This window comes from Falco punctatus, assembly GCF_963210335.1.
Source record: "Falco punctatus genome assembly, chromosome: 9".
Taxonomy (NCBI): domain Eukaryota; kingdom Metazoa; phylum Chordata; class Aves; order Falconiformes; family Falconidae; genus Falco; species Falco punctatus.
The window spans coordinates 37575736-37697631 of record NC_137589.1 but is presented as its reverse complement, the minus strand read 5'-3'; the positions used below and the strand labels follow the sequence as shown (position 1 = coordinate 37697631).

General features: G+C 42.1%; 1 protein-coding gene across 2 annotated transcripts; it reads left to right on the top strand.

The window, feature by feature from the left end:
• The first annotated feature begins 2993 nt into the window (after positions 1-2993).
• On the top strand, positions 2994-62500 carry PRLHR (prolactin releasing hormone receptor). Of its 2 annotated transcripts, XM_080401259.1 has the most exons (3): positions 2994-3125; positions 39355-43243; positions 49594-62500. In XM_080401259.1, the coding sequence occupies exon 2, from the start codon at positions 42167-42169 to the stop codon at positions 43199-43201; it is 1035 nt and encodes a 344-aa protein (XP_080257385.1). In that variant the 5' UTR covers positions 2994-3125; positions 39355-42166; the 3' UTR covers positions 43202-43243; positions 49594-62500. The 2 variants fall into 2 exon arrangements, with proteins under 2 accessions (XP_080257385.1, XP_080257384.1); XM_080401258.1 differs by having other exon boundaries at positions 39355-62500.
• Positions 62501-121896: the final 59396 nt, after the last annotated feature.

Sequence of the window (121896 nt, the reverse complement as noted above, 5' to 3'; positions counted from 1 at the left end):
CAGCGAAGATTATGGTTGTTATGGTTACTAGATTAGCTATATGGCTACCACATCTGAATTCATCCAGAGTCTCATGCCCACTGGAGGATGTGGAGTTCCATCCTACACAATGCACCTTGGCAAAGGGGCCCACCCATTTGTCATCATTCAGAAACAGAAAGGGCCCATAATGATCCTCTTTTGTCGCAGTTGCCTCAGGCTCTCTAGCTGTGTCTGTGGGCTCCAAGTGCGTTGCTGTTTTGACAGTTGATTGAAATGGCTCAGAAATTATACTTCTCAGAACAGAGCACTGTTCCTTAATAAATCTAAGAGCAGAATATGAAGGGTACAGTTATAAGCTACAACCTCCCTGTAAATATTCCCTTAGGAAAATATTTTCTCCTTACTTTATGAAGAAGCTTAGTGCATTTCTGACCTGCACTCTCATTAGCACAGTTAAATGGGAACCTTAGAGACAAACATATCTGAACAAGAAAGATCCCCAGAAGATCATGCTTTTAGCAAAAAGATCCTTTTTATTTTCAGCTGGGACTAAAAGAGGCTGGGTGCACAAGAATGGCCTGTGGAAAAGCTGCGTGGAGAACACGAGACCCTGAACTGTAATATGAGTCTCAAAATGCTTGAAAACAGTAAGGAATTTAGACAGAGACACACAAATGGGACTTCTGTTGCTATCCCTTTTTTCTTGGCTAATTCATGAAAATCCTCCTCCTCCTCTCTGTAGGATTGATCTGTCAGAAGGATCAATGTCCTTTGATCTCTTGAAAGCAAGCCTTGTTAATACAGCCCTGATGTGCGAGGCTGGGTTGGATTCCTCTGCCTACATTTATATGATTTTTTCTTATCTGGGGTGTTTTACCTTTGGAGCGTTGTTTTCCTCTCTAGTGACTGCTTTGCCTGTGGTGATTTAACTCTGCCTTCTGACACACAGCGTTTCAGTGGTGTCACTGCTTTGCTGCCACAGAAGTATTGAACACCCCAGGTGTGACTCCACCACCTCAAATCCTTGGACCCAAAATGCGACCTTGCTGGTTCTGCAAGCCTCGCTAGTACCTTCCTGCAGGTGTTAAGCGAAGTCTTTACTGACATAAAAAGGACATGGACCTGCCGGAATGAATACAGAGGAGGCCACGAAGGTGACCGGAGGGCTGGAGCCCCTCTCCTACCAGGACAGGCTGGGAGAGCTGGGGTTGCTCAGCCCGGAGAAGAGAAGGCTCCGGGGAGACCTTAGGGCAGCTCCCAGCCCCTAAAGGGACTGACATGAAAGCTGGTGAGGGGCTTGTTACAAGGATCTGTGGTGACAGGACAAGGGGGAATGGTTTTAAACTAAAAGAGAGTAGATTTAGATTAGATATTAGGAAGAAATTCTTCCCCCTGAGGGCGGTGAGGCGCTGGCCCAGGCTGCCCAGACCAGCTGTGGGTGTCCCATCCCTGGGGGTGCTCAAGGCCGGGCTGGATGGGGCTGGGGGCAACTGGTCCGGTGGCAGGTGTCGCTGCTTGTGGTGGGGGGTGGAGTGGGATGGTCTTTAAGGTCCCTTCCAACATGAACCATTCTGTGATTCTATGATTCAGTACAAAAATATGAACAGTACGGCACTTATGACAGCTGTTTTGTGATTTGTTTTGCATCAGCTTCCCTTTTGCATGTTTGGGTGTACCCACACCCCCGAACTAAAATCTGTTGGTAGTAATCATATGCTTGTGACGTTATCTGAGGGACAACCAGGGCTACAATGGTTTAACAGCTGTAACAAGTGGCCTGAGGATTTAACTGCTTTTGTCATAATAATCTCTCACAAATTAGGTAGCAATCAGACTTTGTAACCTGGTCATCTGTTTTGGCTTTCAGAGGACTGTGAGTCTCTTGCAGGCTGACACAAATGTTTATTATAAAGCTGACTGCAAAACAAGTCTTGTGAGAGATCCAGTTTAAAGGCTTCCTCCTGATGTGCATGCAGGAGTTATTCACTCACAGAAAACAGGGATGCTGGGATGTTATTCTGCAGGTAAGATCCCTTGTGGGAGGGAATCTGAGAAACAACAGTGTTCAGCTAAACTGACAAGAAAAGTGAATTCAGCCACCAGGAGACCATGTCCAGAAAAAACAACTGAACTGTAAGTGATGGTCAGGAGCCATCAGCTCTTAGTTTCAGAAGCATCAGCTTCAAAGGCACAGGTGCTCTCTGGCCCTGAAATTATTATTAAAAAAAAATAGCTTGTACCTGGAGAGGTGCAGCCCCTGCTGACAATAGATTCTCTGCTGCTGCAGAAGTCAAGCAGAGGTGTTGGGTGGTAATTTGTTTTTGTAGCTTCCTTTGGGCAGTGGGATTAGGAAGACAGAGAATGAACGGATTAGATAAAGAGGGCACTGAAGATGGCAGAGACTTTGCTTTTTCAGCTGCTTCTGTTTTTTTCCATTACTTGTCCTTCTAATATGATGATGGCTCCATTGCCAAATGGAAACTGAGGGAGGGAAACATGAACGAGGAGACTGGAGGGTGAATTTTGCAAGGAGTTATGCATCTCTGTGGACCACAGTGAAGCACGTGGGTATTCATCGTATTGCAAATCAGGCCCCAGAGTCTCCCAAACATGTAGTCTCATAAAGCTTGTTTGTGTTCCAAGAGGTGTATGAAGTGCAGAACTGACGCTGCAGATATTACACAAATGGTCTAGTTATATCACTCTATTATAAATCATGTTCAGTGTCATTGGGACATTGTTATTCTAGAACCACTAAGTAATTACAGCTGTTTATCTGTGATTATTAAAGTGTATAAAACACTAAAGAGAGAGTTTTTTAATAATTTGCAATGCTTTTTCATGTTTCTGCAATATAAAAAAATCAAATTATGTATAAAAGTTCATGTCTAGGACACCTTTTTATGTATCAGATTAACTACAGGAATCTAGTTAAGTCCTAGTGATTTCTCTTGTTGATTTAATTTCTGAACTCCTGACAGCTTGTGTTATAAAACAGATCAGAGTGATGCCTTTAAATCATCTGTGTAAAGCAGTGCTTCTCAGCTATACCCAGTGCTGTGGGAACCTGATTACCTGAGTTTCTGAGATTTGCTTGGGCCAACAAACAAGCTCCAGATTTTGCATCAGACAAGTGAAGACTGGTAAGTGTGATTTAAAAGTAGAAATAGGTAAATTACCCTGCTAGTTCAAATAAAAAAAAGACTACTACTGCATATTGGCTGATATTTAATATAGCTCCACCCTCAAACTGTAATTCTACCAGCTATAGTGTGTGAATAGAGCAGTTAATTACAAAATAAAAGCTGTTAGAAGCTGGTGTCATCAGGGATAGGACTTTATGTGACTCAAGCTTGAATGAAGGAGCCAGAGATATATATGATTGTTTGACGACAGCATGGAATCCCCAAAGATGGCAAATGCAATATGATGCACTTTCCGTGGAAGCATGTTAAGTAAGGGATTTGGGAATCCATTGCACAACAACTGTAAAGTCAAACTCTTAGAAGCTGGTATTAGAAAAAGTTTTTGATGAGTAAGTTCATTCCTTCCCCCCTGGAATCTGGAATGATATTTCGGAAAGGGTTGCTTTCTGTGTGAAGGTGCTTCTCCCACCTGGATGGTTTCTAATGTTCCTTTGCAATGACTGTGCTTGTGCTGGTTTTGTAATGACCATCCATATTCTCATTCCAAAGGCTATAATAACCTACCTATGAAATATCACCGCAAACTATTGCAGGTGTCAGCTCAGAAATGTGTTCCCAATATGCAGAAGGAGAATTGTGCCTGTATGAGTTATGAATGCATGCACAAACTGAAGGGCAAACTTTCTGTCTTATTTAGATTGCAGGGCTTTGACATGAGTTACTTCCTTGAGTAAGTATCAATAGAGTTGATTCTAAACTTCCCCATGGCTGGTGCTGCACCAAGCACATAAATTATTGGACTTGTGCTGTCTTCTTCAATGCAAGGCAAACTCCTGGCATAAGCAAAGGCTAATCCCTGCCCAGCTGCAGGAGTGCATGGTTGGCTCAAATATGTAGATTACAATTGATTTTGCAAAGAGTTGTTTATGGTCTTGGTGTTCTGAGGCTACATAGTCTATTGGGAGCTGTCAGATGAGGCGAGAGGCTCAGCCTAGTTCAGGCAAACCTGAAGGTGATAAACTCTAACCTCAAGGAGGATTATTTTACTGATTTATGGCATTGCATTGGCAGCCTTGATCATTCAGATTGACCTAGCTGCCTGATCCACAAACAGTTTTAACATCTCAGTGTGTTGTATCTGTTTCAAGATGTGATCGTGAGACAACTGAAATAACCAAGTGTTTCTTGTATATAATGTGAATTTGTAAAACTTTTTCAATTGCTGCTTGTTAAGCTGCCTCGATACTTAATCAATCCAAGAAGCACAATTAATTGCAATTCCTGCTTTCAAAGTCACAGTCATGTTCATGGGCAGCTCCGTTATATGACTGAATTTGGCTTTGGTGTATTTTGTAGTAAAGCCACAATTAAGATTAGTACTGAGGAAAGCTCTCATGAAGAGGTTTGATAGAATGGTGTAACTGGTAAATTCTCCTCACTCAGCTGTGGCCAGTCTTTTATAGTTTTAAAGTCTTAAGAACGTCAGTAGCACCTCTTTGGCTTCTCATTCTCCTTGCAGGTGTAACTTCTCTCACCTCTTCAAGGAAGTGGGCTCTTCTGGTCCAGTAATCCCTCACCCTCCAAAGAGTAACTCACCTCTGTGAAGAGACCCTTGTAACTTAGGCAGCTGGTCTTGAACCCTGTGTGTTCATTGTGGGTTTGTGCCGATAGGAGCCAACAGATCCCTGACCTTTATTGCAAAGTGGTCCAAATCCAGCCATTCCCGGCTCAGTCAAAAGATATTTTTTTTTTCCTCAAGTTCTCTTCCTGTTCTGAAGGATTTTTGGCTGCAAGTCACAGTGCTCCAAGTCAAAGATCACCCACTGTCTGTGCGACTTCTTCTCAGACTCCAGGAGTCCTTTCTGCTGTCAGATGCTTTTTCCCTCTGCTGTTGATACAGCAAAGAGCTTCCTCATTTTCTGCATTTCTGTTTTTCTCTGGAATCCCTCCTAAGTGCCAATGCTTCTGTTTTTACTCTGTTGGGAGGTGGAGAGTTTACTCCCATAGAAGTCAGAGAAAACATAACTTCACATGAGCTGCATAGTTGTGCTCCCAGTCAGGATGCACTGAGCTACTAGCGTTCCTTTGTGCTGATCCAGACATGGGTAGGCAGATTCATCCGTTGTGTGTGGGTTCAGCAGTGCACGGTAATGATAGTGTAGGGATCCTGCAGTCTGGACTAGCTTGCTTAGATATCTGGAAACCTGTTGATGCAATCCAAGTTTCATATTTAATGTCAACTCTTCAATTAGAAGTGAATTAGCATGTCTTTTATACAAGGTTGCTCATTTTAATAAGGGTTCGGCCTTGCTTTAAAGTATTTTTTATAATATATAAATTTAAATTTATATATTTTATATACATATATATATATAAATCTTATAAATATAGTTCTAAAAAATTAAAATAATATATTAATAAAGCTCCGTTGCTTCTCATGCCAGGGTGCCTTGTGGTGTATCTAAAGTGAGACAAGAGAGAAAGCCCAAACCACCTCACTGGTATGATGAAAAACTGGTGGAAGGGGGGATACAGCAGAAGAGGCAGGTCCTGGTACGTGTTCTGCTGTAGCTCACAGCAGCCTAATCTCCAGAGACACAAGTCACCTTCACTTACTAGGGCTGCTGAGTTTGGTTGCCTTCAGCTTGAAAGTAACTGCTTTGGTTCTTGTTTAACTTTAAATTTTTAAATGATTGGTGATAATATAGGTGAGCTAATTTCACCAGGATTCCTTTACTCTCGTAGGTTTTCCTGGTCCTCCAGGCCTGGTTACAGCACAGGGGTCATCTTCCCTTGATTGTGGGTTCTTCCGGCTCTGGCCACTGGTTTTTCTGATAGGAGACTGGAAGCATAAAGATGCCAAGGTTTAATTCCCGTAAAGTGCCAAAGTAACATTTTTTTAATTAAACTATTTCAGTTCTTTCCTGAAATCATTGTTCAAAAAAAGCCTATCATCTGCAGAACACTCTGAGATGTTGCTTTGCTTTATGTTTCAGGGAAAAGAGGAGACATTTCCAGTTCTACAATTCCAGTTGGCTTTGAAATGCAGCTAAGGACAGCAAGGCTAACACAAAATCCTCCAGCTCCTCAGAGGTCTAGAGACCATTTTTGCCTGTCTTTCCTCTCTTTGTAGTAATAACTTTACTTAACTTTAGGTGTCTAGATACTTATGAGAGGTTTTTTACAGAAATATCACATGAACAGATGAAGGCAAGGGAAATAAGTGCTTTGGTTGATGTTGGGAATTTTATGTAACATAGGAATAAGCTCACATGTGTGTATATCTTTTGTCTCTAAACTTCAGAATTTGTTACACTATATCCTCTAAGACTCACAGTTTGCCATCTGTCATTTATGCCAGATCATTGTTCATTTTTTCTATGTTTATTAATTGTTACAAAACCGAGCCTCAGTAGCTGCAGATTTAAGAAGTGCGGGTTAGAATGTCAATCAATACCATGCGGAGTGGTAGAAATTTGCAGGAGTCACATTTTCAGCTCTGAATTTTTGTAGAAAAAGGTAATACTGGTTTACTTTAAAAATACTTTGGACTTTTCCTCTTCATTCATCTATCTTTCCTGTTTAATCTTTCATTTTCTTAATGGGAATTGTCTTTGTGATTCCTCTTTTTTTTTATCCTAAAATAGGTTAGTTTTCCTATTTCTCTCCACCTGATAATATGAAAATGTACCTCTGTTTTCGTGAATTGTCAAGTTCCGTTGGGTAAAACCTGGCAAGTGCTTACACTCTGGACTTGGACTTCTGGCAAGTGAACAGTTGGCAGAATGACTAGAAAGCGAACAGCCTGTGTTTCTGGAGGTGCTGAATATGAAACAGCTGAGGATCGTTTGGGTCAGTGGTAATGGAATAATCACACCTGGTTTAGCAGCCCAGAAGGTAGGTGTCTGATCTTAGCTGGTGGCCCAACAGCCCATTACAGAAAGCGAGATGGAAAGAAGCAACACTGCCATAAAGGGTGTCTACACTTATTGCAGCTGGAAATGAATCACCATCTATCTTCCACTGAATATAGGCCACCTCAATAACTTACTGAGATTAGATAGTTACAGCTAAAGAGGATGAATCCCATTCTTTCTTTTTTGAGACATATTTGGCTCAGCCATCCTAGAATTTATGTGAACCGCTATAAATGAAAGGTCATAATACACTGCTCCTGCTTGGTGTCCGGTGATGTAGACTTTAAATCCAGATATCTTGCTGTATGCCATGAGCTGCCAAATTTGTGGAGCATTTGCTATTCTGGACCCGATATTCTGGTCTCAACTAAAGTACAATTTGTGTTTTTGGGCTGAGGTGTGTGTTTCAGGAAGGCACATCAAGTTTTACTAAGATGATTGGAAGGAATGGAGACTGATGAGTATTTTGGAAGGAGTAGAAAATGTCTTGAGCATTTTGAGTTAGTTTTTTGTTTTCCTTTCATTTGAGTTTGTCTGGCATAAGTTTACTGCTGTAGGCTCTCACTGCTTGAAAAGGAACCTTCAGTATACATTTCATACCCACGAAAGAATTTGTTGTTTTTTGTTTGTTTGTTTGTTTTCAATTTCAATTAGCTCTCTTTGTAACATAGTTCTGATTGCTTTTGTTACTGGCCTTATTCGATCAATGGCTGATACTAATTTCTGCTATTTTATACTTTCATGTACTCATGGAAGTGCTGACTAAATGCTTCCATTTAATAATTTATGTGTAGATAACATGGGTTTAGGTTTTTCATATAGCAGATTCTTCTAGCTGTTATGTCAATTAGGTCTTGATTAATTTGCCTAAATGCAGGGATCTAATACGTTTTTATGTAACTTTCTTGGCCACCAGCTGTGGCTCCAAGAGGGTGCTGGTCTTCTCTAGCTCCTGCATCCTGTCTGCTCGCCCCATGTGAATGTCTTAAATACTATAAAGTATCTCACCCATGCTAGTTGCCTATGTTTAGACAGCTGAATTGATCCCTTACGGTTACATAGCACTAGCTTTTTAATTGCTCTATCATACAGCCCTTAGGTAAGAGCACAGCGATCACATTTGCGTGTTCCGAGATGTTCCCATCTGCCATCCGGTGAGGCAGGCAATGATTATGTGCAAAGAAAAGGAGATTAGTTTAAATCACCTCGTTCTGGCCTTCTGTTAGGAAGCTATCTGCAGTCTTTAGAAACAAACGCTTTTCTTCACATACCTGAGACTTCTGATGCAAAAGCAGAAGATCCTCTTTTACCAGACAGGCAATTCCATTTGGGGTGTGTTTGGGAAATGTGCTGAAGCAATAACACTTCCTGCTCTCCAGTTTAATTCAGTGGGCAGTACCAGCACCCCACCAGGGCTGTCCTGGCTCTTCCACACGGTCTAATAAAAAAAATAAATAAAAAACACTGTGCAGATGGAGGCAGGAAGGACTTTTGGCCACAGGTATAGCAGACTACTGCCTACCTGTGGGAGAAGAGCATGCTCTGCATCAGCTTCCTTCCCTATGGCTAGATGGAACCATCTGCTCTGCATCCCCATGCTGGCTTAGCCAGGGTTTAGGAGGATAGGAGAGAAAAGGATCCAAATCTTGGCTGCTTTGTGTTTGTGTTCTCAGAGGAGCAGAGGCAATGTACTTCATTTGCTTGCAGCACCCTCAGAAGCAAGTGTCTTGGGTAGCTGGAACCATGAAGGCTCAGGGTCTTCTCCTGTCATATGACCTGACACACTCGTGCAGACCAAACCGTGATTTATGGTTAAAAACCCATTCCTTTCAGAAGAATTGCAACACAGAACATGTTTATTGTTTTAGCTATGGCCCTGTGTGATTTGGAAAATGTGTGTTTAATATTAGTGATGTTTATATTCCTGATACACCAGGTGCTGACTGGTTTACATTTTCTGACATGGAGACAAATATCAGTCAAAATTATTTTTATTTCTTTTACTCTGGCTGGTTTGATGCTTCTGGCCAGTGCCAGTGAAGATGGCATAAAATTCAGTTAGTGTGGCTTATCATTTCTTGGAAGTGAGTGTGAGTGTGCAGTCCATCTGAAGCAGAAGAGGAAATATCCAGTTAACAGTTTTCAGTGCCAAACAAATATTTCAGAGTCAATGCTGATGGCCATTGAAAAAGGCTGCTACATGGGTAAAATTAGATTAATAATTTATGTCTAAATCTAAGAGCACGTCAAGTGAAACTAATACAAGCCCTGAATTAACTCCTTTGCCTTTAGGTCCTGGCTCCATCACAACTTTTCAGCTTTTCCTGCTTGAGGAAAACATTTACTAAGAGGTCGTGTGGCAGTTCACGTTTGGCTCAGAATAATACAGCTTTACAGAAAGTTCTGTTGAATCTACAGGCAGAAGTTTCTGTCGAAGAAACACATTTGTCAAGTGCAATGTAAATCTTGGTTAGAAAATTTGTAAGATTTTCATTATGATGTTCATTAAAGGGGGCTTATAACAAAAATGGGGACAGACATTTTAGTAGGGATAAGATAAAGGGTAATGGATTTAATCTAGAGGAGGGTAGATTCAGATCAGATGTAAGGAAGAAACTTTTTACAGTGAGGGTGGTGAAACACTGACACAGGTTGCCCCGAGAGGTGGTAGGTGCCCCATCCCTGGACACATTCAAGGTCAGGTCAGATGGGGCTCTGAGCAAGTCAAAGATGTCCCTGCTCATTGCAGGAGGGTTGGACTAGACAATCTCTAAAGGTTCCTGCAAACTCAAACCATTCTGTGATTCAACGATTCTATGATTATGCTGCATAAGAAACATAGGTGGAAAAATTATTTGTTGGACTTCAGTCTCATAGAGGTTACAGATACATGAAAGGACTAAACCATAACAAGCATATGTTGTATGAATAACTTAATTCTGAGAAAGGATGGTTATTTTTTAGGTACCCATGGATAATATCCTGTGGATACCATGCATGACAGGGAAAAATCCTGTTGATTAAGGTGGGCTATATTTCTCAATTTTTCGCCTGCTTCACTGCAGGGTCTATTAATTGATACTTGATCACAAAAGTATGTGTTTATGGGGCTTTGCCTCTCTGTTCATGTACTGTAGCCTTAGCAGTTATCAGCTGGACAGTTTTCAGCTGTTTTTAGAAGTATTTTCTACTTGAGCCTATTGCCAGAAAAATAATTTTCCTCCTTAAGGACAGTTGAAGATTCTATGCAATCTCTGGAATTCTAAAATAATTTCTGTGCTTTTAATACTACTAATCAGATATTGCAGTCTAATGGCATATTTTTTTTTGTCCTTAACTTTTTGGATATGTGCAAAATCAGGGCTTGGATACTGATACTTTAACAAATGTTGTACTCCAGAGATCTCCTTTCTCTTGTTCTGTGAATAAGACTAGAATCTTGGTGCTAAATTTTTTGCAGTAATGTCCCTAACTGAGGATCTGATTTAAGACCACTTGAAGGCAATAGGGAGATTGTGATCCATTTCAAAAGGTTTTGAGGCACATCCGTAAGGACTAGTTGAAACAACTGCTAGCATTTCAGGAAAACCACAGGTATACAGCTGAATTTGGTAGCATGTAATTAATTACTGAAATTCAATATCATATTGCACAATATTTGGCTCTTCACATAAAAATGTGGGTGTCTTTCTTAATGTTTCTATACTCCATTGCAAGACACATTTTAAAAGTCATTGCCATGAACCAGAATGCCTTTCATTATGTTCAGAATTGACTGTGTTCGGGTTTTTCATCCCCATCAGAGGATAATGAAAACAGCTGGAGTTAAATTATTATAACTCAAAAATACTCATTGGCATATTCCTCTCTCAAGATGCTCTGTCTTGTGGAAATGAGTGGTACATTGTTGAAAAGATCGAGAGCAGTTGTGGAGCAATGTTCCTGAAGTTTGAAATGGAAAATCCCTAACCTCCTCCGGTCACACAGTACATCTCCAAGCCAGGAGATGCTCCCCTATTTGCTACGGTATTTAAACTCATCAAGTCACAAATACTTCCACAAAAAATGCCCCATTCATTCTTACACTGAAAATCTAAGCAGTCAATAGATTGACAGGGTATCTATTTGGTAATCAGTCTCAGCAGCATGCAAAAGCCACAATAACTTCAAGTCCTTGACAAGTTGTTGTTTAGTGGATTTAGGAATAGGAATGGTTGAAGGACAACACATGAGAAGAACAATAAATCTGGTTTATGGTTTACAGTTGCTCCAAAATAAAAAGTCATAAAATACTTTGGAGATTGGCCTCCTGTTCTGCTAAATCTCAGCTTAGTGACTCAGGCAGCAATGTTTTTAGCCTGTTATTTATATGTACATAAAAAACAATATATACAACAATCAATCTTCTCCCAAAAGTTTTCTTTGTTTCCCTTTTACATTAGTATCCTTACAGTTGTCCGAATTTCATAAAAAAATGACTGCAGTGTTCAGTGTCATGATGCTTGTCTGCTAAAGACAGGATAATAGAAACATTTGTAATTTCTGTTTTAATGAGGCTGAAAAGGAGGAAAAGGAGAAAAACTTGTGATTTTATATCTCCTAGATATCTATTTTTATCTTTTAATTTTGTTCTTTAGGACAGACTCAGAACAATGCTTTTTATCTAATCTGTAGTCAAGTATCAAATGAACCATAGTTGCCCCTTATTGATCACTTGTTTAATTACATAAAATGAATAGCAGTCCTTCCTCCTCAGAGTGAAATAGTCATAAGTATGAGAGAAGAAAGCAGGATATAGCCTGAAACCTTATTGCTATAGCAGCACACTGCCAGTCCCGTGAACCTCCACATCTCAGTTCCAGCTCTAACACTTATATTTTCACCTTTGGACTTCTTTGCTCTGTGGCAAACTGCAGTGAACTCGAGAAATATGCTTTGGCATGACTGAAAGAAAGAAAAAAAGCGTATTGTTTCCAAATGATAGGTGACCTCTGCCTGGGATCAGAGTCTGGCAGCGTGCAATGTGGGGGAGGGCAATGACAGCATCCTGAACACCTCTGTGCGAAGTTACAGGGTTGCATTTCTGCATCAGGTTCCCTCTGCACCAGGTCAGCTTCTCAACATGTGAGGGAAGCTGATGTGCTCTGTGGAGAATGGCTGCAGATGAGAAACGTTTCTTCTTAGCATGCATCTGACAGAGCACAGTAAACAAGGGGTCTAACTAAATTCCTGTTTGAACTTCGGTCTCCTGTCTTGCTCTCTTGCCAGCAATGAGTGTTTTAAAGGATGTTTGGATGTTTTTACCAGTACTTTGCAGTATAATTAATGTTTCTCTGACCTGATTTTCATACGTACCATATCACCTCTCATCTTTGATCCAGCAGAGAATTACTATTTGTCCTGAGAATTCAGAAATTTGGAGTGGTTCACTGTTTTCCTGAATAATTCACACAGGATGTTTGTCCTTAATGCAGTGCAATCTTTATCTGGTTTGACCTTTTCCCTGTTATCTCATACCTTCCTCAACTTGTTTACCAACTTTTCAGTCTCCTCATTAAATGTGAGGAATTGTGCAACTCCTGAGAAAAGGCCATGAATATTGACAAACACTTGAAACAACAGCTCTGTTTCAAAGAGGAACTGGGACTGGTTTACAGGCTCTAAGAATAGTGTGGGTTGGCAGTGTACATCCCATTCCCACTTCAGGCTGTCACGTCAAATTCCCAGGTACTGAAGTCTCATTGCAAGGCGGTGGCTTGGAAAGCATCATACAAGCTTTTCTCTCATCAAAGAGCAGGTGTTTTCAACTTCTGTTTGCTTTATGTTCTTTCCCCTGAGAGATATAAAAGAATATACTGTTAGACTGTACATGAAATGTGCATCTGTGAATAAGCTTAAAAAGAATCATGGAAGAAAACAGGGAGAATAAGGGTTAAGAAAAGAACAGGAGAAATCAGAGGGAAGCAAGCAGAACAAATGCAGGAGGTAAGTGCAAGAATTTTCCTTCCTACCCACATTCCTGGTACAGCTACTGGGCACCGACTGGGAATGGGGTAAAACAACCCCGGGAGACACACCACTCACAAAAGACAGAGGGTTTTGGAAGTGCAGGTTTGCCAAGGCTGTACCGCGATGTTAGGGCATCTGAGCACATTACAGCTCCTGCAAAGAGAAACACTACTACCCCTGTGACTGTTTGTTACCAAACAGCCCAAACGCGCAAAGACCATGAGGGTAATACTGGGTGGGGGAATGTAAAGAGGAAAGCAGCATGGAGTAGAGAATAAAAGGCTTGGTTAAGTGCAGCCTGTGTCAGGAGCTGCCACAGACATGCTGAACTGGTAGTTAAAAAGTCTGAACAAGAGGCACAAAGATTTAGAGCTATTAAAAAATTAAATCAAGCATGAGGAACATAAGGTCCATGAGCTGCATGTATTCTGTGGTGCTGCTTCAAGTCACTTGCAATGGTGCTATTATTAGCAATATGCAATAATACTACAAATATGTATATTAACAAATACCTTCTTAAATGCATTTGAGAAAACTATTTAGATTTCAAGAAAAAAACTTTCCCAATGTGCATTAATACACCAGAGAAAAGGGCAGAGAGCCTAGCAAAAGTACCACTTGACAGGAGTAACATGGTGAACAGTTTAAAAGCCCCTGAATGCTTTTTTTGAACCAGGAGACCTAAGCAACAAAGGCATAGAAATTCCACAAATATTTTATTCCAGGACACAATGTTCTTCTATTGACAGTAATAAATACATGGAAAATAAACTTCTTAAAGGTTAGGGGAAAAACTATTCTGAGAAGGCATTTTTTACAAATGTATTCTAACCTCATGGCATTTCCAGTCTGGTTACAAGGTTTTTCTGTCCTTTTAGAAATAGCATAAAATACAGATGATTCGTGTATGAAGATCTATTGAAGAGAAATGCAGATGGCATTTTAGAGAGAAAAAGTTATTTTGGTTATTTGCAATTGTAGGGCAAATTCAGTTAAAATGGCCCCAATCTGAAATCAACATCCAAACAAAAGGATTGGAGTCTAGATTTAAGTTTTGTGTCCTAGCTTGGAAATAAGACCTTATCTGATGAAAATTTTAAAAACTCACGGTTCTTGCCAAAATTAAACTATGAAACAGTCAATTCATAGCAGTTAATGAGAATCATTACACTTTATTGCTTGACTTTTCTCTCCCTCTTTTTCTCTCTTGAATCATTTAAAGGAAACCTATTTGAAAATGGCACATTGAAATAAATTGATTAAATCTGGTTGTCCTTTTGTTCCATTGGTTGCCAGTGGAAACAAGAACATTCAAAAAGAGCCTCCACTTACTCTTTGCAGTCTAGCTGACAAAGGCCAGTAGGGCTAACATACATTCAAAAGCAAAACGTGTCCAGCTCGTAGCTTTTGCTGATGAACAGCTTCTCCATTATGCTTCTTTCTGCCATCGTCTTGGAAAACACCGGGGTATTCTAGCCAGCTTTTAAATTTCCAGGGGGATTTATTTTGTGATTGTCACTCAGATTAGAAACCCAGGTGATGGGATGGACCCAGGTGCCTCTTTGCAAATGATTTATGGAACAGAATTGCAGTTGAAACAATGAAGGATTTTCATAACTTTTCTTTTGAAATCTTGTCATGGTAGTCAACTATTGACAAAATACCTTTCTTCCCAAATTCAGCACATTCTTCGTCTACTTTGTTGTAAAATCATGAGAATCATCCTTTATACCATAGCCTATTTGCCATTCTGAATGGGATTCTGCTCGAGACAGCCTTGATTTAGGTTGAGTTTCTGTGTAACCCTGTGGTCACCTATCAGATTAGAAAATTAATGGGTCTGAGGACTGAAGGGGCACAAGAGAACAACCAGTAGCCTGTTCTGCTCTTATCTACTATGGTGTTCACCTAATGCCACTGTGGCTTCCCTTTTTTTTGACTCATACAGGGCCAGGACACACAGAATGTATATAAGTATACCCGTTATGTCGGGTCCCACTGCTGACCCTTTCCCACTGTGGGAGGTCAGGACCGTGTTATCGCTAAGGTACCGCTGGGTTTATTGAACTGCAAGTTGAAGAAGCTTCTGTGGCAGCAGCTGGATTTGCACCCGTCACTCAGGAGGAGGTACATGGACAGAAAACATGGATACTCTTAATGTTTAGCTGAATCTATTTATTAAAGGGATTGTATAATATAGGATGGCTCTGTCGGCTGGAGGCAGTGCCTTAGGATTTCCCTTCAAGTCCTATTCCCTAAATTTAAATTACCAGGGAGCAGTATGATGGGATATCCTGGTAGAATAGTTCAGATTTGTGTAGCTTTCGTCTTCTAGTCAGAATAGAAATTTTTATGGACTAGAGATGCCATGTACTACAATTACTGTTTAGCTGAGAACCTAGATTTTTGGCAAAACTTTTGATGAAAAAAGTCATCAAGTTCTTTTTAACTTCTGTAGCAGGCCAAACCCTTTGCTAAGTTCACTCATTTCCTTGCCATGTCAAAATCAGATGGACTTGGATGAGAATTTGATTTAATCTCTTTTTTTACTCAATGAGTAGAGGCCAGCTGTGCTTTGCTGCTTACGTGTGAACGTGGCAAGTCCCAAGGCAGCCCAGCTGCTCTTGTAATCAAGCAGTGCAGTGGAGGTCTGGGCAGCATTGCCACCATGCTTCTGAGAATAGCAGCACCAGTCTTGACAGTGTGAATCTACCTAATTTCAGGACTTACTGTGCTTGTTGAATGAAAAGACCAATGTTTATGCAGGCTGTTATATGGCATTTCTTGTTCTTAATTGGCATTGCTCATGTCAATTGCTTGTTCCCTTCAAAACTTGTAGCGACCTGTTTGAGCTCGGGGTTCTTAACAGGAGGAATCTGCTCACCACCAAAGCATGTGGCACAGCCCATAAACTGTGGGCACAGAACCTGCAACCAAAAAACAATATTCTCACCCGAGTTCTGCTGACATTGGTGAGGCTTTGTTGGGTTGCATCACGCCTAGAATTTTGGTTATAATCAGGGTGGAGGAAGTGCTGCTTAGAGGAGCAAGGTCATTATCTGAACGATGCTTTGGCCCTGTAGGGATGACAACGCCAGGGAAATGTAAAGTTAATTGAGGAACATGAACTTGGAGCACTAAACTCAGTGTCCTAACTCCTGTATAAGCATTATTTACTCCTTATGTACAGTAGATCTATCTATATGGTTGGACACAGAGTATACCTTACAAATGATGACCATCATTTTAAGAGTGGAGGTTGGCAGGCACAGGGTGGGCAGGCATAGCTGTGAGGGCAAACAGCTTGTCACACTCAAAGGTGATGCAAATAAGGATGCCCAGCTGAACACGTCCAGGGCTGCAGCAGTCATTCCTCCATGAACCCTTTTCTGGTGTTAGAGACGTCCTTTCTTTCATAACACTGAAAAAACTTCAGGGAGGAAGAGAATAGGAAAAGGAAAGGTTGCTCCACCTTAAATTCTTTGTTCTGTGAGACCACCTAACAAAACACTGTTGGAAACCCCTGTTTGAGAGGGCTCAAATCCCAGCAGGAGAGTACTTGGGCTATAAGATAGGCTACCTCATTGATGAAAAGAACCCAGTCCTTCCTGTTGATGCTATTTCAGCTTTGAACAGTAATAACTCCTATGCATTTGAAGTCTTTCCAGGTCAGAATACTGAAAATTACAGTTAGATGAGGCTCAAGTAGTTAAATCCACTGTGGATTGAACTCAGTATGATCACAGCTGAAAACTGCTGCTGGGAAGGTGCAGGCTGGCTGTTAGAAAGATTTGTTTGTGAGGAGGGTGCAGCACTGGGACAAGCTGTTCAGACAGCTTATGAAATCCTTGGAGGTTTTCAAGCCTTCGTTAAAATCAAGTCGTTGCTGAATGGGTGTGCTGTAGGCAGCAGTTGTGCTTTGGGGGAGATTTGATTAGGTCACCTTCAGAGGTGCCTTCACCAACACTTCTGTGATGCTCTGAACAACAACAGCCTGAAACTCAGGAAAGTCAGATATATTGTGTTGTTAATACCTTTGCTCCTGAAGGGTGTAGCAGTCCTGGAGTGAGCTGCTAGGGCAGGGGAGAGGAACAGAGCAAAAGGTATCAGGTGGTACCATGGAAGGAAACTGCCTGCCATGGTGATGGACCCCTGGGAGAGGCTGGGTGCTTCAGAGCTTTTAGGAAAAGGCTGAGTGATTTGTGAGTAGGAAAATCACCGAGACTGGAGGGTTTCTCGAGAGCATGGGGAGGAGAGAAATTACTTGTGAATTTAAATTGAATGTAGGAGATAGATTCTGCTGGAGGAGAAAAAGAGGAGGAGAAGGAATGTTAAGAACATAAATCTCCTCAGCATTTTGAAAAGCTTCACTCCAGAGTTGCCCAAGTAGTTCATTTTCATGTCACTGTTTTTGCCTCAAAAGGCAACCTTGGCTTTTCATGCTGACATAGTGTATTTTGATGATGGAAGAAAAGGTGAAGTCACCCCAGATGGGCAAAGCAATGCCCAGAATGAAATTTTTGTAGGCTCTTTTTTGTTTTACTCTGGTCAACACCCCCCCCTCCCCTTTTTTAAAATGTTTATCCTAAGCCAAGTTTTTTAAAATATTTTTTTAAGTCTTCCCTCAAACTGAAAACCCCATTATTTATCCAGCAAGCAGGAAGTCATCCTGCCTGGCAGTGTATTAAGCTGCAACTCCATTAACACAAACTGCAAAAAGGCAGCTACTAATTGGCAAAGCAGAGATGTGCAGGGTTATGCTTGCAGGATAGGAGGGAGTGGATTTGACCAGGCAGTTGAGAGAACCATTTTCATGGCCTCAAAAGGTTTCAGTGCTTTGGAGCTGTTCCTTACACCGGCCAAAGGATGCATTAGAAATAGCTATTCCTGTATGCAATGGACCCCTTTGGAAAGATTCAAATGCTTGGATTTGTGAAGGTATGTGGTAGACTGGTGAGTCCACATTTGTAATAGTAATAACTAGAAAACCCACACATGTTATTTGTAGAGCTTTTGGCTAACTGTGCATCCATTTAAGGACTTCATACAGTTCCAAGTCTCCTCTGCAATGCCATTCAACAAATAAATCCAACAGGCAGAAAAAAACAAACCATGCTTTTTTGAACAACTGTTGCCAAAACAAAAAACAGCCAACCCCCAAACCAATCTCTAAACCTAACTACATAATTTTCATAGATAGTTCAGGTATGTTGCATTGTTAGCAGGAAACATTGTACAGAAATACAAGTCAGATGCACAATCTACTGCCTCCAGTAGGCACATTTCCATGATTATCTGTGGATGTGGTTGCAGGTCCCTTGCTTAGCTCAAGAGGAGCTACAATTCTTGCCTTCCCTCACCTTAGAATAAAGCTACATGGCAATCTTTGTGCTGAGGAGAATTACAGATGGATCAGAAGCAGAGTGCACAAAGAGACAGTCTGATGAGAGGAGTGTGTCTTAATTCTGTGCATTGCTGCTTGATTAAAATGGCATGAGGAGTGAAGCATGCTTTTAGCAAGTACAATGAACACACATGATATTCTTGAATTGCTTTTGTCTGGCTTTTAAATGTGTCAATACTTGTTCCAGTACCAGTCTTTTGTTTAGGGAATGCTCAGCTTCTGTCTCTGTAATTTAATTTCACTCCTGAGCCTTCGTTATCTCAGAGCTATTTATTCCAGGTTTGATGTGAAATTGTGCTTTTGACCCAGGGATGTAACACGTGGTTCATGAACATCTTTGCTGATGACTTTAAATAGCAGTTAAAATTCTTAAGAAGATGCACAATCAAATCCCAGGCAAGGAAAAAAGCATGTACATCAGACACAGATGCAGGGTTTAAGTTTTAATGCATAGAGAAGAATATACTCCTCTTACTTCCTGAGGAGTATACTGTCCTCAGGAAGAGGGGACCGTTCTCTGGCTAATTGGATGCTGTATACAGCACAAGAAACCTCAAAAATTACTTCAAGCTTGTAAATCCTCCGTGAGCAGCAGAATACCTTCTAGAAAGGCAATCAACCCATAGATCTTAAAATCTCTAGAAAGATTTTATGCAACAGAGAATCCATATTGTCAAAAAATAGCTCTAAAGTCCAATTAACATCCTAGCTAATGTTTTGTGCCATATTTTTAGCATGAATTTATCCAGCTCCAGCTTTGGCCTCCAGCTCTCATGCCTTTAGTAGATTAATAATCCCTCCATTTTCATGTGTTCTTTTCATGTCTGCATGGATTGGAACATCTTCACCTTTTAACCTCCTCTGGGATGAACTCAAACTGAGTTCCTTTGGGTCTTTCATGAGAACAGTGAAGTCTAGGAAAAGCAGCCCCAGAGTGTTTGTTTTTTCTGGCAGTTTTGAAAGGGTATTGAGAAACTGAGAAGGAGCAAATACCAAAGCAAATGCCCAGCACCCAGCCCTGGTGCTATAAATGGCAGGAGTGGGGTAAGCACAGCCAACAGCCTGCTGCAACAGGGTTTTGCTGGCTATTTGAGGGAGACAGGTCCCCTAAGAAGGACAGGCTACCTACGGAGCTGAGTGTGCACCTCAATAAATGGGGGTTTGAGGCCTGAGCAGTGGGGTCATGCAGAAGGTGAGGACACGGCTGGAAATATGTTGCATCCAGGGACTGCAGTTGATCCATCAACAAGGCCCATAAAAGCAATCCCTAAATTGGGTTTTGGCTCTGCTACTAATGAGGCCGGGTCATTTACCATCAAACATTTCTCTCCCTCAGGATGGTATTCTTCATCCTGAGGAATGTCAGGCTCATGTTTGAACTCCAGCAGCTAGAAGCCACCATAGCTTTCTGTTGCACCACCATAGCTGCTCTGTAGTATACAGCCTTACTTAAAGGTGACCGTGAGATGTTTCTCTGTCTCAGCTTCCTCCAAGCACTACTTATTTGTATCCAAGACTATAGATGGTACACAAGGTAGTTGTGCATTTGACAACTGGTAATTTGCTATCTGTAGCCATTTGTGCCCCTACACTCTCAGCCAAGGCTGCAAGAAGGCTGGCTGGCATGTACACAGGGATATATATTTTTCTGTCCCTCTGTAATACATGTTGTTTCATCCTCTGGTTGCATCTCTGCATCTGTTTAAAATGCTGCTCCGTTGGTGCTACCCTATCCCTTGTGACACCTCCAAATTTTATAAAACAGCCAAATAAACTTTTCCCCTGAGACAGTGTGATACCCTTTTACTTCCTCAGATACGTGTCATCTATGTTTGAGCTTGCTTTCTACAACACATTGCTTTTCTGTATATTGTGTTTTCAATCCATATGCCATGTGCCAGTACATTAAATGCTTTACAAAGCCTCATATACATTAGTGCAGAATCCTTCATAGCCAAATTTATAGTTAGTGAAAAATATAAAATGTATTTGTGTGTGAATGTTCATAACTGCAAATCTTTCTGTTCAAGACAAAGCGTATGGAGTTGATTAGCCTGACTTAAAGGCTATTGGAAGGGGGCAGATATAACATGTTAGAAAGAGTGCACACACTTTCTTAGAAAACACTTCCAGGCCTTGTGAATGCATTGGTTCTACATTTGCATAACAATCACCTTGTCTAACTACTTTCCAATAATTTGTGTAGATGAAAGGGTAATTTTCGTTTCAGTGCTCTCCATGTTACTCAATTTGTATGGAAGTCAATAGGATTATATTATTTAAAGTGCAAATGATTTTCAGTGTAATTCACTCCCTCTTTGTATTTATTTCTGTATTAATTTATATTAGTTTAACTCAAGGATACTTTAAATACTTGGGCTTATTTTGCAAAAATGAACATCCCGATTATACCCATTATACGTAAGTGTTATACAGAGCAGGCAGGGTTTAAAAGGAGAAGTGATGATAAGCTAGTGTGGAAATTATCAAAGAAAGTCTTCCAATGTAATCTTTGAATCTTCAGATCCAGTCCTTCAGAGGATTCCTATTGATTGTCCAGGGCAGTATATTGGTCAATCTGATTCCCACCTTACCAGACAGACTTTTTCCATGGGACACTGCGATGTGACCCTTGACATCTGCTCTGCTCTGTACTGAGTCCCCGCAGGCTGTGGATCTGCCCCATCAAGTTTTGTGGAAGCACATACTGCGTGAATAAAGATGGGTGCAGAGTCCGGCTGGTGATGAGCACAGCCTGATACCAGTGGGAGGGAGGCAGTTCCACATGGCTAGTTATTCACCTCGCAGTTATAAGTAGTACTTGCTGTCCTGCACAGCCTTAGCCTAGCTAATCCCTTGAAGAAACAAGGTTTTTTTTATCTGACAAAAGGGTCTGAAAAACCTTCCTAAAAGTTTCACTTGTTTCTGAAGGCAGATGAACTGGAAGAGAGGGGGAAAAGAGAGTTAGAAACTATTGTGTGTCACACATGAAAAGGGATTTTCTCTTTCTTAATTGTCTCATAGACAGGCAGAACTTTGTTCCCTGTGGTAGTTCTGTATCATGCTGATTGCTTCCTTTGGGAAGCTTGTAAGCCTGTATTTGTTCACCTATACCATGAATAGTCACACGGAGCTGGACTTCAAGGTAGAGAATATTGCCATGGCCTCACTGAATCTCTGATGAAAAACTTGGGAGGTCTCATCGAGGCTGTGCTAATTTTTAGCACAGACCTCATCTCCTTCTCTGTTTCCATGTGTGGAGTGGGAAACAGGCAGTGTGTCAGTAAGCTCAGCCAAGAGCCCGAGTCACTCTGTGTCATGGTCCATGTCAGCCATGCTCATCTTCTCACAGCTGGGAATTGTGCATAAAAGGCGCTCTCTCCATCGTTAGTAATTGCCGCATGTATGACTGCAGCACCCAGCAATGCCACTTACAGGAGGGACTCAGTCACTGGGGTCGGCTGTTATGAGATGGGTGGAATTTTGTACCCATTGGAGCTTTATAAGAAGATAATTTCTGAGGATGACTCATGTGAATCTGGCTGCCACTTACTGAAAAATATGTGTGGATGTGGGATGTAGCAAAAATTAGCTGGATCTATCGGGCTGTACACAGAAAAGGTTAAAAATATGTGAATGACTGACTCTAGTGACACTCTGACATGATGACATGTCAGGGCAAATTGAGCAAATGGTCTGGTCAAATTAGCTTTTCCCGGGAATCAGTGAACCGTTAGTACAACCTTCTGGATTTCAGTGGGGAGACCTTTATCAGAACTGTGGTCATCCCTTGCCTTGTGTTGCTTCGCAAACACCCACGTGTTTTATGCTGCTATGAGAAAGGCACAAGTGACTGTGCGTGCCCCTGGGACTGCTGCCGTGAGTCAGACACAGAGGTTTGGGAACAGCCTGTCAACCAACCCTGCTTATTAATGATTTTGCTCTTTGCAGTGTTATTTTTAAGCTAGATCAGTTCCCCAGTCCAGCTCACCAGGCAGCTGCCCAGACATTTTCAGCAGCAGACCTGAGGGGCAGAAGCAAGTGGGCAGCAGGAGGCAGGGAGAGGAACTGGGAGCTACGTCTCCTGGCTCTGCCGTTTGAAGGAGTTCTGCTTTCTGAAGCAAATCAACCTCTGAACTCTAACAGCAGCCTTGGCCTTACAGCTTGCTGGCTGTTTAGCTTAGCACAGACATGTGAAAATTTGTCCTTGGGCATGTCCATACTGGCAAAACAAGAAAAAGCTTCTGTAGAGTTGAGTACGAGCCCGGAGCTGGGAGGCTTTGAAGGAGGGGGGTGGTGTGCCCATCATGCAGCCACCAGTGCTCCTGGGCTGTCCCTACTGGGCACTGACAAGGGGACTGAAATGCAAGAGGAAACTGGGTTTTTCAAAGGTCCGGAACTCGAGTGCTTAATCAGTTAAATTCCTCACCACTTGCCAGGTCTAGGAAGATCAGAATAAGTAACCTTTTTCAAGGTGCACGTTCTTGAAAGGGTATCTCTCTTTTGGTAGGGTTATCAGAGGACCTGGAATGCCAGCTTCACAACCAAAGTCTTCACTCTTGTACATCTTCAGAATAAAATACTAATAAATCCTTTGTGTAATACTTTGAAATACAATATTCTGTAATTAATAGTTACAGGGGTAAGTGCTTGAAGCACTCTGTATGTTGAAAGTATCACCTGCACCCCTGAGGCTCAAGCAAAGGTAGAATAAGGAACTCAAGAGTTCCTGACTCCTAATGCTGCACTCCTCATTTGGCCTCAATCTGGTGTTTTAATAGGTTTTAATATCACAAAGAAATTCTCCCTAACAGAGAAGTTGGGGAATAAATCTCTGTCTTGGTTTGTGAATTTCACTAACACATATTTTAAGACAGTTATATTCAGGCTTTTACAGTGTGAGTATCACTCTGGAAAGAGTTTAAGTTGGGAAATTCATTGTTGCAGTATTAACTTCCCAGTCATCTAGTTAATAAAATAGTGTTGCTATGAGTAGTTATAAATTACAAATTAATTTAAATTCCAATAAATTTCCTAACCTGAAAAAACTGTGAGTCTCATGTAGGTGGCACATGAACAAAAGGTCGGTGATGCAGTTTGTTACTTGAAGAAGGAAGAATTTTTTAAAATATAGTTTGTATTTCTTTTTGTAGTATTTACAGCTATTAGCACTAACTATGCAAACTAAATCAAGATTGTTTCCAGGTCATATGCATCGAGTTTTCAATTTCTTTTAATCTGAGATTAGCATGCTAATCTTGTTAAAATGAAAAATAGATGCAAGATATTCTTAATTACTAAATTAGAAATTATTTAATTTACTGCATGAAAAATGAGAAGCGAACATTGTGTGGAGAAATAAACACTATTGTTGATTTTGGATGAGACTCGGGGTAACAGTGCAGTGCTAATGCTGGCAGAAAACTGTTGGGCTCTGCATGGTTTCATGGCTTCCTTCTACTGCTTTTTGTTGAGGGAGTGAAATTATGAGTTAAAAATGCTGAACTTATTCACATCTTTGTTATCTCATTAGAGATGCTTAATCGTTTGGAGAAGCTCTGACTAGCTGGTTAATGTGTTTATTCCGTGGCATCCAGCTCCTGTGGTGAACTCTCTATAGCAACATGAGATTGAAGGTGTTTACAAGAAGTTCACCTGAAAGGACCTCAGCAGCAGCCTTTGAGACTATCCTGTGGGAATTTACAGCAAGAATTTTCAGAGGGGAAAGAAGGAAAGATTTGTAGGTTAAAATGAGCTAAGAAATGATCAAAGCTTCTGAGGGTCTCCCGAGTTACTGATTTTCTGTTTTTTTCTTAAGCATCACAAGCTTACTGCTCCAGGCAGAACTAATTAACTAATGAAGACAGGAAATAAATGCTGAGAAAAAAGATGGAGAACAAAATCTTATTAAAATTTAACAACAAAGTATCTCTATGTCATGTAATATCTGTATGTTGATCACTTTTAGTGACAAAATCCCAACAGTATTTTTTTCTAATTATGCAGAAGCGTTAGGTACTGTAGGCTATGTACTCTCCTGTTTTGAAGTTCAATCTCTGCCTTTAGCAGTACTAAAGATTTTTTTCTTATTGCAATTTTTTTTTTTTTTGCTTGTTCTGTAGGTTAAAGAAGTCAGGCATTCAGACACAATCGCTGCCAAAAAAGTGCCACATGTTAACTATGCAGCTTTGGTTTTTAAGCCTACTGCCTGACTGATAACTTTATGCATTCCGTGTAACAAGCAAACTATGTGGCAGAACTTGAGGGAACAGAAACTAGGAAGCAACCCATAAAGTTGTCAGGCAGTAGGCTTAAAAACCAAAGCTGCATAGTTAACATGTGGCACTTTTTTTTTTTTTTGCAGAGGTTGTTTTGGATATGGGTGAATGGAGATCAGAAAGCAATTAGACAAATCTGTAGAAGAAAAGCACATGGAACAAGTCTCTGGGCTAAGCTGTTGGCTTAAAAGAACCAAAAATGTTGATTTTAGGAAGGCCATCACAGGGAAAGCATCACTATATACTGTTCCTCCTCCCTTTTTTCTGCTCCTCAGAGATACTGCCAGAGGTAGGATGCTGGACTAGATGTGTTAACCTGGTGCTGCTATTCTTCTGTTATGCAATTTAAATTAATATAATCATGAACTTAGCTTGTGATTCAAAAAGTCACAACTACTATTCAAGGGCAAAGAACAGAAAGATTTGGTCAGTTGACTCGTAGTTACTTTGCCATGCTTGATTCAGTAGTCACAATTTTCCCCTTCCACCTCTTGTTATGGGAATATTTCTCTCCTTCCATATTAAAACCTTTCAAGTCTCATTTACATACCTGAATTATATTCCTAATGAGGCGTGAGCTCAAAATATGAAAGTATGGAAAGCATGTATGATTCATGCTTCAGATATAGCATATCTATAATATTTATATAATATATAATCCATTAACTGCATGATTTGCCATGTTCCTTCTCAAACACCTTTTTTCACACATTGCTCTTCCTCATTGCCACCCAAAGCCATCCATGTAACTTATTTTTTGAGTTAGTTGTATTTTTTCCTTTACAAAATATGTATATTGTACTGAACTGTGTATATGTAGATAACATCTGTATAAAATAATTAGGCATCATAATTTTAGACAGAAAGAACAAGCTTTCAACATCAAACTTTTATTGACTTGTAAAATTTAACAGCTGTGATAGCACAGTACGTGTGTGTGTGGGAGGGAGTTCCTGTGGCAGATTACATTATTTTGGGATTAGAAAACCTGAGAAACATCTTGTTAACAAATGAGTCCCGTGATAGGGTTTGTTCTTCAGCTTCTTTTTATCCATAGAGCTACTATTAACTTTACTACTAGATGTTTCCAGTGTCAACGAGTCCTCACTAGTTGGTAGTTGTGATGGGGAGCTGAGAGCAATGTGGTGAGCAGGTCGTGATGGACATGAGTGTGAAACTGGGGTATGGGAAACATGAGATATATATTTCTATACATAACCAGGATTTTGTAATTCTGCTTTTTATGGAGTGACTCATTAGATGTCTGGGATAACGAGGCCCCTAAGTTGTTTAAATAGCAGCCAGTGACAGAAAGTCTGTTGGTGTGACCGTCCCCCTGTACTCGGCACTGGTGGGGCCGCACCTCGAACCCTGGGCTCAGGTCTGGGCCCCGCACGACAAGAGGGACATGGAGGGGCTGCAGCATGTCCAGAGCCGGGCAGCGGGGCTGGGGAAGGGGCTGGAGCACAAGGCTGGTGAGGAGCGGCTGAGGGAACTGGGGTTGTTCAGCCTGGAGAAAAGGAGGTTCAGGGGGGACCTTGCCGCTCTCTGCAGCTCCCTGACAGGAGGCTGTAGCGAGGTGGGGGTCGGTCTCTTCTTCCAAGTAACAAGCAACAGGACAAGAGGAAACAGCCTCAACTTGTGCCAGGGGAGGTTTAGATTGGGTATTAGGAAAAATTTCTTCAAGGAAAGGGTGTTCAAACACTGGAACAGGCTGCCTAGGGAGGTGGTGGAGTCACCATCCCTGGAGATATTTAAAAGGTGTGTAGATGTGGCACTTAGGGACATAGTTTAGAGGTGGACTTGGCAGTGGTAGGTTAATGGTTGGACTTGATGATCTTAAAGGTCTTTTCCAACTTAAACTATTCTATGATTCTATGACTTAAGAGGAAGACTCTCAATGCCTCATTATATGCGGGGACAATGCAGACCACATTGTCCCCACCTGGTGTCAGTAATACCCTACAAGTAGCATAATTACAGCAGGATAATTCCTTCTTTGGCTGGAGTTAATGTCTTCTGCTTCCAGTTTAGCAATTTTAGACTCTCCCACTGGTTAATTAACACATATTTAGACTCTGGGAGCCACGGAGCTGCAGCCATTTATGGTAGCTGACTTGCACCGTTTCCAGCTATTCTGTCAAGGGTGATAGTGACTGTGTAGAAGCAAGGCTATGACCATGTCACACGGCTTGGAAGACTATGTCAGGCTGGTGTAGTGAACTGCAGTGGCTTCTTTTGCACAGTCCTTTCCACCAAATACACACCTCCACTGAGCCTTCCAGATCTTTCTTCAGTTTATGGACGTGGTGTTTGATCTTTGATAACCTGATGCATACAAATTGCTTCAACAGCTTAAAGGTGTCTTTTCCCATGACAACATTGTGTAGATATCTTGTAGATGTCTTTGCGTTTCAGGCTCTCAGAGCATTGTTTCTCTTTCGCCTTTAATAAACGAGCAAATGATTGTCATTGTCCACTCTGAAGCCCAGCTGCATGTAGTGTGTATTTTAGCCAGTCACAGGTTCTGTGATCTCTTTGCTATCTTGTTGCTTCCTCGCTGCCTCTGCAGCATTTTGGTAGCCTTCAAGCCGTGTGTAATTTCAGTCACCTGAAATATTTGTGTATAGCAACCGACCAGCTAGGCTGGATGGCAGGCAACTCCTGCTGTACGTGGCAGAAGATAGAGTAACTCTAAGTGCAAAAAGCATCTCAAGTGGCTTAAAAATTGCTTTATTATGAATTATAGGCTATTTTTGCTGTCCCGATAATAGGAAACACCATCTACTGTAATTCATTGCAGTCAAGCGGCATTAACTTTGGAGAGAAATGGGACAAAAGGGAAGCTGCTTCCTTGGTAATGAGGTATTTTGTGTGGGTAAGCACTGTAGCTGTACTAAATTATTTTACTCTGCTCATTGAGATCTGTCCTTCTAGGCTCTCTTGATGGTTAAGTTATATACTACATAGTAGGAAGCAAGTTAAAGAGTGTCTGAGTAATCAAAGCAAGGAGTAACAGGTGTTAATCAGAGAATATAATCCTAACACATATTAGCAGCTCTTAAACCAATTAAGTTTAATGGAATAGCAAAAAAAACACAACCCCAGAAGTTGCAGAAAAATCTCATCTTTTCACAAATGGGAATGAAGGCTTTCTAAAGTATGAAACCAAAGATAGTCTCCTAGGGTAGCATTTTATAAGGGACCGTAAATTTGGGTACTCAGCCATTCAGTAGATGAATTTAACTGCTTTTGAACTACCCTCTCTTGGTCTGGTGTTCAGCTGACCCCATAGGAAGCCTGAGGAGATATGTCTCACTAGGATAAATTCGGTTCTTGTGAATACCTACCCCTGCCACAGATTATCATACTGTATTTATTGCTCATCTATTTTAGCAAGAAAATTTCTCATTATGAAACACGAATGCTGAGAGGGCATTACAGGTTACCGTTTCTTTTTGGATGTATGTTTTCAAATTCAATCAGGTTGCTATGCCGCATAGTGCCATTTAATTTAAATTGAATTAATCACTAGAGTATTTTAGCCACATCATTTTAATATTGTTCTGTTAAATTCCTTGGCCTGTAGAAGTCAAGAACAAAATTCTGGACAAGGTGGTGAGGTGATCCTATGACACTGGCTTTTTTGCAAAATGAATGCAGCAAAACACAAATTACTTCTTTCTTCCCTTGTAATTCTTCGAATTTTGAGCCACTGCCATTTGGCCAAGCATCCCCCACGTTCTGCTTTAATTTATGGAACAGAGATATTGCAGGGGTTAGTAACGGGGGTTTAAGACCTCTGTGTCTCTCTCTCTTATTATGTCTTTCTCCTGCTGAGCAAGTTGCTTTATTACTTCATGGTTTAGTTCCTCATTTGCAGATTAAGTGGCAGCATTTCCCTCCTTAGAGTGTGTTCTGAAGATTAAAATTCCAAATTGGAGGAACTCAGGTTCTCTGCATACCATGTCCAAGCATGGGGGAAAAAGGCCGAATTATAGTATGTATAAACAGGTTAGGTTTTTTCTTTTTGCCTCTATTTGTGTACTTTCTCTCTTTATATATTTTGTTTTGCTTTTCCAATTCTAGGAGCAAAACAATACACCTAGTTTTCATTAAAGTGTCCTGGAAATTGGTCCAGAAGGAATAATACCCCAGAGTCCAGTGGTTTCGCTTCCCTGAACAGAGGGATCTGTAAGAAATGGTGAGAGCTGTTAGTAGTTTGCAATGCCCAGCTCTAGAGTATTGTGATTTTCCTTGCCAATTTCATTTTGTTTCAATGGGAAAGATGCTCTTTTCACTATGTGGCTGGGAAATCTAAAGTTATGGCCATCCCTCAGAGCTCTCTTTACTGAGAGGTGCATTTTTATTTTAAGTTAGTTGATTAGTTATAATGATGGATGATGAGGACAGATATGGGTTCACAGAGGGTAGTTCTAGCCTTGCTGGAGCTGGAGTTCACCATTTATTGGTAAATAAATGAGCAGAACTTTGTCTAATGGCTTGAAAAGTATATTAAGAGAGTTGGACAGTCACAAAGGATCTTGGGAAAACTGAATTCAGCTTCACTTGTCCATATGAGTTAATTTCAATTATGGAGAGAAATGTATTGAATGATTGAGACATCCCATGGTCTTTATTTATGAGGACTGTAGGGTCTATTATATTATCTTATAATTTCCATTCTGCCTCAGGTCAAATGCAGATTTCTATAGTACTCAGAGAACTAATAGTGGGAAAGATTTGTTTCCAGATTAACCAGAGGTGGTCCCACACTAGAGACTGTTTTGTTTTATATATGCAAAACTAAGCCTGTAGAACTTTTCTGTTTTCACTTTCTCTTTTCAGCATGCTTTAGTTGTTTATGACTTTGTGTCTGAAATTTTCGTATACCCTTGTACATCACAGAAGAGATACTTGAGGGATTATGTTTCCTGTTGGGTAAAAGCAGTCATAACTAAAAGGCTTACTTAGCTTGTTTATATCTGGATGTTTTTATAAGCTTTTTGTACAATTTTGATTTCATTATGGCAGTGTGTGCTGCATAGTCTGGCAGTACACATCCGCAGGGTTATAGCTGGGTGTTATCTGAATAGTATATTTATTTTAACAGGAACATATTATTTTTAATATGCTTTTGGAGATAAAAGGAAAATACTCTGAATGTAAATTTGGGTCTGCTGAATAGTCATTTAAAAAGAGTGACTGGAAAGTGACATGTGTACCCTTTTAAACTTGTATAACATTGAGAGCCTTAGAAATTTTAGCATCATTCATGTTAACACATCAAAGTATTTCTGGTTGAACTCAAATCTCTCTGAAATGCTAATCTGCACCCTTAACTGTAGTGGAATGAACATACAGATGGTTCTTCTAATTACTTGAAGAAAGAAAGGGGGATGATTTTCTTTAATGATTTCCCCTTCTTTCCAGACTGAAAGCAGTTCCAGCTCTTCCCTCCAGCTAATTTGACGATTAAAAGATGCCTTTGTCTTGCTTTCAGCTATTGAGGTTTCATCACAATTTGTTAAAACTTTCCATCATGAAGTGAGGTGTCAACCCAGGACTATGTAGGTTTAGTTCAGAGGTCATGTGAAGGGGAATTATAACCTTGAGTATTTAAAACCAGAATGGGAGGGTATTTTCATCATCCTATGTTATTGCACCAATAGCGAAGATGGGGGTTTAGGATTAAAATAGGAGCTCCAGTCTTAGGTGCAGAAGGTCATTGATCAGGGAATAAATCTGAGGTATTGAGGCTCCAGACTCACGGTAGCTCTGTTTTCCAAAGGATACAAATGAAGAGATTTGAAACACATTTCTAGAACTGTTGTGACTTCACTGCTGCTTTGTGGGATAACATGTGCTTCAGAGGAACTAGAGAAAAATGATCTGTGAATAAATTCAGTTTTCACTATGGACCAGAATAAAGGTTGTGATTTTACAAACTCTATCCTGACAAGTTACATCTTCACACTGTCAAAACAGCTGGTGTGATCACTGGTCTCCTCGCCCTCTGCCTCTCTGTACCTCTGGATCACAGTGGTGCAGCTGTGTGGGAATCTCCTTTAATTTACAGGAATGGTCTCCAGCCACGGGGGTCCGTGACAGCTGTTGACATATGTGAGGGACAAGCCACCTGCTGTTAGGGTTCACCTGAGGAGAGAGAAGGTCTCTACTCTGCCTGAGAGCACGGCTGAGCTGACACAGGTGGCTGAGGAGGTGGCTGGGGCTGGAGGGGTCCCACACCACACTGTTCAGGGCCTCTGTCTGTTTTCAGACCTCAGAGGCGAGTTTCATGGCTGCTGCCTTCTTCCAGCTCAGAGCCCTCTCCCTTGGGGGCTAAGGTTAGTTGGTGTGAACCAGAACAAGACTGGGGAACAAAAGGGAATGGGCTTCATTTCTTTTGGCTCATGATCTGGATGGAAGCAGAGGAGCCCTTTAGCTCTGTTTCGAAGGCTGTGACCCATAGCCTTGCATAGAAAACTATATGCCAATGACAGTGTCATCCCACAACTCCTCCAAGTATTTCACTTCATTCAATGTGGCACCAAGCTGCTACTCTTATTTCAGGATTTCATAGAATTTTATTAGTTACCATTTGATGGTGTAGTTTTCTGAATATTCTAGAAGGTCTCTTGGGTAATTTTCAATTAAAATATTCAGTGGGAACAACAATAACAAAAAAGACAGGAAAAAAAACTGCTTAAATTTAGCTACTCCATTTCTTCTGAACTTCTACATATACACCTTATTTAATAACTCCCTATCAACGATGTTTTCTGTTCTGTTCTGCACTACTTGTCTCCAAGCTATTCAAAAGAAGGGGATTTGGGTTCATGACTGTAAAAAGACTATTTCAGTGCTCAGAGAGACTAATTGTGAGGTCAGAATTCAGTGGTTTTTGTTTGGTGGTGAGGTTTTTTTTGGTTTGGGTTGTTTTTTGGTTTTTTGTGTTGGGTTTTTTTTTTTTTTTTCATTTTCTATTAACCAGAATGCTGTATAATGTTTTTGCTAAGTAAAACTGTAACCAGGCTTAAAAGCTTTTTTTTCCCCACTAGAATAAAACCCAGGAAAAATTACTCATTTAGGACAGAGTTGGCTTTTTTGAAAGTACAATACTGTGGGTGTCTTCAGAAAAGGCTTTGGAGGGGTTTGTTGCCTAGGGCTGTGTATTTTGATTTTGTCTTCTTGAATCTAGGCTTTACAATGTTGGAAAAGAAACAAGGGAAGGGAAAAATGATTAATTAGCAATTCTTGCCTTATCTTCTTGTTCCTCTGGAGTGGTGACACCTCATATAGTAATAGGGAAAGGTGGTTTGCCTTGGTAGGATATCAGCAAATCTAGATTTCCTTGTCAATTCTACCGGTAACATCTGTCCTGCTCCAGGGTAAAAATTATCCAGCCTCAGCTTCATCCTCCCTAGTGTGGAGATGACAGTGATCTTTGCTGAGTGTTGGAAAGACTTGTTCATTATCATGTATAAAATGCTGTGAGCTTCTTGGCTTGCTACATTTGCAGTGATTAAGTTGTCTTCTGTTTGGGCCGGTCTTACCTCTGTCAATAGGTAATGCTCATTGAAAGTCTCTCTGAACACCTGGAGCACTACTAGAGCAATGGTGTTAAAGTAATAAATGAGTCGTTTGTAACATATATCAGCTGAGTTCTACAGAGCTTTTCCGTTTTATTCTAATTAAGATACAATTCTCATGATTGACTACTATTAGGAATGAAACATCTGAAACAATACTTATGTTTCTTGATGGAAAAAAAATTGTTGCAGTGATAAAACAAAATATACATAAAGTGGTGTAAGAATTGTAAACATCTGGGGGATGCTAGACTTCTCAGATTTCAGCCAAGCTCTCCTTGTGTATTATATAGTATCAGAAAACATTACACTTAAGCCATTAGTTATTTTGTTTGTTTGTGTTTGCAAGTTTTTAGCAAAGCCAACAGAATGTAAAATTTCAGGTTAAGGTTCCCACATGCTTTGGTTGATGAGTATGAAGTCAAAACTCATAAAACAGTGGAGGTCACTTGTTTAATGAAACAGTAGGTACTGTCTTGGTGGTTGAGTTGGCATTAGTCACCTAGAAAGGAAGAAATAATCTGCTGTTTAAAAAAAATAAAAAAGGCAAATTTCTCTGCCTCAAGTAGCCTATCTCAGAGCAGAGCAGCCAAGATAGAGGAACAGTAATGGGACTACCTTTTGCTATCATTCTCCATTATCAGATGGTGGTCACATTCAGCCCTGAAGCTAGTGACTGTGGATAACAGATTTGTTCTGTAGAATAAAAATATCTGTGGAAAAATGGATAAATTCTATGATAGATATTTATTGTAGACAATGCACGTTCAAGTCTTCAAATCAATTTTAGTTCAATCAATGGATTCAGTTAAAAACAGAGAGTTCACAAAATTAGAGCTAAACTGACTTTTGCTGCTGCTCATGCACTTGACAAAGTCCATATATAAAAACAATCCTCCCATCACAAATGCAGCCACAAAAGAACAAAATGTTGTTTTAAAGCAGAATGCTAGGGGAAGGCTACTTGGAGACTAAACTCTTAATCTAATAGCAACCAGGTAATGGGATAATATCCATGGGGAATAATAGGGCTGAGGAACATGAGCTGAGGATCTCTACAGATGGGACTGGATTCCTGTGTCATAAGATTCACTTAACAGTGGAAGAGTGTCCAAAGGAGAAGCTGAAAAAGGTGAGCCAGGAGGAGTTGCAGTAAAGGAAGTCTGATGGTCTTTGTGATTTCAAACTTCTTGTGTTAGATGTGGAAAAGCTAACAGAGCTAGAATCATTCTAAATAAAATATGTTAAATAAAAGGGTGGGGGAGAAGCCGGGTGATGCTGAAATCTGCAGCAAAATTCACATTGATTTTCATGTGAAAAGAATTGTAAGTTGGGATTATTGCCATTTATAACCACTGCTACACCTATCAGAATGACATGAAAGAATAAACAACAGAAGTGTTGGTGGTGGGGTAAGTCAAGGCAGTGGGAGTCATTGTGAAATGATCATTCACCTTCTATGTTCCTCTAATTTCTTCCACGTTAAGCCTTTTCTGCTCCCTGTTTTTCTCATCTAACAATGGATGCCTTTAATGGCTGCTGTGAGTGATAATGTGAAGCAGGGAAAAATAAGCAGCAAATTGTGCTGTGGAAGAGAAATGGAGACAAAGGGAATAAACCCAGATGTTGAAGCATAGCTAAAATAGATACAATGCACACACACACGCACACACAGAGTAATCCTGATAGCAAATATAGGTCTGTACATTTGGAGGGGGAGGTGACCATAAACCAGCCTGGCTGTCAATACAGTGGAAAAAGATTTATGTTATTTTTGTGGATATCAGTTCCTTCATCTAAATGGAACTGTGTTGAAAACATACAGAAAGCTTAATTAGAAGTTATGTTAGATCATTTTTTTCTCCTGATGATGTAGTGTATTAAAGTCCAATCTCTCTTCCCTTCTTTTATTTCAAACATGAGTTAGCATGAGAGCGCAGAACAACACTTTTCCAAATAGTGTTCTTATCTCTATGTAATGTTATTTTGCAAACTATAATCAAACTAGACGACAGCCCTCCAGACAAACCTTTAGTATTAAGAGCTTTCGAAGCTCCAGGGCAGATTGTTCTTAGTGGGATAGTTAATTAAATGGAAGTTGTATTTTATTTATATAAACAACTAAGAACAGCTGGAATAATGTTGGTCCTCTGGTTTGTTTTTTCTCCTTTCTGTTTGACAAATATTAATTGTACTCATTGCTCCATGAAAACAGTGAGTTTACTTATAGGAATGCACTGACTGCAGAACATCGGACAGCCATTGTTCTCTTCTGCCCTTTTCCCATACCAGGGTAGACTGGCATTTCAGGATGCTGCAGGAATCAGGAAATGCTTTTTCCTTCCTTATCTCTTGAGGTGACATCCCCTTCGGGTGTCGGGCGGTGCCACCTCCCGCCTGCCTGTTACCCATGGGTTGCACCCCGAGCGTTTTTAGAGGCAAAGGAACATGTTGCCTGCGGCGTGGGAGCTGCCAGGCGCAGGGGGCCGTTCTGGAGCCCTGCCCTTGTCCCCCGGGCCGGGGCTGCGCCGCGGGTGACACCGCGGTGACACGGGGGGCAGGGGCTGCCCCGGGCCCCCGCGGCGGGCGCTGTCCGTGGTGCTGAACGGGGCCGCCCGCCGGCGGGAGATGGGGGCTCAGTCCCCAGCAGGACGGCAGGGAACTGGGGGGCTGTGGGGTCCGTGCCTCTGGGGGGGCTCAGCCCCCAGCAGCACGGCGGGGTGGAGCAGCACTGCTATCCCCAGTGCCAGGGGCCGGGCAGCATTCCTCTCTGTTGCTGCAAAGGCTCAAGCTTCAGCTGTTAGGTTTTCTTGGCCGTCCTCTTCTACACCAGGGCGAAACAGCGTGCAGGACCCTGTGAGCGTACGGTGACACTGACTCCTGGCTGTTTACGCCTGCAGGGAACATTTCTAACACTGAGTTTCTCCAGGGCTCAGCATTTAATCTGCAGATGTTTCTGGGAGCTCATTCCCACAGTCTGTTCTAGCTTGGGGCATGTATTGGTATTGCACTCTACATGCCTTCAGGGCTTGTAAGCAGGGGAGAAATGCCAGTTTTTCTGGAGAGGTAGGAATTGTTGGATCTGATGGATATGCAAATCTGTCTTCGTGCTTTTTTGTCTTACATACTTCCTTGTAAGAGGAACCTTGCAGCTTTCAGATCAAAGACATTCACATACCTTCTCCTAGGTTAGTCCTGATCTAGCTATGAAAGAAAAGTAAACACACTTACTGACAAAGTCAACATGATTGCCTAGAACCAGTTATAAAGTAAGAAGGAAACTTCTAGCTCTGATATTTCTAAAGGTTTTGTTCCATTTTTCTTTTTAGTGTTATATATCCTGCTTATGGGAACTCTAAACGGCAGCAACTGTCTCTTACTGTAACATGATAAGGCTTTACTTCAGTAGTGGTTTTACAGAAGGATCTGTAATACGAATCTTAAATTCTATTGATGTCTGTCCAGACAACTAAGAGATGGTCAGACTTGCTCACTTGGTCCCTATTTTTCAGCAAAATTCTGTTTCAGCTTGCTCAGTCAATGAATTCAACATGAATACCTCTTGAATCATCATAGCATTTAACTTGCTTATTCTGTGCTTAGAAATGAAAACAAAACAAAAAAAAAACAAAACCAAAAACCCAAAACACACACCCCCCAAAAAAACCACCAAAAAACAACAAAACAAACAAAAAAACACACCCCCAAAAAACCACCAAAACCCAAAAGCAAACAAACAAGCAAAATCCCTCAAAACTGTACACCAAAACTTAACATAAAAAAAATCAGGTCACCTTCCTTCTTGGTCATTAATTCTTGCTGGGTTTGGCTGGCAAAGAAAATCTTAAGGGGGTAGGGATGTGGAGAAATGAAGCCTGCTTGTATCAAGTCTCTGCTCCTGCAGAAAGGCAAGAACAGATAAGGAAGAATCAGTGATTGTACTGATTGAAGTGCCTTGGGGCTGACATGTTTATAGAGTGACTCTGCTGACCCTACCTTTCTCCCTGCTTTGTAGATCAACTACTCTGAGCAGGTGCCAAGACCAGCAACAGTGAAAGGTCATCTGGCAATTATTCAAGAGCTGTTCTAGTTGATCTGCACAGGCACTGGTGCACAAATCTTCCCACTGAAGAATCACAAAGAATACTAGAAACTTCTTAGGACTTAGTCTCAACTGTGCCTGTGTGGGGCATGTGTGCAAGTATGTAAATTTTAATTCTATCTTTTGAATATTATTAATGGCAATACTGTTGAAAAAGGTGATAGTGAGATGATAGTGGAGTTATTTTCAAGTAGGAGTGAGTGAAGTCCAAAGTTTAAATCTGTGTTGATGAAGGATGGAAAAGAACCTCCTGTAGCCCAAGCCCCAGGCAATAAATAATACCACATACATGTGATAAATGGATCAAGCTTTCTGTCAAAAGCAGGTGTTTTATCCCTCATATTACACTGATTGTTCCAAAAGCCAGCACTTCCAAGGGACAATTTGTGGCCCTCCCACTTAAGAGTATTTTACTTTCCACTCTAAACTTGCCCATGGTGAATTTGTTCTTTCTTTAGTAAGAACAAATTAGCTTAAATATGTCTTGACCTGCTCTGGATTTTACCATCCTCCCCAGTGTTTCCAAAGAATACGGTGCAATTCTGCTCTGGTAAATAGACATTTATAGCAAAAAAATTGTCCAGAGATTGTAACAAAGTAGAGACAAATTCATCCCAGAATCTATCACAAAGTAGTAGGTTTTCTTTTCTTTGCACTTCCAAATGATCTGCCTGCTCCTTTGTATAGACCTGCAACAGAATTTACTCCATCCTAAGCCATAGTGAAAACGTTTATTGCCAGGTGACCTTGATCCTGTCTTTTATGACAAGTGTTTCTTCCGTAATGGTATGAAACTTCCTCTCATTCTCCTTGAGGGTTTCAAAGTTTCTCTGTGTAATTGTGCAGTCATCCTCCACATTGCCTCTGGTTCCTAACTTGGTGGTTCTATCAAATCCAGTCAGTGCGGTCCTGCTTTTTGTGCTAACATAATAAAGTGAAAAGAGCTACCAAGGTTGGTTAGTCCCAAGCAAGGTAAGTTATTGAGGAGCATGAATTGTTGCTGTCTTCTGGTCCAATTCCTTCATAAATGTTACCAGTCTTTGCCTACCTTACAGTTCCTAGGATATTTCCTCTGATGTAGATGATGGTTTCTCATATGCTGCCACATCACATGTGATATGCAAACCCAAACAGAAGAATTACTACATAGCCTACCTTGAGAAAACTCAGTTTAATAACACATAGATGGGAGGTTAATTTGACAAAAGCTTCCTTTGGTTTTCTATTCTGCCTCCTCTCTCTTTCCCTCCACTGTCCTTAAATCTGGTCTAAAACCTACCGTAAAACTGCTGTCAGACTAAAGGGCCTGCAGTTTTTCATCACAACCTCTCCCTTCCTATTCTTAGGGACAAGTGGCTCATTTGCTTTTCTTCAGTCACAGAGTTGTGTTCTTATGCCATGAAGACAGGAAAAGCTCTTCTCACCCAGCAGTTCCATGTGCCAGTCCTTGCCGAACCTGGCAGTGGGGGTTAGTTAGCTCTGACAGTTTCAGTTTGTTCACTTCCATGTTTGGTTTCTACATTTTGTGGTAATTGTGATCTAGCACCTTCATTCCTAGGAAACCACATGCATTTTTACACCGTTATCTTTAACACAAGATCTTTGTCATCTAGGGAACCAGCTCACCTTTCTCATCTCACTTTGCTCAGTAGACTAAGAATTCTGTGCATACGGGGAAAAGTAGATCCTCTATTCTATATTTAGCATGCATCCTTACACATGTTTTGACTTAAATTCGAACCTCCGCTTCATTCAAGTTGATAAGCTCCTTTTCATCTTAAATGAATTATTTTAAGCTGAATCCTGAGTTTAACAAACTTTAATACCTTGAATTTGAAGAAAGCAGCAACATCAACCAAAAAACTCCAAGCCAACCAAAGAAAACCCTTATTTGTAAACATGGGTTTTAGAGTTTAGAGACTGTGGTGGCTCAGTCCAAAGCAGGGGCACACAGGATGCATTTATATGATTAAATGAGAGCAGGAGGGACAGGGTGCCCTGTCTTGAAATTGCTGTGTCACACACAACCTTGTTCCCTGGCTCGTCAAAAGAAGAATTTGCTAAAGGAACCTCCAGCTCTACTTCATTCAATATAGGCAAAGCGTCTATTTTTATTGTAGGCTCTGCAAGAGCTATCTGATCTGCTGTGCACAGAACATTCCTGGGAAAATGTGAGACTTTTTAAAGGAGTTCTGTGATGCAAAAGAAGTTATGTTTTACAGAAAAAGGCACATATCAAATAAACAAGAACATAGAAAACTAACACCTGAAACAGACTTTGATGACAAAAGAAAATTTTTGGTCTGTAAAAGCTAAATAATAGAAGAGAGAGCCTACTGGCTTGAGAAGTACTGTTGAGCTTTGCAAGTATGGCTGTTAGGATCAGATCTTATTCCTAGATCATGCTGTTTTAGTTAGGATCTACAGGGATGATTAGACATGCACATAAGGAACAGTGTTAGTGCTGTAAGAGGTTTACTACTTTCTGAAAGTCACATAGCAGTTTACAGTGCTTGTACTCACAGTGTCTGTAGAGTCGGACAGGTTAGCATAAGACATGAAAGCTCAGCTGTGAAGTGTTAGTCTGGCTCTAGATAGAACATTCTCCATTGACTCAAGGAAGACCAGGGTTTCAATTAGACACTAATTAGCACTCCTATGTGTGACACCCTTATACACTTGGAATTTCAAAACAGTTCAAACATGACAGTGGTGTAGTTTCTGTGACCTTTTCTCTTTTAATGAGAAAATTCTTTGTGTGAAATAGACTTATACTCAGTTCAGGAAGGACTTGGTTATCCAGCCTAGGAAATCTTAAACAAGATTAATATTTGCAGTTTTAAAAGGAGGAAAGGGGATTTCTTTGGAGTAAAATGCTGAAATGCTTTCTTAGTTTAAGCCCCTATTAAATATTATCTTTCCAGGTCTTGGCTGTACAGTTGAACTAAAGAATTTTTCTGCCTGAAGCCAAAACAAACAGAAAATAACTAACAGTAATAGGGTGGGAGCCTTCAAACACGAGATGTGTTCATTACTGGTTTCAGAGGTGAAGAAAATACATTTAAAGGTAAGAGAAAATGCTGGAAGATTGCTCGGTCCACTTGAAATAAAATAACCTCTAAGGTTAATTACAGGTTTTTGTGACTTGAGCATTAAGATGACCTTGAAAGCTACTTTGGATAATATTTTGTTTCAATTTTTTGTCACATGGTGAAGCATAAACCTTTTTCTTATAGGAATACAATGAGGACGTTTATTGGATCTACTCTGCAGCTCTTAGGAACGAAACAGAAAAATAAGTTAAAAATGTGATTTTCAGTTATTATTGTATGCACTGATATTATTGTGAGACTTCTTTCCAAGCATAAGCCTTGCAGTTCCAGTAGAAAGTGGGCAGTTTGAAGACCGTTTACATATGCTCCCCCTTCATTTTTTCTATGTCTTTAGGCTTATACTAGAGACCACATCCAAAGCCTACTGACATCCTACTTCAGTAAGATTTGAATTAGACCTTACTTTTCTCCCATATTAAGTGAATCAACTGCATTTGTAGGTTTTAGGAACTGCTTTTGCAGCATGCTGCTTGTCACCAAATAGGTTGCACTGGGTGGTAAAAGCAGCAGGGATTCCCTTTTTCCTTACCTCTTTGCAACCTTTACCCTCAGGTCCCTCTCCTATTCTGGATTTGGGTATGTAGAGATAAATAGGTACTGTATTCCTCTGGGTCCCATCCAGCTCAGATAGGTGAGATTGGACTGCAGTGGGATATAACATCCCATTTTTTGTATGTGTCATGGGTAGGTTACTGTATCACGAAGTGAAGGATGGCACTCCTGAGCAATGCAGCTTCATGCTTATTCTCCCCTTAGGCTGGAATTACAGCCATATTCCAGTCCATAGCATAATCCAACCATAAATGCAGTAGCACAGACTCAGCCCTTCCCAGGTTTGAAATTCCCATCCATTATAAGTAGTTATGGGGGAACAGCTCTGTTTTGAACAAGGGCTACACAAGATTAGCTTCTGGTTTAAGACTGGGGAAAGAATTACACCACAAATAAAGTCTGTTTAAACTTTTTGTTTATGTCAAATTACATCAAATCAAAGGAAGGCTATGGTTCTGCTCATAACCTCAGAGAAAATAGCGGGTTAATGTTTTTTTGGAGTAGTCTAAGAGATTAGGACATAAACTCTCCATTGCAATTGTGTCTAAATCCCTGGATGCCTTGCAAAACCTAGCAATGTTCTCTACTCTGAAGTATTCAGAAGTTGTTAGGCTGTTCCATTTATTTTTTAGTTTCCTTAGCTGGTATAAATGAATGCAGTGGAGTTTCATTGTTTTTCACTGTCTGAGGTACTGGTCCCAGTAGTACCAGTAGAAGGAGAGTTAAGGGAGAATTAGAGCAATAGGCAAGGGCTGGATGGCATTGTCTGCTTAAATGTGTATTCTGTAAGCATTTACCCTGATATTTTTTTTTTGCTTTCTAATGACTGAACCAAACAAAACAAGTATAGACTGTTTTACAGACTGGTTAGCACTTGTTGTCTGGTACAGAAAAGATTAACAAACCTACTGCAGGCATGAAGAAACACCCCAATTATTTTTGGGCAGCTGCAATATTAGAAACAGTTTGCTGTAGTTCACTCCAGATAAACCCTTACAGCTAAGCTATTTCTATGCTAATCTTTCCTTTGAGATGCTGTCATGTGTTTACTTTTAAGGATATGTAAGCCTCACTGAAAATGGTCACAATGGGTGAGCAAACATTGTACCACCATTATAAAATAATTTTAAATAAAATCAGATCCTTCGTGCTACATGCTAAATGAACACTTCTAAGCCCAGCTTCAGTCACCAGGTACGTAGCTGAGTCCCTCTAGTGGCATAAACATTTATTTGGCTTTAACATGTCATTAAAATTCTCTGTTACAGTCACATTATAGCAATAAATTCACAGGTAGCTTTTTTGGACACGCTAAGGGCTGTGGCAAAGTGGATCTGGGATTAGATACTGTGCAGGCTCCTGTTAATGAATGTAAATTGATTTTTAGCTGTGAGGGGCAATTATAGATGCGCTGGAAGGAGATGGGAATTTTTAAAAGGATATTCTAGGACTAATTGCAATCAGTAAGGAACACGCAAAGAGCAACGTAATACCCAGGACAGCCAATAGGAATAAAACCTTATACACAAATCTATCATGTTCTAGTAGTGAAGGCAGTTTAAAAACACTGATCTCCACTTAGATTGTAAATGCGCATCACCCTCTTCTCACTCATGTATTCTCTCTCTCTCTCTCTCTCTCTCCCCCCCCCACCCCCCCTCACATACACACACACACACACAGAGCACAGGCTCCTGGATTTGTAGAAGACAGACATCCAGGGCACTTCTTGGCATCCACAGGAAAATCATATGGGATTAAAAACCCACAGCAGTAAGTACTCGCTGCATTAAATGTTTATTAAGTGGCATGCTGTCAAAACCTAGATTTAATAGTAAATACAGGAGGACTTTAATGGAAATTGGTTGTATTTGATTTTTCTTAGGAATTGCTGAAAGCTGCCGCTTGAGGATTACAACTTCACCTTTTGCTTTTATGGATGCTTGTTTACTATCCATGTGGTATCCTCTGGACAGCAAATAATCCATTCATTATCCACACTGATTGAGTGCAGGAGTAGTGCAGTGGGAACTACTTCACTCAGCTGACGGCAGACGACAAAAGGAGGGAAATGATGAATTCGGACAATTTAACCTCCCAAAGCTTCCTCTCTGCTATTCACAGCAATGCCAGCAATTTATTCTCTGGGCTCCAGTTTGTTCAGTCCTTCAAGCCACTCATCATCCCCTGCTACTCGCTAGTGGTTTTTATTGGTGTCATTGGGAATTACCTTCTCATTTATGTCATCTGCAAGACAAAAAAAATGCACAATGTCACCAACTTTCTGGTAGGCAATCTGGCTTTCTCAGACATGCTCATGTGTGCAACCTGTGTGCCTCTGACACTCGCGTATGCCTTTGAGCCCAGAGGATGGGTGTACGGCCGTTTCATGTGCTACTTTGTTTTCCTGATGCAACCTGTCACTGTGTTTGTCTCTGTCTTTACACTGACTGTCATAGCTGTGGACAGGTATTATGCCATGGTGTACCCATTCCGCAGGAGGCTCACCATCCCTATTTGTGCTTATATCCTGGCTGCTATTTGGCTGCTGAGCTGTACCTTGGCTGCCCCAGCCTTGGTCCACACTTACCATGCAGAGTTCCCAGAACTGGACTTCTCCATCTGCGAGGAGTTTTGGTTCCACATGAAAAGAGATCGCTTAGCTTATGCCTACAGCACTCTCATCATCACTTATGTATTGCCTTTGGCTGTCATCTCCCTGTCCTACCTGAGAATCTCTGTCAAGCTGAAAAACCGCGTAGTGCCAGGCAACGTCACCCAGGGCCAAGCTGAGTGGGACCGAGCAAGGAGGAGAAAGACTTTTCGCTTGCTAGTCTTGGTGGTGGCAGCCTTTGGAGTCTGTTGGCTGCCTCTGCACATCTTCAACATGATAAAGGACATAGACATCAGCCTGATTGACAAGCAGTACTTCAACTTCATCCAGCTGCTGTGCCACTGGTTTGCAATGATGTCTGCTTGTACCAATGCCTTCCTCTATGCCTGGCTCCATGACAGCTTCAGGGGGGAGCTGAAGAAAATGTTTGTCTGGAGGAAGAAGAAAATTGGACCCACTACAAACTGCATTATGGCCAGTGTGGTGCTGTAAACGAGAGCTGGTTGCAGTGCACTTCCTTCATGCAGTAACACTGTAAGTCTTTTCCACTTCTAATTAGTTGTCATTCCTGACGTTTGTCCACAGGGCTTAACTACAGTGACACAAGTCCCATGCGTAGCTTCCTCAGCACCTCCACCCCTACAGGGAAGGAGAGGCAGGCGTCATGCCCCAAAACCAACTTGACTTCTTTGACTGGAGTTAGAGGCCAAGGAGATGTTAGCCTAACAAGACACCCTTATGTAAGCTACAGGGATCGTTCCTATCTGTTTTGGATATTGCTGGCAGTATACAGACATGAATATGAGACCTAAACACCTCAATGAGGAAGTGTTTTGGATCGGGTAAAAATTATATCTGCATATCTACCTAGAGTCCAGTCCTTAGCACAGGATCTAAGGTAGAGGACTAACAATATTCCTGTAGTCCTCTTGCATTACAGCCATGCTGAAAATAGCCTGTGTCTCTCTGAAATGCCCTTCCTGAGCTGCTGTCTCAGCTGTGGGCTGCAAACCAGGTTGGTGGGAGCAGCCCCCAGGCTCCCTCTGGGAGCAGCGACGTGCAGATGTGTCCCCACTCCTGAGTGTGCAAGTGATGCGCGCAGTGATGGCAGCAGCAAACTTGCCCTCCCTCCAAGCGCCTCTGTACAACACGACCGGCTGGCTTGTGTGCCTGTGGCCCTTGGTGGGGTGTGCTGTGTCTGCTGGCACGGTTTCCTCCCTCGCTGTCATCTTCTTGCCACTGGCCGGGCAGATGGGGCGGCAGGGCTGCTCACCTGCTGGCCGTGGCCAGCTGCACAGGGCGGGCAGCTGTGCCGTGTGCTTTCTGAGCCCAGCATCATCACGCAACCCCAAACCTCCTGTGTCTTGCGAATCTGCCGCAGAGCATGTAGCAAGGTGAGATGCAGTATTGGGAGAGGGGAAATAAAACCGGAGTGATGTGATTTCTGTGAGGTGCAACAGCCTGTTTGGTGGATTTGCTGATTAACAGAGCTATAGAAGGAGTTGATGGGGAGAGGCAGGGGGGAGTCTTTACTGAAAGTGAGAAGCACAGATTTAGATAGTAAGCGTCACCATCAAGGATGGACAGACCAGAAACATAATGTGTGGTTGAGAATCATACAAATAAAGGAGCATTAAGACATACCCCCACTTTACCGACATTGATTTGCGTTCCTGCCATTGTCTCGTGTAACCCCAGTTTGCTGACCCTACTGCAAGTCAGCTGTGCTCCCAGCCAGAGGAGCGGACATCGTCACTGCCTTGTCGGTGCTGAGATGCTTTCCATTCACCCCTTGAGGAACAGATTTTGACATCTGGCAATGCTGCCATCAGCTTTGATCCCCAGAGACAGCCAGAGACTTTGGTATTGTCTTCAGGAGCACTTCTGGAGGTGTCTGTTAAGATACAGAGGGTGGAAGGGGCTGGTGACATTGAGCTGTGCGTGAGCATTGCACATTGTTACCAGTCAAAGAAAGACCTGACAAATGGAGCAGAGTGGCAAGTGCTCTCTCAAAAGAGAGTCTTTTGGGAAGAAACAATTTCCTTTGACATTCACCTTTCAATCAGATGAGGGACTTAGAAGCTATAATCAACCTAATGGTTTCTAGTTGCCTCCTCCCTGACCTGAAAATACCTAAGATAATAGGTAAGTATACAGGACAAAGTTCTGAAAGCGGGCATTGTTTCTGGAGAGGTTTCTTCCAGCTGGCTCAGCCGGAATCTGGGATGGATGGGGAGCTGCCTGATGCTGAGCTGAGATCAGCCGGAGCAGCAGTGCAATCCAGGGGCAGTTTTGGTCATGACTAGCAAGGGCACCTATTCAACTGCAACTGCACATGACCCAAAACATATACTCTGTGAGGCGACAAAATAGACGAGAAGGAAGAATGAAGCAAGAGAGGATGGTTTCTCTAGTCTGTGAATTTGCTCCTACTGTGAAACTGATTATCATTTGCTCATCAGCATTCAGTAAGCTTAATGTGGTTTAAAAAGTACACAGATGCATATGCACCCACTGGGAGAAGCATTGGAAAAATATTTGAAATGCCTTTTCACAAATTTCCTTAGAAATTCAAGCTGTTCTGCTGTTAGTAATGAGGAACGGGATATTAGAAGCTGATTACAGGCACTGAATCAAGGAGGTCCCTTTAAAGTGGGCATTACTTGCGTTCACTCTGTGATTAAGTGTATCTGCCTTGCTTGCATTGATTTAAAGATTTGAATGACCTATTAAAGCATGTTATGCTTTTGCTGAATTTTAGGAAACTGATTTTCCTTCAAGCTCAATATAACAATTTACTGTGATAACTAGTGATTTTGAAAAGGCAAACCCCACCCCTTCCAATCAAACTAACCAAATTTTCTAATGTTTTCAGCTTTTGTTTCAGGGCTCTTTTGAGGGGAGTGGAGAGTAGGACAGCAAGAGAGCACTGAAACTACACTGCAAAAAGCAGCTTTAAATAACAAAATCCTGATTTTGAGAGATTTTTCTTCTATGGAATTATGTTACTTCCAGCTGTTAATGTGCCGGTTTGTAAAGGTTAATTAGCACTGAGATGGCCCGTAATGTGTACAACCTCATGCACTAAATACAGACAGCATTGTAATCCACAGTGATCCAAAGCCCAGTGGAGTAACTGGGAAGACTCTTGTCAGCCACAGCAGGCCTGGGATCATTCCTACCTACACATCATGTTTTTACTCTCATTTGCCAGCAATGCAGTTTGGCTTATTAATGTTCCCTTGAATGTTAGTGACTGCAGAGGACTGCTGCAGAGGGCTGCACGAAGCAAACGAGGGAGTTCTCTATTTTTTTCTTTTTTTTTCCTTGAGACAGAAATGAAGGGCTGCTCAGTGCATATATTGTTCCCACAGTGACAGACGCACTTGGGAACATCTCACCGGCGGCTGCAGCCTCTGGAGCTGCCATTCCAGTTGTGCCCAGGTCTGTCATCTCAAGGTGGTCCTCAGGAGTGCCCAGCACAGTGGCCATCCTTGTTTAAGTGCTGGTTTAACTTGTACTTGCCTTGAATCTGTTAGGCCTTGTATCTGCAGCAGAAAACTCTGCACCTGCCCCTTGCTTCAGGCCCTTCTCAGGACTTGGTTTTGCAGGTGCACCCTGAAATGCTCCATGTTCCCCAGCTGTGGGCTCCTGAAGCTTCTCCCCTCTCCTCAGCAGCCCCCTTGGTCCACCTCAGTGGTCTTGTAAGGCTATTTTTCCAGGCTTTCCCTGGACAGTGCCCAAAGGAGGTCTGGTCCCAAGCAGGAGGGCTGGGGGTCCTGTGGACTGGTGGGGATTGAGGCACAGCCGTGTTCACTCAGCCCCACCTCTGAATCAAGCCCCAGGAATCTCTGCTCAACATAATTACTGTTTTCTCTGATAGCCAGAGTAATAAACAATAATAAGATTTAGAGGCGCATTGGTGTGTTTCTTTAATCCAGTTATGCAAATAATTATATTAAAAGCCGTCATGTGAAATGTGTTTGCTAATCTCCACTCCTTTCCAGGGAGCTGCTGTGGTTCTCTGAGGGATCAGGGCTCATCACTCCCCTATTTTTGGTGGTATAATTTTTAATTATAATTTAAGAAATCATTGCATGCTTTGATTTTATAAAATAGCCTGGTTCGAAACTTGGTGAACCTATTAACTTTCCCTGTAAGGGTTTGAGTTGTTTCTTGCTTACACTCACATCCAAGGACTCACATGCTGCAGGGCAGCTGTTCTGGAGGGATGGAGCTGGGCTTGTGTCTGAGCTGAGGTGTGGCAGAATGCTGTATGCTCCTCATCTGCTGGGATTCCATTCTAGTTGTTTACATGTACTGAAAGACTTTTAGTGGGTAGAGACCCATGCGCTCTGCATTTTACAGCAGCAAATACATGTTATTTATGATGGCTCCTTGGGCTGTTCCTAAATGAAGGTCTCCATTAAACACTCTGAGATGTACTACGGAGTTTGTACAGATGCTCTGTGCTGGTGGTTGCAGGCAGATATCAAATGCCTTAGCCAGCAGGCGGGTGATCAGACCATGACGAGTCTTGGGCTTAGGAAATAGAGGGCCCACTTAGGACCACACTTAAATTTGTAAAAAAACTGTAAAAATCATCTGGGAGATTTCACAGGGGTCAAACCTCTACAGCTCAGCAGGCTCTGCATATCTTAAATGTGGAGATTAATAAAGATATAGAAGGATTTCATGGGGAGAAGCAGGGGGGAGTCTTTGCTGAAAGTGAAAAGCACAGATTTAGACAGTAGGAATGACAGCATCACAATTGGAAGCTAGCTGTTCTGTATAGTTGGAAGGACTCACAGAGCATCGTTCTAGCAAATACACTCTATTTCCAATGTTTATAGATGCAGAAATGCTTGATCAAACATAAGCTACTCCCCATGGTCAAACATGGGATTGGTATTAAAAGGTGACGTACTTATGGAACATATAAAAAACCTAAATCAGTATTTGATCAGGAATTAAAAAACAGATTAGATAGTAAAAAAAGGCCACTAAATCTGAAATCAGACAGCCAAAGAAGAACAACAGTTAATATAACCTCAGTTAAGGTCAGGTAGAGTTGGTCTCTCCCCAACCTTGAAAATGGCAGCTCAGTGCAGTCAGCAAAGACTAACTTGTTTGTGCAATGCATTGCTTCAAATAAATTTTCCTTATGCTTGGATGAAGAAAACTGTGAGAGCTGTATCATATTTGAGGAATGGCAGTTTATCTGGGAAGGGCAAGAGCAGAACCTGCCAGAAGGCCATTACTCACAGGAGCATGTTGAGTGCTTCCCAGCTGATAGATAGACTGGGAGAAGATGGTATTTTTCATGCCAGCTGAACAACAGATGCTCTGCACAGTTTTAATTGAGCAAATTTTCTTTGTTGAGGTGTCAATGGTGAGTTATAATTAGATGTCTAAGATTATACGGGGTACAGATATAAGCTGAAAATGGTGCACCTGCAGCTAGGGGAAAAAAAAAAAAGAAGTCAGATTTGACAGAACTGTACATCCATCAATCTGCCCACCAGATGAGAAGAGGGCAGAGAGAGAAACAGCATGCTGTTGGTAAAGCCACTGCTGTCTTTGTCACTTCTGCATGAAAAAATATAATACAAATGTTTACCTCCAGCCCTCCACTCTGACTGCCCACTAGCTTTGTATTTTTTTTCAGAAAAAAGTAGTTGCATTCCTCCTCCTTCTCCTGGGAAAAAGGTTCCTCAAGGGTCAAAGCAAATATTCCTGTCTCACAGAAAGCACACAGAAGTCAGGGAGGCTTTCTAAACTGGAGATCACTCTCTTCTCTCTTAAACTTCTTTCTGCAAGCAGTAGTAGCCCATTGTGCCCAACACACAGACTCTGCACCTAACCCTTTGCTGTGTGTGTCTGCAGCTGGCAGGAGTAAACTTGGGCTGCTTCCCACTTGCAGCACTGGCTTTTGTGGTTACATCCAGTAAAACCTCCTCCCCATACTTAGTGACTTCATTCTGGGTCAAAACCATCACTAACTCTGGCTCCTTTGTACCTGATTTCCCTCCACATCAACAAAAGTTTGCTTTACTGAAAGTCCCAGGGAACAAATGCAGCTGCATCAGATGTACCCTGCCCATGTTAATGAGACCTTGCCTTTAGAATTCGTTATCATACTCCCTGTTTCAAGAGCAGGTTTCTAAGTACATTCCTACCATGTACTGATATAACCAGATGGAACAGGCTTCTCCCAGGTTGATTTCAACCAAATTTTGTATAAGTTTCTCTGCTCCCTGCCCTCCCAGCCCTCCCCCAGAGCCTCGAAACCATTGATCAACAAGTCAGTAGAAGCAGGAGCCTCAAGGATGTTGAAATCCTAGTGGCTCTCTGAAATAAGGAAAAATACTAGCATTTTCTTGGTGCTCCCCAGGGAAGGAAAAGACATCAAAGTGCTCGCTCCTTTAGGGACCCAGCCAGGGTTACACGGGGGACAGTGTAAATGGTTCAGAACTAGTTATGAGATGGCGAGGCTGCCTCCTGGAGTTAACGGCATGAAGCTCAAATATACCTCACTGGGAGTGAAATGTATTTGATAAAAAATTTTAGATCCCTATGGAATCTAATATCTACCCTCTTTGCCAAGAAGCTCATAGGACTGACTTTCTTGCTTGTTGTCGCTTACTTTTCCTTTCTACAGCCTGCTTTGTTGACCTAAGTTAATGAAGCTAGTAATTAATATAAATAATAAAACACATACTCAGGAGCTCCCTGCTTTGTGTCTCCAGGTTGCTGGAAATCAATTTGGGATCACTGTTATCTATTTGCAGCTGACTGGGTTCTCCATTCCTTGCATCTTGTTTATGTTAATTATCAGTATTACATTGTAATTTCCTTGTGGTTTTTTTTTTTTCTCTCTGCAGGGAACATACAAAAGGAGATGATGGCTTTAATTCCTACATCTACATTTCCTACAATTTCTGCATTTCCGTTAGGCGCTGGAGATGTTTCATCAGCAGCTAGCAGGACCGCAAAGAGAAGCTTGCTGCTTTCCAGCACAGCAATCAGATCTGCCTCTCCTGCTGAGCACAGCTCTTGGTTTCCAGATAAAACACTGGAAAGGCAGCCTGTGGCTCACAGCAGCAGTAGGGGCTTTAGTGCTGTGGTCTGTGAGAGCCTGGTGATGTGTGTGGTGCAGAGGATCACTCTTAGGAAGCTCAGGATCCCCCCAGCAACATCACCAACTAAGTGATGTGCTCGGCTGGAGGCAGCTGGTGCTCCCTGTGAGGCTGGGCAGCACACGGTGTGGTTGCTCTGTCTGTGGTGTCTCAGCCACAGGGAGTTGTGTTCTGTTACCCCATCACACCCACAACAAGTCAGGCTGATGCTCTGGTGAGAATGTGACAGCCAAACAATGCGGTAACTGTGACACACCATCACGGGTTGCCATCAGTCACAGCTCAGGTTTGTGTGACCAGCTGTGTTTGGGAGTGGGGAGGCGAAGCAATGGACTGTACTGTAAAACATACCTGTCTTGGGCTCCTGGATGCAAGAAAGAAAGAAAAAAAAAAAAAAGAAAAGCATAATTTTGGACATCAAGACAACAATAACCATCAAAGCCTAAATCTGTAATGACCCAGAGGCTGTTTCTGTACGAACGCAGGGGTAACTCAAGCCTTCTTCTGAGTCTGGTCCCTCACTTGCAGCGTGCTGCTTCAGTGTATTTGCTTTATTGCATCTTTCTTCCCACCCCGCAGCCATATGCTGAGGGCCAAGCCAGATGTATGCGTGAACCATCAGTGTGTGGTCCAGAGACAGATGAGTTGAGGGTGGATGCACCTGTGAAAGGGTTTTTTATAAGAGTAATTGAAAGTTTGGGGATGGGGTTCTGAGGCAAGTGTTCAACCAACCCACTCCTCAGCAACTGGGTACAACTCTGGAGGAAGTGAGATTAAAATAATCCCAGTATCATGTGCAAGAGGCAGCTATGAGCTACATCACCTATTAGAAATAACTTTCTAAGTCACTATAATACAAAGTGGAATCATTAAGAAAATAAGACCTTCAACACTCCGCTTCGGAGTGATTTCCCCTCAATTATTGGATCCTTTTAAAATTCAACATCTGTTGTTAATATGCATAACTTAAAAAAAATTAAAAACAAATTTGAAACCATCTGAAGCACTAGACACAGCATATGGCAGACCTGTTTAATCTTAACAAGTCAATAGTATTATCATTGTGAATGACTTCTTCATTAAAACATGTATTCCTGTCTGTTGTAAAAAATGTTTCTTTGTTAAAGCCTTTTGGACCACCCATGCAATTGTCAGTTATCACAGCTAATTCTAAATTGTTTTGATAGCACTTCTTCTTGGAAAATTGCCACAGACTGAGGATAGACAAAATATAAATCATCACTGGTCAAAGTTCCAACATCACCAACAAAGTGCAGGGAAGCTTTTGAAGACCTATGTTTTGCCGTAGTTACAAAAAGATGGGTTTCTTCATTTCTAAGGCATTGTGGAAAGCACTGTTCCAAACACTTCTCACCCCAAAAAGTTGTATACAGGGTCTGACAAGATCTGCATATTTTCGTAGTTCATAACATTCTTCCTTTGGTGCTAAATGAGGAAATATGTTTTCCCATGCAATAGTTCAAAATGGCACTCACCCACCTGTAAATGCTGCTTACTAGGGATAGGGTGAAGGCGTAAAAGACAGGTTGAAATTAAGAACTGGGAATTAAACCCCAGACTGCTTAGACCGTGAAGTCATTAAATTATTGGATAAAGGCAACTGTGCATTGAAAAGTTGTCTTTCAATCATTTACTCAGAAGATTTACCTCCTTCCCCCATGTATTTCAAGGAAAGGTACTTGATTTTCAGCCCACTATTTTTCATGCAGCGACATCTCCCTTCAGCCCAGTATGAGGCACCCAGTCTCAGAGATGCAGGGTTTAAAATCACACCGTCGCTTTGCATCCTCAGTGGTGGCTGTCAGCTGGTTTAGCTCAGACAGCAGCTTGTTCTGCGCACTAGCAGTCAATATTTTGGGTAAAACCTTCTCCCAGTGCATTGTACGAACAATCTGCTTGGGATGCTGTCAGTGCCTCTATGTATTCACTCAGTCTTACAAAGCTTAAATTTGATTTGTGGGTTTGGTCCAGATCTGCTTTTCAAGGACTTAAACAGAAGTGGTAAAGTAACTAGCAGCCCTAGGCTAAATCTGTTTTCTATACATATGAAATTTATTATCAAGCAAAACCCAAACAAACAATCCCCAAACCCCAACATGTTAAAGGAATGGATTAACATAAAAAAAATTAAATCGTTCTTAAAATGCCTTGATTCCTGGGGATTAGGTCACTTTTCAGAGGGGTAGATGTTTTAATGTTTGCCTACCATTGAAGAAGGTATATGCAAGTGAAATATTTGGTAGCTTTCTAAACCATTATGGGTTTGCTGAATGACCAGAAAAGCACAGAAGATGTGAGGGCAAGAGGAAAATGCACATTATTTTTAGTGCTAAAACGAATTAGCTGGACAAGCTGAATCTGCACTACATTGTTCAACAAACAGCCTAATTTACAGTGCTAGCTCTGCTGAAAATAGAGATAATTAGGCAAACACTTTTACTTCCAGTTCTGACATGAGGTATTTGAAAACAAGGGTGGAAGGTGGGTTGGGAGAAGGCCAGACTGGTACAGGAATAGTCTTTTTTGACAGCAGTGAATAAAACCTAAATGGAGAATGTCAGTACAGCTTTCTAATTCTGAATCTATTCACATTCAAATATTGAGACTGGAGGAGGTGGATAAAGGTGGTGTAGAGCTACATTAAGTTTTGAAATTTACCTATTTAAAACAGTTGCAAAAATAGCAAGCCCTACAGATTAAATTGCAGATGTTTGAAACATGGATCTGCAGTCTGATTTCATCTTTTATTGCAGAAAGTCAAAGTTCTTTGAGGCAGAGTTTTGAGCAGAGATGACCGTGTCCCTATCATCTCTTCTTACATGGAGTCCAGAGACTTAACCAAGCTGCTCTGATTTTCTGCTGTAGATAATGGTTCCAAAACCAGCTTGAGGTGTCTCTCCAAAAGATTTTAATTTAACATTCACAGCACAACCAGAGGATTGAAAATAAGAAATCATGTAAGTAGAAACTCTTGCTAATGCCCCATATAGGGCAACTAAACACTTTTAAAACCAAAAGAAATGACAGAGGACTGTCGGAAGCTTTGATGTACTCTGTTCAACCTTTGCATAGCTAGCGGTATTTTCTATGAAACTACAACTCTTGTGACCTGGAATTTATGCCTTCTGCATTTGGTCTAGGCAGCCCCAGAGCACTGATGTTTCCAGGGAGAGCAATTCTCTTTTAGAAAATATTCTATCCTTGTGAGCTGGATACTGCCACTTGTAATCCCTATGACATGTTTCATTAACTGCTGAAACACAGGGAAGACATTACTTACAGCAAAATATGGCAGAGTTTAGCTATGCAGAGGTATGCTAATTTCTTTTATTAATGGCTAAGAATCCAACAGACACCTATTATTCAGTGAATCTCAACCCTGCCTGTGTATTTCCCAATAAGTGCTAATTAGCCATTTGAGAATCCACCAGAGAGCAATAGTTTCATTTAGTTCAGAATAAGCAGCAGTGTGGTTCAGCTGTCACAGAAAGCTGCGTCACATCTGAAAAGCAGAGAGAAGCCTAAAAGGAACCATAATGCCTCTAGGACTCAGAGAGCTTAAGCACTGTGATATGCCTCTTTTTAGATATCTCCTCCTTCTTCTGAAGTATATTGGAACAAACTGTCTGATTACACGGGCCACCACCAACTGCAGCCCTGCTGAGGGCTGCTCTCAGGAACCCCAGAAGCTTGGTTCCACCTCCATCCCTATCAGCGGTAGTCTTGATTTCAGATCAGGTGAACAGGAATTTTACAAGGGGTCCCTACCTTTCCTTTCTTCTGCTCTGTACTGGTAGAAGGAAAATAGTATACGGGTGAACTTCCAACCTGTTAGTTTCCTGGTTTATAATATTCCTGAGTTGCTTTCTTTTTTTTTTCTTTTCTTTCTTTTTTCTGCAAAAGATCAGAAGCCCTCATGATGCAGCAATACCTGCCTCCATGCACAATGTTTAGCTTCCAACAACTAGAAGTGCCCAAGATCTGAAATACCTCCTCCTAACAGCTACAGCAAGTGTAAGATTGGAGTCCATGAAACCAAGCATAAGTACGCATAATTATTATCCTAATCCAGAACTGAAACAAAACTCTAAATCAGCTAGTCAATCAAGCAGCATCCCTTCACAAGAGATTGATATCAGCTTCCCTTCAACGTTCAGCATGAATTTGCTTAATAAAATGGCTAGATCTTTATTCACCAAAGCACCTTTGTAAGTCATTGTTTCCCTGGAAGCTGCTGGTCAGCTGTATTCTCACTAATTCTTTCCATGTTAGAAAAGCAAATGCTGTTTTCCCTATCCCCCAGCAAACCTTACAGCCTATTTCCCACGAGAACTCACCCTTTTGATAAACGAGGTGTCCTCCCATCACCACCTGTTGGTCCTCCAGCACCTGCTCCAGCCCAGCAGGCACAGCCTTTAAGTAGGGCACACAGAGACCCTGTGTAAAGCATGGGTAGTGTTGCTGTGGGCTGGGTTGGGTGGCAGTGCTTTATAGGTAGTTCCACCTTACTCAACAGGTTTTACAAGGCTGCATTATTTGTAGATACTATTACATGAAGTCAGATAGAACGCACATATGCAAGAGCATGATTAGAATAGCTATCTGATACTAATACTGAAGACTATCAAACCAGGAAAAAAAAAATCTTCCTAATCTGTTAAGAAAATAAATACTGTTATGAAAATAAATACTAAAAGAATGAATGAAATATTATTAAAAAGATTGGGGAGGGCATGAAGGAATTGAGCTTCCACTTAATCTTAGACCTTCCATTTCTACCAGAGTACTAAAATGCTGTCCCTAGGTTGTTTCTTGCTAAGAAACTTTACCTTGTAATTTTAATTGCTGTCTGTTTTTACAGGAGATGCTGTTACAGGCCTATCTATCAGTGCCTGCTCATCCTGGGGCTGTCTGAAAGAAGGGGGAGGCTGGACCAGTACAATCAGTACAAAGCTAGACTCATCCTGCTTAAAACTGTCTTTTGCTTTACAATATGTGCCAGCCATAAGCAAGAGCTCAGTTTAACACCAGCGCTAACACTAGGTGCTAGCTTCCTTTTTAGCCAGGACACTAAATATAAGACCAATGATCTCTTGGTGGCAAGCAACAGTAGGACATAGCTGGTGAGCAGCAAAACCCCAGTGACGGGTGGGTACCAGCTTGCTCTATAGGCACTCTCTGCCCTGCAGTGCTGCTGTGCATTCACTGATCACCTACACAGGTTTTTCTGTCCTGCCAGGAGGCTCTGATGTGTGTCTGTACAGCTATTCTCGCTATTTGGGGAACTGAAAATCTAGTTGGCTCAATCAAACATCAAGCACCCCGTTGTGCTGGTTGCTGGAGCCTGCTGGCCTAGGTCTGAGCTGCATCCTCCGCGGTGCCTTTTTGCCCAAGAACAGTGTGAGCTGCTTCACCCGCTCGCTGCAGCCAGCAAGGGCTGAGCTGCTGTTGGTGGAGACCAGCCATACTCCGAGGAAACCTGCTACCACCGTATGTGCCATCTCTTTTCCCAGCATCATCACACATCTGATACCATGTGAGACCAGTTATCCCAGACAGATACTTGGCCTTTTGTGGTCTCATAGCGTGGCACACTAGAGAAGGTCTCTAGGAAGGAGGAGAAATGATTGTCTCAGTCAGGGTTGTTGAGACAATAATTACTTACAAAGATACAAGAAGATTTGTAAAAAGATGGTCTGTTTTTACAGACCACCCCTGCAAACGCAGGCTGTTACGGTGCTGACTTCCAGGTGTTAGCCTGGCACTGGTGCACCACGTATATTCATAGGGATGTCTTACTCTGGAGTACTGGGCTGGGGCATGAGCCTTTTCACGGATGTCAGGTTTCATCCTCACAGTTTTATTCCATTTACATTCCAAATGGGTCTCTTGCTCCTAGTGACAGATCTCATCCATTTCCCCTTCCACTAGCCACTTAAACCAGTCAATTTGAAGATCACCTTAACTTCAGACTATGTAGCGTGTCTTCTGTTTGCAAATCTTTTCAACCTGTGTGAAAAGCTGCAGAATAACAGGCTTCTGATGCTGCATGAGCTGGCATGCAGCCTCCCATCCATATGCCTGTGAACTGCCTGAGCAAGAAGACAAATCAATACTAATTAATGGTCCCCTAGAAAGTAAATGATTGTTCACAGTGTGCAATGTAGCAAGGAATCCTGTAGGCTATTTTTGCCTTTGATTTATCACACCATATAAACAAGGGTTTATACATGTAGCCTGGAGCCTAGAATCTATTGCTTTGAAAGGTCAGAGCTTCTGCTGAGATAAAAGGAGCCTACAAATCTGGAAGAAGAGCTGAGTTTTTTTACTTCCATGGATGCAGCAGATAAGAGTGGCCATTTCATCCGTCTGGTTGCTCCTGAGGACTGGAATGTATACAAAAATATTCAAGAGCGCAAGTATTTTGTGGAGTACCTAGACTGAGCTCCCATTTCCTGCAGGATGGATGCTTTTCTGATATTTGGCCTTCCTCCCCAGCAGACAGAGCTAGAACAATATAGCTAGAATACAAGAAAATTATGTTAAAAATCAGAAATGTTGGCTAGCGAAGGCTGCCTCTCACAAGCTAAGGCAGAAAGTTCTGATTTCTTGTGCCTCTGCTGTAAGGTTTATGAAAGTGCTGAATCAATTGGTACTGCACGGGCTTCATGTGCAGCTCAGAGGGAAGGTTTGATTGCAGCCAGTTGTAGAAAAAGGATCTGTAAAATGCATCAGGCCTTTTAATTACAGATGGTCACTTAGCAATTTCAGCTTTTGGGAAATGAGTTAGTACCATTAACAGAGACAGGTTCTTCCTTTATTGCAGTCCCTTCCAGCAAGGTTTGCTCTCACAGAACATGAGCAATTTAGTTTAATTGCTCTGTGAGAGTACATGATGTTAGGAAATGGATCGTCGTGCACTGGCTCAAACCTGTTTGAATGTTGTGCTGCATGAATGTAAGTTCATTATAAGCATACATCATGAGTTTTGCTCAGGAAACAGCGTCCTGGGTTGCATTGATGATTACCTTCATTTTGCAACACTATAGGAAAACATTGGCTCATGTTATGCTCATGATTTCCTATAATCTTGGATCCCTGGAGTTTCTTATTAAGTATTCACTTAAGAGTGCAGTGAATCACTCTTGGCAACTGCACATCCTTCGGCTGTGTAGAGCAGCAGAAACCTGTAAGGTTTCATCCAGTGTTTTTATATAATTTCTCCAGCTTGCCTAGCTGACTAGTTTCTAGTCCTGTCTTTAACATACTTGTACCTCCTCCTACCTTAGTGTTTTCTAGAGCTTTAACAGTAAAACTCTCTCTTGCATCTACCAGGTAATTAACATAAACATTTTGAACACAGCCAACTTTATGACGGTTGTCTGAGGAGCATGTTAATTGATTCTTGTATTTTGACCACGAGCACTGAAAACTCCTACATATTCATTAGTTCAGCATGTTTATTCAGCCTGTTTGGGCTGTGCCATATCAGACTTTCATGGAGAACATACTTTTCTACCTTTTGAGTGAGAAGATCTTTAGAGACGGTATCAAAGCCCATTCTGAGATTTTAGATGGTGTTTATTGTTTTCTCTCTATCCAGACCTGCAACCTATGCATAAAAGGAGACGAGTTTGCTCTGAGAGGATTTTCAGTTGACAAATCCATTTTGATTCTTGCTCATTTCTTTGTTTTCTTTCATGTGCTCACAAAGATTTTGTGCTTTCCAAGGTTTTTCTGACATTTGAAGGTAAGCTGATAGACAAATCCCCAATTAGTCTTTTCCTTCCATTCTTAGAAACTGAATATATTTGCCCTTTTCCAGCCTTCTGAAGCTTATTTGCACTGCCTGACTTATCTAAGGTAACCCCAAGTGGTTCTGATATTAGCTCTGCCATACTCTTTTGCAGTATCCTGGGATAAAAACCATCAGGCTCAGGCAGGATGAAAACTTTGGAGTTCTCTAAGTGTGCTGATGCATCTTTGTGCATTTCCCTAGAGAGATCCTGCTGCTCTGCTGCTGCTGCTTGCATTAGCCAGTCTTTGCACTTGATCTTTCCTCTCTGAAATGCAAAACAAGACACAGAGAACTTTGGCCTTCTTGGCTTTTTGTGCTGATGACTTCGCTTTTTCATTTGCTAGTGAATCAATGATTTGCTTGTTCTCTTTCTGTCTCCATGTATATTCAGAGTTGTTTCTTGCTATTCCTGATATCACTTGTAAAATCCTGTTCTGTACCTTCATTGCTAAAAGTTGTGTCTCTGCATACTCATGCTGTTCTTTGCTACTTGTCTCAGTAGCCTCATTTAGTCGCTACTTTCTGTAGGCATCTTCTCTGAGTTTAGGGTGAATGAAGAACTCGTGACTTTTCCCCACATTTCCAAATCTTCTCTTGCACCTCTGGCTGGCTCACCCAACTGTCCTTTTATTTCTGATGTGCTGAGAAGACAAGGTGTCAATGGCACTTCTCTGCTCAATAAAAAGAGCTTAAGCCTGATTCAGAGTTCTGCCCTGCATCACCCTCCACACTGACCCATTAAAAATCTTCTCCTTCTTTACTGCATCTTTAATTAAAAAAATTAAAAGCTAAAACATATGAATCAAAGAGGTTTGTAAGATTTTTACTGTAATTATTACCCGTTTTTTTCTTCCTTTTGAAGTGAACTTTCAGAAAGAAACTTCCATTTGCGCAATACTGTATAGAAAAGCAAGCCCAAGTATCCTTCAAAAACATGAAACAGGGAGGATTTTTAGTGTTTCTTTTGTTTGTGGCCTAATCCTGCTCGCTTTAGTAGAAAATAAGACAAACTCAGCAGGGGACACATAAGAACAACTGGGCTGCGTTCCTTTCCCTGGTGCTGGTTTTTACTTGCAGCCTTGCTGTGGGAGAAATTCAGACACAACACGCGTTTCAGTCTGTCAGGCCACGATCTGGCAAATATGTGCAAACCCGCGCTGTCCCTTGTGGTGCTTGTAGCTGCCCTTCGGACCTCTGCCACCCAGCAGCGTTGTGAAAGACACTGTTCTGAAATGGAAGGTGAAAAGGGAAAGGAGTAAGATACATGGATGGAAAGGGTGGATAGGAAAAGAGAGAGAGGATCCCGTTCCTCACATTTACTTCTCAGGATGTGATGAAAGATCTCGGCTGCTTTGACTCTGCCTGCCAGGGAGCAGTGGAAGATCAGGAGATCTGCCAGTGCTTTGGCAGATGCAAGGCTCTACCCCTCATCTCTCAGACCTCTTTGCTGAGGCCACCACAGTGGGGCAAGGAAGGGCAGCATGCTTCGCTTCCTTTCTTCAGGTTATGTTTAGCCATTGACTTCAGCTATTTTACTCTGTTCTCGGTTTATTACCCTATAGTTTTACAGTGCTGAGGTGGCCACCGATGGTCCCTGGGCCACTGGAGGGCAACCCAGGTGGTGCTGTGGGAATGGGCCGCCCGGAGAGGTACAGGGACCTCCGTCTGAACTGAGAGTAGTAAAATATTAACATGAATTACAGCACGGCAGTAAATGCTTCCTAGAGAGATAACTTACTTTTTCAAGCAAGATCTTTTAAAAGACTCTTCTCTCTGTAGACCCCAAAATACAAACCAGAAATGCAAATGCAAACACAAAACAATACAGCCAGGGGAAAGAGCAAGAGGCCAGTTTGGGATTGTAAGAAGACTAGCTATAAAGTCCTTCCACATGCAACAGCTTGCAGGACTGTAATATTAGTCATGATAATATATTTAAAATTAAAGTTAAAATAACATTGACCAGAGCCACCACCTGCATTTGCTCTGGAGGGTTTTTCTGGGTTATCCCAACAATAAAGGCTGTTAAAAAGGGGGCCACATGCTCATTAACAAATATAGACAAAATAACAGAACGTGACATTGGGACAATTCTGTTGTTTGCTTACCATGGGAATCCTTCATGTTTTTCAGGCAGTTGAAGTGGACCTGCTATTCAGATAGTCAAATTTAATTGCTCATTTGAGTAATTAAAATTGTTAAAGCTGTCTTGAAATCCAGTGGTTTGCAATAACGCTTTGAGAAGAGCTTTTCTCCTCCTAGTTTTGTAGTGAACAAGTGGGTTTCCTTACACGTTTCCAGCTTAATAACGATGGGGCCACACGTTTTGGCACTTCGAGTATCATAGATAGGAGATACTTCTTAAAATACCCTAAACTGCAGCTGTCCGCTGTGCTGTCACGTAAAACAGCCCTTGCTTCTGCCCGTGAAGCTGGGGGTGACCTGGCAGACGAGAGCGGGATTCGCTGAGCGATGGGTGCTCTTCCACTGCCACCTTCTGGCCGTGGCCCGAGAGAGAGGCCCGTGGAACGAGTCAATGAACTTGAAAATACAGCGAACAAAAGATTCCACTGTCCTTTGATTTTTACCAAGGGGAGAAAAAAAACCAAAACCAAACAACAAACCCAACCAAAAAAAACCCCAACAAAATCCCTCACCTTAGATGTCCCCTGTTGGCCAGAACTCAAAATATAATCATTCTATATAGAACCATATTTTTTTTTTAGCAGTCCAAAGCTTTGGTTAAAAGGTAATGCTATGCGCTAGACTGAGCTGACTATGGAATAAGCATTTTCAGTTCTACACAGCTTGCCTGCCTGGGCTATGGACAAGCTATGACGCTGATCTGAAAGCGCAGGAAAGCTTTAGGTCCATCAGTGACCAGCTCTGTCTCCTGCCTGAGCTGGGTAGCTTTACAACAACATAAAACCTCCTGTAACAATTGTGATACATCTAGTTTTCAAAGATCTAGGACTGTGCCTGTATTTTAAGGCATTTTATTATTTTTGTATTCCTGTAATTGCCTGTATTGCCTCAGATGCTCATCAGGGACCGGGTGAAATTTCTAACATGAAAAGGAGGACTTTTTGGCCAGACCGTCTCGCTAGAAAAGTAGCCCACAGCTGTCAGCACAGAATACCACAGATCTCTGTGCTGTACTCACATGAACCATCATTCACACCCAGATTTAATTCTGTGTTCTTTTGCAGAGCTCTGTGTGTGGATGTGCTGGGAAGCAGTCTGAGCAATCAGTCTGTCTCTGAAGTCAACTACAGACCACATTCCTCCAGTGGTGCCACAGTAAGTGAGCCCGGCAGTGAAGACAGCAGTACTAGTCCCCCAGCATCAGTTGCCAGCCCACATACGAAATGGACTGAGCGCTGAGCCCCCTCGCCGACCTGGTATTTCATCCCTGTGGAGCCGTAGTACACCAGAAAGTACAACCCTTGCCAGGTCCCGTTCTTCTCTTAGCTTGCTAGGGATTGCAGAGAGAATCTTCCTTCCTCCTCCTTTTCTCCAGGCCTCACCCCATTTGGATCAGAACTGAGCTCTGAAGATCACCTATCTGTTTAAGAAACATTATTTTTCCTTTGGCTGGGAAATGTCTGTGTGCACAGGACTGTGAATCAGGTCTGGTTTTTAGAATAAGCTAGGTTTATTTCATAAACTCAGAGATGGAAATAAGCAAGTGTTCTTGATTCTGACCATATTTTACTGTTACAGATGTGCAGTGTGCTTCATTAATGAAGTGGGGGAGAAGTGTGTTTTGTGCCTAACCCTCTTGCATTTTGGCTACAGAATTTGAAATGATCAGCCCCTGAGAAGCCTGTCTCCAGCAGGTGTCAGTGGAAGCTACTGAATGGAGAAATTCCACCAAAGCCAGGCTTTATTCACCCCTACCTCCTACAAGGTGCTGCCTGGCCAGGAGAGAGTGAATGCTCCATTCTGCAAAGACATGTTTTTGTAAGCCAGGTTGCTGAATTATTTTTTTCCTTGCTTGAAGAATTCTTGAGCTCAAGAATTTGCAAAGTGGAATGCTGTGGCTGTCAGAAGGGAACAGTGATGCAGCAGGTGTTAAGTCATTTATTGAAGGGACAGTAGACATGTTTGAAAAGTCTGAAGTAGTGACCGAATTAACTCATATTTCTACAGGGAGCTAAGAGTCTCTAACTTTGCTCACTGGAGTAGTGTTTTAACTGGTACAGCACAAACACGCAAAAGAACAGAGATAAATTTCTCTCAGTAGCTGAAATCCTGACATTCCCTGACATTTGAGTGCTTTAGATGTATCTGATGGAAACTCCAGAGATATTCCAGTGTGATGTCTACCTGCCTGATGTCCCGCATCTCAAAGGCAGGGGATTATCGTTTCCCTGGGGCTCAGCCTGTGGTTCCCACAAATTGCTAACCCCAGTGACCCGTGAGCACTAGTGTCACTCGCTGCTCACATCACACCTTTCTCCCTGCCAGCTTCTCGATTCCTGGTGGCTGCCTGTGAAGTTGGGTGGTCCCAGAGACACATGCCTTGAGCCAGCAAGGAGCTGCAACCACAGAGCATACAGTCGTGGCTTGTGCTTTGCTGTGCAAGCTGGTGGTGCTAACTGGCTGGTGTCAAAAAAGTCGCTTGGATACAGCGGTCCATGTGTGACTGCTCCCTGTCAAGCTACTAGGAATACAACTGGACAAACACACAATTTAAAATAGGATTAGAATGAAGTTGAATGAAGATGGATGAAGGCCAAAGTGATCTCCCTGCTTTGGCTCTTACTTGAGCACTAGCAGGGACCTAATAAAATCAAAACCACCAAGACAGTCGAGCTGCCTTACCCAGATAGCTTGGGGGGTGGCGGGGTGGGCTGGGAGGTGTCGATGTATCTGATCACAGCTGCACAATGATTATTTCCTTTTTTTTTTTTTTTTTTTTTTTTTTTTAAATGTTCTCCAAGCAAACGATGCTAGGTTTTCAGTAAGGCTGCTAGCAATCCCCTTGCTCTCCCCCTCAAGCCCCCCCCCCCCTCCCCCCCCTGCTGCAGTGTTAGCTGACCTCCAGTGGCTGGAATCACCCCACACAATTTCAGGCAGGCTGCTGCTGAGGGCAGGGGCAGTTTTAACCTTAAAAATGGCAGGGTCCATTCTCGTCAAAACATTATGAACCTTTCTGCAGCCTTTCTTGGCTGTCCTGTTTTACTGGTGACATAGAGTGGCAGCACAATGTAACAGAGGTTTAAGAAAACGCTATTGTACAGGACTGCTTCATTATCAAGCTAATGTTCGCAAGGCAAGAACACTTATTTGTCACACATGACAACAGGAAAATAAATTACATCTGCCTCATAAAGGACTTTGTAACCAGGCTGGGACTCTTGTGCTTGGCCTGAGCTGCCACGTGTGTACTCTGTGTGCTTGCAAAAGCCCTGCTGAGGGCTGCTGCACAGCATGCATGCAGAAGGGTTCTAATGGCTTTAAAGTTTAGTGAAAAATAATATTTAGGACAACTTGTTGCAACATATTTCCACTAACACTTAAATGCATTACAGGGTTCGCAAACACAGAATATCTTCTAGCACAGGTTTTGCTGGCAGTTCCCAAGTTCTCAGGGACAGGCATGTGACAACATGGGTAGATTGTGAAGAAGGGCATGTAGGAGAAACTTTACAAGGTCATTTGTAAGGTAACGACAACTTTTTCTGTTTCCCAGTGTATAACAACTAAATAGTCTCATCTTCTTAGTATTATCTTGGTAACGAGTAGCATATACTGTCCTTGCACCCTGTGATGCTCTCTGAACCCTCAGCTGCCTGTATGCATACATACACAATCACACACCTAATGCAAAATTTTCTGTTGAGATCCTCAAAAGAATTAGAGCCTCCGGTGACTGAAAGCAATGACGATGAATAACGGCTGAACAGACCTGTAGTGACCAGCTATAGCATGGTGCAGAGCTGGGGCTTCACAGGCTTCAGTGAAGCTCGAGGCAACATTGCTGAAAATCTATGGCTCACCTTCATGACATTAGTGAAACACCCAGCTCCTAGGCACCAGACTGAATTTGCACTGGGTTCCAGCAGAGGCTGGGCTTCTGAATACCTTTTGAAGGTCAGTGCCTGAATTCCACAATGCTGCTGGATGTATTTATTGCTACACAGTTTTGATACTCTGGCACACTGTACCCAACAAATGTTAGTTGCTAGAAAGTGTTAGCTGTCTGACTTGGAGCTGTAGGTTAATCACCTCTCTGTAAAATATAGGTAATTGAATGCTCATTTGAGGAAGGGATGAGGAAATATCATTGTCATCTTGCAAAGGACAGAAAGAGCTTTATATTCTCCAATTTCCATACTGAGAACTTTCCACTGGTTTTAAAGCATTTATTGAGACATACCCCACTTGTGAAGAGCTACCGTCACTTGGGGAGAATCGTTTAAAGTGGCAGCAGTAGCACTTCTATGAGACAACTCAAACAACAGGTACCACACAACATAAACATGTGGCAATTTTAAACCACTAACATGGTTTATTTCCCCAGAAGATTTTATTAGATGACATTCCCACCCCACATCAATTGAAGATCATGATGCCTCAATGCCACTTCACAGGAACATTTTAACTTCACTGAATATTAACAAGGGGTGAACCCACCTATCTTGTGTGAATAAAACATTTTGTGTGATGTTTTATTAACAAGTTCATCAACACACATTTGCAAAGCTTTTCATGATCCTCTATCAATTAATCCATTTACCTTCTCAGAAAAGCAAATTTATTAAAACATGCGTCCATTATTGAATAATGACACTGAAAGTCTTTAAAGACACTTGGGCTAATACACAAAATCAGTTTCTATTGACATCAAGTATTGCAAAATAATTAAAAAAAAGACTTAATCTTAACATCCATTATCTTAATTTGCAATTCTCTAGCAAGAGAATCTCACGTTCATTTATTCCTAGATCTATAATTAAAAGCTCTGTCATAAATTCCCAGCATCTTCATTTCTATTGTGTTTTATCCATCATGTTGCATCAGAATCGAGAGGAAGAAGTCATAGATGATTCTTGATGTATTAAGCAATTTTTTCTCTCAAAGTAGATTTATCCAGTAAGGTTACAAAATCTATCTTTAAGAAAGATTCAATAAACTATATGAGGAAATAATTTGGATTTGACCGTAATAAGAACCATTCTTTCTCCCATGTAGGAAATTACTGAGATCTATTGCTGTCACCGGTTTCCACAAAACTGAGGAGCTGATCTGTCGGTGGTTTGCATCTCACGTTGTCTCTGTCTATCCAGCGCCAGCATTTACCTTTAAAACAAGGCTTGTTTGTTAAAAATGGCAGCGTGCCGCTTCCAAGGTACTAGAGATTCCTTATAGACTCCTTTATAATGATAAAAGGGTTGGGGGGGGGTGGTGAAAAATGCAGGGAGAGCAGCCATGGTTTTGGTGACCAAGAGTCAGCCAGCAAAGGGCTGCTCCTCTCTTCAGGAGGTTCCACATGAGAGGTCCTACACCTGCAAATGCTGGATTGTGTTGCCAGGGCTTCTCCACCTCAACTAACGCACTTGGGCGTCTCCACAGTGCCAACATGTTGGGGACCCTGCGAAGCTGAAAGCTTGACAACATTTTCCGTACCAGAGCTATGCAGACATCCCCAGCAGGGAAGCAATTGTGTAACAGCAGCCATGTGAATCACTTACTAAAGGCAGTATCATGAGTTTGAGAAAAGCTTTTCCCAACACTATACTTACAAATCTCTCTGAGCCTTGATGGGATGGGAAAGAATATGACTCACCCAGGGAAGGATTTTGCAGGTGTGTTGTGCATCCAGCTGAGAAGGACACCATCAGAGCCAATGCTGAACAAGTGTGTTACACAAGATATCAGAGGAAGCCACCTGCAAGGAGCTGCTTACTGAAATTTTCACATGGACAAGAGCCACAAAGCACGTACTCCAGGGAGAGAAGGAAATGGGAAAACTCTGTAGGATACTTTGCAGGTGGGAGGGGAGAGGTATACCCCTGAGCTCCCCAGGCTGTGGTGTGGGCTGGGTTAGTGGGCAGTTGGCTCTGAGATGTGTGATGGGCTTCGCTCCAACAGTTCCCACTTTGTGACCAGTGTTGGCCATCTGCCACAGCCCTGACCCCAGGAACCACATCAGAGCTGCTCACAACCAAGAGCTGCAAGCTGGCATCCCAGAGGTGAGGGGCAATAGTAGACACAGGAGAAACCCCAGGTACCGGAGGCAGTTTCATATGAGTATGTACCACTCTGGGTCATCACAGCGACCTACTGCTCTCATTTTCTGGCATTCAGTTGCGCTTCCATCTACCTTGGTGAGGTGATCAAACCACATTGTGAGAATAAAATCTAGCCAGACACTGTGTGTATCCACATGTTTTGGGAAAACTATTTCTTCTTATTTAAAAAAAAAAAAACAAAACAACATGTGACGCTGATTATCTGCAGATACTTGATGTGCTTATGATTTCAATCAGCATTTTGTTCATTCATTGCCTCTCAGTTTATTGATTTATAAGCCCTTTAGAATGGTATGATTAGTGTTAGCATTTTATTCTCAGTGGGGGTAAAATGGTATTTCATTATTAACGTGTTAGAAGCTATTTCAAACTGACAGTTTGTTTTGAACCTGGGCAAGAGAAGTGACATTTATATTCAGAAGCAGAAGATTGACATAGAAATTATTCTGAAGCATAATTACAGTAAAGGCAAATGCAGAAGAAGATAGAAATTTCAGCTGGAGTTTCTGGGGGCTGTTCTGCCGCCGGTAGCTAACTCCTGCTCTTTTCTCAGCTCCGCATAATGAGACATAGCGGTGGTCCCTGTAGGCTTTTATAGTAGATGCAGGATCAAGATTTTTATGCATTTAGGCAACCCAGCGCAGGGCCGTGGGTGAGGATATAAGGCAAATGCTTGTTCTACAGCCTGTCCTGGCTATCCCAGAAAGCTGCAGTGGGATGACAACACCCTGTGCTAGAAAAAACAAGGGGAGGGTTAGTGCCGGCAAGGCAGCTAATGTCCCAGGAGCACGTATGCCCTTTGCATTTAGGCTGGTTTATGTCAGTATTTGCCAGGTGACCCGGGTGCCCACCTGCTCCAGCTGCACGGGGGGACACGGAGCTTGCTGCAGCCCACCCAGCTGGCCCCCTGGCACAGCTCCGCACCTCTGCGCCTGCTCCAGGCTCCCTGCAAGTGCCCAGGGCTCAGCCAGGGATTTTCCGGGAGCTGCGCTGACTTTGGGTGCACTCTGGGGTTGTTAATATAAACTCTTCCCATTTTCCCCAACATTTAACTTACGTTACAAAGGTGTCTCTTCTTGCCAGTGTCCATTCTTCCATACTATAGGAGGACTCAAGAAGATTTTACAGACTGAGTTGCAGACTTAAAAAATAAACTGTAGTAGTTTTTTTTTTTTCCCCAAGCATTTTGACTTTAGTGACTGAGCCTCCGTTACTGATGTCTAAAGGAACTTTTCATTGCTGTGTGGAGGAGCAGAGGCCAGGGCTGTGCCAAAGTGTTGGGAGTTTCTGTCTTAACACTAGAGCTGATGGGAAGCTGACACTCTGCACGTTTCATACAGAAGTTATGTACAACCTATTAGGCACAATATAAGGAATACATAGACCCAGAGAGCAGCAATGAGTCAACACACTACATGAAAACAGTTGCCAAACGTGACCTTATTTGTTGCTATCTCCTCTGGAGTAGAATGAGAAAGAATACAAATTTGCCACTGAATTTTTTTTGCGTGTGGGGTGATTTTTGCAGTTATTTCCCAGAGGTACATAGAATCTATTACAATATAGCTTTTAATATTTAATATATTGTAAGTAGATTAAATAAATAAAACGTAGGGACTCAAAATTCTTTTGCTTAAATGCATAGGCTTTTGTTTGTGTAAGACTGAGAGCTTTAAACAATGCCAGTGAGCATGCGTTTCTGCTTGAACTTACTTGCAACTGCAGTATTATTAAATTCTTAGGATGAAATCCTAGCCTCGTTGATGTCAACTGGAGCTCTGCCTCTCATTCTAACTGGACTGAGATTTCAGATTTCTGTGTGCTATTACTTTATCCCTCCTGAGCTGCTGTGTTCTGGTGGCCGATCTCATTACATCACGCTGTTACATATTCCTTTCTAATGAATGAAGTAAAATGTGTATCCATTATCTATACATACTGCCTTCATAATAAAGGAAGGCAACAGAAACAATCCTTAAAAATAAATGTTCAGTTTTATCTGAATAACACAGAAAGCAGCTCAGTGACTGGATACATGGAAAAACATGAATATATTTGAGACTAGAACTATTCAACTCCAGATGAAGAAAAGTTGGAGGAAGCAGTATGCAATTAGATACAATTATGAAAGATATACAGGAAATTAGAGCTATTCGTAGATATTTTTCCAATTAACATTTGTCTTTCATTGGAGGAAAACTTTTAACTGGAAATAACCACCAGAATTGTGCCTTGTCAAGCAAAATGCTGATTTCTTCTTTATAGGAGGGGAAAACAAAAAACCCTCTCCCTAAAGTGTTTTTCGAGGGTGAAAGATGCAAAGACTGAAAAGTGATTCTTGTTTCAATAAGAAAAATCAAAATTTCCATGAATAAGTTCCTGGATGAAATAGTAGAACTTGTCTTTATCCTAATGATAACATCTGTTTGCAATAACACTCCATGCCAGTAAAGGATGTTATTTTAACTAATCTATTGGCGTGGCGATGAAAGTGACAGTAAAATGTTGATATGGAAGCTAATTTCTGTGTTTGGCCTTGAGTTCCATCTTCACAGACACCGGGTGAACACAGAAACTATTTTTGGCAACATCATAGCAACCCAGATTTAATTCTGACACTTCTCTGCCTTCCTGAAATCCAGGGAAGACATCTGGCTGCGTTTTCTGTCTATGTTTGTGAAGTGCCATTGAAATCATTTGCATCAGCAGCAAATTTGGAGATAGAAACATGACAAGAAGGTGCATGTGGGGAGGAGGGGACCAAAAGCTTGGGTTAAGAAGGAAAAAAGAATGGCAGCTCTTCAATGTATAATGTGCTTACTGAAAGCTGGGAATAAGATGTCATCCGGAATGTGTTTCTGTGAACTTCTAGCTTTGTCTAGCGCTTCGATGTTGTTCAGACCCATGATTTATATGGAATTATGCATATGCATGGCATGCAAGGAACGAGAGGATGGCTCTGCCTGATTCCCAGGGGAGTCCCTGCCGGAGGCGTTTGCAGTCCCTGCCATGAGTGTGCTTCCAGCAGCCCTTTAGAAGAATAACTGACTTCAGTGTTTGTGAGTTATCGGTTAATTTAATACTATTTAGGGTGGCCACAGACTCCTCATCATTTTTTTGGAAACGAGAAATGTTTGTTTAAGCAAAAATAGCTCTGTAGGCTTTGTGTGCAGTCATTTAGCTTAATTCACCACCGTCTTATTGTCATCCTCCGCCAGAAGCTGAGCTTTCCAGTTACTTGCAGTATGCTCAAGTTGCAGACTCTGTAAAGGAAAAAAAAAATATTAAAAAAAAAATAATAGTGCTCTTCATCTGCTCAGCTAATTGCGTGTTAGCCTCCTGCAGCAGCGAGCGGGCCAAGTGGATGCAGACATGCCTGTGCTGTCTGGCAGGGCAGCGCAGGGGCCCCGGCGCCTGGCGGCACACATGGTGAGGCATGGCACCCGCGGAGCCGAGCGCAGGCAGGCCCCTGCGTGTTGAGGCACACATGGCGTGGGAGCCTGCTGCCAGACGCGCTCGTTGAGGCTGTCTGCAGCCTGCCCACAAGGCAGCCATGTGGGTGGAAGGCAGGCGAGCGGTGGAGCAAACCGGCTTATGGCTGTTTCGCTTTGGAGACCACTTTTTCCAAGCGTCCTAAACACGGGCCTTAATCATCAGCACTTCTGAAGCACTCATCGTTCTTGTATCCAGGCAAGGAGCCTTGTTATTACCCTTTGAGAGATACCACATTCCCTCATTTCCTATGGAAGAGGGCCTGCCAGCAGTATCAATACCGGCACCGCTCGGCTTGTTTCGCATTAAAAATGTCCCCAGGGAAGATCTGTGCTCGTCTTCAGCAGGGTCTCAAGACCATCACGAGAGTAAACTCTTGTGCTGGGCCACCGATGGTTACTTCCAGGGAACGCATTGGTGGTCACCTTCACTGAACACACTGCTTTGCCTTTGCCAAGGGGAGAGGACGCTCCGTGCCTGAACTGAGAAACCCTCCCTTGGGCTCCTCACTGCTGAAATGGTGACAGAAGTGGTCACTGTCCTCCACCAGCTGCCCTTGACCTTCCTCTGTGGCGATGCACTGCAGTGACCCTGGTCCCTGGTGCAGTGGCTGCCCCTGTGTGCTACAAGCCTGAGTGGCCCCGCTCCAGTTCCAATGCTAGAAGAGGTGTTTGGAACAAAGGGAAGGGCAAAATGCTGCCCACAAGGTGCCGGAGCACCCGCACCCTGACCTGCTCTGGGCTGTGGCTCCCAGCAACAGGGTGTGCAGGCGGAATCACACAAAGAAGCTGTGTTTTCACCAACATTTAAATTTGCCTCCTGTATTTCAGAGTTCTGAGATGCAGGTACCGTAACCACGTATGCTGCTTAGGGGGATCCATGGATCTGCATGCCATGGCTGTTTGCACAGGGAGACTGAGGGGTGTTGCAGACCATCCAGCTCATGTATGAAAAGGCTGGTCACCGAGGGTGAAGAAAATACTGTAGAGATGTGATATCACAAGTTATATAATATCATGGCCAAATCTCTGCAGCTGGATATCATCAAATCAAAATTAGAAACTCATTGGAAGCAAAGGACAGTCTTTGCACAGATTGCCTATAAATCTGCAATAACTAGTTCTCCCTGGGCGTAACATCAAAAACATTTTTTAGTGTCTCATTAGTAAGAAAATTTATTGCTCAACTATTGAACTATGTCGATTTTTGAAAACATTGTGTGAATAATTCCAGAAAGCATGTGTTTGATTTGTATTCGTTTTATGCCGCTGGATAGAAAAAGTGGCTTTTCCCCTACGATGAAATGACACTAATCATGAAATTAAAAGGTGAAGCATGTCTACAGTTTCAGAACAAGGTAAATTTTTATAAATATGCTAATGCCCTCCCTTTCCTATAAGTCAAACTAAGATTAAGGAGTTCATACCCCAGCCGAGCTTCAAAAAAAAATAAAAAATAGAAGACCCAATTACAGTTCTGTAGAGGGGAAAAGAACTCGTCCCAGCCCTTATTATTTTTTCTTTGTGCTGCAGTGTGTTTCCCAGCTGTGCCTGTTGGCCAGTTTTGTGGCTCAAATAGCCTGAAAAAAAAAACCCCTAAAAAAACCCAACCAAACCGATTGAGAAACAGGAGAGAAGTTTAAATGAAACTCAGCATTGTCTGCAGAGGGTGGATGGAAAGGGTTTACAAGTACCTGTTACGTGGTGCGGATTTATTGTCAGTAATGTGTGTGCATGAGTCGGGTTAACACCACCACGTGTAGGCAGAGTGCTATCTTTTCACACGTTTTAGCAATAGGGAGGGCAAAATAAATGGCTCCAGGGGGATTCACTAGCATGGGCATATGTGTGCAAAATTCCTTTAAAAGCTTGGGTGCTGGCAGGCGGTTCTGTACCCAGGCATCTCCCTCAGCTTCAGGCCTGTGAGGATGACTATGGGTGAGCAAATAACACAAAGGCCCCGTTACCCTCCACCAGCATGCCCTCGCTAGATTCTCCTCGGCAAAGAAATGCTTGTCAGCAGGCTTGTAAGATGAAGGAAAGCCTCTGAGCATGAGGATTTGTGATGCCCTGCTGGCCCTGCAGCTCCCCAGGACCAGGGCGCAGGGACGGCAGGGGCACAGAGGGGCTGCCACGAGGTCTGGAGCAACTTTTGGGGCAAGCCCACATCTGGACCATCTGGAGGCTTGGCTGAGCATTCAGGCTTGGGTTTAGCTGGTGAGCAATGAGGACAGGCAAATTATGCCATTAAACTCCCCTGCCTTTGGAAACATAACTGGTTGATTGGTTTTATCATGCTGGTAGCAAAGTTTCTTCAGTGTCTTTGCTTTGCCCCTGCGCTCTCCTTCCTTGCACGACATACTCCGCAAATGCAAACAACCAACCAGCTCTTATATCAAGGAATTTATAATGTGGGAAAATGAAAGAGAAAAGAAAGTGAGTCAGAGGGGCCAAGTGGTCTGGTCAGGGTTACTCACACCTCAGTGGCAGAGTCAGGAATAAACTCAGGCTGGGGAACCACAACCCTGTGCCCACCAGACTATGGAAAATACAACTGAAATCCCAGCTGCCCTTGCAAAGCAAATTTTTTTTTCCAGAATGGAAAAATAAAATAAAACAAAAGAAATAGCTGGATCTATGTAGCATTTGTAGCAGGTAATTCCTTCTCATGAAAGAGTTTCAGCATCATCCAATCAGGGAACTATGGAAACCACCGGAAAAATAAGCATGGCTATGGTAACGCCCCGTTCACATCTCTGAGCAGATACCTCCAAGCCCTGCCTGGTGAACTCCTGTACCAGCATCACCAGTGCAGATGAAGCAGCTGACAATTAGGAAGGACTGTGAGGGCAAGCAGAGACCTTCCTAAAGAGGTGCTGGGAGCCAGCAGCATGCCTGTCCTGGCTCTGCTGCCAACATGCTGCATCCTGGCCGGCAGAAGGTCTGTGGTGCAGGTGGGCGTCCTCCCACCTTCAGGCATTACCACCCTAACGCAAGCAATCCCCACACCGCAGGCACTTCTCAGCCAAGGCTTCCCAGTCGGTGCTGCTGTTTTGAATGAGGGGTGCCCTCCCCAGCTCCAGGGGACACAGGGGAGAGGGTCCCTCCCGGAGGAGGTGAGCCTCTGGCTCCAGCAAACCTCCCCAGAGCACCTCCCTGCCTTGCCTACAAAGGCCTCCGAACTGGGCTCCAGAGGACACCAGCAGTGCTCCCCTGCTTTCTTCCAGCTGTGCTGGGAAGTCTCTTTCCCAAACATTCATGGGAAATGAGAAAACACAGGCACAGAGGCACAGCCCTGGCCTTCACTGGAATGAAAGTGAGCCCCCCTGTGACCCCACTCTCCCACATCAGGCCCCTGCAGCCCAACTTTACGGGTGAGAAGGATCAAAGGGCTCCAACTGCTCCCATATGGTCAATGGCCCTGTACGTTGTGTATAATTACACACAAGCATCCCGACATCCATGTTCGGTCTCTATTAAAGATCGCTGGGCGGCAGCCAGCGCCGTTTTCCCAAGGCAAGAACATCTCCAGACATCATGGCAGTGGCGTCACACCCGCACGCACATCCCAGCAGCTGCGGGGCCAGGACACCCACCCGGCTGTGGCACAGGATCCCCTCCACTGCCCACCATCCTGTCCCACAAAGCTGGGACACAGCGATGCTGGTGGGCAGTGGAGACCCTCCTTCGGACTCCAGCTGGGAGGAGTGCTTTTCAGCCACAGGGTGGCATCTGATGGATGCATTCATGAAACGTTTACACTGATTGGGTGAATTCAAAGCTGGCCTTTTAAAAAATTAATTTCACTTTGTTAATATAACTCCTCAAAGGGGATGTTTACTTTTTATTAAGACTGGCAGAAACAGGAAAATCAGCCCTTCAGCCACTTATTTGAGGCTGTTACGATTCTTTTTTGAAGCAGACACCTGTGCAATGGATGGTGGACTAAGCTGGAAGGGGCAGGAGATCCCAGTTCCCGTTTTCAACCTAATGGTGAAGCTTCATGACGGTCCCTGGAGGTGCGAGCATAAGGTTCACGTTCAGCCTGGCCACCCACCACCTCTGGATTGCTCCTTGCTGTCTCCCAGGCCAGCACTCACCAAATATAGGAAGAAAGCTTATTTTAGCAGAGCCCTCTTACCTGGGTAAGTCCGCCCTGTGACTGCCTGCTGCCGTTGCAAACCATAATTGCTGAGCTGCCATCCTTGATCATCATTCTGGGCTGGAAAAGGAGAAGCTCCATCACTAAAGATGTGATGGATCCAGCTCAGCCTGACTTCATTTCAGGCAGGGCTTTGTGGCATGCATCACTGCTGGATGCGTTCCTTGTTAACATGCACCATTGCGAAAGTGGCACTGGAGAGTACTAGGGGAAACTGGTTTCTGAGATGAAGCTCAGAGGTTGACACAAGGACTTGCATGAACACCCAGGCTGATCCAACAGTCTCCTTTTCATAAACACAACCACTATGAAACTTGGGTTTTGTTTGACTTTTTTTTTTTTTTTATTGAAGAAATGCTCCCTCCTAGCACTTCCAGCTATTGTCACCTTGGGTCGCCTCCCAAGCTGTTAGCGGATCTCATTAGGGATTTTCCTTCAAGAAAATGTTTTCAAACAGAAAATGTACTGGCAAAGAAAAGCCTGTGTTTTGTGGTGGTCTTCCCAGGCAAGAGGAAAAGCAACAAGGCATTAAAAAAAAAGACATTAGGCAGATTCCTCTGGCTCTCAAAGGGGATCCTTGGGCTGTGACTACCTCAAGGATACGGTTGCTCACCCATTTCTGTAAAGGGCTTTCTGTGGGTCACCTGGATTCTCTACAGGGCAGACAGTAAGGGACGTTTTCCTCCTTTGCTTCCTACTTTCCCCTGTTGTCCGTTTGCTGGCATCGAAACTGGGGTTTGGAGCGACAATGCTGAATGGCAATGTTGATACCTGGTTTGTGTCCAAGGCGTGTTTCTTTCAAGTAATTAGTTTGGGAAGTAAAAAGCCCATGTTGCTGTGCTTTTTCAGGGATGGGGGGTTAGGTTACCTGCTGAGTTGGAGACATTACCTGTTTCATTACCTGTTTGGTTGTTCCCCGCGCCCCCCCCCCCCCCCCCCCCCCCAGTTCTAGACTTGTGATAGCCTGGGAAAAAATTGCCTTTTATAGAGGGATGCTTTAAAAAGAACCATGGACGCCCCCACCTTTCTCAGCATAGTAGCCCAAGGGCAGACTTAATTAAAAGTCCTTCAAAATATACTCCCTACTGCTCTAAGCTACTGTGTCTCAAAAACTCTGGTGCTCTGCCAAAGTGGGAGCAGGCGTATGTTAAAGTGACAGGTACAAAAGAGGTTGTTATATTCCTGGTGCTCCCTTCTCTGATCCCTCTGTTCTGAAGTCCCACAACCTAAACATTATTGAAAATAATGAATAATCACCTCCATTCTCCCCTTCCCACCTAACAAACACATTACGGCTAACCGTTTGCCTTTTGCAAGCAGTCTCTCCGGCACAGGTTCCCACTCCCTGTTGAGATTCAGCCCTGAAGCCTCGGGAATTTTCCTGGAAAGAGCAGCTTGGTCACACCATGTCTTTGCTGGCAGTGTGTCCTGTGGAAGGCTGCCACGCTGCCTGCACAAGGACGATCAGGCTAGAGCACCTTAATACCTCCCTAGCTTCTTGTTAGCAGCGGAGATAATCAAAGCCTCCTTGTCATCGGGATACTCCGAATTTTCTAAGTGCATCTAGACACATCGGCCTTTCTGCTGACAGCACGGCCCAGGCACCGCTGCCCACAGCCTCTGTGGCAGCCAGCAACGAGAGCCAGTATCAGGATGAGAGACAACGATTTCAGAGAGAAGGGTGGAATCGTCACTTTTCCTGCCTGTGATGGAAAGCTCATGACAGCCATTGCTAGGCAGTAGGATGAGATAAACATCCTTCCCTGAAGACTGAAGAGAGAGAAGGAGCATGAATTGGAGCACATTAAGTTAATCTAACAGCTTGGCATGGACTAGCTTCCCATTTTCACAGTAAGTGGGAGCCTTATTCTGTCAATGTGCTGAGGATTTTATTTCTAGAGATTTATAGCCACAGGTTCTGGAGTGCTCTGTAATTACATGAGTTTACACTTGCAGGGACAAAGGCTGAGTAAATATTTTATTAGGCAATTTTTTATCTTATTGAAACTGAATACACATGTGATAATTTGCCTGGTGAATGGGGGAAGGATAGTGAAATAAATAAGATAGTTTACACAGAGCTTTCTTTGTGGGCTGCATGCAGAAACAGCGCCGCAGGCTGCATTGATCCCAGCAAGCGACACCCACAGCCAGCGCGAAAGCCTGGGCACAGCCATGCAGAGGGGTCACTGCTGGCTGTGAAACAGGTCCATCCCACGGGATGAAGGGACTCCAAAAGTCTCCTTGTACAGAGACATTGTCCTGGGACCGATGAATTTGTTTAGCCTGGTGGGTACCTGCCACCCATGCCAGCACAGGCTAAAGGCACCAAGACCCCTCCTGTATGGACTTCTTTTCCTTCCTTCATCTGTTTTCTGATCTTGACTCCACGTGTTTTGCTCAAATTACCCCTTGACAGTAGCAGCAAGGAGTCTCCAGGATCACTCACAGGACACAGAGCACTGATGGTCCCCAAGGGCTGTTGGCACTGCTGATACACAGCTCTCCATCACACCCTCCCATTCATCATGACAGAAATAATAAATAGTACAGGTCACAGCTTTTAAAGGGGACCTCTTGTTACCACAGATCTTTCAAGGTTTCTCTGCTGTGGGATCCAGCTAGTGGAACAGATCTGAACTGCACAGTCTGTGGCGTTGATTCACAGTGGAGAATTTCTGGCAAAATTTGAGGCTCATATCCAAAAGCACGCCAGCCAGGATGCTCTGAAGTTTAATGTTGGCTCTTGCAAAGAAGACAGGGTGATGAAAGAGGGAGATTTTACAAGAGAAACACTTAATTTTGTGGAAGTTGTTGAAAATAAATGGTTGTCATTGTCAGGTAGGTAAGTGGCCCTGGGAGGCAGAAATGGATGGAGCTGGCTGAGCTCGCTGCCCTTGGGGGGCAGGTGATCTTTTCATGCTGTTATTTTTGGCTCTCCAAGAGCAGGTCCCAACCCCGTGGCTCTGCTGGCAATGAAAGTGTGTTTGCACTGCCACCGTACAGCAAGGAGACATTGGCATCAGCTCCTTGGGGCCGTGGGTGCTCAGATGCAAACCCCAGGGTCTGCTTAGCTCCCCCTGCCCCATTGCTGGGCAGAAATTTGTGCCATGCATCACTGATCTTCTCAGGAGACTCGGACTCCTGATGCCAGCTTATCAGCGTCAGGGAGCCAGGAACTTACTAATTAATGACATGGGGCCTCCCTCCTACGGCATTCATGCTGGCCAACATCAGAGTCAAGTGGCCCTTAAAAAAAAATATTTCTTAGGGGCAAGAAATTGATGCCACCTGCCCTGTGCCCCAGCCGGGGAGGGGGTCACTTGGCTGCCTGGGAGCTGCAAGTCCTCCAGGGCGAGGGTGGGGAAGACAGGATCCTCACTTCAGCTGGACATGAGGCCCTCCTCAGACCCCTGAAGAACAGCAATATGTTGACATGCCCTTCCCCCTTGTCCATCAAAAGCAGCTGCAGTCACACAGAGAGATCATCATGCAAGTCCTCAGCCTTCTCCTGGCTGGTTTCATCACCGGTTGGCCTTGCCTCCCTCAAACAGCAGCAGAGAGCTGCCTCCTCTTACAAAATCCACCCCAGCCCGACAGTTCGTGTGATGCCTCCTGGATACGGCCCCTCTTGAGGGCTGCTGCTCTACTGCGTGGTTTGTTGGGATGGTACAGTGTCGCAGCACTCTCCAAACTATCAAGCTGCAACAAGGTCTTTTACCATCTCATACCAGCACATTCTTCATACAGTCCCTCTGCTGCCTTCTCCTCACCCAGAGTACCTGTTCTCTCTGCTTCTTCCTCCTCTGTCTTCCTCAGCTGCCCAACCACCTAACAGAACCAGCCACAGCTGCACCTTATCCACACCAGCCAACCCACCGCCCCTGAAGCCAGCCCACAGCTGTGTATTATCAATGCTAATTAACCCAGCTTCATTCCTCTACACTTACCCCTTTTTTCTTTTTCTTTTTAACATTTCATACTTTATGTTTTTAACAATCATTACAACCTTTTCACAAATAAATTTTTCATACGGTCCTCTATAATTCCTCTACAGTACAGGGCTGGCTGTTCACAGCAAAGTGACGACCTGCTAGCCTAAGTTCATGACTTATCCAGCCTCCACTTGTAGCCACGGGATCAAGACTCATGCAATACTGTGGATGTGATCCAAGTCCCACTGCAGCCAACAGCCAGCTGCTGTTTGCATTTACTCTGTATTGACATGAACTTAGCATGAGCAGAATGTGGCTTGCTTGGGAAGGTGCCTGTTGATTTTAAGATGACTTACAATGAAGAGTGAACTTCCAACAGCTTGCTGATGTGCAGGCAATAAACTCTTGGATATGGCAGCTGTATATGAAACTCAGCTTTGAAATTAAGCTCTTGGTGAAGAAGCATCAGTGTAACATTTTTTAGCAGCAAGACATTTAATAAACATCTTTGCAGGCACATGTAAAATTGATAAAAAGCAAAGCTTCCTACAGCGTTTCAGAGATTTGTATTATTATTCTATTCACAAACAACTGCAGCCTGTTATAAGTCCCACAGCACAAAATTTTCTAAGAATAGTCAAGGAACCTTAGAATTAATTTATAAAATTTGGTAATCATTTGCAACTTCATTAAATACTCAGATACCTAATAATACATTATTCTTATCTTGATTTTAAATTTTAATTGCATGAAGTTGGTCCCTCAATAATTAACATGTCGTATATCCCACCTAATTCATGAACTAATTGTCATTTCCTAGTTCTTAATGTTGCTTGCTAATTCCGCCAGTGATAAATAATTTTATGTCAAAACTCCAGAGTAAGTGACATTCCGCATGCACAATAATGACAAAACAAGTTAATTTACTGCAAAGTTGTTGAAAGACAGAGCTTTTTTAATTGCATATTTGTTACCTTCATTAAAAGGTAAGTGGCTCTCCAGTTATGTATTTGCCCATTTCTTACACATTAAAAAAGTGCTAATGAACCTGATTAAAATTAATTGAAAAGGTCCAAGATCTGCAAAGAGATCCTAACATCAACAGACTTCTAATTACTGCTGAAAGATGGACTTAAATGGGGTTTAGCAGTAGCTAGAAATTCATTTTCTAGCTCTGTTGTAAGGAACGATACGGGCAAGAAAAAGCAACTCAGGACCGAAACACCTGGTTACGGATGCAGCAAACGCGGAGGGTTTGGATGCTGTTTCCTCTCACTCCTCTCGGCTGATAAGGGCCCTGCCCGCCCCCCGTCCCCGCGCGGGGCAGGCTTGTTACAGCTGCACGGAGCAGAACAGGCGCTTGCAAGAAAGTCCTGGGGGGAGAAAACTCCGGGCTCCCCGGTTGCAAGGATGCAAGGTATCAGAAAAAGCCTGAATTGTAGGCGGATGAAGGGAAATGCCCACTGGAAGTGGGGCTCTAGAGTGAGAAAGGGAACCCGAAACTGAGGCACTACGAGGAGAAGGGGGAAAGGTGCAGGAGAGGGCTGGCTGCTCAGCACCAGGGACAGACCAGGGAACGGGAACAGGGAGGTCTGGGCCCTGCAGAGAATGGGCTGTGCTGGAAATCTTGGTTTATCCCACTTGGGCTTTCCTGGAAATTGTGCTTACAGCCATCCAGGACGCTGGGAGAGAATGATCCGTGCTGTGGTTCACCAAGGTGAAAACGATGGGCGATGCCCAGCGTCAAGGCACTGGCCAGAAACCTTTTCAGCTATCAGGCACGTTTTATCCATGCTGTTCGGGCAGTCACAAACCCACAGACCTGGAAAAAGGGGCTCATTCCTCCTCCAGTTATGCTCAGCAGCAGTAGTGTGTCTCTAAGGTGGGGAGAGGGTACGTTTATGTATTTATAGCAAAAATAGAGAGTTGCCTTAGACAACAGTCTCCCTCAAACTTCACAGACCACTTTGTTACTTTAACCGCACCATTTATCGTTGTCCCTTTTCTTCTGTGCTCCCCCGCTATCCACTGGCATTATTCCAGGATATTGCAATCTTATTAGAACTATTTTCTTCATCTCTGTTAATAGCATACACCACTTATCTTGCTACCACTATATAAATGTAAAAGAAGAGAGAAACATATGAGCTATTTTAATTTTTTTTGTTTTGATTGAATTTAAATTGCTGAATGAAAAAAATAGCTTCTTCTAGTAATTCTGCTGTAACTAACTCAGTTTGATATTGGTTCTATTAGCCTTCTAATAGCATGAAAGCTAAAAAATTAAATCGTTCCACTTCCACATTCATAATTATGTGCAATTAAAATCTTTACATACCCAAAAGTCTTATATGAAGCCCTGAACCCTTCAACTGTCACTCTTCATTATCTCCAAGCCTAACAATTTTACAGTGACACATTGTACACAATGAGATGTGCTAAAGAGGAAATATTATATTTTACTGATGTATGTGTTCTTTTAATTTCTCTGAATTAGCTTTTTGATATGGATGCTAATTGTTTTCTTTGAAAGGAGTCGCCACAGATATGTGATTTCTCTGTGCCTGTTGCGCTTCAAAAAAAATATAGTTAATTGCAGGAAACAGGAATTTCTGTCTTTTTTATATATATAAAAATAATCAGCTGCATATCAAAGGAATGAATCTTAATCCAACTTTCTGATTGTACATTAAAAAGAAACCTTCAGTGTTTGTGACCAGCACAGAGTATTTGGCGACTTTTGATGTTTCCCCTTTTCATTTATTCATGAGGAGAGATGAATAATTAAAACAGGATGTTTGGCAAAACCAGTGCGCACACAAAAAAATATTTCCATATGAACTTCCAGCTTCAGCGCATGATACTCTATAAGACACGTTACTGCAGGGTTGTCCATATGGCAAGTGTGCATGTAACTCTGAAACCATAGACCTGATCGAGACTTGGGATCCTGCCATCAGTGGCTGACAGCTGTTACTGCTGTATAAATGCAAATGCTAAGTGTGGATCAGACAAGTGTGGCAGCTAAGAGAGGCTGAATTTGAGCCCAGTCCTGGGTGGGATGAAGGCCACTGGTTACGCGTGCTCACAGGGTGAGTGACAAACCGGCTCTGGATCACCAGGGGAAGGTGGAGTGAGTTGCCACACTCCCTCACGGTCACGCAGGAGAAACCTGAGCTGCAACACAGAACTGCCCCTCTGGATGGAGCAGCAGGCTGCTCCACATGCATTAGAGAAGGTCCTTGAGATGGAGAGGGAGGGTTTGGTCTGTAGCTTCCTGCAGGCTGCTCACCAGGTAGTTTTAACATTCAGTCTTAGCTGCAATGCTGCAAGAAGCCCTAGTCTTCATCCTAAATCTCACAAAAGGTTAATTTGACTTACCTCTCATTCATTATAAAGAAATACTGTAGAGAAGTGACAATATACCGTGCATATCAAAAGGTCTCAAGCAGTCTGAGCTGGTCTCCTTTGTCTTGCAAATCTTCAAAGGAGCTCATGTGTTTTCATCAACACATCCTGCTCTATTTCACAGCTTGGAGGATCCTGCTGTTGAAAGACATCTTCTCTCCATATCTAGTCTGGAAATTCCCCACTGACTCTAATGAAGGTCTACATTCCTGTTTGCGACATTACTAAATTTATTCTTCAAAAATTTTAATGCAGCTTCTGAGCTCCTGTGAACTTGTGCACTGGTGTTGGAATGACAAGTAAAAAGGGCTCCATTCACGCTCGGTCTAATAATCAGTCACTGTCTATAGCTGTCTCTAACATTTCCTACAAATCCTTGCCATCTGTGCAAACTACATATATTTTGTTTATTTAATACCTGCAGTCATGCTTTAGCTTCTTACATAGACAAAAAAGCTTCCAAAACCCGGCTGGTTTGTGCTTGTCCTTCAGGATGCCTCTTGAAACCTAACTAGTTTTGCTCCATCTCCTCTTGGAGTTTCACCTTTGCCTCTGCTTTTCCTGAAGTGGAGTCTGTGGTTTATGAATCATTTTACTATGACTTTATCTTGTTTTCCCTCCAGAGCTGTGGTCTTCACTTACATTCTCTGAACGGCAAAGCCCATTTGTTTCTTTTTAAACTTCTGTCAGCTTAAATTTCCATCAGCACTCTTCTCTGCTTGGGGTCTCTGATCCCTGCTCAGACCTTACCTCAAATTAGGGATTCCACAAGCTTCTGTAAAATGAGGATCAACTTAAATTCTCAGATTAAGTGAGATGAATAATTAAAATTAAAATTCTGCCTCTATTTTGCTATTCCTTAACCAATGTGAGGATCATCTCCTATTTCTCATCTGAAAATACAATTTTAAAAGCTAGCTTTTTTCACTGATGTTTTCAGTAGCTCCACCTGCACAGATTTGTTTCTTGAACATTTTCCTGAGCCCTGTGGGCACTTTGGATGGGGTAAGCTGCATAAAGAGCTTGGTTCCATATTCCCCGTATGCTCTCAGGGTGTATTTACCACTGTAGAAGGACAGTGAACACACAGCGTTTCCCAGAGGCAATCTTCTCAGAAATTAATAAAACTTTAATAAAATGTATAAAATTAATAAGCTGCTCTCCTTTTCCCAGACTACCCTTCCCCATCCTCCAGGAAAATTACAGCCAACAACTATGAGCAGATGAATCTTCTGAAATGGATAGGACAAATTCAGCAGAGCCCTAATATCGACTGGTGGCATGGGGTGAGGGCTGGGGAGCACCAGAGCTCACACACCAGCAATGCCAGACCTTCTGAGGGTGCCGCTGACATCTAAAGGGGACAAGGGACCAAAGTGGGCCACCACCAACATGCCCTGACTGCCCGTTCTGGGCACGGGGGACACAGATCAGCAGAGAAATCCACTGCAGCTGGCGGCGCAGGGAGGGATCTGGTGGTGTTTTGTTTTCCACCAAGGCTACTGAGGGCTTCTCTGTGGAAGACTCACTCGCTCTGCTTATATTGTTATCTAATATAAATAAGTTGATTAAGTGGCTTGTTTAAATTGCATTTATCACATTCCATCCTTGTTGAAAAACCCTCTTCAAAAATCTAAGTGGCTGGAGCATTTGCAGAGAAGTGTTATACTCACAAGAGTGATAATGAGTTAGGTGCAGCTGGGAATCAGGTGTATGAGAATCACTGAACACTTGGCAAAGGCTGTTATTCCCTTTCTCCCCCTCTTTTCCTTCTCATGATTAAAAATAAATCAGGAAAGGTATTTGTACACCACCAACAGAAGCTTGTTTGTTTTGGTTTGGTTTTTTTACAGAGTTCGTTCAGCTTGTAGGTCCTTATTAATTTATTTTTCTGCCTCTCTAAATCACTGAGGAGTATCTGCTAATACTTCTTCATGTCATTCCTTTTTGGGGGTGTTGATGGTGTCTTTGACCCTGTGCCTCCACACAGAAACCTCAAGCATTGCTAGGAAAGGCTTTCCTCAGGTGTCACCTACAGTTTTTTCTGTATTTTGGTCAACACATATAAATTTTCTCCCACTTTCTGATCACTGTAATGGCCTTAAGCAAGCGGAAAACAGCACAGCATCCTTGTACCGAATTTCCCAGGACAAGCTTGTTTCCTGGGTAGGATGTAGCTTCAGTGCCACTCCCTGGCTCTCCTTCCTCCTAGTCCCAGCCGGGTGAAGGCAGGATGTGTCAAAATCATTGAAAACTCAGACTCCTTTGGGCTGAAGGGACATCCTCTGGGTCGTGGTCCAAATTGGAAGATAAATAAGAGAGAAGATTCTGGTAGTCTTCTGAAATGCTCTTGTCCAAGGAAGGGGATGAATTTGTTTCCAGAGGCCCCAGAATCCTTGAAATAATGTAAACAAGAGTCGTGATTCCTCTTGCAGATCCATTGATCCACATGTGTGGTGAGAAAGATTAAGAATGATTTCCTTGTAAACCTGTCATTGATGAATTTTAACCACCTGGTGCAGGAATAGCTGTTTCACGAGTCACGTCCACTATGCACAAATCCTCACAGCAGCTACAGTCAATGGATTACACAAGTGCCATTCAGTGCCATGTCTTTTCATGTGGGTTCTTTCTTTTCTGCATATTCATTTTGAAAAGATTAATATAAAGATGGAGCTACAAGAAAGAAAATATAACAGCACAAAAATCTGCTTTGTGCTTCCTATTTCTTGTTACTGTTAGTCACTCTGATCACACCATCAGCTAAGTGAAGTCTAATTGAATAGCAGATCAGCTTGGATGGCAGCTCTGCTGCTGTACTACCAATTCAAATTGCCTTTTCCTCTCTAGCAAGGTGCTATATCAGATTGGTAGCAAGATATCATACAAATTTCTGTTACGAAAAAAGACTGCTCATTAGTAAAAAACATCCCAGACAAAAGCAAGATATTTAGACAACATTTCTGCTCGAGTAGCAAAGAAATACTATTTGCAGGCTTAAGAGATCAGCCTAAGAGTTCCTAGAAACATTTTGGGCTTTCATGATGTTAGCCTAATATCTGCCGAGCCCAGCTGCTCGCAGTTGCACTACTGCCGTGCCACTGTAGAAGCACGTAAGACTTGGTGGGACAGTCATCCAGGATTCATACAACAACCAGCCAAAGCATTGGAGAGAGCCAGGTGGACCACCCAACTGCTGACAACCAGCAGCATCGACACAAGTGCTGCGTAAAGCTGCAGTTGTGGGCTCACACCCGCTGTAGGCTGAGCACACGGAGGCGAGACGAGCCATGGCAGGCTGCAGATACTCACCTTCAGGAATCACATTCCTTCTCTGCACTCTGCCAGAGAGCCCAGCTGGATGCTTCGTGTACTGCTGTTATGCACTGGGGTGGTTTGTTACTGTTTTGCCCCGGAGATATTTCAGGCAATTAGGTCCCAAACCATCCCATGGTTTACAGATTACCTTCAGTTCTGTCCAAAAGTTTCAAGTCTGCACATCTCAAAATGCCTTCCCCAGTGTTTTACTCTGATCATCCCTCTAATGTGGGATACGGACTTGGAGCAAGCGCCTGCATGGCCCCAAGGCACAGCAAAAGGTCGAGTATGTATCCCGTCTGATGGTGGGATCACAAGGAGCGGACAGCTATGGTTGACTCTGCAGCATGGGAGAAACTTCAAATTTGTCTCAACAGGCCTGCTTAGAAATAACCCCTAACCACAGTGCTGCAGGATCTAATGCTGCTATGGATGGCCAGGAGATTCCCTCCCAGAACAATACTGGCAACCAAGAAGAAAAATGGAAGTTCTGCATTTGATGGTTGAGCTGAGACACTCCTGCTGGACCCATAAGAAAAAGTACTTTTCAATCCTTGGCTTTAAAGCAATGAGATTTGTTTTTCTATACAAATGGCATTTTGAAAGACTTTTTTAAAAAAAAATCTAAAAGATTTTTTTAACAAATTACACCTTTTTTTTAATGCTGAAATGTCACTGAATCTAATGCAAAATCACCACTATTTTCTGTTTTCTCAGGACTTCCAGTTTACTCTCCACGAAAGAAAACTATCAGGGCTCTGACAGAAGTTGCAATGGGCAGTTCCTGTTTTTCTCCCATAAGAAAAGAGTGCATAGATCAGGTATACATCCCTGGCAGAAGGAAGAGATGGTTCTTCCCTGGGGAGATACCCAGTCTACTCTAATAAGAGGTTTCCAAAACACAGGTGAATCAGGTGAGGAAATGAACCAAGAGTCTGCAGCACAGCAGATGCTCTAAGTAGGAGAAAGTGTGAGTCAGCAGACAGGTAGAGTAGGACCTCTGACACATTTCAAGATCAATTTTGTTCTTCCTCTGATATTAAAAGTCAGAAGAGAGTTCTGTGTAGCTGCAGTAAGGCTCCAGACCTTTAGATTTTGAAATGAAGTGTTTGTAGATCGCTGAAGATCCAAATTATGCCCAAATTATGTTATTATAGTGTAATCATCTTGTTAGCTGCTTAGAACATTTTCTTCATTATCACTTCATTCATACTTCTGATGATGAACAGATGGTACCAATGTCATAACGCAGCATAAATCACTCCCAAATGTTGTTTGAAAACAGTCAGAAGGTGGTAGGGACATCCTCCTGCTGGTGAGCCTGGCTCACTCCCTTGGCTGTAAGAGGAGTTACAGAAACCTACTTTGCCACTTACCAATGTGCTGGCTGCTGGCACCATGATACTGCAAGTCCTGTATGAACAGCTGTCATATGATCGTTTATACTGAGAACAAAGTATGCATTTTTATGTTTTTTCTCAGCAAAGACTGGTGAACCTAAGGCATTTCAAGGTGGATTATGGCCCATTTCAATCAGCACAAGAACGTCATAAAGAAGCCCCACATGTCCAGCAGATCCAGTTCTTACTGAAGTTATTGCCGGTATCTGTACTTACACCTCATCCTCTTAAAGGACGCAGACTCTTAGCAGTCTGCAAGGGAAAAGCAGTGTAAAGCAGACTCACTCTGCTGCAACAGTCCTGCACTGGAGTAAAGTCCTTCATGGCCGTGGAAATGGTGCAACTGGAAGTCGCCTGTTGCAGTTTTAGCTGGCACTAGCGGTGGAGCTGACCCTGAGAACAAGGCAGTGGGAGTCCGTCCGTCCCAGGTGCTCCCCTCACCTACAGCACAGCCCAAGGTTCAGAGGGCAAATCCAAAGTTAAGGTCTAATCCAGATGCCAGTGCCCTTTGGAAAAAGATCAGTGATTCCTGAAGTATCCCACAGAGCTTTATGGGCACCCTGGCCCCCTCTCCAGCGAGCAGATGGAAGCCACGGAGCTCAGTTTGTTTGTAAATTCTCCCTCTCATTGTTCCTTTCCCGGGTTCCGGCAGACACTCCACAGCAATCAGCAAAAGGACCGAGCGTTCTCAGAGCAAACACACCATCATTTTACTCAGAATCAGAACAAACACACTCCAGACCCCAATCCACAAATCCAGGAGACACAGATGGAGTTGAAACCCAGAGCACCTAAGCAAGCAAAGATGTACACACACACACAAAACCCCCATGAAAGCCAAACGACAGCTACCATAAGGCTGCTCATCCCTGACTAAAATTAACAAAACCAAACCAACACAAAACAACCCCAACCAGCAGGGCAAATATGGACCTCAAAAATCATAAACACTTTTCAAACTCATATAAAACATATTTTTCAGACTCAACTCTAACTCTGTCCCCCCACCTCTAGCTGTACCAAAATGGAGCTCAGCCTTTGATTTCTAGATGCTTAGTCAGGCCAAAAGAGCGACCTGGTCTCTGCTTGCAGCACAAGGATGGCAGATTTTGCCACTGCAGGAAGGAAGGACCCCCTGTTTAGCTTGTTAAAAGTGTTTACATGCCTAGTTCCCCTTGATCCCCCTTTGCAAATTTGGTTCTAGCTCTCAGCAGAAATTCCTCCCAGAAATCTTTTACTAGCCACTAGAGGGGAATGTGTCACACAGGGAGAAGGGACAGAGTGACACCACATCCAAGTTGCAGCCAGTTTGCTCACTCAGATGGAGAAAGCATTTAGTGTCGTGCTGGATTTTACAGTTTTTAGGAGCTAGTTTAGCATTTATCAGGTGCCTTGTTATTTTACTCTTTTCTGTCATATTGATCTCTCTCACTTTCTGCCAGTTTAGGGCAGTTGATGTTAAAGTCATGGACTCTTCAGGTGAAAAAAGATCCTTACAGACACTTAATTTGATGCCTAATACCCTCGTAAACCCATAAATCATGCATTTGAGAATGTGATCTCCACTGAAACAGTCTCCTATTCAAAATTGTTTACAGAGCATAGCAAGTACAGCATTTCTATCCCAGGAGAAATGCTGACATTTCAGCCCTTCTCTCCATTTAAAACAGGATTAAAAAGTAAGATTCAGATTCTTCTGTGTGGGGGATGGAAATTCTGCATTAATTCCAGGTAAGGAATGACAGATTCATTTGGATGTTCTTTAACAGAATAAAACTTTCAGCAGTTTGGATATTGATGGGTTTTTACTTCAGTCACTGATAGAACAACCCTAAATATCCTGCATCAAAAATGTATTTCTCTGCAGCGTATGGGAGCCAGGCACTGCCTCACTGGAGCTGGAATCTGCTCTTCCCTACAGCCCAGATTTCCGAACCAGGCCACAGCTTGTATCATACCCCAAGGTCCCACGATCACTGGGTGTTACAGCAGTCCAGGGCAGCAAAAAATCAGCACATGGGCTTACAGTCCTCTTGGGAATCAGGACAATGAGGTCCTGCGTGAGTTTATGCAGTGTATCATGAGAATCTGCCATTCTCCTTTCCTTACAAACTATTCCATCTGAAATCTATGTCCTGGGTCATGTGGGCAAGCAGCTATGAACGTCAGGGCTGGGGATGCAAGCAGTCTGCAACACTGGGAGCTGAACTCCTACTGCCATATGGCAAAGCATCATACGGAAATTCACTCCAGGGGAAAAAAAAAAAAAAAAGATTTAAAATGTGTTTCAGTCAAATGAAATAGTTAATTCCATTTTTATGTGGAAGCTGCAAATATTCATTGAAACAAAAACTTTCCAATAGAAAATTCTGAACTGGCAGCAACTGCATTTTTATTGGGGAAAAAAATTTAAAAATTGTATTTATCATCCTGATAAAAGATTCCAAATCAGCTCTGGATATTTGCATCAGAGATTTACATTTCAAATATGTCTTGTTCATGAGCCAAATTTTTGGCAGATAGGAATTAGCAGATTCAAATCAATAGAGCCACAGAGACTGACAAAAAAAAAAAAAGGAAACTGCATCTCTACATATTCAAATGCCCTCTCCTGATAGCATACAGATGTATGCCAAATTAAACCACCTGTTCTGCAAAGAGGCTTTCATCAGAATGCTCGAAGGTCATATACCTGTTCAGTCCTCTCTCTCCAATACCCCCAAATCCTCATGCATGTCCTTTAGAAGATGTGGAGCTCCCATACGTTGCTGGAGTTGACACCTACCTACATCCCTCCTAGACGTAAACCCTAGACTTGCCCATGACAGCCACTAACTCCTTCAGCAAGTCACTGTGGGTGTGATGCTCAAGAGAACTGGTTCATTTTCACCAGCGATACTTTTGGCCCAACAGAAACTTTGCCATGCAAATAAAGGCAGATGGTTGATTTTGGACCCACAGCTTTTATATACAGAGGACAGTTTGTGAGGAGATGAAGGCAGAAGTTTCAGGTGTTTCTCTCAATAAGGGTGGTTGAAAACTACCCATTGCAATTTGCTGTATTTTAGGTGTATCTTCTGCTGGGAGCCTGATGAGACTGTTCCTGTGTTCAGTGATTAGCCTCAAAGTTAGGCCAATGTTCTTCATTCGTATGCTGCTGATGCCAAGGAAGCAAAATTAGAAGCCGATGCAATAGCAAACACACACTTTGCTAAAATTATCACATTTAGTGTGATTCCCATAATAAAAGCATAAGCCAGTGTGGGGAGCCTCTTTCAATTTACACAGAGAGACTTGGGGTCTCCTGACAGTCAGAACAGAGCCAATGTTTCTGAGTAAACTTTGTTAGGAAAACAGATTAAAAACTCCAGAGGTTTCACTAAATCTTATACAGGAAAACACCTTGTTACCCTCCTGATTTAGAATCATAATTTAGTACCAGTGAATAATACATATTAAGTGGCAGTGACTATGTCTTTGTAACAAAGCTTATGTCATGTATTTTTTTATTTTATGTGAAATATGCAAAATTAGCTGTTCTATTGTGATTATTATGATTACTATTGTGAGTAGTTGTGCAATAGTTGCCACAATCAAGTCTTGATGGCTCATTAATGAGTCATTTACTGAAAGTAGTCAAGTAGATGATTTTGGTTGGACACATTGCCTTGTTATATTGATGTGCCTCTGACAGAAATTTTGTCACACCTAGAATTAGGTTTCACATTTTAAAGTGGTGGAAATAAGCCCCCCTGCATTTCAATTGCTTTCTAAGAAAGCAGGATAATCCTTCCTTAAAATATACTCTTTCTTTAAAATCTGCTCTAAAATCTACTCATTCTGTTGGTGATCATTTATAGAAGATGAATATAAAAGGAGAAAAAAACCCCTCCCTATGTGAGATGGATTTGCAACCTCACATTGCCATTCCTTTCTAGCACTGCCCGGTTATTTCCCTCCCTCATTATTAGCAAGCAGCAGTGTAGCCGTGGCCGTGAGCCCCTTCACCGTGGTACTGTGGAGCAGGGCCACCGGGCTCAGCAGCAGATGGACACAGACTTAGAAGACTGCTTTAAACATGCTTTTCATGCACATGCTTTAAAGACGGCCCTGAAAGATGGTTACCCCTGGAGCTCAGCCCCGTGGCTGCTGCCACTTCATGGTTTCCTTGACCTGTGACCGGGATCAGCTGGATCAGGGAAGCATAACATTGCGTTACAAAACCAGGAGTTCAGGTTTTATAATCCCTTGGAAATGTGAGTGCCATAGGCATACTGAAACTCTCACTGCAACGTGATGTGTGGCTGTTATCCTGATGATCAGCTGCCCCGCTGTCCATTTTCCGTAGCCACAAAAGAAAGCTGTTTTGCTGATACATCACCACCTATACTTGCTGCTGAATTTTCTGCCTCGTACCTTCCCCTAGACCCTGCCATCCCCTCCATCCCAGCACTCCTCCCTTTCCATCCCAGAGGAGGGTTAGCCTCCTGACCATGCTGCTGGAAGTGTATATTCATCCAGAGAAACTGTGCATCCCCATATCTCTTACCTAAACTGAATGGCCATGTGTGGATTCTGTGTGGGCTGAAAGTGAAAATCTAAGCCACATTACCTTTCTTCTCACTCTAGGGGAAAAAAAACCAACCAAACCCCAACAACACCCAGATTCTCACAAATTTCTCTGCAGGGTTATTTTACCTTTTTAGAACTTAATTCGATTTTACCCTTGACACAATGTTGCTGGGTTTGACAGTTAAACTTGCCAGTATGTGTGTTCCATATATGTGTTCCTCTGGTAGGGAAGAGCTAAAATTTCATGCCAGATACAGACGGTGATGTGGGAAGAGAATTTTTTTAAATTTGCTTAAAAAATAGAAATAATTACCACTATCAGCAGCAACACAGCTTGCTAAGTGACTACTGGTGATAGCTAGCTAAGGAAAAAAATGGAAAATCAGTCTACGGCCTTCTACCATACACTCCCTGCCCCTTCTCTATCCAGAAAAAATTCAGATTTCTCATGAGGATCTCTGTCTTCCTTGCACTGCAAGGCAATGTGTCAGTAGCAGGTGACCAAACTGATTACTTTGAAGCACTTGTCCCCCTCAGCATCCTGGGCTGTTACGTTGTGAGTTGCCTCCAAGGGTAACCCCCTCTGAAAGACAGCGTTAAGTGCAGGTTTTGAGACAGTTTCATCGAGAGGGCTGGGGAAAGAGCAGATCTAAATGTACAGCTGATGACAAGCTCAGCTCATTCTTTGGAAGGAATATGACCTAGACAGGCTGGAGTTGTTACTGGACGGGCAGGTAGCAAGTGATTTGCCACGTTTTTAAGTCAAATTCATTATGCTTAATATTTCATATGCAATAACAGAAAAAAATCCACATGATTTCCTGAATAAGTTGTTAGGATGTTTCACAGATGATGTGAGAAAGGAGACATTGAAATCATTTACCTAATGCAATTCCATTACTAGAAATTTTAAGAACATCCCATCTCAATTTACTCCTGCCTCTCAGATACAACTCTTCATTTAGTTATTTGAAACTAGTTTATTCAAGTATGCAGTGACTCTGGAACATTTGCACAGCAATGTCAGATGCTATCTGAGAAATAAGTAGTACATTTTCAGGCTCTGAAAGTAATTTTTGATGACACCCTTAAATCAACTTCATGGTCAGCTTTCTCATTTTGAGCAAGAACTGGGATTCCATTGTGATAACTGAAGGCTGCATGTTACTTGATCTACGGTAATGTAGAATAATTACTAGTCCATTGCACTTCATTACACTACTGTAATAGGCAGCAGGTCAGTGTTTGAGCTACAGCTGCTCTGAAAATTGAGCTGACACTGATACTACGGTAGAAGTGATAGCGAAAGGCTCTCATGCAAATTGTTGAAATTAGCTTCCACTCAATGGGTTTTGAAATGCAATACATGACTCTGATCAGGACACCTGGCTTTGACTAACTTTTTTTTTCCCCCCTTGGATACAATGGGATGGTCATGAAATAAATTAATTGTTTGATGCAATGTGCCTTATAAAAGGTCACTGAAATGCCAGAGGATTCTAAATACCACAGGACTGTTGGACTCTGGCTAATAACATTCTCTAACATGTCACTGAAGGCTATCTGATGGTGGTTTTATTTTATTTAGATAATTCTCACAATCATTTGCAAGCATTCTGCTCCTATATTCGCAGGATATTTCACTGCATAAGACAATCCTACTTTTTATCAATGCCCTTAATTTATCAAGCCTTCAGACAAGGGCGGTAGGGCAGAGACTCTGAAAAACAAGGTGTTTTCCTTTATTAGCTAGCTGGAATCTCTGAATTGAGCCAGCTGCTGCACTAAGCATCCCCTAAGCAGCCAGTCTTCTAGAGGCACGGGTTGATCCTCACCAAGGCAGAACCTTGCTATGAGGTCTGCAATGAGCACACAGGCTAACATACCACCAGCGTGTTTGAAACACTTCTTACTGCTATTCAAAACTAGATGTGGGTGTTTTTGAGGAAAATGGAATATTTTTTCCTCTGAAGCATTTGTTTAATCAAACTACCCATTTCAGTAAATTGAATTCTGCTGGAAAACAACTGTCCAAGCTGACATACCACCTTTCCATTCCAGGGAATGCTTACCACTTAGTCACAAAAAAAAAAAAAAAAAAAAAGAGAAACTTGACACACATGAAGAAAGAAATCTTGCCATAGCTCTAGAATAAAGCAAAGTGGTTTATAAAAACCACCCACATACATTGCTCTGGCTATTGCCCTGTCGCTGTTTTCTGCAGTGAAGCCTGCCCAGCCCCACACGGTGCGTCTCCGACAGAATGCCCAGACCTCCACCTGCCCTGCCCCACAGGGATCTCTGCTCCAGCGTGCAGCCTCTTCTGGCCCTGAAGAGCCTTGACTTGGCGGGGGGGACGACCCCAGCCTGCACCCTCCTCACTTCTGAGCTAGGGCACTACAGTAACTGTCATGTTTCTGCCTCCGGGCTTTGGTGCCAGTGTGATTCAGGCAAGCCTCTTTTTCCTCCAGAGAAGCCTAAGTGCAGAAGGAATCCTTCGACACCTGCCAAGGTGTATTTAACGAATAACCCTGCTGCTTCTTATATGACTTGGAATATTTTTAAATGATGCTTTTGCTGGAAGTACTCTCTTGACATTTGCATTTACTAGCTTCAATATGTACACAAAGAGAGGTTGTGAAAGTATGCACAGATATCTGAAATCTTCCCCCATTAATGCACCACGGTGCCTTCCTATACACTCCCTATAGATTGTGTAGTTTAGTCTGTATCTTTCCTAGCCTCTTGGGGGATTATAGCTAGAATTGACTACCACTATTTGTTTGAACTCTTTATAAATTAATAAAAAAATAAATCAATACATGTTTGTAAATGCCAGCTAATCACAAGTAGCTTTATACAAATTAGAGCAGGATGTAAGAAGGAAGTAAATGGACAATGCCTGTGAGGGTGAAAAAGTCAACACTCAAAGTTCATCTGCTACCTGATTCCAGATACATACAGCCTGTTCCTCTGGTTTTGTTATTCATGAGAGATGGGGAAGGGGGAGAAGAGCAAAGCAAACATAGCCTGTGCTGTATGGGCAATGAATACAAAGAGCCAGTGAGCCATGAGAGTAGGAGCTCTATCAGAGAAAACTGGAATGCCAGAACATTCATCATGTGGATTTCAAGATGGAAGCAAAAAAACCCAAGCAACCACCTAGATTTCTGGATTAATATATGGGAATTAATTTTCTGTCAGATTCAGACTCATTGCTTTTCTACCTCAGAAAACACTTTTCTGGTTTAGCTATGGTGCCTATAGTTTAGCTATGTTAGCCAAAAGCATCCATGAGGTGGGATTCACAGTTGATATACTGTAGAGTTTTTAGAAGATTGACTTATTGCCCCCAAAAGGTACATAGGTGTCTGCAATGCATGAAAACATTTCTTTTCCTATGTATAAAGCAATTCTTTGTAAAGGAATATCCCCTAGCATTGTCATGTTCAAAGAATGGTAACCAAATAGAAAATGGAAATGTATCACATCATCCGCTAGTAATCATCAGCTTTGCTTCACCTAATTCAACGAGATCCTACGGAGTGTCACTCCCTTGCCAGAAAGGTTGAGTTGTATGCAGCCAGATCAGCAGAGCTCAGGGTGAGGAAGCAACCTGGGACCCATGCATCATATAGACTTACCTTTGTGCAGATGGGTTCGACTGGCCCCCTGGAATATCAGATCAACTGGGAAATGAGGGGTCTTCCTAAGGGATCCTACATTTTTTCTGCTTAAACCTGCTTAGCTGCTCTCCTCCTCAAGCTGTTTTGCTACTTAGCAATAATACCATCAGCAATTCGGTGCAGTAAGAAGTAGTGGGGACTTACTTGCTGGCTAAAATACCAATGTGTATTTATTCAGGGTGCTGATGGACCAGGAGGTATAAAGCAAAGCATCTCTGTATAGACATCCTCTGTGCCTGAAAAAAAACATTTCTGCCTTTCAGTTTTGTGAGGTTTCTGTTTGTCAAAAGCATTTTTTCCCCCAGCGAAATTCCCAGCTGAAGATGTGCTCAATTTTTTTCCATTTCCCCAGACAGGAGATGTACTCTTATTATTTTTTTCCGATTGATGCAGACATATACTCTAAAAATCCTCCAAAGAGATTTTTGTGGGGGTTTTGTTGTGGTGTTTGTTTCGTCGTGTTTCCATAATGGTAAAATACTGTCTGAACTGCTCTGGGAGCTGTTATGCAAGACTTTCATGAAACATCAGTTCACCTGCTTTAGCTGTGAAAAGCGGTTGCAAAAGCAGTTTACAGCATCCACAGACAACCCTGGAAGCACATCCAGAAAACTTGCTGTTCTGGACATATTCCTCTTTTTATGTACTTGTTTTTTTTTTGCAGTAGCCTTCCTTTCAGTGTGTTTGTTCTCATTTCAAATTACTGATTGAGCCTTTCATCTAAAATACGAGGGACATTACCAAGGTATTAGTAGTTAAGCTGCTTTGTTAATTACAGCCAGGCTTCTCTTTTGCCTGCCTGTCAGTTCAGCAGCAACAATGGTGCCAAATGGCTCTCCACCCGCTCTGCGTCAGCAGCTTGTGTTCACACAAAAATCGCTGCTGTCTGAGACTTCCAGGTGCTCTTCTGACTGCAGGACGGATAGAAGACCCGCCAAGGTCACCAACACGTGCCCACACAAGGTCACACAGCAAAGCAGCCTCTCCAGGTTGAACTCACCATCCATTCAAGTGGAAATCACTGGAGAGTTCTGACCATCCGTGTCACCGTTCTCATCCTTCTCCAGGTCTACTCACATTCCTTGACATAAGGGGGCTCTAGCTTTACATAATTCTCAAGATTTATGTACATCCTGAATCTGTAAAGAGGCATGATTGTACATCCTGTCTTGTTCTGTATTTATTTCCTGGTAATATCCAGCTATTTGTTTTGACTGCAGTCTGGCATTAAGCTGATATTTCCTCACAGCTACTCATTATAACCCTAACACTTTCTGATGCTTGCAGACAACCAGGACTTCCTTGAAGCACATGCGAAATCAAGCAGTTTTCCATTTTCATTATGTTGCATTTACCTACATTGAATTTCAACATCCATTTGCCCTGTCACTCCACTACTGATAAGGTCCTTCTGCAGCTTTTCACAATCAATCTGCACCTTTACTGTCCTGAATCATCCAAGGATCCTCAGCAGACTTCACTAAGGCAGAATTACTTAATTGTATGTAATGCTGACTCCAGGGTCACCTGTAGACGCTCTGGGAACCAGGGAGCTGCTGGGTTATGGTCCAGCAGCCCTGAAGACACTTGTGGCTGCTCCATCAGTCCTGAGCTTTGTCCAGATGAGAAGTCTGCCAAAGGTTAGGACAGCGCACTCACTAGAATGTCCATACTTAAAAGGATGGGAATTTTGCATGGTACTACCACCTCCAATATTTAGACGCCTTAGACAAGTCAAACTATAGCCTTCACCTGTACAAAGACTATTTTGGGCTATTACTTTCATGAACTGCAAATATTTATTATGCAAGTAACAATGCAATTGTCTGCAGACCACATATGGTCTTTCGAAAGAGATTCACTTAGTGATTTCAATATGATTATATACAGTTGTGTTTCCTTATTTTTGGTTATACTTTTAAAGAAAGCTCACACACACAAATGAAAAAAAAATGAACAAACTGTAATCTTTCAGGGCCAAAAGATAGCTAAGGAAAAAAACAAAGCCAATGTATTTTTCCCTTCTGTAATTCTGTTTGTGAATAGAATGTAAATCAAGTTAGCTGGATAATTTGCTAAAACCCATGGATGCAATAATTCTTATGTTGTTCTAACAGGGAAAGAAAGTAGAAAATGTTACAGGGAGAGACAATATGCAATTATGTATGAATACTAACACCCTAAGGGACAAATTACCAACAATGACAGTAAAATACTGCAGATTTCTTTTTGTGCTACAGTATAATTGACTTATAGTCTGACGAGAAGAAACAGCTTAGCTTTGGAGAAAAATCTAAAAATACAAGCTAAGTATTTGCTGGAAAGTATATAGTCACTTTGTTTTTCCACTTCGCTTTACCTGTGATACCGATTGCATTCCTTTATTTTTAACTTATATATGCAACTTGATTTGAGATGACATATTTCTTTCATCTTCTCAAGAAATTATTACTCAGTCTTAATGGTATTAATTATATGACTTCAATTATTTAATCAAACTTAGTCAATACGTTCAACGCAAACACTTTTAAAATTACATGTGGGAAGCCTCTTTGTTGTTTAAGTGAAGGAGAAATAAATCTTTCTCTAATGACTCACGTGAGCTGAGTCTCAAGGGGCTGTTCCTGTCCATCAACATTACACCTTGCAGAATCTGCTGCATGGCGTGGAAGTGCAGTAGCTGATGTAACCTCATAAGCAGCAATCTGCAAACACCAATCTTGGGGCAGGATCAGGACCTTAATTTGAATTTTATTGTTAACCTCAAGGAAGATTAAAGAAACACAGTCAAGGTTGGCTGCTCAGCATCCGAGGTACTTTTTGAGTTACATTTGCAAGGTCCACATGATTAGCTTTCAGATTCCCCCTTATATCCCTGCATAAATGCTCTGATTATTCTGTTTTGTGTTGGGTGGTTAAGGAGTTGAGACAGATGTTTGCAAACAGCCTTCTATTTTACATTTATAGATGTGATGTTTTTATAGATGCAGGGTACCTGGCTATGACTACGAACGAGTAAGGCCTCTAAAAACTACATAAGAAACCAGGAAACACTGGCAAAGACAGAGTAGTTTTGCTTGCAAATGGGTTTTCATGGAATATCTCAAGTTTGAAGGGACCCATAAGGATCACAGAGTCCAACTCCCTGCTCTTTGCAGGGCTACCTAGAACTAAGCCATATGCCCAAGAGCGTTTTCCAGGTGCTCCTTGAACTCTGACTGTCCTTGAACCCTGAAGGTCCCCCCTCAGCCTTCTCTTCTCCAAGCTGAACAAGCAAAGCGACCTCAGCCGCTCCCCTCCCTGCCCTCAAGACCTCTCACCACTTTGGTCACCCTCCCCTGGACACACTCAGGTAGTTTGATGTCCTTACATTGAGGTACCCAGAGCTGCACCCAGCACTTGAGGTGGGGCCGAAAAGGACACGGCTGGCCCTTGTGGCTGCCAGGCACGCTGCTGACCCATGGTGAACCTGCCATCCACCCAACCCCCCAGATGGCTTTTCATGGGGCTGCTCTCCAGACTCTTGCCCTCAGTTTGTGCCCATGCCCAGGATCACCCTGTCCCAGGTGCAGAAGCCAGCACCTGCCTTGTGAAATTTCATATGGCTGGCGACTGCCCAGCTCTCTATCCAGATCTCTTGGTAAGGCTTCTCTGCTCTCGAGGCAGCCCGCAGCTCTAAAACTGAGTCCTGGGGAACCCCGCTGGTGACTGGCTGCCAGCCTGGAGTAACCCTGCTTACTACAGCTGTGAGCCTGACCTGTCAGACGATGGTTCACCCATCCTATGATGGACTTGTCTAGTTGTATGCTAGAAATTTTGTCCAGAAGGTTACTGTGAGAGGCAGCATCAAAAAACTTTGCTAACATCCAAAGAACCCACATTTACTAGCTTGAAAGAATCAAGCTACATCGGAGAATTACAGCTGTGCTCTTAGAGAACAGAATGGTAGATTCACACCGGAGTAGAGCCAGGTTTGCCTTTTCTGTCTCCTTGATATTTTCAAGGACATTATCTTTCTAAAAGATGGAAGAAGAAAGGCAAACATATTTTACACCATTAAAGACAATTTAGGTTAAATTAACTATAAAAGTTTTGTACTGCCATGCTGGGAACTACCCACTGGAAAATGGAAATAAGCAGGGCTTGGTCAAATCCAGGAAGGTACAAATCACTGAGTGTAGCACAGTGCTGCATAACCAGGCACGCTACCTCAGAGTGGTCCTTACATTAATTAATTCTGTTTCCTGGCTCAGCACCTGTCATTACGGTGGAGAAAAATGACATTTTTCACAAAATATCTCCCTGAATCATATTCTGTCAGCAAAATTTGCAGGGGACAGATGGTGATGCTAACTCATCTGGAGGTAAGTCATATTCCTTAATTCAGCCGTTGTAAGACTATTGAAGTCAGAACTGAAAAGCACACAATCACCTGGGAGAAAATGAATGGATAAGCAACAAGCTCTCTTAATACTCCTTAGTATTGAGGTGTAACAATATGATTTAACAGCCTCATTGCCTTTTAAAAATATGATTTAACAGCCTTACCACTTTTTAAAACCACTAATGAACCAATGCTGACATTACGTCTTCTCAAGCCTTCTAACAACATCAGTGGGTGAACTAGAAAGAATGCATGGACTGACCTACCTAGAGGAAAGAGACTGAAAGGTGACTTTGGGTTAGTGGAAAATGTGGGGCAGCAATATGTTTCATGTTCCTTTTTGAGAAGAAGGGAAGTGGTGTCACTGAACAAATACAATGTCTGATCACATGGAGAAGATGTATTTTGCTCTTAGACAGAGGGCTGCAGAAACAGTCCCTGTGGAGGAGTTATTGTGGAAAGTACTGAACCTCACACTACAATGAATGCAAAGTCCTCTGTTAAAAGCCATGCAAGTTGGGCAGCGTAACAGAAGAGACCAATGATCTAGCAAAGCTCTTCTTCCATGTCTGTGAGCACTGGCCTTTAGACTTGTTCAGGGGACAGTGAATTTCATCTTGCTACATCTCACATAGATAACAGTTCATTCTGAGTGGTCCATATTTCCTTTTCTCTGTACAGAGTCTGCTAATGAGTAGCTGATGCTTCCCAGTCTACTGCAGCTGAGAAGTATTTAGATGATACAGTTTCAGATGGAGTTAAAAATAAAGTACAGGAAGGCAATGACTAAATCTATGCCAGACCTGAACTGACATGGACTCTGGCCTACTTGACCTAAACCATCAATCACATCTGACCCTGGATCTCACAGTATTATCCTTAATATGACCTTAAGGGTGGCTCTACTGAGTTCCACAGCCAGAACAATGGGAAAAGCTTTTTGGATCTCAGGATGTCTGTCAGTAGTGGAGCATCCCATGCTCCAAATACTTCAGTTAGTACCCAAATACTTCTGTTAGTACCTTGCACAAATAGAAGGTACTTTGTCCTGTTCCCAGTTATGTCATTACTTTACTGAGTAATGTATAGCCGGTATGGCTGGAGAATAACGAAGCTTTGCAAGTATATTGGCAATTTGGTTGCACATTTATACCTATGAGTGGTCTGAATACTGAAACCGCTTACCTGTTCTCTGAAGAACATTAGACTTCAGCCGGTTGAATTGGTCTCATTTCTTCTCTTCCACCACTGATTGAACTTCAAATTGGTTAAGGAGGCTAGAAATGGTTTTACAGAGACAAGAAGTAAGTAAATTTATAGCTGGTCTTGCCTATGAAAACACTAAGCACTTTCTCACTTGGCTCACCTATTCAGTTTTGGTCAATATGGTCTCTTCCTCCGGCACAGAGAAAGATATAGACTTTAGCCTGATAGTAGCAAACACAGCATCTGAGAGCAGATTAGAGTCAAGGAGAAAGTGATACAGGTAACTTCTTCACAACATAATTAGTTTTCCTGTAACACTTAAGCCCGTATCAGATTCAGGTACCTTCTCTCTGCCTTGACCTTCAACCCCAATGAAATAAGACTTGATGACTGTCTCCTCAGCTAAGCAAGATGGTTACCTGTTATATTACATATGCACTGCCTATGCATTCTCTAGAGTTCAAAATGCCAATAATCAATTAAAACCTCACAAATTCTGGGATTAGGAAGTGTTATTATCTTCATTTTACCAATAGGCAAAGAAAGGCTTTGAAAGGTTACATGATGTTTTTCCAGAGGTCCCTGAGGCTGTTACACACAGAGGGCTCCCCAGTGTCGAGGCAGTTTGTAAGGACTCTACACTTCACTGTTCAGGCCTGGGACAAACTCTGAGCAAGAGCTGAACTGAACTTTTAATATGCTGCTCACCTAGCTATAAGTCAGAAGATTAATGCTGACTTAGCTATATCCAACATGTTTAGTATCATTTCATAGTGTAACACTGATGATGAGTGTCTGAAACTTCTGTTTTTCCATCCTCTTATGTTTGGAAGACATTCAAATCTCCTTACCACCTGGTTAAACTGGCAAATATCAGCTTAAACACCTGTGTTCCTGATACATCTATTAATATCACAGCATGCAGCACATACCAGGTGCATTACTTTGAGAGGCTTGGGATAGGGATTCAGTCTAAAATGATGCTGGTCTCATTAAGAACCATGTTTTCCTCTTTCTCACTGTGTTCTTCTAATCTTCTTACAAGGCAAACAAGCCAGGTGTTTTCCAATTACTTGTGAGAATACTGTACTTGGAATTCAGCTTCAGATGTTTATAGACTGAGTTTTGTGCAATTATTGTATTGCTTGTGTGATGCATAGTTTCAGAGGACCAGCCGAGAACAAAACACTTCCCTTTCCCTCTTTCACATACAAAGAGTAATAAAGATTTTGTGAAGGTTAATAAGTAATTTCAAATACCCTCTGAGACTAGTACTGTAGCCGTTTAGTAACTCTCAGTTACATCTGGAGAAATGTTTTTCACTATACAACAGGCTGTCCTTTCACATAAAGGCTAATTTTAAGAAAAATATGCAAAGAATCCAAGGTGGGAAGGAGTGATGTGGAAAACAAAGCGTATGTGAATGACTTGTCACTCCGGCATGAAGTTAAAGGCTGCCCAAAAGTTGTGTGAATACTGTGCTGTGTCTCTCATTTTAGAAACATTGTTGGATAACACGAGCAGATTCCAGCCTAATACAGCTGCATACCCCTCTATCACACAGCTGCCAATTCCTAGTGAATTCTGCAATATAGTGACAGTAATGGAAAGCAAAATGATCTCTAAATAATGGTTTAAGATGGTTACTTGATAAAGGGCACCGCAATAATTATGATCAATGGAGCATGGATTCAATATATATTGCCCATTTAGATGCACCAGATTAGCTTAACAGCTTTCTTTAATGTTCTGAGTATTTTGTGTGTGTGTGTGTGTGTGTGTGTGTGTGTGTGTGTGTTTGTGCATGTGTATATGAGAGGGACAGCACTGCACATTTTGGTTTATTCCTCATCGCTTAATATTTATCAATGCAGATGAGCACCTTGCTGTGTGGGAAAGCGAAATGTAAAAGTTAGACTATCAATTACAAAGGCAAAGCATAAAGAGTTGCGGGATTTTTTTCTAGACATAACTATTTTATGCCCCTAGTGTCAATAATTGCAGAAATAGTATTTATTTCTTTAAAAAATAACACACACACAAAGAAGGAGATAGAAAAATTGTGCAGCTGGACTGAGTGCTTCTTGGTTTCCCGGAGAAACCACCGAAACACAATGAAGGCTTCAGAACAGACGGAGGCACTGACGGGTTCTGACTCGCATGAGAAGGGTCTAGGGATGCCTTGCAGATTCCCAAGTTTCTGGTTTGTTTCACAGGATAAAAATACAAGTTTCTGAAATTAGCTCTGTTAATTTTCAAAGCCCAGAAGAAGTGACTAAATAATCACCTCTAAGGCAGTCTCACTGCCTAAGTATTTCACCCACTGAATTTCCATGGAAGGTGATCCACTGGCTCCAGCGTTACACGGAGGTGACAGTCGGGCTGTACCATAGGTTGTATAATAGGCTTTGATCAAACGAGTGACCTTATTTACATAAATCTAGTGCATGAGACCTTTCTGCTTCTCACCGGCCACGTTAGTGCAGTATGATTGCCTCTCAGGTTCTAACAAGATGCAGAACATTGTTATTCCCAGTTTAGCCTGAGAAACTGAGGCATCAAGCGGGATGAAATTTTCCAGACACAGGCAGGCGCGGGTTGAGCTGGGATGGCTGAGTTCCCGCGTCCAGCCTCATGCCTAACCACCGGCGTACGCCGCCTCAGTACGCAGTGAAATAACTACCAGGTGAGGTTTTGTTTCAGACCGAGGGAGGATGTTATTTTTGTGTCATAGCTTTGACCAATGTAGGACTGCATTTTGACAGGGCACAGAAGCGCAACGGCAATTGTCACAGGTAGTATTGGACCTCAGCAACTAAAGAATCAAAGCTATTTTTAAGTTTTAGAGTGAATGTAAAACCCAACTATGAAGGCTCCTAAATGTATGTATATAAAAACCCCACAAACAAATGCAAACCAAAGTCGACCCAAAATCCCACAGTAAGGTTTTGGAGATTTTGTTTGGTTTGGTTTTCTCTGGGCAGGTTTTTGCTTATTTGTTTAGGCTATATTAAAAAACGCTGCATCAAACTTTGATGGGCTCCCTAGGATGTCACGCTCAGTGAGAATTTTTACAAGCTGTATTCTTCCCTATATTGTCATGTACACAAAGGCAAGGTCCAGCAGCTGCCGCCTAGCGAGCCAGCGCCCTGCTGGAGTGCACTGCCTTGCTGTGCCCCACCACTGAACCCCCCCGCCTGGCTCTGCTCAAGGTGAAAAGCAATTCTGCAGGGGTGATAAAATGTACCCAGTCCTGCCCTGGAGGTGACATGAGGCTTCATGTAGATCAGTTCAAGAATCATGCCAGAGGCCTGACATAATGTTCATTCCGAAGCTACTGTGGGATAGGATTTGGATGAAACCTGCCCGTCCATTTAGGTGATGTAGTTAGGCACAAGCCTCTTACGGCATTCACTCCAAAATAATGGGCAAAGCAAATGAATATTAAATGCAATGCTTTAACTGTAGCACCACAGGCTGGCTCTGCTTCATGAAAAACGAGGGTGATTGGTAAAATGATAGTCATGTGTGATATACAAATATTTTGGGTGAAATATATAATCAGTTAATTGGTTTATTAAATTATAAAACTTTTGTTTGCTTGAAAGAGCAATAAAACTAACTGACTAAATGAATATTCGCCCCTTTGAAGACTTCTTACATTAATTATGTTTATGCATCACTTGCAGCAGTAATGTTAGACAAAAGAAGCTTTATCTTTATATGCCATAGCTACATTGTATTGTGGTACAAATGATGGTACCGACTTTGTGTCTACATAATTACTGAAATCTTATCCCTTTTGTGTTTGCACATCATTTTCAGTTTTTTGGAATAGTTAAACTCCATTTTACTTTTTAATAACATTTTAGAAATCATTCTGATTCAGGTAAACAGAATTTGATTGCTTTGATGGATTGAAAATGGTTAGCTCAGCCAGAGCTTATTTGATTTGTTTCTTCAGGGATTACAAAGAATAGGATTTTATCTATGAACTGACAAAAGAGGCAATCTCTGCATTTTTGCCTATGAAATAGCAGATCCACTAAGCCATTGCTCCTTCACATAGTGAATGTATTAGTCACGGGGTTGCTTTTTATTCATTTTCAAAGTTTTCATTCCACATTGTATGGGGTGTCAAGCTCCTTTGTTCTTAAAAAAATTAATCTGGAGAAATAATACTGTCAAATGGAGTTTGGGGAGATTCAGTAGCCCATTAGATTTAAAGCAGATTTTAAAAACAAACAAATTCTTTCTCACCAGTAACGAACATCTTAGACAAATGCTCTTCAACTAATGCAATGGATTTAAAAGTCTGAAGTACCTGAATGCTAATTACCTGCCAAAGTTCAGGCTGAGAGTTCTCCTGTGAGTTTCCTGAGAGCTCAGTCCTGACCCAGTCAGATTACGTGGTTTTCCTGGTACCGTTCTTCATTTTATCTTGTGTGACATGACATTTGCAAAGCAGACAGTGTCAAGAAAATGTCAATATATGGTATAGAGATGATACAAGACACCCTGAATAATGTGTTTGCAATTGTTCTTACACTGGCCAGCGTATTCACTGAGTCCTCTTCAGAGATGCTGCCGATTGCCTGGGGGCTGGTGCCCACTGGGTTTGGCTCACAGGTGAATGGATTGTAGCATGATACTCAGAGATGCACCAAAAAGATTTGTGGGGACTTTGTAATTTACAAGCTCAGCATTTGTCTCACACTATATCAGGGGAAAAAAACAGAAATGTAAAGTTGGTCCCTACTCTGATGCCCTGGACCCCAGTATTGGATGTTGTACACTAAATGCATTTCTACCTAATAACCCTGAGGGTCTGTTTTTCTTTTTATTTCTGTTTGGGGTAGTGAACAGAGAGAAGTGTAATCATCCAATGTGCAAAATGTTTAAGTGCACATTCAATTTTCAGTAAGAACTACCCCCTTGCTTAAAGCAAAAGTTTTTGCAAGCCAGAACCTTGTGTCCTGTCTGTTTCCAGATTTCATCCCCACACTGACTGGTGGAACGCAGCAGCGCTTCCTGTGTGCGCTTGAAAGATTAATTAAATTTGACATCATATACAGTCTACTCTCAAAAACATCCCTTAACAGTAATAACAGGATGTTCTTTCTCAGAATTTTCATTCATGGCCAGACATGATGGGGAATGTGGTGTTGTTACTTCTGCATCATTCCCATTAAGTATGAGGTTTTAGATTTGCTCTGTGAAATCTAACAGGAAGTTTTCAAGCGCCTCAGGTTAGAAGACCAGGTAGTGAAAAGTCACAGTTGGCCCGTTATCTCCTTTGGTTTGCACCGTCTGAAGATTTGGCCCAACATTGGGTTGTTTCCCTTCCTTTTCTGGAAGACAGCTTTGAGGAATATGCATACAAGCTGCTCTAGGAAAGGTCAGCTGTACCGAACACGGGTCACTACACCCACAGCTCCAACCTTTACAGCTTACTGCATCCTAATACAACCAGAGATGACACGGGATGTTGTGTGGTGCAGATGCAGGGAGTCCCAGCACACCCGGGGGACTCATTCTGCTGCTTCTGTTTTATTTCAGTTAAACATGAATGCTCTCTTTCCAAGGTTAAACATAAATTTTATTTTTCTTTTAGAAGAATACTCATTCTCTGGTTACAGAAATGTTTCATATACCTCATTTTTATAATTAGGTGCCTTTTCATGCTGATTTATGACTTACTTTAGCTTTAACTGGTCTGTGTTTCTGACCGCAGCAATGATAATCCATACTCCCATGTAAGCTTCAAAGAAATGCTGATAATCCACTGTGCCTGATCCTGAGACCTGGCAGCAGAAAACTGGAGAAGAAAGCAATGTGCTGACTAACACCGCTGAAAACCTCCCCAGATTACTGGGACAGCACTCAGACCCCTAACAGCATCCCCTGTCAAAACTGGTGATGAGATTTTGTCCTCCCCGCTGTTATCGGGATTCAGTGGAGGCTGCTGCTTGTGTCAGAGGGAGGAGTGAGCCCTGACCCTCCTGTTCCACAGAGCTTGAGCACGACTCCATCCACAGGGAGTGAAAAGGTCACTACAAAAGAGTTGGAGTCAATCACTTTTTCAAAAGCAACAGGCTTGATGATGCACTTTATGCTGTTTTACAAGGCCAGGTGAGCTCATTCATGAACATCACTCCGTTCGTTGCCAGTGCTCTGAACTCCCTCTGCTTTAACTTGAGATTGGAGTTGCGTGTGTCTTGGGCTTAATCCTGTGTTTAATTAAGTGAAGGTCAGAATGAGGGTCAACCAGGCTAGTGAACTTAATCCAAGACCCATAGGTTATACAATAGCTGCTTTGGGGAGGTATAATTGTAGATAGGAATCGAGAGAAGAAAAGACAATATAATTGAATAAGTTATATGATGAAGGAGGAGGGGAAAAGCAGGATTATGTTTTTTTTCCCCAGTCTGTGTGGCATTGGATGCATTTTACAAGAATAGCCACTAGATAGCAGAACAGGCATGATGCTCTGTTGTTTTGTTGGGCCAAATGCAAGACAAACAATGCCTGGTTCCAGCAAATACAGGGTGTGTAACTGTGCTCAGCTGGTACCACTGCTTCACAGGAGAGGGATTTTGACATCGCTTCCCACTTCTCTGATCTTAGTCTGAGCATTTTGATCCCAGCACGCTGAAAGAGGGGTTTATTCTCTGAACATGTGATTAACCCCGACTTTTGTTCCATGGAAGAATTTCTCCAGTGAGCTGATCCAGGTCAGGGGAGCACCCGGCGACTGCAAGCCAGCCCTGCTTGCCCGGTGCCCCAGCAGCGTCCCCACCAGCTGGCCGTGGCGGGCTTGGGTGACAGGGCGTTATCACTGCACCCTGGCACTCATCCCGGGTTTTGACTGGAAACTCCCAACGTCTCAGACACTGAACTAAGAAATCTCTTTTCCCACTTTCTCCCCCTGCCACCTGCTGCAGTCGGTGCCCTTTTAGAGGCTACAGGGAGGTGACCTGTACCTTCCAGGGAGCGGCACAAGGACCCCATGCAGCACAGCAGCCTGCCCTGTGCTCTGGGTTCTGTTACCCAGTACTGACCAGTTAATGTCCAAATACTGGACTGAGTAGATCTCTGCTGCTGGGTTTGGCTCTAGGTGATACGTGAGCAAGCCCCTGAGAGTCACAACTTCAAGGTGACTTTTCAGAGGGAAGGGGGTAGTTCACAACCGTCAGACTTCAGGTGGTTCTGTTACTGCTGGCCTAGAAAGCTGCTCTTAAGTCATCCTTCTCTGTGCATCCAACAGCCCAGGATCCTGCCACAGGCAGCTTTTGTAGCACAAGTTATCTGAGCGCAATACCGATTAACCAAAAATTGACAGTAAAAGCCCTTTAAGGTTATGCTCCAATTTAATTAGACAATGACAATGCTTTCAAAAGGATAATTTGATTGTCTATAGGATAAGTTCTGAACCAAACCCCAAAAGTAATGAACTCCTGCATTCAAACTTAGGGAGAAAGCTTCTTCAAATGGTTGGGGAAGGCGAATTTCAGGTGGGTTCCCAGCTAGCTGCATCTCTGATGAAGCACTAACAAGCTGCAGCAGCACTGCATGGGTACAGACACTTCACAGTCTTGCTATGAAAGTTTCATTCATGACCTTCCTGAGTTTGAAGTTATGTAGCCATACTTTTGCAAGACCTAAATTGCAAAAGTCTCTTTTACAGATCGAAAAAATTTTGAACATTGACTGATGGACTCATCCAGTCCCCAGGACAAGGGTTTCGATCTTCAGGAGGGGGCTGGAGCACTTCCATAAGTCAGAGGAGAAAAAAGGCACTTTGAGCATTTACAGTGCTCCATGTTTTGTACCGCACCGTGGCAGCCTCCTGTGGCAACTCAAACCCTCATCTCTAATTCCTATAGCGAGACCTGCTTGGGAAAGTCTAGAACTTAATTATGTAAAAACATTCCAAGATACCGATAGTAATTGATCCTCATTACAGATTCAATTTGTCTGCAATTGTTTTAACTAAATAACAGAGCTGTTTTCAGTTATAGCAGATGAGGGAAGGGGGGGCGTGGAGACTTAAACAAGGATACACTTTCTAACTCGTTGCCTCAAGGGGAAAACAAGATTTTTCCAGAAAAAAAAAAAAAGTTCTAAAGTAATTAGCTCCTGGGCTGAAATATTTTCAGCCTGCTGTGAATTTTTATGACAGTGCTGTTAGACTGCTGAAAATATGCTTTCCTAGTTTATCTTGCACAATTTTAACTATGATGTGCAAGTAATATTGCAGGAGTACTAATTATGTATCTGTAGCTATATATACATATGCATATACATCCTCAGAAATTTTATCTTGTCTCTTGCAAGAACTGAACCTCTTGTGCTCAGTGAAAGAATGAACTACATTGCACTGCCCAGCTTTTTACTATTTTATCTGTTTAAAAATTAAAAGAAAAAAAAAGGATGTCCTTGTTTTAAGTGTGTTGTTCAGTGAATAAGGAACCTGGTGGATCTCAAAGAGTTAGCTTTCAATGCCACCTCCTTGTTTGGCTCTAGACTAGGTGTATTGCCTGTCTCAGTCTTAGCCTCCTGGTTTGCAAATTGGGCGTAACGATGCTGAACTCATTTGCAAAATGCTTGAAAGTGGAGCCAGAATAAGACCAAATGCTCTTATTTGATACAAATCGCGTAAACCAATCTAACAAGAAAATATGTTGTGTTGGACCCTCTAAAGTAACTGGTCCATTCAGTACTGAGCTGTGACATTTTGCCATGTCACCAAAATGACAGCTTTCCCATACCCTCTGCCAAAAGCTCACCTTGAGCTCCGCAGAGGTCAGTGACAACGTTCAGACATCCTCAGTCCTCAGCCCCCATACCTTTCCATGGTTTGAATCCCAAAGCCATCGTTCTGCACACAAAGGAGGGGGGACTCCATGTCTCAGCAGCAATGGTTCGAGGTCAGGAGCTGTGTCAAACGCAGTTCTGCCTGGCTGGAGTTACAGTGGTGGCCGGGAGCTGGACAGGTGAATGCAGCCTCACTTTGCAAGTATTTCACGTTAAGCTGAAATCTTCAAAGGAATAGGAAGAGTAAATACAATAATTTATTTTTTTTTTTCTAAAAGCTCATAAGCAGAATGCAATTAAAGAAACAAAAACCAAATAGGTGGATCAGTCATTCTCCTAGGAGAACAGCTTTTCTACTGTCCATACCCATCAGTTCATACGAAGTATAAGCCTGCAGGTGACACCAAGCATCTCCAGCCTAAATGAGAGAACTGTAAGGAGGAAATAATACTGTCCTGCCTGTGTAATTAGAGAAGCTGACGCATGAATCATTGTTATAACAAGTTTAATTATAAACATGATTAAATAGGCAATTAATGCATATTCTGTGCCGGATAAACAAAATTAAATTCCTGCAATATTAACATCTTCCACAAGGTTTATTATTAGATTACTGTAAGTCATGTGGTACAGGAACACTTTCATGTTCTATATTTGTTGTGAACAAACACTCATTTTTATTTCCACTTAACCAGAGTTAAAGGACAAAATCTGCTGCTCCTCTAAACCGCCAGGACCTCTGGAAAAGCAGCGTCCCATACATTTAAAAAAAATTAGCCACAGCAAGTGCTGGCTTTACAAGTTTACCCGATGACAACTAACCATCGCTACAACTGCCGATCGAGAGGAATACAAAGAGCCAAGTGTACGTGAGTCCCGGGCGGGCAGCTCTCCTCCTGCTCTCCATTGCCGGCCAAAGTGGCGGGAACGCTCCTTGGGTATCAAAACCAGAGCATGGCCAGGTCAGATCAGCGAGGGGAAAGTGCTTTGGATCCGGGGATGGAACAACAGTAAAATGCACAGGATTTTCTACTGAAAAAATCAAAAGGCTTTTTAGTGGGTATATTTTACTTCCTGGCATGTGTTTCTCCAGCGACAGCCTATCAAGAAAGGTACTAATGCATTCAGCATATAGGCAGTCTTTTATCCACGTAGCTCCAGAAAACTGTATAAATATTAAATACATCTAAACAGCCTTTTCCACTTAGTGACTAGTAATCTGAGGGTTTTCTGTAAGGAGACAGAGAGAATGCTGAATGCCCATGCCTCTGGAAACCAGGTCCCTGAGAGAAGCTTCTGGTTAGGAATGCAAAATTAGTTTTAGGAAACACCACAGCTCTGGTTTTCAGATGAAGAAACTGGTAAGAAGAAACTGGCTGAAACTGGTTACCAATTCCAAGAGGACATGAGCTTTTGTTTGCAGCACAGTCCCTGTCCATTTTTATTTTGTTTTTCCTTGAGGATATATTTCCCCAAGAGTCTAAGGAGCTTTAAATTCCATATGCTTTCCTATGCTTCCTAGCCAACTGGGATGGGATTTCTCACCAGTCAGTGATGACTGGTCTCCAATAAATGTGTAAGGAGGCTACACATATTCTTTATTTGTCCTCTCCCGAGCCCACATCCTCCTTATGTGGAAAGCTTTTGGGGCAATTGATAAAAAAGAGGTAGCTGCTACCGTAACATTTAGCTGAAGTCTCATATCCAGTCTTATTATTCCTGACTGTTGAGATAACCCAGATTCTTTCTCTGTATCTCTTATTATTGCTCTGTGAAATCCAGAAAGGATCCAAAATAAATTGATATACCAACCATATGCATAAATCTGTCTCAGTGGAAACTGATTCAGCAAATTTTCTGCAATTGTGAAGTCTACCCCACCACCCCTGCACGCTGTTCATTGTATACTCTGCTTTTGGAAAATAAGCAGCATTCTTATAAGGCAGAGTGTTAAGCTGTGCAGTTAACATCTTCAGCCGTGATGGAATAAGCAAGCAGCTGGGTCATGGAGTCCAGGGAAAATCTCAATTAGAAATGGCCACAAATAATTCTAGCTCTACCCTGCCACAGTCCCTTACTCTTTCATGAACGAGGCAATCTTGGTCTAATATAGCATGGCATTCACATCTCATAAGATACATAACGATGTTCATACCATAAGAAATTTTTGTGTCTCTATCTACAGCTGTTAGCAATGCTGCAGCATGTAAATTCTCAGGTGGACGATATAGGCAAATTCCAGCTTTCCCCCAAATAAAAGCGAGGGCCAGGCACAACTTTGCTGATCAATGGATTCTGGCGGTCACTGGAGAGCAACAGAGCAGCGTCAGGCTTGGGTGGAGTGTCCAAACCAGCATAGAGTTCTGCGCTGGGCACGGGAAGGTACGTAATACCCTGACCTGTGTGGATCAGTGAAATGCATCAGACGTCAGACAAGGAGGAGGGTGTCCTTGTCTTATGCCTGTGCTAAGCACCGGCATTGTGCAACTCCAGCACGAGCTGGAGCCTGATGTAGGTATCAGCGCCAGGCCTCATGCGGACCTGCTGCTGTACAGGGACAAGTTGCAGGATGAAACAGTAGCCTTGCTGGCCACTACTGGGATTCAGGCAAATTGCATTTACTGAGTGAATGGTCCTGCATTAGGCATGTGTACAAATTTATACCAGTAATGGTTGCAAGATCAGGCACGTATTATTTTGTGAAAAGAAGTAGGTGACATACTGAGATATGCCTCCCAGATGTAGCAGACAGACAAGCATAGCCCTAACACATGGGAAAACCTGCCTCCTCTATAAACCACTTACGCTTAGCGAGCCCTTTATCACATTGTCAAAATCAGCACCAGCTTGAACTTTCTGATATCAGTATAACATTAACTTGTCTTGGGTCGACATCACCTATTAAAGAGTGGAGAGGAATTTCAGAATACCCCAAGACATAAGCACACCGACAAGCCAACTGAATCCCCAAATATGCTTTTCCTCAAAACTAACAGGTGTTCTTTTCTTTCTCTTATTTCTAATTGAACTTCTTGGCATTCTAGTCAATGCTCCGTAGTATATTTTGGAAAACAATAAATCCTGGTAACATGAGACCTTGCTACAGTATTTCACTGTTAAACCTTTGCTGAGATTTGGGGAGTGTACCAGGGTTTGTGTGCTGAATTATGGGGTGTGTGGATAAATTATTTTCCCCCCCTTCACTTTTTCCATCACAGAATCAGCACACAGGGAAAATCTCTGATGAGTCAGACTCTTACTGTGTCCACATTTGAATGCTCTAGGACACGGTGTGTTTCAAATACATTTTAATCTTTCTTTGAAAGTAAATGATTAATTGAAGTAGGGAACACTGATACTTTATTTTATAGGGCTAACCAATATTTGATTTTCTTCAAAATGTAATTTTGATGATAGTGTGTTTTCTCCTTAAAAGCAGATACTTTCACAGAAAAATAACTTCAGTTCAATTCCCAAAGAAAACCACAAATTCTTATAGTAAAAAAGTTCTGGTTTATAATTTAAGACTTTTTTCCTAACTTCATACACAATTCTTGAAAAGCAAAATATTCTCTGAAGCATTTTTTAATCGAAAAAAATCCCCTCTATTTTCACTGGAAATGTTGGGAAAAAAACCCCACTCCTGAACTTTTCATTAAAATCTTGGGGTTTAAGATTACTTGGGGTTTTTACACCCAAATGCTTTTCTATTTAACTATTATATCACTGCTGCTGTGACTCCGTGGAAGGCAGTCAGGACCTTTCTGATATAATCAATAATTTGGTGTTTGTGAACTCCCTGAAATTATCTGAAACGACAGGTTAATGAGAAACATTTGGGAAAAAAACTAGCCCAAACTAGGGAAGTTTCAAAATCTTGTATATATAATATTAAAGAGCTATTGAGGCATTTTTATATGATAGTGGGTTAAACATCATTGAGGTCTTAATCTTACAAAGGCATAATGAGACAGCAAAGAGTTATCCAAGACTCTGCATTAACAATGATTAAAAACTGTGAAATTGTATTTAATAGTTTATAGTTTAAAATTTAACTATAAGATCATGAACAATAATTCTTTTTTATTATTTTTTTTCCAATTTAACATCACTGTTCTTCAAGGACCAGAGAAGCATAACTCTAATGATTTTCCCCTCTATTTCTGAGAATATTGTTATGCTGCTTTAACAGAATGTCCTAAATGAACATAACTCTTTCTGTCACAGACTTTAAACGCTGCCCAAACTTTTTACCCCAAGCTGACCTGCAAGATCAACTGCAAGCTTTTATTCCATTTAAAAGGCTTTATGATGTCAAGAACAGCACTAATAATAATATGTTGGGTTGGGTTTACCCTAAGCATTCTTGGCTATTTACAGGGTCCTTTGAGTTCAGTCATTAATACTGGAGCTTGATGGTAGCATGGTTATAGACATGTAACGTTACTGGGAAAACAGCACACGTTTTTTCCAAACCTGTACCCCACACCTTCGTTTCACATATACACTGCCATTTGATGTAAAAGTTAGGATATATATAAAGCTTCAATTTTGCCTTTATTCTTGAAAGTTATGCAAAAAGCGCATGGGCCCAGAAGACTAGTTGCCAGCTGTAATATAAAGAAGGATACTACGGAAACTGAGAACTGCTTATGGCAGATGCCCTGTCAAAGGAATGATTTATAATCTGGAAATACAAGCAGTAAGAGAGAGGCCCACCAGCTAGACCTGTATCATCTGAAGCAATCAAATCCTGCAAATATAAAGCAATTTAGTATTACCATTTCCAAGTGCTCCCCACAATAAGGACTCTTGTATGCCGAAGTTTAATATTCAGAGCAGAAACCACAAACTCTAACAGCCGCTTCTGGTCAAGATAGCTAATAACAGTTCCCAGGCAATGGCACAGTTGTAATAGTATTGCACAAAGCAGCTGGGGATTTACTTGTATGTCAGCTACTACATCTGAGAACTAGAAAACGATGGTGGGTCAGACATCCATTTGCTTTATATATTGATATAATTTCATCAGAATTTATGATGTGGGAATTATTGCACTGGCAAGAAATGTAATCTAACCTTCATCTCACACAATGTAGTACCGATATTATGTTTTGAGAGAACTATACTGACTTGTTGAATCAGATTACTCCAAGTGCATTCCTAATGGATTTCAATATTCCCTTGGATAAACCGGTGCTATTTGCTTTATATTTATTACATTTAAAAAAAAACAACACAGAAGATAAAACCTCTTCTGACACCATATATTCTTTCATTTTGCAAACTACAAACATACATTTGTTCATTAATTTTAATGCCTAAAATTTTCCCTGGGTAACAGTCATTGCATTTACTCAACTACCTGTATTTCAACTACACACTTTAAATGTATAAAGAATTTGAAGTCTAAGTATTGACAGCTGTATGCTTTTCTCCTCTCTCTCCTGGATTAGACAGCTTGTCCTTGCATATCTGTGAGGATCACATGGTATAATTATTAGTGCTGGGATATTCCCAGATGCCAGGGTATGCCACTGGTAATAGGTGATATATTTGGGATATTCTTTGTTACGACACTTCTAATGTAACAGAACTCCAGGGAATTTTATCAAGAGATAAAACCTGGATCAGTCCTGAGGCTGCTTTATATCGCGAGTCAAGAATGGGGAAAATAATAACAGTAAAAGGTGTATATGAAAAGAGAGTGAGGGATTTTGAGAGTTAGTTCCCCCAACAGCTCTGAAAAGATCTTAACACCCCCATGAACTCCAGTCCCTGCCCTATAGTTGGATTATCCCCAAGAAGAGTGATTATTTTCAAACCCATCCATACCATGAACATACCCACTGCTAAGCCATCTTCTCCCAAGCTTTCATTTTCCAACAAAAAATACTGGCAGGTGCCACAAAGAAGATTCATCTCTGCTGCTGCAGCATCCAGCCTGACGGACATTGTATCTAAGTCTCAAAATAGGCAGGGGTGATCCATTAATGTAAAGGCTGAAGCACTGGGTTGCAAAACTGGAAACAAAACTTCAGAGAACTAAAGCAAGAAAGCCACCTCTTTCTGGGGCTGGAGCTGTATCCCCAGCTATTTTTCCATGACTCCTGTGCAGACAGTGAGGGAACAGTGAATAGTGAATGAACACTGAAGGTGAAAAGCAGCAAATGTTCTCCCAGACAGGATACTACTATCTCACAGAATTAATTTCTCTTCCCTCAGAGTACATCACTTATGATCTACCTTAATCAATAGCTACTGAGTTGAAATAGTTCTTCTACTCCATTTAGAGAGCTCCTCAGTCTTCTGGCTCTTCAGCTAGCAGATTGTTTTATATTTCTGCTTCATTTTATTGTCCTTCCCTCCTGCCATGGTGATCAGACAAGACGGAATAGGTTAGTATATCAATAGAAATGCAAACCACTGTGCATAGTAAGTAAATATTGATATTAGGAATGGGGAGACTGAATTAATACCTCCACACACTATTAGCTCCAGGGTACTACTTGGTCATGTCCAGGCAGTACTATAAACAAATATATGAAGAAGAAACAAGCCATTCAGACAAAGATCCTGTTCCTTGTCATTATTTATCCTCGAACACAATTATAATCAGAAGACAAAAACTAGACGATCCACCCATGCATACTGGAGCACAGTGCTGGAAAGTGCATTTTAGTCAGAATCCTCCTCTTAGTAAAAAGCATCATATTTTCTGTGGTCTATTCAAGCTAAAGTTGTTTTAGCATGGACACTGGGTTATTTTTTAAGTGCCAGACAAAATAAAACATTTTAATGTGAGAGCATTCATTAGAGCATTTGTAAAAAATTCTCCTTTTGAGCTCAGAAGACTGCAGTCCATCTTGTTATTCTCCAATTCCACTGCATTCACTCAGCGGATAGTGCCAGGGTTGGTTTGGTGATTCATGACCTTCACACATAGAATCTTTGTGGGATGTAATGCTCATCTGAGTGCAGAACTGAAACAGAAATCAGAGCACAGAGATGCTTGCCTTGCTTGGGGTTTTTTTGGGGAACCTTTGGGAAACCACAAAACCCCCCACCAATAAACTTCAATAATGAAGACTCAATGATCTCCCCAAGCAGCCTAATGTATTGCTATTACAGTTTTCCTGATGAATGTAGCAATACGGGGCATACAGCTGCACATTAAGTCCATAATTTCTGGAACAATTCAACATCGTCATGGAGAACCTACGCTTGTAACGCAGCTTAATTCCTTTTGCTGTACAGATTGTACTTGATAGCAAGTATATATGCAAAAGGTAAGAGTGAGTTAGTGTCACTTCTTATTGAGAATGCCGACATGCCCAGAAATGATTGCTGTTTTGAAATAGGTGTTTGGTAGAAACAGGTTTTCACTGTAATGTTTAGGAAAGACATACACCAGCAATTTCTTCTGGATAGACTCATACTACATAACCACTCTGTGGCCACTGCAGAACTACCACCCTACCGCCAGCTCTGGCTCTCTAAAGAACAACCCTTTCTCCTAACCTCCTAAAAGGAACACACAGGGGATACATGTGATGAGCACCTGAGGCTGAGGGTTTCCACTAACAGACATGCTACGCTAATGGATGAGACAAACGGATTCAGTTAGTGGTTTGCCATTATTAAGTGACAAAGACGTTCTTACAGAGGCAGAAGCAGTGCATGAGATGGGAGGTGCTTGTAAGGGCAGCATCTCCTGGGCAGAGGTGGCAGTGCTTCAGAATAAACGTATGGTGTCCCCTGAGATGGACGTCACAGTTTGACTCACCTGTTCGTTTGTCGTCCTTTGATGTGCATTGGGAGGTGGCGTTATTTAATGATGCAGAAGCAACTGTAACACACTGAACTCTCCTAATGCTCGGTTAGGTAATTTCCTGCTTGCTTCACCACAGAGCCTTCTCTTTGCACCTGAAATTCACATACGTAGCAAATATCACCATCCAGTACTGAGGAGTCTTATTTTGATAAGATTTTCCCGGGGAGGAAAAGGTCTGTGTTATGAAGCTTACCTGCCTAAATCATGGCTAGTATTACAAGCTGCACTTAGAAAAGGTTTCAGCCCAAATTGAAGGGGAAAAAAATGATGGTAGAGTTTGAGCGTGCAGTCACATGAGTGCATCTGTCTGTGTTTTACAGAGGCAAGGATGAGGCATTACCTAAAAGCATTCATTTCAAAGCAGTGTAGTGAAGCCTGAAGGAGCACTATTTTAAAACAAATCAGTCAGCATTTTATTGGTGTCGGCCCAGCTTTGTACTAAACACTCAGATTAATGTTAAATCACAGCTCAGGAATTATTCATGAGATCTCCTACAATGTAATTGCTGATTTTGGCATCAATAGTCTGTATCCCTTTATTTCCTAGATTAGTTTCCCTTCCTGAACTACTGTATGTCATGCCAGAGACAATGATTTTATATGACATATTTAGGAAAGAGGGACCCACCTACTTTACATAAAACAAAGTCTGAGGAATGCACCCTCCTTGCTGAGATGCCAGTCGGTGCTGACACATTCCTGTGAGAGGCAGAGCCTGCTGGGAGACCAGAGAGCACAGCACTGAATGTCTCCTTTCCAACTGTTGACTAAATGGTTAGTTTTATTCCAAACCTTTATAAAAACCTAATGAAATTACCCTTCACCTATCTTTGAGGATTAGCATTAATGCTCAGAACAAACTGCATGAGTACTAATCTCTTAACGTCCCTAAAGATATGTACAAAATGAAATTTATAAATAATAAATGAAACCCAACTTTTTCTAGAAATACTAAGTCATCCTGTTCTTGCCCCCCTCCCTGAGACTTGTGTGCTCTTGTTTGAAGTCGGGCTGATATAGGGAGTTGGAGAAAAGCTCCTTTGAGCATGGAAGTCCAGGAGCTCCATGCCTTGGGCCTCCACCATTTTTTTTTCCTCTAAAAATATTGCCTTTTCTTTTTACGGCAGCATGTTTAGATCCAAATACCTTCAGCTTCTCCCCCCTCTCTTTCCTTCATGCTCCAAATACCTGTATCACATGGGTGAGCAGCGAGAGCAGGAACCCCTGAAGACACAGCGTATTTCATGCTCAGGTAGCTACGCCCTGTAGTTGCCAGAAAAGAAACACCACCACGTGTACCATTCCCTCACATCCAAATTTTCATGCAAACAAAACCCAGACTGAAACCCAGACTTAAATTCTCTGGGTTGATGAGAAGAGATTGTTAAAAATTATCAGAATTCACTGCATGCACTACAAGCAAAAGAGTTTCCCGAGTGAGAAACCCAGCCGTCGTTCTCCTAGTTGGAATGCAGACCCAGTATTTCTCTAAATGGTGATGCTGGAGGGATTAGCCACTCTGATTTCCCAGTGCCTTCTGCCCACCCACTGCACTTCCACCCCTGCTTACAGAGACTCACACTCACATACTTGAGGATTTTAGTTTCTATTTTTAAAGATGTGCCTTTTTAGTCTCTAGAATATTACAGATTTTTAATTTGATAGTTAAGGATTTTGCAGGAGAGCTGGTCTCTCACCTCCATCTCTGAGGTGTGTGTTTGCTCAACAAGCACACCTGAAGTGTATGTATTGCACTTGCACGTATTTTGGAGCATAGCAGGCACAGAAAATCTGTAAGTAACTGTTTCTGAAAGACTGTGGCAGCATCACTTTGAACGGATTGTAATGATCCATTTTGAGACAGACCTGGATCTGCTGCAGTTTGCTCACATTTCCAAGCCCCTGTCATTGCAGGCTGACACAGTCTGGCCAAGGGTTCTTCCCAGGTCATTATCTGATTTAAATTTTCTCTATTTCTAAAAAATCTTCACTCAAGGAAATATTTCAGGCAAAAGATTTTGTCCTCTTCAAGGACTAACTCAGGGAAGACTAAGATTCAAGTCCAAAAAGATTCTTAGTTACCAAATTGCCTAAGACTCATGCACTTACTGTTTTATCACTGAGCCTTGAGAGCAAAATTTGGAAATCTAAACTGGGCATTTAGGCTTCACATCCAAAGCAAAAGCAGAATTACATGCTGTGTGGAGCAGATGCACAGAAACAGTAAGTCAAGTGGCGAGCCTCTGGGGAGGCTCGAGTTTGTCCTAAAACCCTCCCTGTACCAAGGGGAAAGGACACTTTGCTGTGACTGTCATAAAAAGCGATCCCAACATCACCTTACTTTGACGAGGATACTCTAAGGAGGTAAAAGTAGGGTGCCATCACCATCTTGCTCCCTCTAAAACCAACAGCCCCCACTCCATTTGTACAGATCTGACTTGATATTATTGATCTAATGCATCAATTCTCTCAGATGACAAATGTGAGAAACACCCAGCCTATAGATCCCAGATGAGCCTGGACATTAGTTGAGGACTGGCAAAAATCAGTATTCTGTGCATGTAGCAAAGCAGAATTTTTTGAACACCGGCAACTGATACCACACAGACACCCAGAGGAGTTGACATTACTTGAAAGTTAGGCAATAGTGGTATGATGATACAGGATTGTTTCACTCCTCCGGAAAATTTGGTTCCTTTCATTCTGCAAACGTAGCCATGGGATGAGAAAACACAAGTGCTGCTGGTCCAGACCTCGGTTTCCAACAGAGCCTGTCCCAAAATCTCATTTGCTTTCAGCTTAAGGACTTAGAAACCTCAAGCATTGTTGAGTAGAGTTTGTATGAATGGTTACAAGAAAATGATATTTATTCATGGTAGAAGAGCATATTTTGTGGGTAACATTGTATGCTCATACAAAGTACATATATCAGAAAGTCATGAAATGTTCTTTAAAAATACTTCCCAAGTGCTCATTACTGCTTGAAATCCAAAGAGTGATTTTGTTAAAATAAACCAGATCTATTTCTGAAAGTCCTAAGACTCTTGTAGACATCAAGTGGAGCTTTAAGGACTTAGCACCCAGAAAAGCAACAGCACTTATTTTTATGCTCATAATTTTACACTGGCCAAATGTATGGTTTTCTAACTTTACAAAAATGCATAAATTAATAATACAAAATAAAAATAGTATGATCCAAATTACCTCAAGGCTGAGATACCATGTGCCTAATTTCAGCCCAATTTTCATGGCTGTGTTATCTGAGCCTGCATATTTATAATGGAATTACTGACAACCCTTTTTTCATAAGGAGACCCTCCTGCTTTAAGACCAATATAAATATGCTTGGACAAATTTGGTATGCAGGAAAACAAACATCAATAAAGATTTTGATACACAGAATAGTATAGACATGACAACATATTTTTTACTCTGTACAAAGACATGCATTCATCTGTAAATGATTACATTTCTATCTGTGGCAGAATGGTAGTGTGGGGCATATGAATCTCACCTTCAAAAGATACTCTTTCATTCTACAAGAAAATGCCGGCAAGCACAGGAAACTTCAATCAATGTCTTATATTCGAAAACTATGACACTGTCAAACTGGTGTCATTAAAGCTAACTAACCATATTAAACGAATATTAAAATATAGGTTTCTTTGCATAACATAATGAGTAAAACTGCTTTTAAGTTTTTCCCTATGCTTTGAGGTGTAGGTGGCATTTTCATTCCAAAACTTTGAAGTCAGAACAAAATGTACAGGTAGAGGGTACTAGATCAAATAATAATCAACTTCAAAAAGCATTTTGGCTGTTAGATGTCCCAAGGCTAATTTCCTCTAGACATTTTAAATGTAAATGTCTAAACTCATTTAAAAATTGTAAATTGGTCTAGGTTCAATCAAAAACCATCCTGACACAGAACAGGGAGACTGGGCTAATTGTCATTTGTTTGTCAAATGAATTCCATTTGGAAAGCAATGAAACCTCCAAGCTAATTCTTTTAAGGTGAGCTGGTAGTTGTATTATCAGTTAAATGCAGTAAAATGGATAATCACATGATGATAATGAAAACTGAACCTATGTTAGCACTCAGGCTTAGTCTGCCACAGGGCATATAGTGATGGAACTTAAGTACTGTAATGTTCCATTGGGCACAATGGCACCAAGTCTGCTCTTTAGCCTTACAGACACTTTCTTTGCATTTTAAAAAACTTTATCAAAGCACCGTGGCAATGTAGAAAATGTCAAAGTGAAATGCACTGTAGGCAAATTGAGATTTCATTAAGTTTAAATTTATTGCTTTTGACTGATGTATTACCATGCTTGTTAAGAACCAGTAATTTGGAATATCTGCCTGCCTGGTAAAATAGCTTTGTCTCCTTGCGTAATACTTTATATGGACTTTGAAAGACCACAGTAATTAAAAAAAAGTGTGGGTTATTTTATTTTTCTAAAGAACAATTTCAAATATTTTAAGGTCCCTGACCTAGTGGATCAATAGACATATGCATGTGTCCCAAGTGTGTTGTTGGTGCACTCAGTAGAAAATTACAGCACTAATATGTTATTTTTTTGCTTTGGTACAACATTGCACTTGCTGACATCAGAACCTTGGGAAACACTTACAATTCTACTTGTTCTGCTGCTCTCTGAACATTTTTATTGGAAATAAATGAAAGTGTTTGTAAGAGATAAGGAACCCAAAAAACTGTTGTGAGACTGTTGTGCAGATGCATACTTTCTTATATAAAAATATATACACACACACAAATTGTGCATATACATGAGTTTGTGAACAGGTATATAAACAGACAAAGCGGAGCTACAGCTGTATCTGTATCGTGGTAGAACACGTACAGGTATTGTCTGTGTTGCACAGTATATATGTCGTATAGCTTGCAGGCTTCAGCTCTGGCAAAAGCTACATTTGAGATGTTGACATAAAAAGCTCTTAAAAGTACTCTGGTGCTTTTCTCACCTTCAGGAAGGGATTGAATCAATAGTGTAGTACCAGCACAATTTCTGACTGATGAGGAAGGTTAGGCCGTCAGGAACAGATTACTGCCCTTGGAGAGAGACCTGGATTGAATTTACTATATTCCAGATATATTTATTTACACTAGGTGCCAGGGTTTTATGGCAGAAGTGACAAAGTTTGTGAAACCCAGGAATGCATTATCATGTTATCTGGTATCTTAGATGGACAGTCAATATGAACAGACTGTAGGCACACCTGTCCCAGTATCCAGTTCACCAAGTAATGAAATGGAAACAATAAAAGTCTTTGAACAAGCAACAGACATTTGAGTCTTTGGGATTAAACAAGAGGATTGTAGAATTCAAATGGGTTGCCTCTAGTGCTGCCAAGGCAGCCATGTCTGCATTGGTGCCAACGCTGAGAGTCACGCAACAAAGCTCAACTTGTGTCTGCCCGTGTGCTCCCACCCCACAGAATATGGATATACTTACTTCTTCTTGGCGTGGGGGCAGGGGGTAAGAGAAAGAAGAGAGTTTTAAATTAGACCTATTTTACCTACACTTTCAATGAAACCTCTAGTTGAAAACTGAGGAGAAAGTCATGAGTGGGATTCTATGAATTTAATCTGCATTTTTTTTCCCCCATTTAAAATTAACATTCTGAAGATTAGGGCAGCCTGTGAGAATTAATGGAATTAAGACACAACTATTTGTCACCAGAAAAACTTATTTCGTTCTTCATAGGGAAACAACCTGCTTCCCTTCACCC

Bases quoted from the DNA above. Each gene is read 5' to 3' on its own strand.
- PRLHR (XM_080401259.1), top strand. From the start codon at position 42,167: ATGATGAATTCGGACAATTTAACCTCCCAAAGCTTCCTCTCTGCTATT.